This window comes from Falco biarmicus, chromosome 6, assembly GCF_023638135.1.
Source record: "Falco biarmicus isolate bFalBia1 chromosome 6, bFalBia1.pri, whole genome shotgun sequence".
In the NCBI taxonomy this organism is placed as follows: domain Eukaryota; kingdom Metazoa; phylum Chordata; class Aves; order Falconiformes; family Falconidae; genus Falco; species Falco biarmicus.
Genome location: NC_079293.1, coordinates 71,559,293 through 71,686,125, shown reverse-complemented (window position 1 = coordinate 71,686,125; position 126,833 = coordinate 71,559,293). Strand labels below are relative to the sequence as shown.

The window sequence follows — 126,833 nt, the reverse complement described above, 5'->3', positions numbered from 1 at the left end:
CCTGTATGGTTGGTGCTGGGTATGACCCCTTAAGGGTCTGCGTATCTGCTCTGGTAATGGCCAGGGTGTTTGAGAGACGGGAAACAGAGTGGTCCAGCTTTTTTGGGTCAGGAATGGGACATTTTTGGTTCATTAGCCTGTGCTGCCTCAGCAGCTCTCCTTGATGCTTTCCTCTGTTTCAGCTGAGGGGCATCACCAAAGTGGTCACTGAAGCCATGGTCTTGCAGCCCCCACAGTACCCCCAAGGCAGTTCATTCCACCTACCCCCATGCACAATGTCTCCCTGGACTGCACCCACTGCAGCTCCACACCTCCGAAGCCATGCCTGGCCCTGGGGAGTAACCAGAGACCACCTTACCATGGCAGAAAGCCTTGTTCTGTAGCCATGGCTGCCCTGGAGGGGAGCTGAGGTCAGCCAGCGCATTGCTGTTTGATGAGAGAGCTCTCCTGATTCTCACCCAACACAAAGGCACTTCACCGCTGAATTTCTGAAGCTGTAACAAGCCCAGTCCTAGTCCCTGGCTGCCTCTCACGGCCATCAACAAGTCCTGGAGTGAGAGCATAAATGCACTTGTTCTGCTTTCTTGAGTGCAAGGAAACTGTCTCAACAAAAAGGATGAAATATTTCTCGTGGCTTTCTGTAAATGAAGGGAGAGAAAGCAGGGCAGATGGCAGCTACTCGAAGCACTCCACCTGGCGATTCGTAGCCTACAAGAGCTTTGCGGGACCGCTGGGACAAGGCTTTTCTGCCATGGATGAACCCACTTCTTTATCATCTCTGCCCAGGTTCCCTTTTCCGCTGTTCCAGCTCCTGGCTTCATAATAGATAGCGGCTGGGTCTGTGAAGGGTGAGCAAGAACAGCCCCCCAGGGCCTCTTGCTTTGCCCTCCACCATACTCCTGAAATCCATGTCCCTCCCTGTGATGGATTTTTGTGTTGCCAGCAGCAGTGACATGCAGGGGATCACTATCTCACATATCAGCTGTGTCACTGGGGTTGCCTTGGACCTCATTTTCAATAAGGCAGAGATTTGGGCTTGATGGAGCTGACCTCCTCTGAGCTCACATCCACCCCAAAGAACCTCATTCAAAGTCCCTTTCTGCACTTGAAACAGAGGCCAAGAAAATGTCCCAGCTGCTGTCACATCATCTCAAATCACTGCTGGTTTTTTTTTCACTTCGAACGACCAGGATTATCTCTCGTCCTATGTTTTATACATGGTCAGCAAGAGACAATCTCTTTCATAATAGGGCAGGAGCACTTCCAATTAAACTGGCAAACAATATTACATTTTCCTATTACTTCACAGAGAACATCCTTTCTGGTAAAGAGAAACCCAGAGGTTACAGAAATTTTAAGGATTTCTTTTTCAAGCTCTTACATGGCTGAATCTGTGATCTCGATTTGAATTAGCTGGTACCTGCTGTTTGGGCTGTTTGTTGTTAGGTGTCACCAGCAACGGTGATACCAGAAAGGCTGTAACATAATAGACTCAAAAGGATCTGAGGTCAAGGGCAATAAAGTTTGAAATATAATCTCTTCTTGCTTGGAGATATTTTTGCACATATATATCCTGAAAAGAAAATTTAGAAGAATAATGCTTTCAAATGCAATCTGAAGAGAGTCACAGGAAAAAAGGCAATATATTTTGTAATGAATTCGTTTAAGCAACTCAGGTGATATTGTTGATTTGCTGCTCCCTGGACTGTAATTTATTAGAAATTGCTTCTGATGTTTACAGGATGCATAAAGAGTAGTTCAATGTAAATAAGGTGCTGCTGTATGTTTAAGTGTCCCTTCTGGTGAATTAAATAACTTTGTGAAAAGACATCTTGCATATATTTATTCCACTTCCTACTTCAATGTCATCTTGGCTCAGTTAACTGGAGGAGAAAAAACCAGATCTCATGTGAATATTTTCCCATTCTTGATGGATCCACACTTTGATATGGTTTGGAAAAGCCCAAATTGTTCTGTGTGCTCTGCTGCCCTACTCACCCCCTTAACCTCATCACCCCTGGTGCTGTTTTTTTCTGGGGTGAGATGCATCAACCTGGGTGCTGTTTTTTTCTGGGGTGAGATGCCACTGCGTGAAGCAGAAATGGTCCCTCCCCTCCCTCTACCACTGCACCAGTGCAGAAGTGCTGATGGAAAGCTTCTGCTGCCTAAAGGGGGGACCATGTCATGCAGCCTCTGCAAGAGAGAGAACGCGATATTATTCAAGAGTCACCTTTTCAGCAGAGTGATTTGCTTCACATGAGGCTTGCTTTCAATGTAGAAATAAATCTGAAAATCTATATACAACCGTCTCCAATTGATCAGACAAATCTTGCATAGCCAAGGCTAATCAGAAGGAGTTGTAATGCACGGATTCCTTAAAGCATCTTAGAATTAATGGCAGGATCTATCCCAGAGCTATAATTTTTTTGTTCAGAGTGCTTAAAGGGGGTTATGCAGACATAATTCAGCTGGATCGAACAGTCTAATCTGAGATTTACATGATTGGTAATGCTTACTTCTCCGGTAATCAATTCTTGCAGTGCAAGAAGGAACTCTGAAATTGCGCAGCCTTGGTGTGAAGTACATTAATTCTTTCTAACAGGTTTATTCCTCCACCATTTGTTTGTTGAGCACGATTTCGTGTTACACCCCTCACAGACAAACCAACAAAGCAGGTCTGTTTATTTAACCAATTTACAGCCAAAATTTAAATACTAGCACTTGCTTCTACTATTAACCATGCCCTCTCATTAATGCACAAACACCTTGCAGGTCCCAAGACATATTTTGTAGCACAGGATCCCACGTTTTCTCTCAGCAATGGTGCCAACTCCCTTGAGCAAGCTCTTGGTCTGGTCTGCTGTATACAGTGATCACCCCCCTCTTGGTACCAAGGCTCAGCACAACCAGCACAATCCCTTACTGTCTTCAAAACAGATTTCTTTGACTCATTTTCCAGTGTCACTGCAATATTCCAGAAAGCCCTTTAGCCGACATGAAATCCTTCCTTCTTCAGGGCAGCATGCATTTAACTTTATCTTCGTGCTTTACTTGCACTGAAGGATTTGGGCACATGCAGGAAGATGAATTTGCTGGGGCTGCTCTCCCGTGCTGCAACCACAACACGCTCACTGCCTAGCCCAGGATGCAAATCCATGAAGGTATTTATGCTCTCCCCACGGACCCCAGCACGTAGAAGCAGAAATGTAACTGCAAGTTTGGCTGGGGCACTGTGACAAGAGCTTTGCATTTGCTTTGGGTTCACAATGGGTTAAGAGCAGGTGGATGAGCAGCTCCCCCCGGCTCTACTGATCCAGGGGAATTCATTACGCCTGGGAAGCTGGATCATACCGGAGTCTGAAATGATGCTAAAAAGACATCCTGGGGTTTCCTGGTGATTGTTCCCCACAGTTCCAGATCAGCTGAATTCAAAGAAGCCCCCTCATAGCTACAAGGCTTTAAGCTTTGCTCTGGGTCTCCTAGAAATTAAAATCTCTTTTCTTTCTGCCTCTTCCCTCCTCTGTGGCCATATGCCGAGCTCGGCTGTCAGAATTCAATCACCAGTTCTGGTTCCTGAAGCAGAAGGGACTCTATCTTATTCTTCCTTCTGTATCTAGGCAAAGAGATGTTTGTGACACAAGCTGAGTTACAATTAGACTTATTCATATTTTCATTTTTCTGAGAAGAAGCCTAATGTTCCTTAGGTTTGGTCTTCAAAATGCTGGTTGCTTCGGCCCCAAACCATGACCAGAAATCCTTCATGGTAGCTCGTAGCACAGCTGGGGGATGTTTGTAATGTGCATATAAATTCTGAAAGATATGTGATATGTGGTTAACATGAAGCAGTATGTTCAAGTGCCGGTGCTGAGTTGAAACATGAGCAGGAGCTGTGTCCAGCCGAGGAAGGACCGTGCCCATGGAACAGCGTTGTGCTTGTGGAGGAAGGAATGCTAAAGACCATCTCATGAGCTGTGAAGAAAGAGGAAAGGTGGCATTTGGCACCGTTGGTGCTGATGAGCTTACATAATGTCGTTCTTCCAAAATTAGTGCTCTTTTGTTGTAAATGATTTGTAGTGACACAGAAAGGAAAACTGGTGCCATCCAACAGGATGGGGAGCTGCATTTGGACCTTGTTGTCTCTCCAGGTCCTCATATTCTGTGCGCAGCGCCTCTCCTGCTAATGAAGCCATGTTTAATGGCAAGAAAGTGTCATCTTTTTGCAGTTCAAATGGCTCATAGGGTGTCTTAGATTTGTCTTTTCTGCATTCTCTGGTAGGACAGGAGAGAAGAAAGAGAAGGGGACATTAGAGAGGGAAGGAGCTCATTAGCAGACAGGGTGTTCATGCTCTCTCCTTTCTTCTAAAGCTCAATGAATGCCACAAATAGGAGAAGAAAATCAGAAATCAGCTCTGGAAGAACTGTTAATACCTTGGAGTTAGGCTGGGATCCTGCCATCCTGCAGCTGGAGTATGGACCTGCAAATGAAGACTCCTCTGCTATGCTGTGCTGGTTCAGCTGAGTTGAGTTTGACAGCAGGCATCACAGAGAATTAATATTTATAACATGCTTTAACCAGTAATATATTCAGCCTATATTTAAGCTGCGTGGCTCTGCATGGAGGGACATCTCATGTCTCTGAGCCCTATGGAAAGCTCCTGGCCTCTGGAGGCAGCTGGAAGAGCTTTGCAGCTGCTGTCTGCTCTTGAAGGAGGAGGTTTCCAGCCTTGCTTTGGTAGTAACTGGGAGCACACCCAGGGCTGCGGGTGGGATATTGCATGATTCACAGGGTGGGAGATGACGTGGCTGTAGGTTATGGATATGGGATGCCTGGGAATGGCATGGGCTCTGCCACAGCAGGGTCAGCTCTGACTGCATCAGGTGTATCCACCTAAGTTTGCTTTGGTTTACGGTATGTTAGAAAATGCTTTTGTTGTTGCTTTAGGAAGAAATTCTTCTGGAAGCAGTTCTCAGCCATAGGTCCATTTATTTACACAAAGAAGGATTCGGATAATAAGAAAACACCACTGCGAGCCCAAATAAGCATCAAATCAATTTTTTAAAGCAGGAAATAATTTTCCAGCAAACAAACTACTTAAAATTCAGGTTCTAATGGGAGACCAGAAGGAAAATCTATAGCAAGAGGAGCTGAAACATGTTTTATTTGGATTATGTGATTAGAAGTTTTACTATTTTCAGTATCACTATTCTGAAAAAGTAAGCAATGTCAGCAGAAAATTAGTTAATGTGGGAGGAAAATTTGGTGAATATTTTGGGTTTTATTTCTGCATTGGAAATCAGTTGTTAGCTAAAAAACACACAGGGAAACTCAAGCAGCTGATGTTTCACTTCTGTTGTACACAGGGCTGGGAGAAATCAGGGGCTTTTTAAAGGGAATTTGCATGGGATATGACAGCAGTTCCATCCACATGAATCGTAATGTCTCCACATTTAACTTGAAAGTTTGGGGGCCTAAGAATAGTTCATAAATAAGTACGTGAAAGAGAATTGGCTGGTAATGAGGAAGCTTTACTTCATGTCTCCAAACTAGCCTCACCTAGATGAGTTTTGTGCCTACTACAGACCTTCACAAGTGCCTGTGTATTATTGGAAATGTAAATAAAATATCCCCAACTGCTCAGACAACAAATGGGAGGGTGAGAGCATTCTTGAGGTGCCCGAATTCAGGGCTAAGCCAGAAGATGTGGAACCCAGGTCTCCTGACTTTCTGTCTCATGACTCCTGGCATACAACATGCAGGGAAGGGCAAGAGATTTGGAGGATAATGAAGGGAAGTCACCCCGTTTTCTCTTTCATGTAGCCTGCGTAGCGGCCGATGTGACTGAGCTGAAACCAGCCCCCCTCCAATTCTGGGGAAAGCTGATGCAATGGGTACGGGTCTAACCCAAAATGCAGGTCAGGATGGGTTTTGGGATCAGAGATCCTGACTTGTATTTATACTTAATTCTTTCCCATCCCAATAACAATGTTAAACAGCCTTAAAATGTGCAGTATCAAATTCCCCCCTTATTTCCCCAATACAGAGGTACAGAGGTCTCTAAGTACAAGCCCTGTGAGAGCAAGGGCTAAAGAAGAGCCGAAGGATTTAGGCTTTATCATGGAAATAGTATTGGAATGCATCACCGTGAATGAACCACTGCTGGAGCTCCTGACGGGCCAGCAACTTCCTCAGCGAACCTCAGAAACAGGTGAAACATTGGGCAGGGCTTCGAGCATCATTCAGTGGAACTTTAAAAATAGAAATCCCCATAACAGGATTAAACAGCACCAACCAACAGGGGCGAAGGCTTGAAGAGATTATGCGAGGCATGCGAGAGGAAGGATTAGCGGGAGATACAACAGAAATGGAAGCCAGGAGAGCTCACTTAGCACTAAGGGCAGAGCAGTGCCATGTGCCATGCGTGCTTGGGCTTAGTTAACCTCTCCACCCTTGCTCCAGGACAGCCTGGACTCACCCTCACCATCCACAAGAACAGTCCCTGTGCTGTTCCTCGAGATGTCCCATCAATCACTTGGACACCAACTTGTGCCCTACACTACTACTGACACAGCCCAGGGCTCCTGAGGCTGATGGCCAACAGAAGCATGGACAGCTTTATGCACCAAAAACATTGAGGCCACTTCCCTTCTCCTTCGCAGTCTGGTAGCCATGGAGTGACTGTTGGCTCAAATACTCTTAGCTTTCTCATGCCAAAATGCCCCATCAAGCACGACAGCAAATTCAGGCACCAAAACCAGTTCCCTGAATGCAGCCTCAGATTCATTCTTTTGCTTCCCTTCTGCTTTCTGTAACAGGAATCCGTTAATGTATTTGTTCCCCACATGGCACTCTTAATAAACTGGGTGGAAAATATCTTTTCCCCAGCTACCCCCATGAGATAGAGGTGTCCATAGCGGAGTAATCTCAGACCCGTGGATTTACATTCTCCCACACAGTTATGCTTTAGCTACAGACACTGAACTTGAGTAAGAAAGGTGAGTGTGTCCTACCTGCTGCATAGGCTGAACTTTAATATCATGGTCTTGGTGACTTCACTGATTTAAGCTGGGTGAGATTTGAGCTTTTGACAGTCTAACCATCATCTGTCATCAGACTTTTCACCATACAAACACGAGGCCACGCTATATAACTTCAGGCATTATCAAATGTTCTGTGTTTCTCATAAAAGACTGAGGTTTTTACTCTTGGAAATCACATGGCAAGAGTCAAAGGCCTCTTTCAAACTTGAGGACTTTTTGCAGTTTCCTGTCTTTGTAATTTGAAATATAGTTTCCAATAAGCAGAAATCCCACTGTTTTAAACTTACAGAACAGCTCAGCTGGCCATCCTTCCCACTAAGCTGGCGACAGTGTGCTCCTATCCCATGCCTCTAAAGACTCCCCTTCAGCATCCCCAGGGCAGTGTGTCTGCAGCCTTTGGCACCCAATATGCACCAGAACCATATGATCCCTTCAAAATCATATTTCTCTTTGTTGATCCAAATGAGTCCTCTATACATATAAAGTCCTCTATACGTCCTCTAAGTCCACCTGACTGGGACCTTACTGGTGACACAACCGTCACGGTGATGGTTACCTCTTGGCATGCAAAATATCGAGCAGATACTTGGAAATGTCTTTGTTAAGCAACAATAGCAACTATGGTATGCACCAAAATGCTTTACATCAGCAAATTTTAACGACTGATGGATGGATGCTATGTAGCACTGGGTGTTGGTACTGATCGGTATTCCCCAAATGGGGATCCTGAGCAGAGACATGTGCATTTGTGTGTGCAAAGTACTTCAGTGGTGCATGGCCCTGCACACAGCAAGGTACTGCTGCTGCCAGCACTAGCTCCTGCTCCTCGTGCTAATGCTACTGGTGACAGCATCAAATAAAAAGGTGTTGTCTTTCACAGACGCCTCTTCCCTTTACTTTTCCCCAGAGAATGTACTTAGGATGCATCCTTACTGCTGAGAGGCTACAGTGCTCCAAAATCTGTTTGGTACCATGCCCTGCTGTTATTAACAGCTGTGTCTTTTGCTGTTCTGGCAGGTAATTCATAGGTGCTCCAGCACTGGACTGCACATTTGGGGTGTCACTGATAACACAGTGAACATTTTTATTTATCCATTTCATCTCTGCGCCTTTGCTTAGTGTGCCCTTAGATGTTTTCCTGATTAACTGTTTCCAGTGGAAAATGAGATGATTACATTTGCAAGGAGCCACGGCGTGGATGCAGATGTAATGGCAATGTATATAGAACAGTTCCTCTTTATTGTGTGTGCAGTGTGCCATCAGTCTAAAGCCCGTTCACAGGCCAGAATTGTAGCTGTTACAGAAAGGTGCAGTTTTTCTGCAGATAGTGTACAGTAAACACACTGTGAACAAGGATCAGATGATTATGTATTTATTATTGACACATGCAAATGGTTCTTAGGCCACTTAGAAGTTGGACTTCTGCTTCAAACTAGGAGCTCAGGTCTGTACTGGAGAGAAAGATTCATTTCCAGAGGGTAATTTTTCTTACCTACTCAGGATGGGGTGAGCAAAACTCTGGCAGTGACTGCCTTCTGCACCAGAAAGCTTCCTTCCACAGGAGGACCTTTGACAACTACCAGCTTCTTAGGTCATGGGACATTTATTTTTAGCCGCCTAAAAGAAAACGCCGAACAAGCCCATGAGGCCACTTGGCACTTTTGGGAAACCGTAGGAAAGCCCTGGACTGATCACATGCTGTAGAGCCACCATAAGCATGGAACAAACGCCCAAGGCATCCTGCAGACCATTAGTCAGCCATGCTGTGCTTGAGCCGATGGGCTGTGAGCATGAAGGAAGCTGCCTCTGTAGCTCCTGCGAGTAAATCCATCATCTCTCTGTGTCATCCTCCCAGGCAGCCTGCCTGCAGCAGCAAAGGCAGCTCTATGGGTCTGCTGAGGGCATAGCCCAGTACCCTGAGTATCCCTTGTGAGCGATGGAGAAACACTTGCCTGTCTTGGTGAATCGATGCAAGGGGCAGTTACCGCTGTTTAAGATGTATATCTGGTTTTGAAACTCACCTTGTCGTGCAGACTGTGAGCAAGACTGAGTCAGCCAAAGTGCTGTCACTAAGACTACGTGTATTTTATATATATATATATATATATACACACACACACATATATATGCAGACACATATATATGTATATGTATAAGATTAATGACCTGAGGCATATTTCCACACAAAATATTTGTTTTGGTAAAAATTCATTCTTCAGTGAAGAGATGGAGAAAAGAGAAAGGGAAACTGCATACAAAACCCTCCAAAACCAATTCCTTTTTTGTTTTGTAAAAAAAAAAGCCTTGAATACTGGTTGAAAAATGGTATAGAATGATGTATTTTTTTCTTCGCTTCCTTTTCAAATGTCTTTGGAAAGATCTCTTTGAGCATTTCTGACAAGCTCTGAAAATAAACATAGCCAAACAAAGCTTAAGTTAGTCATCTATAGTACCATGGGATAGGTCAGGATTCCTCCGTCTAGACCCATTTTTTTCATTTTTTCAGCTAATACCATTCAGATTCCTACGCTGACCCATTAATATAATATGTGAGCTGCAGTCTGCTTCTGAACAGGAGCCCAGTATCACTGCAAGAAGCAGAGACTACCCTTCCACAGCAGTCACAACTATTCATTTTCCTCCTAATGTGTATTTAACTTCCTATGAAAATTCACTTGTTCCAACTGTTTTCTGCCAACCCACTCCTCCCTCTTGAATCCAATCAGGAGTTACAAGATGAGGTATCCAAACCTCAGGTAAACGCGTAATGCTGATGAGTTGTGGGAGGTGAAGATGAAGTTAGAGTCATACCCACATGAGGTGCTCTGTGGATATGGGTGCTGGATCTGCTGCTCCTCAAAGCCTCAGATGCTCCATTGCTTTTGGGGCCAAAAGGACCTCCTGAAGGAAAGAGCTCTATAGATGAACATTGATACACTTCCTAAGACTGCACTCAAAAAATGTCAATTTGAGGAAGAAGGAAGAGAGCTCCAAGAGGATAGCACCAGCTTTTGGAAGCACCTGATCTGCTGACTCCCACCTCTGGATGTCCTGAACCTATCCAATGGTGGGAGCCAGGATTTCTTCCTGCCCCAGAGGACATCACAACCATATGGTCTATCCTGGCCCTGCTCATGACAAGGGAACAAGGGTTTCTGTGCTGTGTGTGCCTCCAGCCATTGGGTTGGGTTGAGGACCACTGTCAGCCTCCGCAGCCCATGGCTGTGCTGAATTTCGGAGGATCATTTCCCTTGTCACCTGTGGCTGAATTTTCCTTGCAGTCTATTAGATAAGGGAGGGTCTGTAACATATAATAAGAGCTTGATGAAGTCCGAAGTCATGTCTTTGCTGACTGTCATTTAAATTGAATTTAATTTTAGGCATTACTGCATGCCCTGTAAGCAAATCGCTCCATTTGATGCTGTTTCTTGTTTTACCTGAGGCTAAGTTTTAGCTGAAGAGGTGGCAGTGGCTCTGGATGACTGGTGGGGCTGCCAGCTCTGGTGAAGCCTTGCCAGATCAAAAGCCTCCCATTGCTGCTGACGTGAGTGATCGCACATGGCTGCACTGGGATGCTCACTGGTCCTGCTAAAGCCAGTTGTAGCATAACCTTCTTGGCAGCTCTGGGCTAGGGACATGAGACGTCATGCAACCTTTCACCACTCCAGGAGCTGCATCTTCAAGTTGGCTGAACATGGATGCAGCTGGAGAGCCCTTGTGGTAAGCTGTGGGTTATTTTTGGAGGCAGAGCCATGGAAAACTACTGAAGACTCTTGTTTTGATCACTGCTGCTGTCCCTTGTTGGCCTTGCTGAGTTCTGCTTTGCATCCACAAGTGCTGTCTCATACCCAGAAAGCACAATGATGGTTTCCACTGTGCCTGTCTTGCTTAAAACCCCACAGAGGTGGCTTATCCTGCTCCATAGTAGGTGCAGGTTCCTCATCCACATCTTAAGAGGCTTGTTCACTATTATCCTACAGGTTTATTGGTGTAGCCACGCAACATCAGACCTCTTCCACTGCTACTAAAGAGGTGCAATGCAGTCGATATGGCTAGGAGCCTCCTCTAAAATTGGAGTTTTGTGTACTAATGCTTTATGCCCCCTCCCAAATAATCCTGAAGCACGCTGGACCCACACTGTGGTGCAATCTATGTGGACTGCACAGTGGCAGAGGAGGTGATCTGAATAACGTGGTGCAGCAGCTCCATGACAGAGATGAGCTGCATCCTGGCTTTTTGGCTACCCCTTTACAAGGAAGTTCATGCCTAAACCCAGGAGCCAAGTTGCAGTTGTACTATGTCCATATTATCAGAGTCTCCAAAACCAGGTGGATACATCCCAACTGCTTTTTGGGATTAACACTTGTCCTGCTGTGCTGAGCAAGCCCATGTTTGTATTTTCTATTACTACAGGAACAGGAGAGTCAGAGTAACTATGTTGAAAACCACAGAGCAAATTTCTTTAGACTTTATGCAACTTGACAAACCCATCTCTTCAGTTTCCTTTGATTTTAAGCGTGTTGTTTAGCCTGGAGAAAAGATGGCTCAAGGGGGGACCCGATCGCTCCCTACAGCTGCCTGGGAGGGGGCTGCAGCCAGGGGGGTCGGTCTCTGCTCCCAGGTCACAAGCGACAGGGCCAGAGGAAACGGCCTCAGGCTGCACCAGGGCAGGTTTAGGTTGGAGACTGGGAAACATTTCTTCCCCGAAAGGGTGTCCAGCACTGGGACAGGCTGCCCAGGGAGGGGGGGGAGGCACCATGCCAGGAGGGATTTAAAAGACGTGTAGATGTGACGCTCAGTGATATGGGTTGGTGGTGGGCTTGGCAGTGCTGGGTTAACGGTTGGGATCAATGATCTTAGTGGTCTTTGCCAACCTAAACAATTCCTATGATTCTATGATTCTATGTTCTGCCATTGTAAGTTCTACCAGTATAAAGCTGGGGTTTGAGTTTTCCATCTACATCCTGCAGGGACCATTCCTGATTCCCTGCACTGTCCCCTACAGCTGGGATTTCTTTTTTCTGACTCAACGATCTCTTCAATGCACTTTTCATGTCACTGCAGCCTCTATGTATGATTATACTTCAGACACATCCCGAGTATCAATATAGCAAAAAAGAACAAAAAAGGAGTTGAGAAGGTACACATCTCTTAATGACTTCAAATACCTTTTTAAAAGACTGCAGCTGGATTATTATTATTTTATTTTAAAGTATAGAGACACTGCTTTGGGACTTCCTATTGGTATAAACTTGTACTGATACAGTCTAACAACTCACAAAAATCTAAAGTTGAGGTAATCCTTTTGAGCTCAATTTTATAAAACACTGAGTACCATTGCCACCTGGAATGATTGTGTTTCTTTATTCCACCTCTGGGTGCAACAGAGGATCTCACTGACCTTTTTTATAGGGCTGAACACTATGTTCCCATCTTCATGATGCTCCTGTTGTGAACCTTGAAGGTGGCTCCGGCACTTCACTTTTCTCTCATGAGAAACACAGGCTACAAGATCTTCCTGAACAGCCTCTTCTTATAAATAAACATTTTTTTCCCACAAATTTCCCTTGAAACATGGTAAGTAAAGTACTTTCACCTGTTTACTGAAGTGCATATCATATTATCTGTACCAACATTAATGTATAACTTACATATAGTAAAAACCTCTCAACATGTATCAAGGGTTTTCTCAGTGCCTTCCGTAACAGTCAAATGAGCCCTGTCGCACTTTCAAGTGGGAAGGCCTGATGAACCTAAATGTTAATGCTTGTGTTTCTCCACAAAGCCACCCACCTGAATCAGTGCCACTTGACTCCGGTCTTCCATTGCCCGCAGGCTGGCAGAGGTATGGGACCTACATCTCCCTTGCCTTCTGCCTTGGCCAGTTACAAATTGGATGTAAGACCCAAATGTCGTGTCCTTGGGGACCAGTGTTCATCTCATGGTAGGTGCTGTCAGAAACAGTGATTTTAATGGATGTTGGAGCCCAGCGGTCGTCATCAGCATGACCCTGGCATGGATTTGACCTGGGGCAAGTAGCGCTGAGCTAAGGGGCTCTGAGCAACCTGATGTAGTTGAGGATGTCCTTGTTCGTTGCAGGGGGGGTCAGACTAAATGACCTTCAAAGGTCTCTTCCAACCCAAACAGTTATGTGATTCGATGATTCTATGAAATAATCCCCTAACCCAGATTAGCACAGGTTAGAGATTGTTCTTGAGAGTTTGTCTGGGTACAACCACCCTGTTCAGGGGAACAAGGGGGTTTGGCAGTATGGCTGTGGCCGCCCCACCCAGCTGCGCTGGCGCCACAGGACAGACCTCAGCACTGTTTATTTTACCAGGACAAATGCAGCCGTAACGTTACCATTACATGTGCTGACAGCCCAGCCTGTTACTGGAGGAGCCATCTTCTGCTGCTATTGTGCATTTATTTTATCATGGGCTTTGGCTGTATTTTCTAAAGCTGTGCTGTGGGAAAGTTGTAAGTTGTAACTGGAATCTTGAAATTTAATTTAGTGGTTGCCTGGTTGTCAGGCCGTTTTTCTGCCCATTGTAAGCCAGATGTAATCACATATTCCATCAGATGTAGAATAAGCCAGTATGTCCTGCATTACTAAGCGTAGCACAAGTTTATTGCCTGCTGGGTTTCCTTAGGTTTAGGTGTTTTGTTGTTTTTGGTTTGGTTTTTTTTTTTTTCCCTCCATGACACATGTTTTTGTGACTTTTGTCTGTGGACCTTGGTGTGTTGAATTATGATGGTACATAGAGAAATCAAGAGAAATTGTGAAAATACCAAGATGGAAAGGCCAAGCAGTGGTTTTGGTAAGATGAAATAATAGACAACCTCAGCTGTGTGGCTGTCCTATTGCTAATAATATATATTCTGCCAAGACAGAGAGGGAAAGAGGAGAGTGCTTGAGAGGATAGGTAGGAGCTGATATTAGAAATTAGTCTGGAGCAGAAACAAAGTGATTTAGTGTCTGTCCCCATGTGGATGATCTTCACTTTGCTTGTACTCCTGATATAAAATCACTTCCAGGGGACGTGGCATCCCTGGTCAAAGGGGAAGGGGGACATGGTCACCTCCTCTGTCTGTGCTGCCAGGTTCCCTGCCCAGTTCAGATCAGCTCGGAGCAGTGGTGAATATACCTCTGTTTGCACCCATTTCTGCTGGAATACCTGTAGAAACCTCAAGCAGTCATACAGCGATGTTATCTGGGTTAAGGTGCATTTACCAAACCTACATGAAGCACAGGGAAGACCCACATATATTGGCTTTTATTATGTTGCTGTCAATCAAAACAGATAAAACTGAAGGATTAAAAGGAACCACCAAAGAACCAGATATGTTCCGTCAAATGCCTTTAAGAAAAAGCCATATAAAATTAAAAGTGAATTCATGGCTATCCCTGTTATGGCTTAAATTTATTAATTAACCACTGAAATTACAAAGTGATAACCAACAGGATCATTTAAGCGGTGACTGTTTGTGAGCTGCTGCTGGGGACCCTGACTCAGGCTTGGGCAAAACACTAGTTCAGGTTTTGACAAAAAAATTATTATTCTGTGGATGCAAACAGCATATTTTCTCCAGTCATTGATGTCAGCACTGTAATACCATGTGGATATGCTCCCAGGCAGAGGGCTGTTGTGGAGGATGCCCAGATCCCTTGGACAAACTCAGCTGCTGTCCCCTGGCAGCTGCCTGCTCCTGCCAGTGGTCCTCAGTTGACATTATCTCCTGGCTTCACCTCCAAATGCTTCTCTGTCCTTTTTCGCTCCCCGTTGGAAGCCCTTTCACTCTGGCAGATTGATGGTGTTATGGGGGGGCGTCCTCAGCGGCCGTGCTGCCATCTGTCCCCCCTCCCACTGGCACAACCCCAAGGCACCATCACTTTGGGATGGATTTCCTGAGTGCTTCCAGGGGTCAGGTTTTCCCTCTAACGACTGCTGAGTGGAGCAAACATCCCTCTTGGTAGGATGCAAGCACCTGAAAACCATGCCCAACTGCAGGGCAGACAAGCATCCTGCCTAGTTAAGACACAGCAGATACAGCAAAGCTTCCCCTTTGCTGTAGGGTTTGCTCCAATCTATTATAAAAATAACTTATTCCGAGATGATCCGGTCCCAGGAGGGAGCCGAAGACCAAATCTCCTGGTTCCTCTTCTTGCTTCATCTTTTATCCATCCCTGTGGCTTTTCTATCCCCTGCCTGCTGCTAATCAGCATTCCTCGCAAAGAGCAGCTGCTAATCTGCCGGCAGTAGTTAGTGCGTGCGGCGTGTGGGGAGGTGGTGGGGGTGATGGAGCGACACCCTCCCAGCAGCTCCCGCCCGGGCTCCTGCATCCAGCAGCACCAAACCGCTCCTTTCCCAACCTCAGAGCCGTCGAGGCAAAAACAGATTCAATCTGGTGCACCAAGTCCCACCCACAAAAGAAAAGCTGTTTTGTAGCACTTGCATTTCAGGAAGGAAAAAATATATGTATTTGTATATGTGTATGTCTGTTTGTGTGCGTGCGTGTGTGTGTATATATAAATACATATATATATTTTCCCCTCTGAAACAACTCGCTTCCCTTTGGGAATAAAGGGGATCTTTAAAAATGCAAAAATTCCTTCCAGACAGTTTGTCATGTCTTACTAGAAACAGCCGACCCTATTAGCAATTTAAATGATGTCTCCTATTAGCATAATTTTTAATGAAGCAGAGCACGTGTTTCACATTTGTGTTTCCAATGCGGTGGGGGGGAGGCACTCGGACACTCAATGAACATAGTAGAAGTCGCCTTTGGGAAGATAAGGAGCAATGCCGCAACCTTTTGACAGTGACTCAATCCATTGCCCTGAAATTCAGTGTTGGGGGGTGTATGTGCGTTAATGGTCCCCTGCCGAGGTGGCTGATGGTGGCCACGTGGCTACCGTAAGGGACTGGCCCAGAGGCAACCCACCCTGCTTCGGCGTGACATCATGCAGATCCTTCTACCAGGATTAACATTGCGTGCTCCTGACCCACTCGCGTGATTTCTGAGTCCTGGCCAAGACTTTTAGATAGTTCCCTGTGAGCAGGTTTGCATGACAATAATTTTCTCCAGATTCCATGTATAATATGGGAATAAACCGCCACGGCTGTTGGTCAGTCTGCCGGCTTTGCAGATGCTGGTGGAGTGAACAAAGGAGAGGCACACGTGGGTCGCGTGGGTGGGATTTTGCTCCTAGAGCAGCAGCTGTGAGTTGCGGGATGTGAATCCTGAAAATCTGTGAGTTATTTCTGCTGGGGCTACTGCTGGCACATAGGTGAGCAAAATCGCCTCAGTTGTGTGGCCAGCTTTACCAGTGGAAACACAAAAAGGGTCCACTGGAATATTTTTAGGATTCAGAAAAGGTTACAAATTGCCCACTGCTGTTTTGTTGGGTTTTTTTTTGTTTGTTTGTTTGTTTGTTTTGTTTTGTTTTTCCCTTTCTCCCAAAATCTTGGGAATATTTTTTCCCCTCCTGTCATTCATAAAGTCTTTGGTAGCTTTTAAACACGATCCAGAAGATTTCTCAGGCTCTTGCCCTACAAGTCAGGCTGAGTTTGCAAGCTGAAGTCCTCTGTACCCACTCGGGAGTCTGGAAGAGGTTAGCAAACCCAGAATGACTGACAGCAATAAATGCTAACTAAAATCACTTGCCACCCCAGATCTGTTATTATTATTTCAAATTCTTATTTACTTTACAGTACTCTCATGGCAGTGTGCAGGAAGGGAATGCCAATGGGCTTTCAACTCGATCAAACATCAGATAAAGCAGGGCTGGTTTTCTTTTTGCTAAAATTTTGAAGATGAAATAGTAACTGAAATTTGCCCATCTTTTTCTCTAGTTTTCCCTTGTTTTTCCCACCTCTCCCTGCCCGCAATGCTGATCTGTTGCACTACGCCAGGTCCTCGCACACGAGCCATTTGCGACGTTAGAAGGGAAATTGTGCGTGGGTGTGAAATCTTGTGTGCACACATGTTCCACATTTTGTTTGCTTAAAAGCCCATGCAAAGCTTTTTTTTTTTTCCTTCTTAATGGGAAAATCCTCCCGGGAACTGAAGTTACACAGGCAATAACACACAACACAAACCAGTAACCGATCCCGATGGGGAGGATGGAAATACTCCTGTGCTGGGCCACCCTTTGGGAAAGCAGAAGGTCACTTGGACCAACCTTTCCCCTGCGCCAGCTTCCCTGTCTCGTGTGTGAATGGTCTGCCGCGATCCGGAAACATCCTCATTAAGATAATAGGCAGATTTCCAGGATCCACTTCTGATTCTCTCGTCCTGGAACAGTCCCAAATATCACAGATGTTTTGACGGATCTCCCAGAGGGCGGCAGCAGCTCGTCCTCCACTTTCGGCACGTTGAGCCCTGGCATGCCAAGAGCAGCGGGCTGCTGATGCCCTGTGCTGCACCAGGGACGGCAGCCATTCCAGTGCTCCCAGTGAACCCAACACCTTCACCCCAGCAGATCGAGTCCTGAAGTGGGCTAGTGCCCAGCTGGGTTTTTCAAAGTCATGTGGCATCCTGGAGGCACAGTATCCAGCCTGTGCATGCTGTAGTAGCTTCTGGGGCAAAAAAATATGCCCTTTTAGGACATCCTGCAAGCAAGTGCTGCTTCTTGAGAAGGACCTTGTTGTTACAAAAGATGCAGAGGAGATGAGAAGGAAAGAACCAGGTCAATGTCTCCTTTTCACAGGCCAGGAAATTATGAATATTAAACAAAGCACTGAATTGCTGTAAGAACAGTTTGACATCAGGGCAAAAAGCAGGGAATAAAGCTTCAGCATCAAGGTGGTCTTCAGCATTAGGGGGACCTTCCTCAGTCCACCCCAGTGCCAAGCAAACACAACCCGGATTTCCATGCTGGGTCCCATCCTGATGGCTAGAAGATGGAACAGCAAGTTGAGAGAGATGAAACTACATCTTGCTTTGTTGGGTAACCTCAGGAAGTTATTTCCCTTCCACCTTCCCTCCTACCCTCCCCACATGCCTCAGAAGAGGCTGTGAAGATTACTTCACTCAGGATTGCAAAGTGGTTGGGAAAGTCCAAGTGAAAGTCAGCATGGAGCTGTTATTGCTGATGATGTTTTATTTTTCTCTGCCTGTCAATTAATAGGGAAAACCTGACGATCAGAAGTTATTCATTGTGCTATATAACAGTCTCTTGTAGGGTATGTCTTCCTTGGGAAGGAAACAAGAGCTGCCTGTTTATGAGAAGACTGGAAATATCAGACAATAAAAGAGAGGCGTCTCTGCACGTTGCTGACCTGGCTCATCTCCCACCTGGTGTCCTCATTTATATCTGCTCAAAGTGATTGCAAAGTGGGTGAAAAGTGTTATTCTGGCAGGGTAGCATTGCTGGCTGGTGCAGCACCAGCATCAGTGCAACAAGTCAGACCTTGAATCAGAAACTGTGGGGCTCGTCTCTGCTGGTGAGCGAGCTGAGGTGAGACTAGATGGGCTCTGAAGGGCTTTAACTCCCACCCCGGAAACCTGCTGATGGAGAAAGGGAGAAATGCGGCTTGTGCTGCTGCAGTGATACAGGACTTGCACAGGTCAAGTCCTTGGTGGCAAGGACAGAGATGTTTGTCTTTTTTTTCCCCATTCATTGGAAGAAAGTTCCAAAAAAATCTGGGGCTGCTCATCTTTGCTGCACTTAGTTGACTTGTCCTGCTCAATGAGATGCTTGTGGATTTTGTGGCATGGCAACAAATTCAAAGCTCAAGATACAAATAATAGATAACCGGGAGAATAACCATCCTGAGTGCTGCATGCCTCATGCCCTTGCTGTGCCTTTATTCAAAGCCTTTCACAAATATTAATAAAATAAAGTGCACTGCAGTACCTTGTGAATTAAGTTAGAGAGATGAAGGTTGCATCTCTAAGGCTGTGCAGGGTGCTCCTAGGCCACCACTGTCTGTCCCTGCAGGACTATCCATCCCTGGGGCCACTGCTGGAGCCACCCTGCTGGTGTTCTTGGCGACATATACCTGGTCCTCAGATTGTCCTCTCGTCTATGCTCTTGTAGCTCCTGGACCTCAAGCTAGTCTTGCATTTATTGAGCAAGTGACTCACAAAAGTGCGGTGTGATATGCCATGGACACAGACGTAAAGGCTCATTGCTACCTTAGGGCTAAAATATAGCTCTTTGCCTACTTTTTCCAGATGGCTTTTTCCTTTGAAAGAAAACCCATGGTCATTCATGGTGGGGTGGCATCCATGAACAGCCATGGGATGGGATCCCACAAGCTCATGACGAAGACCCCCTTTCTTAGGGCACCAGACTGAATTCAAGTCTTGTAAAGAAATTCCAGGACAGACCATAATTACTTCAGTTAGAGCTTGGCCAGAGCATTGGAGTTAATTCTGTTAATCAAAACCTGTGTGCTGGCACCATCAATGATCACAAACGGTTACAAGCCAAGCTTGTATCTCCTCTGGAGGATGTTGCCATCAGCAGCACAGACCTGCCCAGGGCCGTTCAAGTACAGAAGGGAGAAGCCATCTGTAATGTTCCGTGTCAGCTGTAGGCTGCAGGTCCCCATGTTGTGGAGCCAGGAATTGTGAGACTGTCTACAGAAGGAGGAATGTTCACCAACACAGCCCAGCAAAATATCTGAACTACTTCTTTCTTCTCAGAAGGCCAATTGTCTTGAAAGGATGTGGCAGTGGCCAACACAGGGATCTCCGTTCGTACCCGCAGAGGCTAAGGAATTAGAAAGTATGTTCTGCCCAAACAGGATCTTTAAACTAGGAAGCATCTTGGATATCCATAGCGGTACCTTGGTAATGGTACTGCTTAATGACCATGCTGGTACAAATAAATAACAGGAATTTGCCAGCAGTTGACAATGTGGGAGGATTCTTTCTTCACTTGAGATTGAAAAAATTCCCATTGAAACCAATGATAAGAGTCTTCTTTTTTTCCCCCCAGAGAGACCAAATCAGATCTTTCATGACGCCTGGATTTATATACCCCATTGCTGATGGAAAGGCTTGAAGTTCAGGGATCAGAGAGCGAAAACGTGGGGTGCCTCCTCTGTAAGCGATTCCCATGAGAACATGGGTTTTACCCTTCATTAATAAACAGGTCTGTGACAGAGACACATCTGCTTTGCATTATCAGTCTTAGTCCTGCAAACACTGCACCATCAGCTTTCTGCTGGTACCAGGCAGGATGGCATGGTCCCACAGATCCCAGTTAAGCCACTGGGAACGCACAGCAGGGTCAGAGTCACACTCTGCCACCAACTCCCAAGAGACCTGGGGTGATGTGCTTGGAAATGGTGGAGAAGTGGCTGTGGTGGTGGCATTCACACTGCTTGATGGTGAGTTTTAGCTCAGGACCACAACCCTTCAGAAGACCTCAAGAGCAGACGGGGATACACCACATCACAGCACCTCCTGGTCCTTCTGTATCCAGGCCTCTGTTGACTCTTCCCCCAAGGTCTGGCACAGAGAAAAGCCCTGACTTTCCTCCCACAGAAGCTGGGCTGCTTTATTATCCCTGTTAGACTATCTATTTCCCCCCATCACTTGCACAGAGCTTTGGGGAGATAAGTGTTTTGAGAGCTGGAGTGAATTTCATTTATTTTATTGTCCTCATTTTATCTGCTGGGTGGACGTCAAGAGGAAATATTCTATTTTATTTTGGATTTTAATTTAGGAATATCTGAGTTATCTTATCTGATTGAAGCGGACCCCTGCAACGCTGTCTGCTAAATATGTCAGAGAACGGTGCAAGGCAACTGTCAGTAGGTGAGGACGATGCCTTGCTTGTCAGTAAAGTTTTTCTAAACCTCTTAATCAGTTGATCTTACAGCTGAATGATTACTTAGGTGGGGACTGTAACTAGCACTAGCAGTGCAAGAATATATTGTCCTACTGTTACGATCCCCCTGTTGCTCTCCACTTTCTCCCAGCAGTTGCTTGCTCCTGCTGTACTGTGCTGTTGTCTGGAATGCAAACTGATGGCAATTGGCCTTTTAATAGCATCAGCACATCGTCCAGCAAGACCAAGTGGCCCCTAACACTTTATTATCATGCAGTCTTCCAGAAAATTAATTGCCATGTCTGTTAGCGATAACCTGGACTCTTAAAGATGCGTATTTCTTCCTTAAATAGTAAACTTAATGGAAGAGGGGTTGCCTTTTGCTTTTTTTGCTTAAACAAGATTTAACTTGCACTGAGGAAGATCAGTGTAAATGAGAGTTTAACTTCAGAGGCTGAAACCTGGGTTTTGACATGCATTTTCCTTCCTTCCTTCCTTCCTTCCTTCCTTCCTTCCTTCCTTCCCTCCTTCCTTCCGTCCATCCATCTGTCTGTCTGTCCATCTGTCCGTCTGTCCATCTGCAAAAGACAAGTCTCCCAGGAGAAGTCCTCTCCCAGTGACGAGCAGACTCCAGGGAGCAAACAGAAGGGTTCACTTCAACTTCTGCCATTTTTTGGCCAGCCCCCATCCCGTGCGGTTTCAGGGGAGCTCCCACCCAGCAGGTGGCTCTTGCATGTAGGTTTTGCACTGGGCAGTTCTTTAAATGCATCTGAAATGTCTTTTCAAACGTGCTACAGAGTAAATGTTTTTTTCCTGCTCATTTGTTGCTAGGCTAATGTTGTGAAACAGCAGAATAGCCATTTGCAATGGTAATGCTGAGCAGCCAAGCGCAAGCATGTCAGCATCTAACGCCGGCTGCAGCGCAGGCAGATTGGCAGCTGGCACTTTAGGTATAGCCCTTAAAGCTTATTAAATTGATCGGTCTTTGGAGTTTTAAATCTTTCCCACAGTGTCATATTTATGGGCACTCATGCCTACCAGTTGCTCTGTTGAGATTAATTGGCGTGCCTTTCTGGGATCCTAAACTTTGAGCCCAGCCATACGCAATAGTGCCATCTTCACAAAGCCTTCTGAAAGGATCTGTGTGATGGATAAACAAATTTTGTTACAGTTCCTACTTTTGACCTCTCGTACAAAAAGAGGGAGAGAATGCTTCAGGACATGTCCATGGATGGTGGATCCAGAACTTTAAACCTCCAAGCCAAAACTTCAAATTCAGAGCCAAGTTGATGGGAATCAAAATTTGCGCTTAGAAATCCTAACGCAACAAATTGTGAGAAAAAAAGATGGTGAAATATTTCTTCACAGAGAGATGCCCATAGCCCCAGACTGCCAGAGGAGAAGTGCTGTGCCAATAACCCGTTTTCTGCGAGGCTTTCCTAACTTTAAATGAATCCCCGTCAGAGATCCACCCAAACCCAACAGCTTCGTCGGACACGGTGTGTTGGTGTTGCTCTTTGGGTGAAGCAGGCAGGCACTGACCCACCGCTGGCAGTGAGCCTCCATGATGGTGGGGCTCCAGAACACGTCTGGTCCTGTTTCTTTCCATGAGAGCACCACAGGTCATAAAGTTTGACCTACATGTGCTTTTCCTCCTGATGCAATGTAATGACAGCCTTCAAAGCACCCCCCTGTATTCTCTGGACTTCCAACCCTTATATTTTGGGAGCTCATTATGCTTTTTAAGAACTACAGCTATATATTGTCTCCTGCCTCAGCAAAGGGGAGCTATCTCTCTTTATTTCTCTTGTTCTGCCCTGCTGTGGCCCAGGAAGAGGAAACTCACTGGGCTGGCACAAGGTTCACAAGGTGTTGCCCTGGCACTATGGTTTGGAGAAGCAATGGGATCATTCAGCAGCCCCATCCGAAGCTCCCATGCTGTTCGTGGAGGGGCCAGCACTTGGATTCATTGTCCTGTGCAAACTGCTTGGCAGGAGCACTACTGGTCCCCCACAAAAATGGTGGGAGGCACGTCATCTTCTTCTCCACATCATTGTTGCTGGCAAAGCTGTGAAATTAATGTGACCATATGGAAGTAGGCTGCGGATCCTGACTGCCTAAAACATTCCAGCATGCAAAATGATGCTCCTGACACAACACAACCATAGGCTGCTCCAAACCCAAGGCTCATGGCAAAAAGGCAATTTTGTTCCTTTATATCCAGCCAAGGTACTTTTAGGTGTGAAAGATTAAGGTCTCTAGCAATTTATAACAGCTAATGTCCTGCCCTGAAATAATCATGGAAGGCATTTTATTTTCTGTTTATTCATCCAGACTCAAAGTGAATCAACTTCTGAGCTCACACCATGTGACAGTGGCAGTGGCGCATGTGTTTTCTGTGCCAGGAGAGAGTATCCAGGCAACTAAACCAGATATCAAAATCTTGTCAGATTTTTCCCACCCTGTATTTTGTCTGTCTTACAGCCCTTATTACCACTGAAATTAGGACCCGTTGATCTCTAATGACTTTAATCTCACAGCTGCCTTTTGCAGACAGAGCCATCCCTCCATTCTGCAGACAGAAGTCGGAGACACGGAGAGCCATCTAGGAAACCTGGCTGAAGTAGGGTTTGAAGTGAGATGTCCCAGGTCATCATCTAGTAACAGAGACCCTTGTTTAAAGGTGGGAACAGTTCTGAGTGAGTGTGAGGGGTTCAAGCCAAGAAAAAGAAAATATAACAATAGGGTGTTTTACTGGACTGTAGGAAGATTCAGGCTGGAAGGGGCCTTAGGAGGTCACCGGTTCAACCTGCTCCTCAAAGCAGGATCAGCCCTGGGTTTAGACCAGGTTGCTCAGCCAGCTGGGTCTTGGAAATGTCCAAGGACAGAGACTGCAGAAGTGCAACCTGCTCCATTCTTCATGCCCGTTGCCCACAGTCTGAAGGCTTTCTGCATCCTTCTGCCAAGCACCAGGCCACTAAGTCCCCTCAAGTATAACCAGAGAGAGAGACCAGACCCACTGGATGGAGGCTTCTGCTTTTTCCTGCAGACACCAGTGAGTCCTAGTCCCAGTAACAAAATACAGGTCCCTGCATATGAGTCAGAGGTAGGGTCCAATCTACCTAACACAGGCACCCAGCCTACGCCTGCATTTTGCACCTGTCCTGAAAAAAACACGTGTACTTGTTACCTGCTCAGGGCAGAGAGGCAGGTGCTCTGGAGACCTCTGCAAGAGGATGCTCAGAGTGTTCATAGCTTCTCTGCGCTTGTCACCCAGCCCTGGGCAGGCAAAGCAGCTCAGTTCCCCTGTCACCGTAATTCCTCCCCGGTGTGTGAGAAGCCAAAGCCGAATCCTGTGGTGTGAACTTTTTGTGCTTATCCTTTTGTTCCTGCTTTTTGTGCAGCACTTCATTGTCAAGAGGAGAAATCGAGGAAGACAGGCATCATTTCTTGTATGACCAAAAAGCCAGGATGAAAATGGAATACCTGACTCTTTTTCCCCCCTACTAGTTAGGAACATGGAAGTCAGTCACGGACATTGTCATGGCAGTATGGTGGCTGGGTACTGAACTAAATTAGACTTTACATAAGTGTGGAATTTCAAGGCCTGATAATTATTTGTTATGTTGCAGAGATTCATCTCCCTCTCCAGCCGTATTAGGAAGAGAATAAAATTTCTTCTATTTTAACTTTAAAAAAAGAGTGTTGTTGATGACCCAACAATCTCAAAATGATTCCTGGGGGGAGGGGGGCAACCAGGAAAATCATATGCATTTTTAATTCCTTGTTGTTTTAGTTTAATGTCCTCGGGTTTTATTTCTTTAGTGATTCTTCGTAAATGTGCTTATTCCAAAGCCTATGTCCTAATTAAAAAGCACAGTGCCCTGAAATAAGAGATGGCATGCATGGATGTCCTAAATAAAGTAAAATAAATAAATAAAGGGCCTGTTAAATTCTCTACATAATGTCCATGAATGAGGAAGCATCCCCTTCCTCCTTTTTGACCTATGGATATCATTAATGTGGACTGTTCCAGCACAATGAACTGGAAAGAATGGTAATATTTTTAATTTCCTCTCTTCGGCAGAAATAGATGCTTTACCATAGTAATGTCTGCATGGGTAATATACTGACTTCTGGCTGACATGAAATGGGACTTTATCTTGGATTTTGTGGGTATGTCAGGATAGAGTCTGATTACTTTGGGAAACAATATTCATGTTGCAAATTCTAATGAGTCTTCCAGAGATGACTTGCAAAGGCTTTTCCCAAGTGCCCTGGAGTGAAAAACAGCTCAAAATTCCTGTAGGCAGCTTGGCCACCCTTGGTTATAAAGCCAGGTGCTTGGCCAACAAATCCACAGTCTCTGTTTGGTAGCAAAAATATGATTTTTGCAGTAAGTTACAGGTATAATTCAGCTTTGAGCCCAACTACCCAGTTTTGCTGTTGTTTTTCTCCAAGAATAGTTTACAGAGAACTGAAAGTGATACTAATTACTTAGAAATCAGCTACTAGAACAGCTTTCATTGAGTAGTGACCCTGCAACTGGCCACAAGCCAAAGGTCAGAAGCAAAATGGACTCAGAAGTTTGCAAGGGAACTTGCTCCTTCCCTTAGTGCGACTCTCAGCCTTTTGTTTTCCTGCTCAAAATAATTTTGGTAATAATCTTACCAAAGAAACACAAGGGTAACAGCTAACTCAATAATCCTTTTCTCTTTTCTGCCTTTCAAAGAGTTTGATACTTTGTGGGCTGTGTGGTCCCACCTGATACACATGTTGTTTGTTATGGGTGAAAGGAGCCGGTCTAACCCCTATCTCTGCACTTGGTCTTTTCAAAGTAGAGGAGAAAAACAGCTCGGAGTTCAGTTTATATGCAGAAAGTCACACTGTTAAGTAACACCCTGCAATTTTCCAGCCCCCTGTGGACACATCATGTTTGATCTTTCTTTGTTATATTAAAAAAAAATAATGAAGATTTATCCAAGGAATTATTTAGGCTGAAAAAAGCCTTTTACTGCCCCACAATGTTTTAGTGGAGGAAAAAAAATAATTAACGAGTAAGTGCACTGCTTCTATGCAAGCCAAGATGGGGGATTCGTGGCAGGGTCCCGAAGGAAGAGTTGCCCACCCACATGTCTGGGCTGGAGATCATGCTCCTGTGATGCCTCCATGCAAAGGCATGGATGTGGCAAAGACAGCTTATGCATGGGGTGAAACCCAAACCCTCAACTGAAGCCACCCCAAACAGGCAAGACAAATTGTAAACATGATCCAGATCAGGAGCTTGGGCTGACAATTGCTCTGATGTGTCTCTCATGCTTTCTGCTGCTGCAGGAGTAAAGACAAGGGGAAGAGGAGAAGAAAGCTGGATTTGGGTTTTTTTGCTACCAAAGAGAAAATACAATGACAGGACATGAAATGAGCAGGCACGTGTGAAAGGCTCTTCTGGAGGAAATGTAGGTTACTCCCCAGGAAGAGGACTGGAAGAAACAGGCTTTATTTGGGGGAGGAAGATTTAGGCTAGATGTTAGGAAAGCTGTTCCAGTCTAAGAGTGGAAAAGATCTTTTCCAAGAAGGTCTTGGAAAAAAATAATCATAGAATCTAGAATCATTTAGGTTGGAAAAGACCTTGGAGAGCATCAAGTCCACCCACAAACCCAGCACTGCCAAGCCCATGACTAACACATGTCCCTGAGCGCCACATCTACACGTCTTTTAAATCCCTCCCGCCCCAGTGACTCCCTGCCTCCCTGGGCAGCCTGTCCCAGTGCTGGACACCCTTTCGGTGAAGAAATGTTTCCCAGTCTCCAACCTAAACCTGCCCTGGTACAGCCTGAGGCCATTCCCCCTTGTCCTGTCGCTTGTGACCTGGGAGCAGAGACTGACCCCCCTGGCTGCAGCCCCCTCCCAGGCAGCTGTAGGGAGCGATCGGGTCCCCCCGAGCCCCCTCCTCTCCAGGCTGACCCCCCAGCCCCCCCATCAGACTGGTGCCCCAGCCCCTGCCCCAGCCCCCTGCCCGGCTCTGGACACGCTCCAGCCCCCCAAGCTCTGTCTGGGAGTGAGGGGCCAGAACGGACCCCAGGGTGTGAGTTCAGTGCATCAGTATGACTGTGCCTCTTCAGCAAGAGCAGGTTTGGTCTGACCAGGTAACTTCACAGATCTAACACGACTGATGTCACGTTTCATAGAGGCCTGAGCTGTAGGCGACTGCTATCCCATATTTTCACGTTGGCGCATGGACTGGGGAAGGTCTCTGAGATCCCTCACTGGGTTGAAGGGATGAGTCACATATCTGCCAGGAATTTGCTGAGCCTATTTCCTTCCACCGTGGTGCAAGGAGAGGCTGGGAGAGCCTCTGGAGGTCCAGCCACCCCTCTGGCTCCCAGCTCTCGGAGCAGCACCGAGCATTTCTCCTGGCTGCCCAGCCAAGGCACAAAGCTTGGGAGATCTAACATGAGCACGCAGGAGGGGGCATGGCTGCGAGCATAAACGATCAAAGGGCAGAGCAGGCTGATGTGCATAAAGACACTGCGATACAGCAGAAGAGACCCCCTCTAGCCCTTGCTGATGCTAATGAATATATTTACCTCCTGATTGACTTCATAATTAATTGACTATGCGGGGTAGATCCTTCTCTCACCTCCCTTGCTCTAAATAGGGCTGAAGAACCTGCAGAGTGACATGGGCGTAACAGCGAGCCACGCGAGAGATGAATGAGGCCTTTTGTCTTTATTTTCTCTTAAAGTACATAAAAGCCATAAGGAGCCTGTAAAGGATATAAATGAGGGCAAAAATGTATTTATTTCGATCCCCAAACTGCAGCAGGAGAAAGCCAGCATACAGAAGGGCTTAGGCAGCAGTTAAAAAAAAAGAGGGGTTTGTATTTTTGACTCAAAGGTGGATATTTTTACAAAAAATACGGTAGAAAGGTAGGGGAAATTAATACTTCCATCCCAACCAGAACAAGGAGAAGAAGCATTTGTTATGCAAATCTTTTCATTACTGCAAATCCCGAGTGCTGATAAGAGATAAGTGTTGTTCTAGCTTTATTTCAAGTAGCTCCTGCACAGACACGGGTACGTGATTATATTGCTGCGAAAGAAAGAAACAAACACACACATTTTCCCTGTACATTTATTTCTGTTACTGGAACATGAATTCTGGAACCTGCCTGAAAAGGCATTTGGTCCATTGAGGCTTGTTCATTTTACTGCTTTGTTTTCTGCTAAGGTGACATCTGCTCCTGAATGACCTTAGCATCTTTTCTCTCTGCAGCCTGGCCCGGGTGGCCGTTCCTTTTATGCGCATACATTAATGTTTGGGTGAATCGCAGCTTCATGAGGTCTGTTCTTTATCCTTTTCATTTCCACTAATCCCGGAGCCTGCGGGGAACAAAGGGCTGGATCCTCGCGGTGTAAACGGCCAGACCTGACTGTAGGGATTTACATCCACTACGGCGTGACACTGGTTATCTCCAAAACCCATTCCCCACTTTACCATCTCCGCCATCAAATTCCTTGTCCTTGTTGATAATTTATTGCTTCCCCCCCTGCCTTTTGCCTGCTTAGGAGGCAGCTGCAAAATCTGCTTGCAGCAGTGGGTGCACGGAGCAGAGGCAGCTCCCATCCTGGGTACCCCCTGCCCCGGCGGGATGCGTCCCCAGCAGCACCAGGGAGGTTGTTTGTGGGTAGAAGGGTCGATGCCACCCGAACGGCCTGGAATGCTGCTTTCCTCCCCATCACCGTGCCAAGGTGCTCTGTCTTTTTCTGTCCCCGGTGCAGGATCTGTCCCCGACTGCTGCTGCCTTCCATGGAAATCAATGAGGTTTGCTCAGCCCTGCATTTAGCTGAGACACCGCTATCTGTCTGCCTGGCTATTAAATTACTTTTCCACGTGACAATGGAGCCTCCAAAGTTTGCAGTATAATTTCAGTCTTGATATGCAGCTCTTTGAGCCATTCCCCCCCCTTCTCCCATTGTTTTACTGCTCTCTCCCATTCAGAGGCTCACTACTGCAACAGGAGTGTTATGTTTGCCCCATCTCCCTTTGTTTAGCACCTTTGTTTTTTGCATCACCACCAAATGAAATCAATTTTATAACTGATTTCTCTGACCTGGCACCAGAACGACATGCCTATGGTTTCTGCTACAAATTCTCCTTGCTGTCTATAATAAGTTACTTAACCATTCCATTATATCATGCTGGCTCCCGGTGGGTTTTAGCTGCACAAGACATCTTTCTGATGAAATTGGCACTGGCTTTTAAAAAATCCAAATCAGTTATATCTCCTGGGCCTGCTCAAGACTTTAAAAGAGGTTAGTTAGGCAGGATCTTCATTTTGCACACCTGGGTGGAAAATGCACAGGCATTTTCCCCCTCCTCCTGCACATGCAAATGCCTCACATTGTTTCTTCGATGAAACTGTTTATCGTTGGGAGAGTCGGGAGCTCACTCAGGGAGGAAATTTGGCTGATACATATGGCAAGACTCCAATGGCTTTAATGAATGCAATGTTGATCACTTGAACAACAGGATCAGCAATATGGCATGGATGCGATAGCCCTTTTTTCCAGCCCTGGTTATAAAGTACCAGATAACACTGTTGTGTCAGAGGGCAACTCCAGGCAGAGGAGAAGAATTATGATGTGGGTGTCAGATCTAGTTTCTTCTCCCATATTCTCCCTAGCAAGACCTGGTCCCTGGAGCTGGTCCAATTCTTTTTCCACTCAAAGCAATATTGAAATCCAATATTACCTATCCTGGCAAGCTTTCTGGTAAGGAAACAATTAATCCCAATGAACTTTTTAAATACCAATTTCATTAGATTTCTCAGTCTTCTCAACCGAGTCTTACTTGAACCATTTTCTAAATGAATACCGAAATGTTCCTCTACGGAAAGGAAAAAAATTGATTCCCTCACTTCTTCGAGGTCATATCGTTATGCAAAAAACCACATGTGCACAACTTCCCACCTTTTTAAAAAATCAAGCCTAAATTTGACTTGTTCTAAGTACCTAATGGGAGCTGCAATTTCTTGCTAATTATATAATTACTCCAGATTGTTATGTAGCACTGGCAATTAAACACTTGAAATACTTCTAGCTTGAAGAAAGTAATTACGTAATTCCAGTGGATCTGTGCAAGGGGAGCTGCACTGGTTGCTGCCCCCTCTCCCCTATGACTTCATGCCCGCAGCTGCTTGCAGAGATATGCAACGGTGAATTCCTGAGCCCCTGCACACCGGCACAGCTCGGCCAGCCTTGGCACATCGCTTTACAGCAGCTGAAGGCCGAGCTGGGGATGATGTAAGGGCTTAACATGAAAAAAGTACCTCGTTTACACCAACAGGCAGAGTGATGTGGATGCCTCTGTGTGTGTGTATATATATGTATAGATATGTGCACTATATTCTGGTTTTAGAAACCTTTTTCTTTTTAGAGGCTAGCAGGGCCATGCTTAAATAAGCATCCCAGCATCGCAGCCCCCCAGAGGACCTCCTTGTCACACTGTCCGATGTGGTCCCAGTCCTGGGGCTTCCCAGTGGATATTTTCATGGGAAGTGTTTGCCCAGAGCCAGAAAGGAGTGCATTTCATGGCGTGGCATCTCCCATACAGCTGCAGCGACAGCTCAAGTGTAACCTGATTGCTATTCACCACCTCCTCCTGCGTACCTGGACCAGGGCTCCACAGTTACACATGTCTGACCAACACAGAAAGAAAAATGTCCTTGTCCCCAATACCTTAGTGCAATGCCCCCTGAGACCTACTGCTTTTAATTCAGGTGACAGTTCTTTCTCTGAAGTCTCCACAGTCCCTGCTCTCTATGCCAAGACTCTCAAAAGATGCATTAGTCTTCAATCCTACACTTTAACTCCTTCCTTCATAATAAGGAATAATAATAATATAATAATATTCATATATTTAATGATAATTATGAAGAAGTCTGGAGTGCCTTTTAGATCTGGTCCCAGAGTAGCGGGGACCAGCCAGCAGTGATGCTGCCACCACCGTGAAACAACTGTGACTTTTCACTGCATCCGTCGCGGAGAATGAAGCTGCACGTGTATAAGTAAGAGCTGTATGAGCTGCACTGCATTAACTTCTTTCTTCGGGCTTTAAGTAGGTTTTGAAGACAATTATAAAGCTTCTTATAGGGAGGAGGGGAAAGGAAGCACATTAGCAATAAGAACAAAACCAGTTAAACAGCAGGTTGAATTTTCGACAGCCCTCCAGAAATTAAAAAGGCTGGGACTTGAAGTCATTCAGTTGAGAAGAATTCACTGATGTCCACTGATTTCAACAAGAACCTCCTTGCTGTCTTGTTTATATGGAAGCTATCATGATTCAAAGACTTGGATTTTCCATGGATTTTAGTTTGGTCTCTATGTCCCATGGTCCCAATGATCCTTCTTGCCCCTTTTTTTTTTTTTTTTTTTTTTTTTTTTTTAAGGGGAATAAGGGTTGAGAGCGAAACCTCTAAAACCTCTATTCCTTGGCCCACCCTTGGAAGAAGATAGCATGGACTTGGAGCCTCCCTGAGGCTACTTTGCTGCAGACACTTGGCCAGATCCCAGGCCACCACTATATGAAATTACTGCCTCTCTCCTCTGGGAAGCCAAAACTCAGCCCAGACACCTTCCGGGCCTGGAGACTGGAGCAGTGGCCCCAGCTTTGGAGGGAAAATACCTTCCCAGCCTTGAAGCCTTGATGATAAAGCCTCCTGTAAGCAATGTAGGGACCACAAGAAGGTCTTGAGCAGGTAACAGGAGATCTTCATCCCAAGCTGCTTGCATTGATGGAAACAGTTGGCTTGGCTTGGCTCCAGCAAACTTTGATTAGTCCCTGGATTATACATGTGTCTACGTATCTATCTATCTATCTGTATAAGTATGCACTACAATATAGTATACATAAATGTCTATACCACTGATTATTTCAGGGCTCTGTGTTGCTGATGTGATGCAAATAAAACCCTTCCTGAAGTAGACACAGCTTTTACTTGCATGAAACCCAACAAGTTTAGCCCTAGAAAGCATTTCCATGCAAACCCAGCTAGTGCAAATCGACCTGGAAAAATACCTCTGTCACTGAGATGATCAGAGATGATCTGTTTTGACTTGACAGCAAAAAAAAAAAAAAAAAAAAAAAATTCCAACCTCTTTCATTTTCCTTGCCCCGCCTAAGCTGGGGGCAGTCCTCTGTTTAGTCATTCCCGGGGCTGAAACCAGCATGGAATGCTAAATGGATTAATTAGTACTACATCACTCTAAATTTAGACAGCTTCCTTTCAGAATTAGATTTCTTCAGGTTTATGCCATTACATTTCTTAAATGTACATTCTCAATCACATTAGCAATTATGAATACATTACATTTATTTTCTTTTTGCAATATTTTACTGTTGTACCTTAGGATATAAAATACACACAATGTCCTACCCAGGCAGAAATGTGAGGTCACTACTGCTCATGATTCTTTTGCAAATCTCATGATTTTAAAGGTAATCCTGACACACACCCACAGACACCCACACACACCAGGAACTATCAAGTATCTCCTTGTATGAGAAACCCAACTTTCATTCTTCACACAAGTTTTTATCTCCTGGAGTTGCAGAGATATTCTTGAAATAAATTGAGCATCTACAAAAACCAGGAGGTGAATAAAAACATTTGCCATTCAAACTAGAACTCTCTTTACCTAAGGTAATCAAGTAATTCTGGGGACTAATCTCATGACTTCTCGCCATCGGAAGTTAACATTGCTGCAAATGATATAAATCAATACAACAACCAAAGAATCAAACGAAAACTCCCACAGGGAAGGATGCTGGAGCAAGCACATCATCCTGGCAGCGACGTGAGGGCAGTTTCTGTGCCTGTGCCATAAGCTTTGCAGTTCCAGTCTTACAGTGGAGTGTTTTTCTCTGCTCTCCATTACATGTGAAGACAACTGTGGACAAGGTGAACAGACGTGTTCTGTTACATCAAGGCAAAAGGCACATCAGGTCTGCGTTTTAAGCTGTTCAAGAGAGCTGGAGAATTTTGTACACAAAATGAACTTTTTCAGAAGTGTTCAGCATGCCTGGCTTCTCATGTGGAATCACATTTTCAAACCAGGCAGGGGTATATCAAACATGTTATGCACACTTGAACATCTGAACTTGTTGAGCTCTCCTGACAGTTCTGCTCATAGTGATTCTATTGATGTAAATGGGCTATTCTGTAGAAAATCTGGCGATTAAAAGAAATGTTGACAGAAACATATTGAAAAACTGTGAAACTATTGCAGAAAGTGAGGATAAGGAGCAATATATTAAAAATAAAAATGAGAATATTTCACATCCCCTGGTATTAGGAGAAACGCAAAATGAAACAATAGCTATTAGCTCGGCACATTGAAGAAGACGAGCGTGCGGTGTTTACTTGGAGATGTTGTAGGAGATACGGCATGCAGCAAATCCATTTGTGGTGTTCTGGTAGGGAGAGAATTCAAAAGTGATTTCAGGAAAAAGGCCACTTGAACATTTTGGGGGGAACAGTAGCATTAGCCATGGTGACAGAAGCAACAGGAAAGAATTTACAAGATTTGCACACCTAGTGGGAGAGCTACATCTGATTCAAATATGATGCCAAGGCAGTTTACTGAGAAGGATGTTTCTCCTTCAGAGAGCTCATTTTTACCAGTTTGTAAATTAATAGTGACTGAGAGTCACAAATGCTTCACAACTGGTGACTGCAAAGCTGGAAAATGGAAAGGCAACAGCTCAGCAGCCCCTTTAAAGAGAGCCAGCACGGCTTCACCAAGGGCAAGCCACGCCTGACTAGTCCAGCAGCCTTCTGTGACTGAGTGACCGCATCAGCAGACAAGGGAAGATCTATGGATGTCATCTACCTGGACTTCTGGCAGGTCTTTGTTATGGTGCCCCACAACGTTCTTACCTCCACCTTCCAGCAGGCAGACGCTGTGGCTTATTGTCCCTGTTAAATCCTGCTCCAGGGCAGCCTGGAGGAGCATCTTGGGGGTGCGGTGGGATGCCTGGGGATGTGGGGGGGTCGGTGGGAGCAGGGACAGCACCCTGCTCCAGGGTAGGAGGATGGCACGTGGGGTTGCTGGGGTCAGTGCTGCTTTATGCATGTCCGTGAGTCCTGCATAGCCCCACCTGTCCTGGCTCCCCTGCCAAGGGGCTGCTTCCCCTGGGGGACCGGAGAGTCACCCTCCATGACTGTCTGCACTGCTGGTGGTGACTCAGCCCTGGGGATGGCTTGGTGCCCTTTGGGGCTTGGTGGATCTGATCTGCGGCTCAGTGACAATTTTGCACCTCTTTGGTGCCATTTCCTGGTGCCCCCTGCACTCCCTCCCCATGCCATGCAGGCATGGAAAGGTTCTGGATAAATGGCTTTTAATGGAAAAATGGAGAAAAAAACAGTCATCAAACTACTACATCATTAAGACATTCCCTCCCCCACTCCCTAAAACCATCTGATCCCAGCAACAGGTCTAATCCCACCCTCCTGCCCCAACACGGGCTGCAGGAGCCTTGTGTTTCTGTCATTTTTGGGCAATGAGCCATTCTGTCACTTCTTCCTTCACTTTTCCAGCCTGATGTCATGCTGGCCCGGGGTGACGGTATGTCTGTTTCTACACCCTGCCATGGATCTCCAGGCTTCATCTTGATGGTGGTGAAATGCTCCATGCTCAGGGTGACTTTGGAGGTCTTAGGGACGCTGTAGTCAGTGGAGACCATCTTCTTCAGCAGCCTGAGCGAGCTGATCTTGTGATAGAGGATGGTGCACTGGATGGTGCCCAGCAGGGTCCCTGGGCATGGGGATGCTGCTGGGATCATCCTGGCTGATCCCCAGTGCCCCCAGGGAGATACCTAAGTGCCTCACAACCTCTTCCAGCAGCACCTCCTCAGGCAGCACAATGCTGCAGGGTGGAATCACCACCGGGCTCCTGATGGCTTGCACATGGAGGGTGGTGAAGTGTCTGTGGTGATATCACTGTGTAGGGAGATGTCACCACCTGCGAGGGTGGCCTCATCCATGGGGACATCACTACCTGGGGGATGTCACCGCCTGGGGGTACCCTCATACATGGGGATATCGCTGCCTGGGGGCTGCCACTGCCCAGCGGTGTCCCCAAGGATTTGGCTGTGTTGGACAGGCTGTGCCAAGTCTATCGCCCCTCAAGGTGGTGGTAGCTGGGGAGGGATGGTGGCAGCACTGTGGGGGAGGGGGTCACTGCTCTGCCAGAAGTGGTCCTCCCAGGCCAGAGGGAACCCACAGCCCTGGGGTCCTCACAGGGCAGTGCCTGTCAGAGAAGCAACACGAAAGTGGCTGAATGTGGTTGGTCGGTGCTCATCCACTCAAAGCAGAAGACATGGGGGTTGAAGCAGCCACCGCATGGAGCCATTCGCATGGGTGAGCGAGAGATGCGCTGGGCTGGGGGCCGGGGGAGTTGTCCTGGGGCACTCACTGAGTGGCCCCAGCATGGACATCCCCCTGCTCTGCACCGGGTGAATGGGGAGCTTGTGGCTGGGATGATCCCTGTGGGCTGAGCTGCTGTGCCAGTGGGATGGGGCTGTACACTGGGGAGGTGAAACAGCAGAGGTGGCCCGAAGATATTGGGAAATTATCTGTAAATTACACTTACTGGGCAAACCTTGCCCCAGCCCCATGGTGGGTGCACAGGGCTGGCAGCACCATGGTGAGTTATGTTCTGCGGATGGTCAGTTATGTTTGGGTGGATGCAAGTCTGGCTGCTTGTGGGGGATGTGGGGGCTCCCAGCGTTCAGTCCTACTCCCAAAAGCTTTGCCAGCTCCTCATGGGGAGAGAAAGGGTTAATAAAAGAGTTCAAGGAAGAGTTAGAGTCAATGGCTCAATGACCAAGTGGAAACCAGTATGAGTGGTGTCCCTTGAGGGTTTGTACTGGGACCAATACTATTTAATATCTTTAGCAATAGCATAGTGGGATTGAGTGCACCCTCAACAAGTTTGTGGATGACACCAAGCTGAGTGGTATGGCTGACACACCTGAGGGACAGGATGCCATCTAGAGGGACCTGGGCAAGCTCAAGAAGTGGGTCCATGTGAACCTCATGAGGATCAACAAGGCCAAGTGCAAGGTCCTGCATCTGGGTCAGGGCAACTCCCAGTATCAATACAGGCTGAGGGGTGAAGGGATTGAAATCAGCCCTGTGGAGAAGGGCTTGGGGGTGTCGGTAGATGAGAAGTTCAACCTGACCCAGCAATGTGCACCTGCAGCCCAGCAAGCTAACCGTACCCTGGGCTGCATCCCCAGCAGGTCAGGGGAGGGGGCTCTGCCCCTCTGCTCTGCTCTGGTGAGACCCCTGCTGAGGGGGCTGCGTCCGGCTCTGGGGTCCTCAACATAGAGAAGGACACGGAGCTATTGAACAAGTCCAGAGGAGGCCGTGAAGACAATGAGAGGGCTGGAGCCCCTCTGCTGTGAAGACAGGCCGAGAGAGCTGGGGTGGTTCAGCCTGGAGGAGAGAAGGCTCCAGGGAGACCTTATTGCAGCTTTTCAATACTTAAAAGGGGGCTTTATAAGAAAGATGAATACAGAATTTTTAATAGGGTCTCTACCAACAGGGCAAGGGGCAACAGTTTTAAACTGAAAGAACGTAGATCAGGCTAGATATAAAGAAGAACTTCTTTATGATGAGGGTTGTGAGACACTGGAACAGGTTGCATGACAAGTTGTGGGTGCTCCATCACTGGAAGTGTTCAAAATCAGTTTGGACGGGGCTTGGAGCAGCCTGGGCTGGTGGGAGGGGTCCCTGCCCATGGCAGGGGGTGGAACTAGATGGTCTTTAAGGTGCCTTCCAACCCAAACCATTCTCTGATTCTGTGGTTCATATTAAGCTTTTCACTTCTGTACTCAAAGTCAATACAAGGTCTAGTGTCGTCTTCAGGATCTCAGGGCAGAGCTTAAGCCTTGTTTGCCTGGTTTTTGCTCTCATAGGTAGAATAAAAAACAAATAATCATCAGCAGTGACCTCGTTTATCAATAGAGAGGAGGTTTGCTTATCAGCCTGGGCTTTTGTGGTGCTAAACAAAACCAGACCTTGAAGATGGCTTCTGTCCCAACAACATCTCAGCCGAGCAGTGTGTATTTGATTGCAGATGGCAGATAGCTGCCCTCCTCAAAGAAGCTGCCTTTGGCAGGGGAAAGCAATGTACCTGCTGGGTAATCATTGTCCGTTCCAAGCTTTGAGGTCAGACAAAACCAGGTCTTTAAACATTGTACGACGCATGGAGCTGGGGCACAGCAAATGATTTGGGGATGCTCTCGTGAGGCACTTTGGAGGTTGGCTGTTGCTGCCTGGGACAACACCAACTTCGAAATGGTGTCCAACAATAGGGAGGGCTGACAAGGCTTGTGTACTGGGGCAGATGCAGAAGCTCTTGCTCAGCTTTATCTCACCTAATATAAGGCCTTAACGGCATGCTACGTGTCTCTCCTCCTACGAGACACTGTGGAAGCAGCTCATGCCGAACAGCCAGCAACTTAATGTTCATCAGCGGGCAGTCAGTGCTAAAAATGAATGTTGCTTTTTGAGTAAATATGATGTCCTTGGACTTCTGTAAAGCATTTAAATTAGCCCCATATAACACCACAACGTCAATGAAATCTCCTTTTAATGGATTCAGTACTGGAAGATCTCACAAAACAGTCCACAGAGGAGAATCACTGTCAAAAGGAGGGATGTTTATGAAAGTTTCACGTAGATCAAAACAAGGCCTGACACCATTCCACATTTTTATTAGACACTGAGAAATGAATATAGAAGCGCTGCTGCTGTGCAGCCCAGGTATGCCTTAGATTTACTGCAGTCACAATGAGGAAGGGACAGCTGTTTTTATTGCACCCTAATCCAAACTTAAATGTGTTAGGAACAAAAACCAGAAGATGAACCTACAAAAAGGTGAATTGGAGAGGTGTTAGAGGTTTAATAGATGGTGAGGGAACAGGAGCTGTCATGGGGTCTACTGCTGTGATAAATCACAAACGTGATGCTGGGAGGCACCAAAGGAGGTGTGAAGGGATCGACTTCTCCCAGTCCCTCTGCATGCAAGAAACCTGGACATTTGGGAGAACCAGAGATTTTCATTGCCACAGTTGCATTCCTGCTATGTTGCAAAGCTCAGTTTTGAGTACATGAAATAATCATGACCTTTTTTTTGGTACTGTTTAAAAGGCATAAGGCAGATGGATTGCAAACATGGGGTTACAACAGATTTCCATGAAATTAATGGTTTTACTTTTTTAAACAAAACACAGCATGTTAATGATCTTGGGGTATGTTTTCAGTGCAAAAGCATTTCTCCACGGCATATCCCATTTGTCCTGGTGCAACATCCCCATGACACAACCTCAGTCCCCCCATGGTTCCTGTGTTCTGCTGTCCTCCCTGATATTAAGATGGAGAAATTCTCCCAGCTGAACAGGGTGGCAGGACTCCCTGAGCTGGTCTTTACTTGGAACACCTTGAAGAGAGTGAAGAAGGAGGTACCTTGCTGCAGGGAGACAATGAGGATTTTGGAAACAAGACAGAACTGAGGAAGGCTACTTCTACACCACCTCAGCACCCAGCACTCCCATGTCTTTATTTTCATGACACTCTTATCTGGGCAGGGAGAGGGGAGATGTGAGCCTCCTTCTGTAGGCAGGAAAATGAGGCAGAGGGACACTAAAAGCAAGACTCACAAAGGGATTTGGGTAGATCTCGTGGGTCTGATGGTTGCGTTAGGTGTGCCATTTCCAAAGCAGGTTCATCAAGGATCCCAGCCAAGCTGCCTGGGAGGTAGCTGATGTTCAGAGATGCTCAAGGTAGCAATATTTGCCTTCCCAAGCATGTGAGTGGCCTCTATACCAGCATATTAAGCAGTGCCAGGGGATGCTGTTAGGCAGTGACCCTGCCATGATTCATAGTTCAGGTTTTCTCCATCAGTCCCATTTCAGAGGTTCAATCTGGTAGGAAGGTTTTAGCCACTCAGGACCAGCACAAAACAGAGGAACGGAGGACTGGTTTTAATTTGTTAATTCTGGAATGGGACACTGGCAGGATGCTGGACCCCAGGGTTTTATGCCTTCCTTTCTCTGAGGAGTTTGAGACCCCTTCTCTCTGTAAGGCTCTTAGGCTGTGATCCCAGGACTGGGTGTAGGTACGTTATCTTCCTTCAGTGAAAGCTTTTGAGCTTTACTTGGCATTTAAATATTAATTGCACCAGAGAGAGGAAGAGGAAACACAACCCTTTAGCCTGAATCTGAAAGGGGGAGGCTCAGGTTATGCCTATGGCATAGGGCTATAGGGTGCAAGGGCAGTGTTAAACTGTCAGCGTGTTCCCTGGCATAGTTTTGGTCTGCGCCGGCTAACACTGACCCAGAGAATCCCCAGGCACAGCAGAGGGTATAGCATGATCCAGGGGTCATTCCCAGTGAACAGTGTGGTCACGGCCACCCTTGTTTTGGGACAGCGAGCTGAGCCGTACCACTTGGCCTCAGGGCCAAGAGCCATTCCTTCATCTTTGCTAAAACTCGTTCAGTTTGTTAGCGTGAATGAAAGTGAGGGATTAATTTATGGTGCAAGGTCTAGGTCACAGGTCTCTCCCAGCAGCTTGATGAACATATGGCATATTAGAGACCCATCTCAACAGCTTCAGCAGAAGAAGGTAAAATTATCCCCTCCCGACAGGAGGCTAGAGTGGGGTTAGAGAGAAGGGAACGGGAGGACAAGCCTGCTCTGGGCAGGAAGGGTCTTCCTTGTCCACCCCATAATGCTGTGAATGCTCTGACGGGTGGATGTGCTGTAACAGCACCTACTCTCTGAGTTTGAAAGGAAAGACCTCTCTTTTTCATGAAAGCAAGGTCTCGAGTATCTGGAGCAGTTGCAGGACTGTGAAACCCATAAGGGGGAAGGCCCTTATACGCTATATGCTGTAACGCGCTGTTATGATGCCACGGACAAGGTGGCGGAGGCTGGTGCTGCCTGTCCCAGCTGTACCCCAGTGGAGGGGTACAAGGCATCACAGCTCTCGGAAGACACACCATGGAGACAGCCCTCGCTCATAGCTTTAGGTGTTGACCCATGCCAAACCTCCTTTGAAAATTTAGTCCTGGTCCTAGAAAATTTAGTCCCAGGTCTGTGGTCAAAGGAGGTCATGGTCTGGCAGGGACGTGAGTTCAGTGTGTATGTCCCAGCTGTATCTTTCAGATCTGCTTTGTTATAAAGCTGTATATAGAAATATGTATGGATGTGAGTACATGTATATATTTATGGAAATATTTACACATATTTTTACCTGACTGTATGTAAACACATCTATATAAACTCATTTTCACCCCAAAAAATCATTGAAACTTAAAAGTCATTTCACAATAAAGACTAAGTTGGGAACCGTGTCTTTTCCAAAATATTTACTATAGCATAAAACTTCAGGATGCAGGAAATTTCCCCTGGCTTCAACAGACTCATACCCATCTTGTGCCTAAGAGGGGGACATGAAGCCCAACGCCCTGCCAGAACCATGTATGTCACATGTTAAACGCACCCACAACACCCTATTTTTTCCAGTCTGGCACCTGATTTTTCAAATCTCATACTTAGGGCTAGTCTTTCTGGTCAGCCTTAGCAAAGGTTGAAACCTTGTTTGCCACCTCTTTCTTACATAAGAAGGTGAATCTTTGATGTTTTCTCTGACAGTCACTGTGCCTTTCTGCAGCTTTATATTTGGCTTGATTGTACTATTTTGTGAACACGGCTGTCTTGAAACAGAATAGCATTGATGCACAGACTGTCAGTCAGAGAGAAGTCAATCTCCTTCTTCTTCTAATCATGTGGGCTTTCCCCTTTCCAATTCTTGGTGACTTTCCTCCTACAGGAAATGAGTAGGATCTTCTGGCTCTGACTATTATAACATTGTACCACATGTGTTCTCTTTTGTTCCTAATTTCTCTTCAAAAGTGACTGCCTGGCTTGCTTTTCCCATGTTATCACCGGTGAAAAAAATAGATTTTTATTTCTTGCTCAGCACATTGTGGCAGATCTGGAAACCTATACTCCTTGTACAGTTAACCACTGTAGTATGTAACTTTGCTATTTCAGGCACTAATTAATTGTATTATCCTCTCAATGTCCCTTGCCTTTGCAAGAGAAAGAATTCTGTGTGCCTGTCCTCGCTTCATCGATGCGGTGTTTAGGCACGGAGGATTGGTACTCACCCAGGAAAGCACTGGCGAGGCATTGCAACACCACCAAACACAACCAGGGCCCCGGCACCATCCTCGGGGGTGTCACCCCAAGATCTTGCCCTCTCACCGGTGTCTCCGTGCCACTAACTGGAAAGCCACCCCAAATGAGGGCATGCCGCATTAGCTGTAATGCTTTGCATGGTTGTATGGTTTTAGCAGCTCATCATCTTGCGACTGCTGGTAAGTGCACGTGTCAGAGCGATAATCAAGGTAGAATTTTGCTTTTAATTATACCCTTTGCGATGAGTTGAAATCAACAGTGTTGCACAGCCACATCTGAATGCTCAAACGAGAAAACTGGAAAAAGGTAAGTGAAAGGAATTTGCTAAAACTTCTCTGTTCAGATGGAGGTTCAGAAATGGAGTTCAGTTTTATGGAACTCAAAGTTTGGTCTTTTTGCTCTTTTTTCTGGCCTCTTCTAATCAATTTTTTATCTTTTTGTTCCATAGGACACGCTGGTTTAAAAAAAAAAAAAAGACTAAATGTCAAAACAACTAAAAGCTAACTTTGAAAACCAAGTGATAATTCATTTAAAATCAGCCTCACACCAATGCCTCTCCCTAGTGTTCTCCATAAACTCCTCAAAAAATTAGGTGTTTCAACAAGAGCAGTTAATTATACAGACATAATGTGGAGCAAGACATTTATAAAATCCCCAAACAGCTGATTGAATGATCAAAAAATCACACAGCATTTGCAATTAAACATAGAAATAGTCTGGATCTCTGGTTGGAGTTGCACTCTTGGTGGTAATCTTATAGTGGCATGTAATACAACAGCTGTAAACCAAAGAAGCCCCCCTAGAAGATGAGGTGATGAAAAACCACATTGTGATCCTGGGATAATCTGCACTGCTTCTTCCTCAGTTTCAGGTGAATTAACTAGCTCCTTTCTTCTACACTTACCTAGGTTTCTCAATGCATATTGTCAAACAACTCATCTTAATCACAGATTATAAAACCCCAGTGATTATTTTTATTCACAAGAAACTTGGATTAGAGTAAGGGCATAAAGTAAGGAATTGGTTTCAATTGGAAGAGAATTTTTTTTGCAAGCAGAAATGTCTCTTTTCCTTCCAATAATGTGTGGCCTAGGTGATGTCTGAGAAAATACTCATGCCCCTTTCTTGTTTGCTTGGTAGAGGATCCCATGTAATCTCCATGCTTGCTCTATGACCCCCATGTTAATGTCAACACTGATCAAAAGTGAGTATGAGATTTTGAGGAAAACTTCCTTTGTGAGCTCTGGTAGCTAACAACCTTCCTTGTTTCCACAGGTTTGCGAAGAAGTTGCAAAGCTTTCACAATATCCCATGGAGACATACAATTTGTATTCAGAGCAGGCTTTACAAGTGACAGCAAGATTTTCCATTGGAGATTTCCTCAATTAACCCCAAGACATGCAAATTGGCAGTTTTACTAATATTCTCCAAGGTCTCAGGCTTGTGATGAGCAGAGCACTGTCTCTCATTAGCACACCTGTAAGAGCTTTGCAGCAAGCACGCACCTCCCAGCATCTGAATGTTTTCCAACTCTGTTTCCAAATCAGCAGCTCCACTCTTGTGGAAGGGAGAAGATACTGCCGAGATGCCATCAGAGCCTTATGCTGGTCAAGAATGTGCAGATGGATACTGCCACTGGGTTTGCTGGCAGTCATCTCCAAAGAGTTTTAGGAGTAGGACTGAGAAAAGATTTAATTCCCTACAACCTAAGCAAATTGTGTGTGTGTGTATAAATATATGTATATATGCGCTGGGTTTAGTTTTGTGGTCTGGCTCAACCCACGGCCATCCAAACATCTGGGTGGTATAAAGAGAGGAGTGATGCCTGCAAAGCTCAGCCACGAGCCAGGGAAGGTAGAACAGCTTTGTTACATGTTTTGGTGATTAAAGCGTCCTTTGCAGGGCTGATCTGCTCAACAGCTTTCTTGTATCTGAATCTCATAAGGACTGGGGAAAAGAGATTCTCCTGGTGGGGTCTGTTGGGAGGAAGGTTTCAAGACATAGCTGCAATCTCAAGTCCTCTGAAAATGTAATGAATGAGTGAACCATAAAGTGGCTGATTTCTCTACCCCCTCAACTGTTCCAGAGACGCAGCATCTCTCCTTTTCTCCTTGTGCTTTCAAGGAGTGTCCTTCCCCAGTATTTAAAAGGAAGAGCATGGCACCTGCATGTGAGGGACCTCCCAGCCTGCAAACTACAAAGGCATGGGAAAGTCCTGCAGCATTGTACGAGATCTCTGCTGTAGAGAGGAACATGGCTTCAGACACATTTTCCATGGTGAAAGTCTGAAAGGTGGGCGGAGCAGAACTGTGGGGCATGATGGAGAAGTTATGTGCAGGTGTGGCTACAGGAATATTGTTGGTGTGTGACATAAAAGGTGGGTGCTGACAGGTGGGAGAGGACATTTCTGCCTATCCATTGTAAGGGTCATTAAATGAAGTGCATAAACAGCATTAGAAATGGGAGCCCCCACCACAGGGCAATGTCCTTTACTCGCCAAGAGTCCAAACTCAAGCTTCCAGCTGTGAAGTTGCTCTCTTGGCCTTCAGCTTGTCCCTCCTGGCTGCACAGTGTCCCAGTGTGGATGTAAAGGATGGTGGTTGTCTGGGAACGCAAATCCTGGCCAAGAATTTTGTGTTCTGGAGTGAAGGGTACAACTGAAGGTGAGAAAGATACAGCCAGAAGCGGTGAAGATCTCTTTGGACAACTCAGATTCTGCTTCATTGGGCACATAAAACAGGCAGTTGAGGCATATGTTGATGTGCTCCTCATAGCAATACAACTGGTGTAAAAGACAAGATGAACAGGATGGTCTGCTTTTGAGTGCAGATATTAACATAACAGGCATTGCAGCAAACTACCAGGGAGAAGATAATCAGACCACTATCAGAGCAAACTATATACAGGCAGGGCAGAGTAATATGCATTGTGAAGGAACAGCACCACAGTTAAAGAAAACAGAAGAGTCCCATCAGGTAAGTAAGTTAACTGCATCAATAAACAACACCGATGCCAACCGACTGCAATACCATAGCCAGGAGGAGGACTCCGACAGCTGTTCCTCAGTGCTTGGCCAGGGTGGTGACACTGCCTGAGATGTCCCAAAGGAGACCAGAGATGCTGTGGGTGTACAAGATACAATTCATACAAGATACAAATACAGGGGAAAGGTCCTGTACACTGGATAAATATAATGTCCGAATATGATGCTGAGGGTAAATTTTGAGATACCTGTGAACAAATACTTCTTGGAGGTGAGTCACTGGAGAAGAAACTCCTGGTGCAGCCCAGACACGCTTATGAGAAGCTGTAATGTTCTGAACTTCAGTATAGTCATAGGAACAAGGAAGCCAAAAATATCAGCAGCACAATCTTGGATTTAAAAAGGAGCCCTATGAAAAATGAGGCAACTTGTTAAAAGGAAATTAGTACAAGCCACGACTTGCTGAAATGTTTGCAAGCAGCAGAGAAATTGTTTAAAGACACCATATTAGAGTCTCAGAGAAAATACATGGAGTGTATCAAAAAAGACTTTAAAAAGACCAGAAGAAAGCTACTGTAATTAAAGATCAGAGTGAAGGAGGCTATTACAAGTAAGAAGACTTCATGTTCAAACAAAGAAAGAATAGAGAGCATACATTCTATTAAAAAGGTAGACTAAAAGATTTGAAGAACAACTTTCTAAAAGCATGAACAATTTATCAATCCTTTTCCAAACATGACTGGATTAAGAAGCCTGCCAGGCAGTGTGAGGGGCCAGTGGAGAACCGGGGTGTAAAATGAATAGCTTCAGAACCCCAGGCCACAGCGTATGCATTGAAGAACACCAAAGGAACTTGAATCTGAACTATCTGTGTGGAGGAAATTGCTTGTGACTGTGACAGAGGGCAGAAACTGTACGTATGTGAAGTTGGGAAGAGTCCACATGGGTTTTGCAGGCTGAAGCATTACCTAAGGAAACTGCTTGAGCTCCTCACCTGCACCAACTAGTACCTTCATCTGGTTATGTTGTGTATATGACCTTTCCAAGGCCCTTGCCAAAGAGCTACAAAAAGGAAGCTGCTATGGGCATGAGATGCCCATGTATGTGGTTTCTCACTGATTAGAGGACAAGCAATAAAGCATTTTGCAGGAGAGGGGGATCATCAACAGGATCCTAGTGCTGGGAGCTGGACTGCTGAACCAATCCGATAATACTGGATGATCTATTTGCTGATGATATTGGATCATTCGGGGTTGTGCAAATGAAAACCAATTGCAGAAACCTCATAGCACTGAGAGGTCGGACTATAAAACGGGAGTTGAGATTCAGCATCTGTCACGGCAAATTAAAGCACAGGGGGAAAAGCCACGCTCCGTCTCCGACAAGCACTGCAGCCGAGTGAGGTGCTGCCAGTGGAGATGTGATCCCAGAGCTACGGTGGACAGGGCTACAAGTGTGGCAGAAACCCCACTGCCCAATAGGAAAGAAACCAATACAAATTCTTTTCCCCTCCAAGTGACAAACAGCATGTTAGGAATTGTTAAGAAGTGTGAAAAAGAATAAACCAAACCCCATCATTTCAGATGCCTAAAATCCCATCTGGGGAATTGCGTCCAGTTTCTAGACTCCCCGGTCAGCAAGAAAGATGCCGACAAACTGGAGTGAACCCATTGGGACCATCAACATGCTTAGGAAAATGGAGCACTTGGAATGTGAAGAGAGGCTGAAGGAATTGGGTTTGTTCAGTGTTAAGAAGAAAAGGCTAGGCTGACGTTTTATGGCCACGTTCAACAGTCTTAAAGGGAGTTGTTGAGAAGATGGAGCAAAACTCTTCTCGGATGTGCACAAAGGACAAGGTTCAAGTGTACGCAAGCTGCCACAAAGGAGGATCTGGCTAGATGGATGGGAAACTAATCTTCACTATCTGGGTGGTCAAACACTGCGACAGTGACCCAGGGAGGCAGTGGAACTGCCAACCTTGGAGATATCCAAAACCCAAGTGAACAAGACCTTGAGCAACCTGGGCTAAGCTGGCCCTACTCTGAGTGTAGGATTTGAGTGGAGACATCCGAAGGTCCCTTCCAACCATGCTTTGTGTGTCTGCAGATCAGGTGGCTCTACACCTTGAAAAATGCATGCTGTTTGGGTCCCCCTTCTTCCCCCTCAAAAAGGACACTGTGTACCTGGGGAAGCGTCAATGGAAGGAGTAAGGATGGTGGAAGCTATGCAGCAACACTAACATGAGGAGGAGTGAATTTGGCTGAAATGGACAGTTGAGCCTGGAAGAGAAGGGAGGGATGCCTGCAGAGCGACAGGTGCCGTAAGAAGATGAGCAGAGAACGATCATAATCTCATAGCACAACATCAAGACAGCATCTGAGGAAATGCCTGAGCTGCAGGTTCACCACAAGCCAAGCGAAGGCTCTGGAGCAGTGCTGCGGCATATTTGCCCTATTCTTAATTTTTTCAATGAGCGCTTGTGAGTGCCTTCTCAGGAAAGAGAAGGCTCCTTGGTGGAGTCCATGCTGTCCTGCCAAGGCTGTACCCAAACTCTGGTGAACACAGGGGGAGGCTGCAGAAGACCCAGGCACAGAAATGCCTTTGCAAGGCTTGACCCAGCTGGGCATTTTGTACAAACCAGTATACAGGGGAAACAGCGAGCTCAATCCTTTTTCTGGCCTCAGAGGCTGCTCCCATGTGTTAGCACGTATCTTGCCTGCTGACACATTTCTGTAGGTGAAATCAAGATCAGTAAAAGTGTTCAAGATGGAAGCCCACAGTGGATAAAGAGAAAAGCTGCTGCCAGGGCTTCTATGCCTTGTAGCTCTGAAACCGTCTCCCTTCCCCATCTGCTTTTTTAACTGGCAGAGCACTCGGCAGTGTCTGTGTTTTCATCCGGCAGGTTGTGAAGGGCAGAGGGAGGAGGAGGAGGAGAAGTGGTGGGTTTTGCAGCGGTTGTTATTCTCTGTAGTGGCAGGCCGTATTTGTCTTTGGGGAAAGGTGACAATCGCACGCTTCCGTGACATCAAGTCAGATCTTGGAATGTTTAAAATAATAGGAAAAACGCATTTCCCATTGATTTCTTTGGGAGCAGCTTGCACATTTCTGCAAGCAGATGGTATGATGTATATTAAATTATCACTTATGTCGGGGGGCTTATTTTAAGGATGGAAGTGTCGTCTCCTGGTATTTGTGCCAGAACTGCTCATCCCCAAACCAGGGTTTTTGTATCCTTCCAGCTACCCTGGAAAATATTTGAAGGAACATGCCCTTCCCAAAGACAGGTAAAAACTGTATCACCTTGTTCTTCTTTTGCATCTTTTTACGAGAAGGGAAAGTGATTTTTAAAATTCTCATTGTAAAGGAAGAGTCCAAATTGGCATTAATTGAACTAAAGGCAAATGTCCCCCAGACTTCATTGTAAATCTCCTCCACTTGGGTGAAGGTTCATTGGCAAACAGTGATGACACAAATGAGTAGTGCAAACATGACTAGTAAAGACCAAGAAGTCTAAAGCAAATGCTGAGTCATCAACAATATTTATAACCTCCCACACTCAGAATAGAAGATACCCAGGGACTGCAATTACTGAGATATGACAAATGTTGAATTTTTAATGACTCCAGCTGTAGGACACTTCATTGTCCAAGAACGTTGCTGCTGAAAGTCATAGCCTTTGCTTAATCCATGTACATGGGTTGTAAATGATGTTCTGTCCACTCTGTCCATAAGATGTATTGCTACCAAGTACCTAAACAGTTATGCTCAGTTCTGCAGCTATTCATATCCCACTTTTGCCTGTTCTACTCCTCTCCATCATCTGGTCTTATGATATACCCCTCTTCTGTGTTGCTTGCAACCGTCTCACACTCATTTTGGTACCTTAACACCATATAATTGTTGAAACACACTCTTCTGTGGATCATCTGTACTTTAATCCTCTTCACACCACTGTTTCTAAACTAGTGTAGTAATTCTGCTCCACCACCATAAAAAGCTATATTCAATAAACAACACCTGCACCGGGCTCATTATGGCTTTGGGATACTCGGTCTCGTTTGGAATGTAAGTTCCTGGGAGCAGAAGAGGTGACGAAGTCCTGCTGATTTCTCTGGGACTAAAATATTTAGATACCAACAGAATTTCACTATCTAAGTATGTTTGATGATCTGGACCTGTGCCTTCCTGCACGTACTGCACAGCAATATACTGCGTAGCAATTCTAATAAAGAATGGAACCAGAAGTCAGTACAGCCCATGGATGATAAAAAAGATAATTTAATAGGCAGTCAGATATATTTTACATATGCTGTTAATTTATTTTCTTCCAAACAGAATATTACCTGGCATTTAATTTCCCTCAAGAATCCAGATGCTGTCAGGAAATGTCCTGATATTTTTGTTTAAAACCGAGAAGCATTTCAGGTGTCTCTTAATCCATTTTATTATGATTTCTCCAATGAAACTATCTCGAATAGACAACCTTTCCATTTACATCAGCACCTAAGTGCATTTTGCCAAGCAATGACAGGCTGTGCTGCATATCTATCCCCAGAAGAGCTTTCTGTGTTGCAATTCAATAATCACTGTTATTGCTGGATGCCAGAGCAAAAATAAGATATCTGTGGTCAAAGCCCTACAAATTCCTCATCACCTTTAATGAAATACCAGTCTGTTGGGGTGTTTTTTTGGTTTGGTTTGGTTGGTTTTTTGGGTGGTTTGGTTTTTTTTTTTTTCCTCATAGGCTTTTCTGATGCATGGAGATGAGGAAACAGCTCACGTTTCATAAAGATCATCTTCCTGGAGCACACTAATTGCCTCGTTTGTAGGAACTGCCTGCTGCAGTGGAGGAAGGAGTCCACGAGAGGGCTCAGGGAAGCAGCCCGCATCCCTGGACCAGCATCCCCAGACCAGCATCCCTGGGAAGATGCTGGCCAGGGCGAAACAGGGCCTTGAGGGGAAGCTCATCTGTTCAATCATCTTCACCGCACTCCTTCAAACATCTCATCTAGTGCAAGCAAATAAACAAGCAGTCCAAACATCATCAGCTTTTATTACCAAGGATAGTATCAGACATGTATTTTTAATCTTTTGCCTGTGTATTTCTCACAAACTTTATTAATAACAGGGAATGTTGCTGAACGGTAATATACGATTGCACTTAGAGCTTATGAAGCTCCCTTTCGGTTTTATAGTACTGGCACAGCAGGCTCTGCTGAGCACCACATGGGCACATTTATAAAAAGCTTATTACAGCATATAGCACAAGAGTTTGTGGGGTTTTTTTTGTTTTTTGTTTTTTTTTTTTTTTTTTTTACTGGGAAACCAGCACTGTTAAATATGATTATTTCCTTTAGCAGGGCAGTGTAAACTACTCTGTCATTTGTTTTTATAAAGTCATCAGTGCCACAGCATACAAACCAGCGCTGGCTGACAAAGCCAAGGAATCTACTAGACACTGTGCAATGCATTTAAAACCACCGGCGGAGCATGTTTATGTTGCATAATTTTCCACCCCAAAATTCAATTGATTCCATTAGCTTTTGTTGTTGTTGTTGTGCAGTTTTGCCGTCAGATGAAAACAGAATCACAAAGAAAGCCACAACATTTCAGCCAAGTGTATACCTATGCATATAAGCAAAATAAGCTGCCAAAAATACGTCAGGTGGCATGTAATACTTTCCCCACTATCTAATCTATTACAAGTCAGCCTGCTAGGAAAAAAACACCCTTGCTTTATTTACAGAAGTGAGGTTTTAACAGATTTCAAAGATATTCTGTGTTATCTGCAGAATTTATTACAGGAGATTATAAAGGAAATCCAGTTATACACCATTTCATTGTACTTGCAAGCTAGATCACATCAGTACTTCCAGCAGATCAGTGGGCTGTGCAGTTGCCTTAGTGAAACGTTACCCCAAAGTACGCGGACGGTCCACATGTTATCACGCCTATTTCTTCACTATTGATAGCTTAAATAAATATACTTTAAAGTATACTTAATATAATTTAGCCACTTGTATGGATTCATGTGAACGGACTTAAGACTTTCACTGATTTGGAAGAACTTGCAAAAGACAAATATTTTAGCAAATATGAATTTGGGGTTCAGGAAGAAAAAAGATCTTTGTAAGGGAGGGAACAAATCTTGAGGACTCTGGGATCAGTAAGGAAAATCCATTGTGGGAAATGTAAACTACTAGTTATGATGGGGAATGTGAAGGCTATTGTGCTGAAAAGTCAGCTTATTTTGGAATGGCCAGTCAATGTTTAATATGAGTAACATTTTTATGGGGTTGAAATTTGTTTAAAATTCTGCAGTTTTTCCTAGGTAAATAAAGGAAACAATTACTGCCTAATTTCAGTTATCAAAAAATCTAGCTATCTGCTCAGAGCTACTCACTAGGGCACCTATTATGAGCTGAATAAAATAAACCTCTCTGGAGAACAATCCATCCTATCTGCTCCACTCTGTTTTAAGATGGGATGAATTATGTTCTGAAGACACTACTCTTCCTTTGTTTGCTACAGAAAAGATCTAGATGCCCAGCTTGGATGGTTGCCATATTTCTAAACAGCCAGAGTTAGGTGAGATTAGTCCCACCCAAAACTACTTCTCTCTGCCCTCACCTGTGCTGATTTGTTTCTAGATTCATAAAGTCCATCCTGCGAAACAAGAGTTTAGGATGATAAACCCACAGAAAGCCCAAAGTGAACTGTACAGAAAATATTTATTGAGAAATTTATTACCAAAATTACGGTTTTACCAAGCGAAGGGCTGTGTCACGATGGCTTCCAAGTTGTAAAATCTGTTAAAATTCCAGATTTTAGGCAGGGAAGAACGTTAATGACAATCTAACCTGATGGGTGCAGTGCCGGCTGCTCAGCATGCCCAGTAACGTGCCTTCTCATAAATTGGAATGTGGCCCACAATATTTCGTTCCACAGCGGGAAATATTGATTTAAAAAACCCAGGGCTGAGTCTCAGCTGCTGGTAACTTCTCTTAAGCCCAGGACATGTGTGGAGCTGTGAGGAGCCACGCCAGTGAAGGAGTTAACTGCAACTCTTGGGCTATGGCTACCTGGCTGCAAAGTGTTGATTCAGTTCTAGCAGGTGTTTGCAGATGCAGGACAGAAACTCCGCGGTGACAGGCAACCCTGCACAAAGCTGTTTGACAATGAAGGTCTTTGACTTTCTGTGTCTAGGTAGGATTTGTCTCAAGATTCAGAGACGTTTTAGGTATCTACAGATGCATGGGGCACCTAAACTCTGAAGACAGGCAAGGGGTTTCTGTTTGATAGTCATTGGAAACCGGAGTGAACGAGCTCCTAAACCAGCAATCGTTTCATAGAATCACAGAACGGTTTGGGTGGGAAGGGACCTTAAAGACCACCTAGTTCCACCCCCCGCCAGGGGCAGGGACCCCTCCCCCCAGCGCAGGCTGCCCCCAGCCCCGTCCAGCCTGGCCTTGAGCCCTGCCAGGGATGGGGCACCCACAGCTGCTCTGGGCAGCCTGGGCCAGCGCCTCGCCGCCCTCACAGGGAAGAATTTCTGCCTCATCTCTCATCTCCATCTCCCCTCTCTCATGTAAAGCCATTCCCCTGTGTCCTATTGCTAAGGGTCTTACTAAAAAGTCTGTCTGCCTTCTTTCTCAGCTGAACTGCTCTCCTCACGCTGTTGATGGCAGGACTTATTTCAGCTGCTCCCACATGGGTGCTGAAAGCCCTTTGAAATCCTCTATAGCATCAGAGTCATCTGTGTGGAGCTTGCAAATACGACACAAGGTGTTTGTGAGACCAGTGGCAACCTGGAGGAGCACCTAAATTACAGGTGATGGGCCCCAGGGAATCATAAATGGTGCTACACACTGCAAGTATTGCTTGAGTAACCTGGTCTAGTGGAGGGTGTCCCAGCCCATGGCAGGGGTGTTGGAACTAGATGATCTTGATAGAACAAGAGGGAACAGCCTCAGGTTGTGCTCGGGAGGTTTAGGTTGGTTATTAGGAAAAATTTCTTCACCAAAAGGGTTGTCCAGCACTGGGACAGGCTGCCCAGGGAGGTGGGGGAGTCACCGTCCCTGGAGGTGTTTAAAAGACATGTAGATGTGGTGCTTAGGGACATGGGTTAGTGGTGGGCTTGGCAGTGCTGGGTTAACAGTTGGACTTGGTGACCTTAATGGTTTTTTCCAACCTAAATGATTCTCTGATTCTATGATCTTTAAGGTCCCTTCCAACCCAGACCATTCCATGATTCTATGTGCAGGCAGTGAAGCCAAGCCCTGCACTGGCTATCTGTTCAGTGACTGTCATGACAGCTCAAACCCTGATTCACAAGATGGGCGGACACCAAAACACAGGTGCCTGCATCACCTTGGCCTCTGTGAACACCTGGAGACCAGTTATAAAGATGCACCTTGAAGATGCAGCAAAGGAAGGAGACAACCAAAAGGTTGTGAAAAGTGAGAAACTTGCATGCTGCATTAGCGTTTTTCACCCTGTTAATTGCTGCAACACAATAGAAAAATAAAGAAGAACCTGTGTGAAGAGGCTACTTGTATCCCGCATTCTTGCCTTCTCCCTGGTGCATATGGTAGACTCTATTCTATTAAATTGCCCATTGTTTTTGACATCCCTCTGTAAATCCCGAATCACTGCATTATTCTGAGGTACAGTGCTGATGGTTCTTCTACGTCAGTTCCATTTTTAGTATAATTTATGTAGCTTAATCTGTATCTAAATGCTCATCTAGATCCCAAATGGAAGGCGGATGAATGACTGATTAATCTTCCCGCCTCTCTAGAAACTGTCTCATGTAGATTGCTTTACTGTATTATCATCTTCGCTGTCCTTCTGGGGTAACAGATACAGCTGTTAATACAGGAATTCAGGTTTCTTGTTTCCAAAAAGAATTGTGGCACTCAAGTCTGCAGTTCCTTTGATTGAAAATCCTTAGAACTGGTTCATGTCTTTTTGCTAAAATTGGGGAACCAGCAGGTTTGTTCTGATGAAAATACATGCTTTTTCAGAGATCTCGTTACCTGACCAGTCACAAAATGTGATTGCAATGAGGCAATCATCGTAAGGTCAGTGTCTTTACAGTGATGTCATGTCGGCATCAGTCCTAAGCTCTGTTATTTGACATTTTTACCAATTATGGAGAAGAACATGGAAAATTATTTCCAACTGCTAGCAGCTGACCCAGAAACTGCAGGAGCAGCAGTGACAAAGACAGGGCATTGAAACAAGTCTGCACTAGTTGTTTAAATGGTGCCAGGGACTAGGCATAGAAAACAATTTTCTATATATCTGCCATAATCATCTAGATATTTCTATACACCGATAATAAATTGCTTAAGAGCCCTCGGGAGTCCCAGCAGTTTACCTCTGAGGCTGGAAGGTCTAATACTGCCCTTGGACAGATGAAGACAAACCTAAGCAGGAATCAAGAAACCACGTTAGATTGGCACTTGCTTTGGTCTGACCACTACCAGAATGCTGTATTCATTATTGATGTCTTCATCAAAGTGAAAAAAAATAAATAAAAATCATTGGAATGTCATTGGAAAAACATATGTCATTGGAAACCTGGAGAGGATACAGAGAAGTGCAATGACAATACTTACAAGAATTGGAAAACATACTTCACTTCCTAGAGTCCTGTTTATCTTGAGGGATGATCATAGTCTACAGCAGTAACTCTGGCTAACAAAAACTGGATAAAAGAAATCTCTTCATTCTAGGAAAGAAAAGCTAAGATGTAATGGATGGGAGCTGAAGCTAACCTAAAAAAATAAACGCATATTTTTAACAGTTATCAAGCACTGAATAATGCATTGAAGCCTGTGGAGGATCTTCTTTTACTGCATATTTTCAGAGGGAAAAAAAAAAAAGAAAGAAAGAAGAGAGAGAGATTGCTTTTCCAGGAGATGCACACTGCAGCACAAACCTGCCTTCACAATCGGTGTACTACCAGGGAGATGGTTACACGGGGCTGTATTGGTTTCAAGATCCAGCAGATTTTGCTAGATGTGAAAACCACACCTATCCTAAAACGCAAAGACTAGCAAATTTAACTCTGAAGGAAAGGATTATGCACAGTATATGTCAGATCCTGTAAAAAATGGTGTAAATTTTGAGTAAGTTCCTGGGACTGGATGACTAGGCATTTCTGTAGCGCCCTGGCTGAAAAGACACAGGCCAGCCCACATCCCTTCTCTTCCTCTCTTGTACCTCTCCCTTTCCTTCTTCATGCTGGTTTCCCCAAGATTTTTAGCATACGTTGTAAAATTGCTGTGCTAAGAAGACTGTGATTATTACATGGGAACACGAACACTGTGTAGGCACCTTAAATCTGGGCTTTTTTCCCCGATATGCTTCTTAAATCAATCCATGTGTTGGTACATATAGTCTAAGTGTGAGGCATAGTACATTATAAATAAAAAAGTAATAATGTTCTGCTGCTTGCTTACACAGGTAAATTCGTATCAAGAACATTTTTTAAAGTTAGAATTTAATTTTCAGACTCGCACCCAGATATCAACCTGTGGAATGAGAGAAGGGGATAGTTCACGCATTCCTGAAATGTAAACAGGATTCATCTCATTTAAAAAGTATTCTGTTTCTGTGGAGCCAAGAAGCACTAAACACTTCTGAAAATTGGCAGTTTTTATTTGTTAAGTGGCATGATGGCTTATAACTATTTAATAGTTCGGATCCAGTTACGAAGCAGGAACACAGTGTGTGAAGGGCCATAAAGACACAGAATGAAAGATTGTTTCCTGCTCATAATAGCTGTAATCAAAATGCATCAGCAGCCCCACTGTCACTGCTCTAACCACTGTTTTGGAGTCCCAATGCCAATCCTTCCGTACCCTGTTCTGCTGTTACCAGCCTCACAAATGAAGCAGCTGAACACAATGGGTGACAAAGCAATTTTTCCTCTAAGAATTAATGTACTGGAAAGGACACCTATGATTTAAGGGATACTCACAATATAAATACACAGGGACAGCATGTATGGCACAGAGGATCACTGGGATCATTTGAGTGGAGACAACGCTGGCTTTTCAGCAGCTGGCATTTCGGAGCACATCAGGGCTCTGCAACATCTCAGCCACTTCATCTGCGAGACTGAACAGCCAAACATTAGTCTGGTTTTCTGCCCTTCACCTCTGACTGACCCTGATTCATGCAAAGAGGACGGCAACGAAAATGTAGCCTTTCACAAAGAGGCAGCAAGGATGCTCATGGTAAAAGATCCAGGCTGGCATTCAGGCTCACCGGTAGATACATTAACTCTTAAGGGAAAATTACGTGGCTATCCATTGTGTCATGAACTGGTGCATTTTTCAGAAATGCATTCTTGGCAGACAGTGGAGCGAGTATAGATCTATATGGTGAAACAGAAGAAACGGGTCAATATAAAATCAGGGAATGTCATCACCTTCAGTGGCTCCTTACAAAGTAAGAAAGAGCTGGGAAACATCAGTACATGAGAGAACAGCTAATTAGGTGAACATGTTTTAAATTAAATTCACACTTTATTACTGAGAATTTCTGTTTCTTCCTAACTTGTACTTGTCAAAGTATCACAGTTATTTATTATATGTGTCTCTATATTCACTCATTCTTTATTTAATAAGATTTTCTTCAAGTTCTTGCAAGACTTTTTTGGAGGTCACTTGAGGTCCTCTCTGGTCCCGGTCTCAAATGGTATCAAAATTTGACAAAACTTGAAAAATAGACTGCAACATCGGAACTACTTATGCTCAAAGGGGATGCTGTTCACCTTTCAAACACAAGAACAGCAAATTTGAAAACAGGGATGGGACAGCTTGCCTCTTAGGTTCCCATCTGAATTTTTCATTTTAAAGAAAGCCTGACTCCTAAAACATGAACTAGAAGCATCTGGGTATTTTCAATATTGCCATAAATATCCAACTCCTTTAAAATATGAATTAAATAGTGTCTCTCAAGAGTATCATATCCGTGTAAAATCCAGCCTGATTATGAGCTGAATGGAACTGCATTCATCATACACCATTTTTTGAATGAATTACCTGGCCTTCCTCTCAAGACTAAGCATTAGTCTGTCGTTTTACCATCTTCTGTCCTATCCAGGCAACAATCTGACTTCTTCAAAACCCTCAGATGAATTTTGCATTGAGTTACTATCATGCCCTCTCTAGAACTTCTTTGCTTCTTCTTAGTTGTGCACTGCCTTTTCCTGTACTCAATGCAAGACCCCTGCCTAGTTCACAAACCCCCTTTGCAGGGTTTTGTACAGATTTCCCTTCTATTGACCACAACTATAAGCACGGAAGGAGCTTCAATTGCTTGGAAAACAAAACACCATTGTTTTGGCTTCTTTAAGTCTCCTCTGTTAAGAAATGTGGTGGTGTTACATGTTCAATATGCATTGTATTACCCCCACAGATAAGGTGGATATTTTCCACATGTACTTACACTCTGTTCACTTTCTGTTTCTGTATTTTTATTGCAAACATAGGTGCAGACACTGATCCCTGGAGATGCATGCCACTTAGAGCACCTCCGTACAAAAAGTACCATGCAAGACTGCCGTGATACAGTACACTGGCTAAACGTAATGTAGGGGAGCGCTACATATACCAACAAGAAGATTCTGGGGGAAAAAAATAGATTACTGTATAATAAAACGTATTATTGCATGAGGAGTCTGTGTAGCATCTCTTGCTGCGTGTGTGCAACCCTCCTGCCTTCAGCTGGGTGCGTGGCCAAGCCGGGCAGCGGATGGGCCATGCGTACGTACCCCAAGAGGGGCATGCATACAGAAACCCCTCGTGGGGCAGAGCCCACGCGAAAACCGGGGTGCCCCCGCGCAGGGGGTCCCCAGAGCACGGCGCACACCGGGGGTGCCTACGGCTCAGCCCGCACGGCCGGGGCCCAGCAGGCCGCGCGGAGGGAAAGGGCCACCTCGGGCAGGGCCCCGGTCACCCGCGGCCGCGGGACCCCCGGGGCCCGCCGAGCGCACCCGCCCGCGGCCACAGCGCGCCGGGGCACAGGCCGGTGGGTGCCACCTCCCCCCCGCGACCCCCAGGCTGCTCTCCCCCGCCCCCGCAGGGCACACCGGCGGTGTGTGGGGGGCTGCCCTCTCCCTTCAGTGCCGCTCCGGGGCCGGGTGCCGGAGCCGCTCGGTAGGGGGCGGGTCTCGCGCCCTGCCACCGCCCCCCCCGTCCCACCGGGCAGCGCGCGCCGGGCCACCCCCCCCGCCCCAGCCGAGTCCCCTCAGGGGCGATGCCGGCAGCGCCGCGGCGCCTCCTCCGAGCGCTCTCCAGCTCCACCTTCCGGATGGGCGACTCGGGCTCCCGATTACCGCAGAAGGAAGAAGCGCTCCCCGGCAGGAGCCAGCACGTCCCGGTGGCAGGTAGGGGCGACCCCCGACCCGCTCCGCTACCCCCTCCCCCTCGCACCCCTCCGCCCGCGGGCCCGCTCCCGGCGGCGGCGGCGCGGGAGAGGCGGCGCCGCTCCTGTGGCGGGCCTACGCGCGTGCGCGCGGCCCCTTCCGGCGGGGCGGGCGCTGCCGTGAGGGAGCGGCGGGGGGGCCCGGCCGGCGGCGCGGGGGGGCCGGGGGGCCGCTTGCTGCGTGAGGTGCCCGTGTGGCGGTGGGCCCTGTGCGCCAGAACAGGCGTTAGTCTATGGCCGGAGCCCCCGGGAGCCCGGGCCTGCTTTGCTCTTGGCCGTAGATGAGTTTTGTGTCAGTTGTACTGAGGGCCCCGATGGGCCTCTTCAGAGTTGTAAACAGGCCGCCCGAGGCCTTACTTTTTTCTGTTAAATTATAATACATAAAAATAATACCGAAACATAGCATGCTTAGGTTCTGATCCTATGTTTGAAAAGCGCTTTTAAGTTCTCGGTGATTCTTCCAGTGATTCAACAGTGCTCTTTGTTTTAAGCAAAGGCATGCTGTCAGGTAAGCAAAGCAGCAACCTAGAATTACGCAATTTTGCCTCCTGTCAGCCCTCCCAGGAACTGAAAACACTGCAAGACTGTCATCACTGTTAGATAGGAATTACAGCAGCACCCAGGTGTTCCGACACACGTGATCGTTCTCCCATTGTACATGGTGTTTATTTATATCTGTCTTTGCTCCAGGCACCCAAGTTCCTTAAGAAAGTCTGTGAACTTCGGGGAAAAAAATATTTAAACACATAAAATGTGTAGGTGCTGGTGGGAGAATAATAACTGGATGATGGTGTGGGCCCAGTGAAAGAAGTGTTTGAGAGCATAGTAAAGTCTTACGTTGTATAGGAGTCTGGTAAAACACTGAAGGTAGGAAGAAGGTAGTGGTAAAATTAAAGGTAGCAGGAGGAATAGCATGTCTGATGTGGAGAAGATGGACTCAAAGGAGAGGTGCAGAGATGGGGTTAAAGTTGGTAGAGCAATGAACTCTAGAGATGATACCAGGAGTAGCACATTGTCTAGATTAAAGTGGCACCTTGGTGTTGCTTGTTGATAAAAGCCCAGGCAGAAGATATGCTAGGCCTGTTTTAGACCCAGTAGCTCCATAGATAGAATAATTTTGTGCTGCTGTAGAAAAAGCATCTTGATAAGGCCAAATATGAAATTCTTTGGCCATTTTTATTCTATGACTAAATGTGATATTATGTACTTAACAGCACAGGCCTCCAGTGAATTGCAAAAGTTAAAATAAGAGGTAAACTACATTCAGAAAAGAGGACAATTTAAATTTTAACGTTGTGTAATAGTTACTCAGTAACAATTCTTTTGTTTAAATTGCTTTTAGATTGCAGAATGAGTGGAGTGTTGCGTTGATTGGAAGGGTGCTCCGGTTCAGCCCCTGGGCCAATGCTGCGCTGCCTTCTAGTCAGAGAGTTTTCTCCTTGTGTCCAGCATTAACCTCTTAGTTCAGAGTCACTGGCTGCTGCCTTTTCCAATACTGTCTGGTGCTGTCGAGAAGGGTTTGGCCGAATTGTCATTCTCACTCCCCATTAAGCTGCTGTAAGACTGCCTCTTAGTTTACCCTTCACCCTCTGAAGCACGCCCAGCTTTTGCAAGCTCTGTAGGTTTGTGTGCTGAAGGCTGCTGACCAAATTGACCGTTGACCTTGGCATTTTATTAATGTCTTTTCAACTGTGACCCAAAACCGGACATGGTATTCCAGGGAAATTCATACCAGTACAGCATAGAGGAGAGGGTTTTTTACTTACTCTGCAGTCCACACTCCTTGTAATGCAGCCCAGTACGCAGTTTGCTCTGTTTGCTATGAGAGCACATTGCTGGCTCATATTTAACCTGGCATCCAGCATAATCACAGGTCCTTTCCAGCAGGTTTGAGATTATTTTGCACTGGTGCAGAATTTGCACTTCTCCTTGTTGACTTTCATGAAGTTTCTGTTGGTATAGACCTGAAATTTTTCAAGGTCTCATTGGACTAACCGTCTGCTGTTTGGCATGTCTGCTCTCACTCTCTGTTCAGCGTTACCTTCAAATTTGCTGAGCGTGTTTGCTGTCACATCATTCATGTTATTGTTTAAGATATTGAATGATATTGGCCCCAGCATCAGCCCTTGGGGTAACCTGCTACCTACTAGACATCAGAGATATTGATCGCTGCCTTTAGAGTGTGGTGGTCCTGCCAGTTTTTGATGTGTCTAGTGCCTAGTGGTCTGTTCTTCCAGCCAGTACTTTCTCAGCTTCCAAATGCAAATGCTATAAGAGATGGTGTCAGAAACCCTGCTAAAGTCAACATGTATTACATCCACTGCTTTGCCCTCATCTGCATAACCAATCATTCCATTGTAAAAGGCAACCTGGCTGGTCGAGCATGATTTGCCTTTGGTAAATGTGTTGACTGTTCCGGATTACTTTCTTGTTCTGTTTGTGTTTGGAAATAGTTTCTAAGAGGACATACTCCATGATCTTTCCTGGGACTTAGCCAAGGCTGAGTATCCTGTAGCTTCTCAATCCTCTTGTTACTTTTGTGAAAAATGGCTATTACTGTAGCCCATATCTCATCATCAGAGATCTCCCCCAGTCACTGTGATTTTTCTAGATATTGTTGTATCTAGATCTGTCAGAGTGTTCTGATGGTCACAGCAGCAAGCTTGCCTCGCAGCTCTGGAAAATCTCCATGTGGCTTCTTGGATCTGAACACATTTAACTTCTTTAAGTAGTCATAACCCATTTTTCCTCATACTGTTTGCTGCTTTTCTTTCTGGCTGTACCAGTGCATGGAGAGGTTTTGGAGCAGTCTTTCTTTGTGACCACTCAGGCAAAAGAGACTTTGAGTACTTCATTCTTTTCTGTACTACTTCTAGGCTGTCTTCTGTATTCATCAATGCACCTAGATTTTCTCTGAGCTTCCTTTTGTTCCTGTCATTTTTGTGGAATTGTTTCTTAATGCCAGTTTTTGTTCCTAGTTAGTTTTAACTCCAACTTTGGCCTTTTATGATTTGTATCTAAATGCCTAGGCAATGCTTTTATATGCCTCCTTTGTTGCATCTTACTGTTTCTCCTTGTATGCTCTCTCCTTGTATTTCAGTCTATTAAGCAGCTCCCTGTATCTGTTGAAGTTCCCAGTTTTTCTGCATGGTATTTTGTTCCTTAGCTCTCTTGGAAAGTTTTTGTGAAAATTCAGACCACCCTGAAGGGTGCTTTCACCCTTTGACAGCCTCCCAAGGGCTTCTACTCAGCAATTCCCTAAATAAGCCAGAGTCTGAGCTCTGAAAGCCCCAAATGCTAAATCTGCTGTTTACCTTTCAAGCTTCTCTTTGGATCTTGAACTCCATCATCTTGTGGTCGGTGCAGCTCTCTGCCATCTGCTGCTGGAGTGCCAGTAGTTCTTCCCTGCTAATGAACAGCCAGTCAGCAACCAACCATTACCTCTCCTTGGTCCCTCAGGCACTTTTGGTATGAAACTGTCACTGCTGCAGCTTCCTGAATTGCTTGCACAATTTGATGTTACCCTCCCAGCAGACATCTGGGATCTGAAATCTCTCAGGGGGACCAGAGCCTGCAGTTGGGAGACTTCTGCTAGCTGTTTGTGGAAAGCCTCATTTGCTTATCTCCTCTTGATCGACTGCTCTGTAGCAGACTGCAGACCACACCATCTCCAGTGTTTCCCTTCGGATCTCTACTTGGAGAGTGTCAGCAGACATGACTCAGTTTCACACTGGAGCTCTGTGCTATCAAATAATTCATTTCAGTAGAGTGCAGCTCCCCATCCTATTCTTCTGTGCTAATTCTTTCTACGTACCCTGTTCCTGTCCATAACTGTGTAAGCTGTGTGTGCTGTGCCAAGTCTCTTGATTTTTGTCACATCGTATGTCTGTGACCACACTTGGACATCTGAGTCTTCTTTGTGAACCAAACTCTGCCTTAGTGTGCGAGGAAAACGTCTGTCAGACCTTTCTTTTAAGTGGTAATTAGCACTGATCGTAATCCAGTGACCTAATCCAGGTGTTGTGTCCATCCTGTTCATCTTCAATGGTGTTGAGGGCTGTTTCCAAGGTGAAGAGCTGCAGAACATTTAGCTTCTTGGCTGTGTGGTGTCTTTGAAGATCCTGTTGATCTCCTGCTTCTCATCCCTGATGTGATATAACGTGCTTGATTCTCGCAGCTCCTTCCCTTGTGCTGCAATGATGAGGTCTGCCAGAGCACAGCTCTTAAAGGTGAGGCTGCTGCCACTGCTGTGATCCCCATGGAGGAGCAGCAGGCTCTCCCCACAGCCTGGGATCTTGCCTGGGGGTTCTGGAAGGAGGTTGCTGAAGTACCAGAAGTGTTAGTGCTTTAGTCTGGGTCGCGACATTGTGTCCTGGAAGGCGTTTTCAGCAGCTGAGGGTTTTCTTTCATGAGCGGCGCTCCTGGCTCTCTGTGTGCCTCCTGCACATTGTGTTAATTGCATTGCACCTGCTTGTGCATCCTGGTCCCAATGCTCCAAGTTCCTGATGCTTTCTGGGTGCGAGGTGGGCATAAATGTGTGCTGCCCCTTGATGAGATTTGTTGTTTGGCAGGGAATCTTTTGTGGTGAGGGCTCTTGATCACCCTTCACAAACTTTGTGAGTACAGAGAGCGGCTCAGACTGCTTCCTCCTTTGCTGCAGTCCAGGAAAGAGGAAGAGACAGCTGAAAGACAACTTCATCTTGAAAGTTGCATTTAATCTAGCCTTGTGGAAAGCTAAACTGTGTTTCTGTTCCTTTCTAACTTGCTGACTGCGGGTTTATGCGAGAGTTGACCTTGTTTGTGTCACTTTTTTGTTTTATTGTAAGGTTATTACTAATTTAGAATCTGAGTCTAAGAAAATGATGCAGTTAAACCTTGTATCTTATACGGATCTCTCTGAAGTGACTGGAAGTAGTTGGTTTGTGGTGCAGAGGTTTCTGTTTGTAGAAGTTGGGTAAACGGGGATAAAATACTATGCTGTGAGTTGAAAACAACACAAACATAAGTAAGCTTCACTTACTGGTTTTGTAATCAAGTTGGATTTATCTGATCTTCAATATACTTCAGGATCAGGGAATTAGAGTTTGTTGTGCTGTTTTCTCTCCTTGCAGTACAGCTGCTGCATTAATTTTTGAAAATTATTTCTTTCATGTGATTTCTGTATAATGGTGCAATACGATGATGTGCTTTATAGTAAAATCACATATTATTTATTGCTTCTACCTTTCTAGTATAACTCTAGTTTTCAGAATTAATTTTGGTTACATTACTGCTGAAACATGGCTGTGTTTTACGAGTATGTGAGTATACATAGCTTATACTATTTAATTGACTGTTTTATTTTATGATAGTGGTAGGAGCACTAGTCAAGGAGCCCTAATAATGTAGAGGGAACCTCCTGTGTGAGACATTGTATAAAAATATATATATACACACACACACAAACTATTTTTTTCTGCTAGATAGCCTGAGATAGCAGTGTGTAGTAAATTAAAGGAATGTTTTGTCCCACTGGTCCTAATGAGTAGCGTTAGGAAATTACTTTCTATCTGTGGTCTCAACTGTGTTGGTAGAAGAGTTACTTACATTGTAACATACACATCTGTAGTAGGCTAACTTTTTTCAGGCAGTAAATGTACAGCTCATGGGTAGACAGTCTTATGGTTGTTGAAATATATTAAGCCTCTTAGCTTTGTGTTTATATATTATTAGAGCAATAATTACAAATGTGAAGGAGGTCATGATGAACTTCAGTCTGACCTTCCGTATACAAAAGAGCACATTTCCATGAATTAATTCTTGCTTGAATCAGTTCATGCTCTTTAAAGAAAACACTGATTAGAAGTGTCTTTGACAAAGGATCCATGGCAAAATTTCATAAATTGTTCCAGTGTTTCATAGCTCTCTCCATTAAAAAGGTGCATATTTTGAATCACTTTGTTTCAGCTTCCAACCATTGTGACTTGGTACAGTTTTCTTCATGAAGATGAGAGGCATGGTAATGTGTATTTTCTGGTTTTCATGAAATATGTTTAGATCATAATTAAATTGCTGGTTAGCCTATTTTTTAAAAAAATGAAGACTTCAGCCAGACATAAAGTGAGCAAAGTGAATTTTTATTGTCAGCAGAAGGCATGTTTTTAAATAATTTATTAATTTTTTATTCTTTTCCTCAAATTGTTGTCAATTACTTAAGGTCTCCTTTAAGTTTTGGCTATTGGAGGTAGACACCAGATTTTAGTAGTGATAGTGTCAACTGTGGTCTTGGTCCTACTCAATATTATCCTTTTTGTATATCGAAGTATAAGAAACATTTTGGGTTAAAATGTTTCACTGGGAGCTTTGTGTTTAAGTGGTCATCTGCTGCGTACCTAAGAGCTTTTCAAGTCATTAGTATAGTGTCTGATTCTATTTTAAACTTTATGAATTGATCTGCATTTGATTCCAAGCCCGTATATTTTACATTAAATTCATACAACAGTGAATTTCAGTTCTATGTGGAATTAGTACTTCAGCTTGACATACTGAACTCAAGAAATGAAACACTGTTTTTGCTAAGACATCTGGAGAAGAATGTGGCTGGTGAGCACAGGAAATTGGGGTTTTGGTAGGTTTCTAGTCTCACCGTCATTGTTTTATTATTATTGTCATCAGATGTAGCAGGAATGTTTCAGCTTCAGTTGCCTTGATACTGTTAAAACAAATAGGTGATCTTTGAGTGAAAGGGTGGCTCTGCCTAAATTCAGTTAAGCTGGGCCATGGTGCTCAGGGGGATCTGTCAATGTGTATAAATATCTGATGGCAAGGAGTGGAGGAGGTGGAGACCAACTCTTATCACTGGTGCCCTGTGGATGGACAAGAGGCAACAGGTACAAACTGAAATGCAGGAAACTCTATTTAACATAAGAAGAAAACTTTTTTTTTCTCTGAGACTGGTTGAACAGCGGAACAGGTTGCCCAGAGAACGTGTAGCTTCTCCATCCCTGGAGATAGCCCAAAGCCTGACAGGACACAGCAACCTGCTCTAGCTGGTCTGGCTCTGAGCTCAGCAGTTGGACTAAGTTATCTCCAGAAGTCCCTTCCAACTCCAGCTGTGCTGTGACTCTGTAAGTCCTTTTAGCTGTAGCTGTGGCAGTAGCAGCAGTGTCCATCTGTTCTAGGATACTCCCCGTAGTTATGGAATTCCCCCAGGATCTTGGTGATCCTCCTCTCTTGGGAGGCTGAAATGACATCCTAAGCAGATATGTCAAAATAACAAGTCCAAGCATACCTGGGATGATGGTACTTCTCTAAGTGACTGCAGGAGGCTGGAGCCAGACCCTTAGGTCTGCTTTCATTTTGGCTACGCTGCTTCTGCATTTCTGCTTGTATAACAATTCGACCTGCTGCTCAGCGGGCATACATCCAGTTCCATAGGATGCTCCAAGTCCAAGTGGTTAGAATCTACCTCTGAAATGTGTTTCAGTTTTCCCCAGGCTGAGTGGAGGGTGTCAGGTTTTTCATATGTTTCTAGAGGATGTACTGAAGTTTTATAACAGGGATCACTTGCTTTTCCTTCAGAGACGCACTTCTTGACACTAGATTTGCAGATTATGGGAACTGCTTTACTCTTCCTGTTCTGTCCCTTGCCTGCTGAAGTAGCATTTGATTTTCACATGATATAGACAGATGGGATTTTGCCCCAATTGACTGTATATACATGAAAAATAGTATACCTTATGTTCTTGCAGAGAGATTATTTCATAAGAGATTTTTTAAATGAGGTGATTTTAGGTATCGTGTCCCATTAGGACTTATTTATTTAATTTCTAATGTTTCATTTAGTTGGACATCTTTTAAAGCTTAATAGTTTCCAAACACAATGAACATTCATAAGCAGAAATAACCCTTTAAATTGTTTTGCTTCAATACCTGTTTATTTTAGTGGAATTTCTGTCCATGCTAATCTTTTTTTACTGTTCTTCAAACACTGAACAGAAATTATTGTGGTCAAACTAGTTGCCTGTGGTTTTGTACTTTGATTTGTCTCATTTGCTGCCCTTAGAGAAGGTGGATGGCTGGACTGCGTATGCTACCATGGGCACGTGGAAAGGTGCTATGGTTAAAAGACTGTAACTTTTCCTACACTTTTCGTGGCCCGGTACAAAGACTTCCTAGTGGAATTTGATCCATGTGGACATGGGATCATCCATCCAGTAATTTTATCAACCATTAGTGACTCTGTGTTGTTGTTGAAGTTTAAATTATGCTGACTTGTAGTGATACAGGGACATTGCACTGACAAAGCATACTGGGTATCACTGAGCTGTGATCATTGAATAACTTATTCTTAAATCGTCAGTACTTTCCTACCAAGGGCAAATGGCGAATTGAAAAATTGCTGAATGGGACAGCCTAATCCTTTGATACTTGTGGATTAGTATGTCATGGAAATCTCCATGGTTTTGTAGCCTCTTTGTACTGTGCAGATTTAGGGAAAAAAATCTGGTACCTTATGCTGCTCTGTGCCTAAATATATATGCAGTGTTAGGTTGAGAAGTTTTAAACAGATTTTCCCTGATATTCTGACAGTTTGCCAAATTGTGCAAGGCACGAGATTTTGCAATGGAATTGCAAACTAAAATGTAAGCTTAATGTTTTCTAAGCTTTTTTTTTCGGTAGGATGTAAGGAACAAAATGAAAAATATTAGTTAATTTTTTATTTTAATGGTTAAAAAACTTTGTTAGTCATGGGCAAATACAAAACTTTTTTTCAGACATGAATTCAGTATCACTACATTGTAGGTCTAAAATAGATTGAGTGAGATTATACCTTAGAACAAAGCCTACAAAGGAAATACACTTTCTCTTAAGATTTAGAAGGAATAGTGTCTTAAAGTTTTTCCACCACTTTATTTACCTGATACAGTGTTCTACATTATGAATTAACTAGTTTCCTGTTTTTACTGAAGTTTATATAGAATATGGACCAAAAAATGTGAGATCTGGCTTCCATTGAAGTACAGTTCAGGAACACGTTGAGTGACAATGTCATTCATATGTAGTCTAGTGTTTCTCAAATTTCAATTTGCCTCTCTAGAACAGAAGAGTTAGTTGCTTATTTCTTCATTCTAAGAGATGATCTTTGCCTCAAATACACTCCAGCCATCAATTTCAATAAATTATTAAATTTCATTACAATTTCATTTCACTGTGTATGCTGAGATTCAAATCATAAAGAATGTAGAGCAGCGTATGTTTCTTTGTGGAAGCACCTCACCCCCAGAATTTGTTTATTATTTGAAAGACAACTTCTGAAATTTGTGGTTACAACATCTTTACAGGTAGGTGTGAGATGAATTTGCTTGGAAATCCTGTCTGTAATAACATGCCATGGCTTTTTCTCTTTCTCTTCCTCCCCCCCCCAGTCTTGTCAGGTATTTGCATCTAAACACTAAACAGCTTATTTTCAAGCCAAGTGTACAACTGTAAATATTGTACTGTCAATGGAAAAACAGGAATTACTTTTTAACCACCCATTACATTTACATTTTGGAAGGTGTTGCAAAGGTTAAGTCAACCTAAGGGGATTTTTTGGGTTTTTGCGTGTGCTTTTTTCTCAGCTTTGGCAGCTGGAAAACAACAACAAAAAAAGGAAGTTAGCATGCACACATGATGCTTGATAGATTAGAGGCATACAGGAAATACAGAGAGCTGCACATCCAGCTGTAGATGCTGCTCCTGAGGTAACACCACCCCAACCAAAGAACTCTGCACTGCCTTATCACCCCTTAACTACATTGTAATAGAAAGGGCTATGTCATTCATCGCTTAGCGCTCTCCAAAGAAAAAAAAAAACCAAACCAAAACCAAAAACCCAACCCTAAAAAAAATGCCTTGTTTGAGTCCCAGGAGTTGCTGGTGGACTGCTTAGCATGCGGCTCACAGCTGGATGTGCGCGCTGGTGTGGAGCAGCTCTGCACAAAGCTGTACCCCCAGCACTGCGGCGAGGAGGAAGCTCTCCCCGGGGTTTCTCCTGGCAACAGCGCGGGTTGCTGGGAAACAGAATTACTTAAATGGGGAGAAACTTCACCCAACTGGCAGCCTCTTGAATGCAGATAAGCCTTGAAGGAGACTCCTCTTGCTGATACCATAATTTCCCTCTCCGAAATGAAAAATGAATCCAGAGGTTCTTTATTCAGAGGATTATGTGTGGATGCTGCTCTGAGGAATCATTCAAAGTTGTGTAATGAAAGAGGATAATTATTTCTAGTAAAAGGTAGTTGTGTGGTACACAGGACTCAATAGCTTCTCATTGCTGCTGTTTTGAAAAGCGGTGTAATGTCTGAATTTGCCAAATTTGTGTTGTTAAATAAACCTGTCAGTTATGAGAATTAAACACAAGGGCTATATTTAGACAGGTTATTTTTTTTTCACTAGAGGATATTTTATATTATTCTGTGTGAGTCCTGGGATACATTTGACTTATTTGACTAATTGTGACCATTTATCTTTAGTGCAATTATTGCATGAATGACATTGACTTGACATTTAGGTAATGTGTTTTTGACTCAGAAATAAGAAGTTTGAGAGGAACATCTCACTTTCTTCACTTGGTCTCCATGCAACTATTTAAAAGCCTTTTGTGCTTGGATGCTAAAGATCTGTGGTGCCAACTATGGCTTCACTTGTATCTAATTCGGATGAGCAAAGGTTCTTCTTTTTCAGTATTATATTTGGCTGAATTCATCGTAGTCGCAGTAGCACAAAGTTAGCATATACAAGGAAGACTAAATTGGTTTTAAGTGATGGGCCGTTGCAGCTGCTCACATATGTGTAGGCATTGCTAAAGTACCGTGTAGTAAGTCAGGTTTTGTCCTGGATTGCACATGTGCCTCTGTAATGCTCATTTGGTGAATGTGTATCACAGTAGAGGCATGGGATTAGGTTGCCCATTGCTCCTTCTCTTTCCACACCAATAGGAGAGTATGGGGGGAAACCCCCTTGTTTTGGCTTTACATTATACCAGGTACAGAGCTGGGATAGAGCACTGGAAGGGACTGTATGTATTATTGAGTTGCTGCTGCAAGTACCACTACAGCAATACTCAAGGGTTGTGCTTTTATAGGTAAAACAGGCACTTGCGTGTTTAATTCATCGAATAGTGAATGTTGGAATACACTTAAACCAGGAAAACATTGCCCCCTGAATGCCTCTTTCTTTCCGCTGGCTGCAAGGGGGGTGTCCAGTGACTCGCTCAGATAGAGGTGTCTGTATTATAACTAGATAAAGCGTGATGACATGAGCCCTGGCTTTGCTGTCTTAGGCAACTGTAGAATCACAGAATGGTTTGGGCTGGAAGGGACCTTAAAGATCATTTAGTTCCAACCCCCTGCCATGGGCAGGGACATACTAGACCAGGTTGTTCCAAGCCCTGTCTAACCTGGCCTTGAACACTTCCAGGGACGGGGCATCTCCCACCTCTCTGGGCAACCTGTGCCAGCAACTCACCACCATTAGTGTAAAAAATTTCTTCCTTATATCTAATCTGAATCTTGCTTCTTTTAGTTTAAACCCATTCCCTCTTATCCTGTTGCTACAGGCCCTACTAAAAAGTCTGTCCCCATCTTTCTTACAAGCCCTCTTTAAGTACTGAAAGGCTGCAATAAGGCCTTCTGTCCTCCAGGCTGAACAACTCTAACTCTCTCAGCCTCTCCTCATAGGAGAGGTGTCCTGTCCTCTGACCGTTTTTGTGGCCCTAACCAGGTAGTGCACAATCTCCCATGTGCCCGTTGGTTTGTAATTATTTTAATTATGTAGCTGTTTGACGTTGGTTTAATCATTGACACATCTGTCCCAGTCTTCCATTTGGAAAGGTTTTCCGGGAGTGAAGTGCTTTGACTACTTATAATGTTCTTTTAATTTTGACCCTATTGTTTATTGCTTTTCTTACCTCTTTTTGTGTCTACGTAGTCATTTAGCATCTCTCTGTTTTCTTGTATTTCTTTGATGAGAGTGGTCCCATGCTGCCTTCTCCTGTGTTCTGTTAAAGTGTAAAGCTGTTTTAATCTCTGTTGAGCAGAATAACCAGCTGGTCAGAAGAGGTGATTATCCTGCTGTACACCGCATTGGCGTGGCCTCACCTTGGGCACTGTGTGCAGTTCTGGGCCCCAGAATTTCAGGATGTGAAGGTCCTTGAATGTGTTCAGGGAGGGGCAACAAAGCTGGTGAAAGGGATGGAAGGAAAGTCCAGGAAGGACTTTCCAGGAAGGAAAGTGAGGAGTAGGTAAGGACTTTGAGTAAGTAAAGGAGACTGAGGGGCAACTTCATTGCTTTCTACTGCTTCCTGAGGAGGGGACCTGGAGAGGGAGGTGCTGATCTCTTCTTCCTTGTATCCAGTGACAGGATACGTGGAAAAGTTCGAAGCTGATCCCGGGGAGGTTTAGACTGGATGTTAGGAAGCATTTCTTTACCGAGAGGATGGTCAAACACTGGACAGAAGTGGTTGATGCCCCAAGCCTGTCAGTGTTAAAGAAGCATTTGGAAAATGCCCTTAACAACATGCTTTAACTTTTGCTCAGCCCTGAATTGCTCGGGCAGTTGGACTAGTTGATCAGTGTAGTTCCTTTCCAACTGAAACAGTCTATACTATTCTATTCTTCTCATAAAACAGGTTACTTTTCAAGAAAATATATCATCATCGTACTTTTCAGCACATTAGAGCTCTGTTATATATGGTATTCTTAAAGAAAAGGGTAACTGCTATGGAGGCTCATTCAAACTAGACATGATCATGATTTATATTATGGTTACATGGACAGATGAGCTCAGTGTAAGCCAGGTGTGGATTTATAGCATAATAACTACTCCAGGTAACTGCCTACATGGATGTCTTTGTTGTGCAGTGAACACAAAGTAATCTGTCTTTGTTTCATTGCAAGGTAAGCTATGTTACATTTACTCCAGGGTAGAAAAGTGCAGTTACCACAAAGAGATGTTCTAATATGATGAGAATTTTGTGTCAATAATTTTTTATCTTCTCTGTTTTTTCCTAGAGCTGCAGAACTGAAATTAATTGAGGGAATGTTATTTAATGACCTAGCCTTGCAGTTGATAATCCACGTAAAGCCTTGAAAATTTTTTCTTGCCCAAAGAGTTATTCTGATTGTCCTGAGTCAGAAGCTTTCTTTTCCTTTTTTTTTGTTTTTGACCCTTCATTGAATGCTGGTTCATGGATTCATTTCCCCCCCTTCTTTTCTTTGATTTTCTTGGTTAATGTTTGTATACAGTATTTTCAATAATAAAGAAAAGAATTTCCAAAGTCAGGTCATGCTAAATGAGACTTAAGCTATTCACACTTGTAACTGTAGAAGTGCAGCGTCTTTAGTTCCCTTGGAACCATCAGGAAGTACAATAGTAAAACTCATACTTTATAATTGGTTTGAAAGAAGATAAGTGCATTAGACCTTACATTAGGTTACCATCAGGCAGATTTAAGATTGTTTGAATGTTTTAGCTATTAACCTCCGTGTCTTAATTCTTTTGTGTTTCTTTGATGTGTGCTATTTACTTTGAATTTTTTCAGCTTAAAAAGTTTTGATGGTTTAATCAATGTCTTCCTGTCAAATTTATACCTTCAAATTAGAGTGGTGTGTGTTGCCTTAACTTCAGTTTTATGTAATTTTTATTACATTTATTTTTACTTTGCAACTGTTGAATTACTTGGCTTGTAATTTATTGTGTGATAGGTGTTGCTTTATCTTTACATGCTAATATTTTATTTCATTAAGTGTAGAATTTCAGTGGTATGGATACATTTGTATATTGCTCTTACTTTGTTACTTGCAAATTTTTATGATACTCAAGAGACTTGCATTTACATTTCTGGTACAATTAAAATAATACACATAAATAAGTCCTTAGTTCCAATAAGATAAAACCCTGTGCAATATGTAATGATGTTTATTGCAGTTTCTTATGTATTGCTCATAGTAATTCCTGTTGCAGATATGCAAAGTTGGGGTTCGTTGTATTTCATCCACCTGGGTGAAGAGATCACTTTGCTCTTAGTTTTGAAGACAGGATCTTATTTTCTGTTGAGAAATGTGGCTAAGTAGATTATATCTATTTTTGCTGTAGTTTGGGCTTGATTTTTCAGGAGTTTGACTTTCCAGGAGCTTCCAAAGATCTTTTAAGCGCTGCTCAAATTTCAGGAATGGCTGAGAAGGAGAACTCTAGGAGGAACTAGTTTGGGTTTTTTTCTGTCCGTCAGTGTGAGACAGGAAGCTCTCATCTTGAGGATGTACGCTGTGTTTGGGTGTAGAGACTTGGTGCCTGAGACACTGCCTGGCGACTTCTGCTAGGAACTCAGCGAGAAGTATTGTGCAAGGGATGCTTGTTCTAATTAGACAATAGAAGTGCTCATGGAAAGCCTGGAGATTAGCAGCAAAAGCATGCCACATCCTGGACTACTGCTCTATGATCAGAAAACACTCTGCTACCATTGTGGGTGTTAGATATTTTCCAGAAACTGTAGCCAGCTCTGGCTGTTGAGTAGGAAAAATGTTCCAGTATTGCACCCTTGCTCTCAAAAGGGAAGCACAGGCTGGTTCTTGTTAACGGCAGCGCTGGCCTGTCTACTTTTGTTGAGACATAATCTGGATGACGTTGATGTTTCTGCAGAGGTCTTTCCGTTTCTGACATTCCCCATTCATCTTTTACTATTTACAGGCTCAGAAATGCACTTTTTGGTTCATCAAACATTCAACTCCTTAAAATTTCATCCCAGAATCTGGTTATACGTCAGTGGCTGCTTCAGTTGATGCACAGCCTGCTCCTAAAGCAGGAGCAGGAGTCGAGGACAGTCATTGATTAGCTAGCTGGCTGAATGAGCAAGGAGAGGGATGACTCCAGACAGTCCTTGGTGACAGCAAAACAGAATGCAGAGACAGGGACCAGACTGGTACCTGCTGTATTGCAGAGTAGGATCATAGGGTAATCCAGGTTGGAAGAGACTTTGGTAGATCATTGATTTATGAGATCAGTAGATTGACCGCTGATCTGGTCTTGTAGAGAAAATGTCTGTAATCATCTGCTACTTCCAAGTATTGAGCTTACATTTTAAAAAAAGGACTAAATCCCAAGTCATAATCAGTGAATCATTTCCCGATATGTTTTAGCAAACTGCAATAAGATTTATTCTAAGATTATCAGAAGCAAAGTAACTGCACCAGAGCTAACATTACAATATGCAGGCTCTATGGGTGCTATATTTATATTACTTTCTTTCTTTTATCTTCTTTTCTCCTTCTTACCTAAATAGGGATGTCCAAATCCACTTTTGCACTTACTGAGGTTGACCTGATGTGTGATGGGGAGCTTAAATGAAATGTAATCTTAAAGAGGTTGCACTCAGACAACTTTTAGTAAAATAAACTATTCACAGAGTAATAATGCTTAATTTTAGTAGTATCTTGAGTGACAATAAAGTACTGCTCAGAACAGGGAAGAGAAGAAATCAGAAGACAAAACAAGTGTAGAGGGTGGATTCTTGAGCAGAATGTACTAATATTTCTTTACATGAAGAAGAGAAATATCACTAAGAAGAGCTAGAGATATGTTTACAGTTGATTCTTAAGATACTAATTTCAGAATTTAGCTAATGATTTTTTTTTATGAGTGATTCTAAGGTGTTCTGACTCTCCTCCTGTTTTTATCATTTCTCCCTTAAAGCCAATCATAAATTTAGTGATTTGGGTATAATTGCTCTGGAGTGCAGCTGCAACTTCTGAAATTAAGTACTGGACCAACAGAATATCTGTCATGCTCACTTCTTCAGAAGTGTAGCACTCTGCTTCTAAAAAGTGTTTTCTTTTGTTGTTGGCAGCTGAACATGATTCCTTAAAACACTGTGTTGAGCAGTGAAGGGATTTGGGGTAGGACCTTATTTTACCTTGTATCATACTGTTGAGTGGGCTAATGCATTTGTTTTCTTACCAGGTTGTCTAAATTTCTTGCTGTGTGATTTGATTTGTTCTCTTGTGCCATTCTTTGTCATCAAATTGCTTTTCAAACTGCCTGAAAGATGTTCTTTTTTACTGGAGTAGCATACCATCCCACTCAGGAAAAGCTGGATTCAGACCCTAACAGGGAGTACACAGCATGGGCACTGCAGGCTGGTTCTGTGCCAGGAGATGGAACTGTTTCAGGGCCCTGTCTCTGTAGCTGTAGGTGACTCAGATCATCTCTTGTTAAATTGATAGAGAGATCCTGGGTCTGCCTTTGCCCTGGTCAACCAAGATGTTCCTCTGAAATTCCTAGACATGGTTCAGCAGTTAGGACAGATTTGGAACTGTTTCCAGTCGATGGTTTGACATGGCCATCCTTTTTTGGAGTGTACAAGTATGATGTCGCTGTGCCTGGGCTGTTGACACAGGTCCAGAGGATGAAACCTGCGATCACAAAGTAGTCATCAGCAGGACTTTGGTGTCTCTCTGGTCTTTGGTGGTGTGGAAGTGCAGATTTTCAAGCTTGCCCTCTTGCATTTAAATGACTAAATTTCTTCTGAAGTCCTCATTAAAGGCTCATCTTTGTGTTGAGCATTTCACACTCCAATTAAGACCTGTTCAGTGTTTGATTTAATTTATAACAATTAAAAGCAAGCTTTTTGAATGGGGGGGGGGGAGGAATCTTCAGATATGTATCTTACATGTGTGGATATCCGTGCACAGGTGTTCCTGGGTACTACTGTTGTAAAAATATTAAGTGTACTGGAAATGGAAGATGTGTAAAAAGTTGCACTCTCTGTGCTGATGACTGGATGTAGATGAGGAATTCTGAGATATTAATCTCTTTAGAACCATTTAAAATATTTAATTTCTCAAAATGTAATTGCTGAAGAGAAAATGGAACACAAAACAAAGCACTTTGTACCTGAATTTCACAGTAAATCCCTTGCTTAATGCAAAACAAAGAATATATTTTTATTCCTCACACATGGACTGACAATTATGAGAGGGTACCCTGAGCATGTTTTGGATAAATTATCTTTCTTAGTTATTTGATTTTTCAGAGCCTCCTTTTTCATAATCGCTGAAGATATTGAGAATTTCTATCCTCTTCATTACAAGTCTGTTTTCACTCTACCCAAGTTAACTGTTAAGTGGATTCCATTATGAGTAACTACTTCTACCTAAAGTGCTATGCATATATTTTTCATGTTGCATGCTGTGATCACTTTCCTAAATGACAGTCACAAATGCCTGTGAAGCTGGGTTCCTAACATTTTGATTTTTCTAAGTATCTGTTTTTCTCCTGAGATCTAAAAGGAAATGATAAGCAGTTAAGGGTATAAGTGATGTTTAAACTTACATGCAGTATCTAAATAGAAACTGCCACATGGATCTAAAGTGTTCTGGTGGTACTGGACGAAGAGAATGGTAAAGCATTTTAACCTATGAACGCAAATTCTGTTTGATATACTCCGAAAAACAGCTGGTCCTCAAAAAACTGAAGAACACATTTAGTGAAGATTGACCCACATATTTTGTAATTTCAAATTGGGGTGTAATGCCAGCAGATGATGAGTAATTAAAGCATATTCCCACATTGGAATGTTTAGGAAGTTGTTGACAGCTTCCCATAGTTTGGACTTGCGTTTTGTTTGCCTTGCAAAGCTGGAGTGCTCCACTCAACAGTGTGACGGTGCCAGCCTAAAACCCACTGCACTGCGGTATAGTTCAGGCATGCGGATTTGCTATTTTGATTTTCAGTTGGATTCATCTGGAACAATCCATTTCTGGTGCTAATCCTTTTCCACAGCATCACTCGACTATTGCAGCCTCCCACAGAAGAGGCCACAGTCATGCATACATTATGCTGTCAAAATGATAAATGATAAATGAAGGTGGGAAGTGGTCAGCTGCCAAGGAAAAGACAGTCCGTCCTGTAGCAAAGTTAATTGGGTACATACACAACTATGCAAAATGAGCTGTCATAGGTGGTCCCTGCTAGGGACATCTCATCAGTCTATTGATCAGTTGCCCTGGGAGTGTGGGACACCTGAGGTGCACACTGGAGGTCCTTGCAGATCTAGTCCTTCATGTTCAGATTGTTCATGCATTTATAGGCCTTTATTCTTGTTTTCTTGTATTTTTTTTTTCCATTTTTTTGGTTGAATCTTTGAATGTCCACTTCAGCTGTTGCTATCTTCCTTTTCTGCTTCTGTGTGGCGGCAGTATCCTTCTTTTTTTGCTTTTTCAGACACATTTCTGTCCCTATTCATTATTTATTTATATTGGTTTCTATGTCACAGCTACATTCACTCATTTAGGGGTTCTTAGAGGTTCACCGGTGTTTGGATATTTGATAATAAATGAAAAACAGAAAAGTGGAGAGTCATTAGGCAATTTATCATCATCATCTCTCCATAAGAATAGCACAGGTAAAAGTAGCCTTTTTTTCTGTCACATAAAGTACTTTTGCCCTTTAATAATAAATCAACAAAGCATCTGGCTCCAAAATTAGACTCCTAAGAAACCTCTGGCTTGTTCTCAGAGGAACTGGCTTCACTCATCTCTATTGGGAATGCCCAGAAATGATAACAAGAGTGTGATAGCAGAAAGGCTAATCAAGTTAGCCCTGACATGACAAACATGCCATGTTAAGAATGCGTTCATTCTTAAGAATCAATTGTTTGGGGAAATATCATGCACATGCTGCTTTTGAGCAATATTCTTATATCAGGTGGTCAAGATGAAGTGTTACACAGCTTTCAGTTAGGTATTCTGTCAAGGAAGATGAAAAGAGAAATGAGAGGTATACCTCATGAGTTCTAAAAGTAGCCCTTTGGTGTTATAGTGTCTTGATGAGTTTTTCCAATGGATAAAGGCCCTTTGTGTGTACAGATACTTGTCAACATTTGTAGTTTGTATTATCTGTATTTAGGCATGCATTTACGGTGTTTCATGAGGGACCTTCACAGGCTTGACAGGCGGGCCCATAGAAACCTGATGAAGTTCAGCAAGGCCAAGTGCAAGGTCCTGCATGTGGGTTGGGGCAATCCCAAGCACAAATACAGGCTGGGGGGGAATGAAGGGATTGAAGAGCAGCCCTGAAGAGTAGGACTTGTGGGTGTTGGTAGATGAGAAGCTCAACATGACCCAACAATGTGTGCTTTGCAGCCCAGGGTACAGTTGGCTTTTCTGGGCTGCATCGGAAGCGTGACTTGCAGGTTACGACCCCGTTTAGAGTACTGTGTCCAGCTTTGCAGCCCCCAACATAAGAAGGACACAGATGCATTGGAACCAGTTCAGAGGAGACCACAAAAATGCTCAGAGGCTGGAGCAGCTCTGCTGTGGGGACAGGCTGGGAGAGCTGGGGTGGCTCAGCCTGGGGAGGAGAAGGCTGCGGGGAGACCTTAGAGCACCTGCCAGTGCCTAAAGGGGCCGGCAAGAAAGCTGGGGAGGGGCTTTGGGCAAGGGCAGGTGGCGATGGCACATGGGGGAATGGCTTTACATGAGAGAGGGGAGATGGAGATGAGAGATGAGGAAGAAATTCTTCCCTGTGAGGGCGGCGAGGCGCTGGCCCAGGCTGCCCAGAGCAGCTGTGGGTGCCCCATCCCTGGCAGGGCTCAAGGCCAGGCTGGACGGGGCTGGGGGCAGCCTGGGCTGCTGGGAGGGGTCCCTGTCTGTGGCGGGGGGTAGGACTAGGTGGTCTTTAAGGTTCCTTCCAACCAAACCATTCTGTGATTCTATGAAAATGCAGGCCTGTAAGTGTTTTTGTACATTATTATCTCATGCAAATTCTTCTCACAAAACTTGCCTGGTAGATTTGCTTTCCCTGCAAGTAAAGAAAATAAGCTGTGGTTATATGGAAGGGGAACCAGTCTTGTGGATGACTTTTGTATTAGATTCCAAATCTAACAGCTTTAATAAATCTGTTACTTCTTCTGTTTCAAAGTGTTCCACTTCTGAGATGGGAAATCATACTCATTTGACAGCTATACAAGGACAGCTATCCAGGTATACTACTTTTGTAGAGACATGGGTGCATTTGAGTGAGATGGAAAAATATATGAGTAACAGGTTTTGAGAAAAGGCAGATTAAAAAGGCATCAGGAGGCTTTCATCAGGAGAATTTTGAGGGAACAAATTGTAGAGGCGTCAATGTGAAATATGTAAAAGATGGAAAAAAGAATTTGAACTGAGTGATGACCAAGGCAGAGATAAATGTTAATTTTTTCCTAATTCATAAAAGAAAGATCAAAGTGGTATCTAAGATACTGCTAAAGAATAAATATGTGGACTTTTCTGTGATCATGGGGCTGTAGGTAGGTTGAAGAACAGACCTACATGTTGTTCTGTAATGGTAAGCCTGTCAACAGTGAAGATGGTCAAATTTGGACTAGAGATGGATAGAAGCGTACTTGGAGAGAAAGATGAGGAATTCAACTTCTGTATTCTGTGCATTGGAATAGAATAACATCAAAGAAATATCAGAAGGATAGCTGGAGATACGAGAATGTTGAAGAGAATAAAGTTAGAGGCAAAAAGTACTTCATAGAGTTACTAAGATAGAGCCTGATGTCATTAGAGTTACTAAGATAGAGCCTGATGTCATTAGAGTGGGTCAAGTTGTGTGAGTTTTGAGTGCTGGACTGTTGCAGCCTCCCATGGAAAAGGCCATAGTCTTAGTGCAAGAAGGAAAGAGGAAAAGACTGACATCAGAACTGTGGGAGACCCAGGCAACAATAAGAAGAAAAGCAAATTGGAGAAGGTAGTGGGGGGAGTAAGGTGATAAACAGTCAGAGAACATGAAACAAAATCCCAAAACAAAAGGTCTGGAGAAAGTTTTGAATTTTCATAGAATCATTTATGTTGGAAAAGACCTTTAATATCATCAAGACCAATCATTAACCCAGGACTGCCAAGTCCGCCACTAACCATGTCCCTAAGCACCATATTTCTTCATACCTGGAGGGTATTGGTTTAACTGGGATGCTAGATTGGTCTGAGCTGGAAACTTACTTATGGGAGGGAGGAGAAATTGGTTGCATTGAAAGGTCTGGCAGCTCAAACTGGAGGAAGATACATCTTGGTAGGTGTCACTGAGGATTGTGTAAACAGTTTTAGTGGAGTGGAGCAGAACTGCAATTACAGAGTATTTAAGAGAAGAGAGAGGGAATTAGGAGAGCTACAGTAGACTACACATTTGAAAAAATGCTTTAAGGAAGCATTTAAGCATTTAAGGAAGAGTGTAGTCATTTCTGCAAATGAGATCCACTGTGTTGGAGCAGTGTATGTTGCAAGATAAAATAAGACTCTTCATCCTATTAGCAAGGCTTTTCTTTTCAGGAAAGCATTTGGCTGCTAGGGAATACATTTGTTTTTCCTGCCTTAACTTTCAGTAATGAAGAATAGTTAAAACTGTTCATTTCTGTTGGAATTTTTTTGGAATGTAGTTGAAATACTTTGTTGTCAATACATGGTTTTTGAAGGAAAACTAATTAAAAAATGAATTTCTAATAGTGATTGCTGAAGTAGTATAGCCTTTCAGAGGTGATTCCACTGACAGTAATTTCTATGAGAGCTTTTTGTTGCCATGTTGATGTCTGATGGTCTTTCAGTAAAGCCAAACTGACATACTAGATTTTTTTTCTGTCAAGTGCACAAAGAAAAGAAATAGAAAAATTATACATAGGTGATTTTTTTCCCAAGTTGGCCTGTCACAGTGATGCTAGGTACTAATTGAAATGATAGGATGTGCAATATTTGGAGGCAAAAATGTGATTTTGAAGTTAATGATATTTCGTCTGGAGTTGGGAGGCTATTGGGAAAAACATGCATAGGTGTGATACAGTCACTGGAAACAAGAAAAGGGGAGCCTTGGGAGGATGTCTGATTTATCCACCTGTCTGCAGATCAGATAATTAACCTATTAAAAAAAAATAAAATCAGTAGTTAAGATTACACAATGTCCCGCAGAACATAGCAGTTGTTATCTTAGGAAGTTTTTTCTTAAGGCTTAAGCTAGATCTTTATTGTTTTGGTTTAACTTGTTTGATTTCTTGTACTGTTCACGGTAGTTACATAGAACAATTTCTGTTCTCCCTTTTAGTACCATATTTTAGGTATTTGAAGGCTGCTGGTGGTTTTCTTCTTGATTAAATAACTGTAGTGTGGGATTTAGCAGCAGTTTCAGACCTCAAATTTAGGTATCTGCACACAGGTATCTCAGTGTGCTCTGGGTGTGTGGATCCTGTTATATTCCATGGAGGTATCACCCTGGAGTAAAGCCTGGAGAGCTTGGTTTAAAGGCCAAACAAATTGGTGAGGAGAGCAAGGGAAACACAATTCGTTGATACTTATCAGGAAGAACTATTGGTTTAGCAACGGAATTACCCTACTTGGTATATCACAGACGTGTATCTGATGCAAAGATGGGACAAGACAAATAGGAAATAAATGACACTTAAAACTGGACAAACAATCCCACCCAGCCATCTTGTTGGACACTGGTGGGCTTTCCAAAGATGTTTGGCAAATGTGGATCGTAAAATAACACTTTTAAAGCTCCAGGTTTTTCTTAGCCTGAGAAACAAAGCATGCTTCCATGAGGAAGAATATTTTGCCTCTTTTTTTAGCCAAGTAAACTTTATCCCTGAATCAAACCTTTGGGAAGGTTGTATTACTGAGTCCCAAAGTAACAACTTATCCTCCAAATGTCTGGGACTCTATATGAGAAAACAGTAGTGTCCACAAAATTATAAAATTAGACACTTAGGGAAGTTCCCCCCCCCCTTTCCCCCTTGGATAATCTATTTTTCTCATTAATGTAATGCATATGTTTCAAAAAGTTGGCACTTTGCCTTGGCAAATAGCTTGAAGATAAAAGAAAGTTTATTCCTGTAATTCTCCTCAGATGAATTCTTGTAATTTAGAATATCTTGAATGGAGTTCCAGATACAGTTTTCTATCCTTGAAGTCGTGTGACATATCCAAAAATTTTCCACCAAAGTTAACTGTTAAAGCTGAGCCATTTCTCCTATGAATGCCACAAGAACTTGTGCTTTTGAATTAACAGATGACATCATTGGCATCTGTGGATGTGTGGAGATTGCTGAAGATTTTTTGTGTATTAGCTGGGATTAGCTTTAGTATTAATTTTCGGCTGATTTTTAATAATAGTGAAATTGATAAGAACTATTTGTTTTCAAGCTGGAGTTTAGAAAGTTAAAATGTGCATGTCTTTCAAATATGATCTTAATTCAAATCTATACATCTCCTGCTCCTGGCATCTTCCCATGACTCTTGGGAGGAGAGAATGAAAACATATTATTTTAAGGAGTATTTGGTTCTTATTAAAATTACACATACGCCCGCCTTCAAAAGAATCTTGATTTACTGCAGGTTGTTCATGTGTCGCATGCAGACATTTTTAGAGAACAGATTTCTTATCACTGTGAACAGTGAATGGCTTCCAGTGCTCCACGATCAGTGCGCAAAAATGTTATATCCATTGTAAAAGGTAGGAAACCATGAAATCTATAAGCCGATTTGGCAGAAGAAGCAGTTGTTGGTGCCAAAATTTGGTTACTGACCCACAGTTTCCTGTTTTTAAATATATTAATTGATTCGCAAAGAGCATCTTTTGGAAAACAAGAACTCAGACAGACTGGCACAGGCTGGAGCTCCGCCAAGACTGCTCGGGAAGGTTGCCATGCTGGGAGCGAGCGAGCGAGAGAGCGAGCGAGCGAGAGAGCCGAGGAAAGAAAAAAAGGCAAGACTTGGCACGGCTCAGTCAAATCAGCTTCTTTTGTCTGCTTTCTCGGCTTGAGCTTCAGGAAAGAAAACCGTCCTGGGGTACAGAAAAACTCAGAACTTTTTGGTTTTCAAACTTGGATAGCTTTTTAAGTCTCTTGGGCTGTTTGAAAGTGGTGGTACATTAAATGACGTTCAGTTACCAGTGATAAGAGAAATAAAAAGACTTCTTTAATGAAGCCTCCACAATGTCAGTTTATACATATGGGAAATACGATATTTGATTTTTTATTTTTTTTTGTATGTCTGATTAAACTGTAAGGGAGCCGAGTAACTTGGAAGATTACAGAGGGAATACCTAAATAAAAGGGAGAATTTCAATTTTTTGCAACAAAAAAAAGTTTTCATCGACATGAACATGCTTTAAAACCAAATCTGACCTCCTTCGGAATATGTTGAGAATGGGAATTTCAGCGTTTCTCTCATATATGCTACAGACACGAACTTTTACTGGAACCTCCTTAAAAGATTTCATCTGACCCAGCAAAGAAGTAAGAGTAGAGAGAAAGTTGTGACATCTTAATATAAAAGTAAGTATGTTCTTAAAGCAACAATATTTATTTTTGCTGCTTCATGCTGTCCTAGCTCCATCTCCCAGCTATTAGTGACAACACTGAAGACCAGCAGGGCAAGCCGAAGACACCCAGACTACGCCTGAAGGGCACAAAAAAGAAACGAAAGCATGGTTATTTTGCTACTGCTCTATAAACATTTCTTCCAGTGCATCTTACTAGGGAGCATATGAAATTGCTGAATTTTCGAGGAAATAAGAGATGGAAAAGTATTGACTTCTGCCAAGTCAGGAATGTTTGAAGATGACAGAGCTGGATTTGAACTGATGACACTGGATATAGAAACTTCAGTTTGTAGTTACAGTACCTGTTTGCTGTAAATTGTGAAAAAATCTGCTCTTTTCTCATACCTGGATTAAAAAAATCTGTGACGACTGAAGCGTGGATGTCTTATGATTTCAATAAAATTAAGGACCTAAAAATCCATTGTTTATTTTCTCCAAGGGTGCCTGGATTTTCAGTGAGACAGGTACCTTATTTCTGATTTCATAGGAACAAATACTAGCATGCTGCCTATTAGGCCTGGATGTGGCTGGATTATACTACTGCTGCTGTGACAATCAGCATTATTATTTCAGAGAGTAACTGTAAAGCATAGATTTTTATGGATCATCTTCACTTATAGTAAGTATTATACTATCCTTAAAGAATAGATTGTTCAGCCTGTAAGATGTGCAATTTCTGGCATGCTGCAGAAGTACATTTCCCTAATTTTTATGTTAAGGAAAGAAAGAGACAACATTAATGAAAAACATTTTAAGAGGGATGTGTTTGTATTTCAACTGCACATCATGGCATTTTGATTATTAGAGTACTAAAAATAACTGGTCTTTTTTGTTATGTAAAAGAACTTGGGTTATTTAATATTACATTAAATTGGTTTCATAGCAAGATACGTCAGATTTTTACTACATCAGTGAACCTTTTGAAAGATACTGTAGTTAAATAGTGGGTATGATGCTGTTGTGATTACCATTTGATGTACTGAAACCTTTTAATATGGTTTGTTAGTGATTTTCGAAGAAAGTGTCTCAATCAGATACATTATAAAACTAGCAATCCTGTCTTTCTAAATCGTTACAAAATGTATGACAGCTGTGTGTTAAAATAAGTATCCCGCAATAGATTGCAGATTGATGCTCAGTGGAAAGGAAATGTTTGAAGTTCAGTTTTGCTTTCTGTGTGGTTAGCTAGTATGTTCTTCATTCCTGCACAGACATTAACATGTGATGTGTTCGGGGAAACAGAGAGATGTGATGGGTGTAAGTTTGCAATCACAACAGTGTACTAAGTTTGTCTATCTGTGTGCATTTTCTGAAATGAATTTCCCGTATTTCTTAGAAATAGTGTGTAGGCTCAAAGCATATGCAATTTTCTTTAATCACGATATTTCAAAACAAATTTTTAATGGATGTCATTATTAGAAATCAGAAAACAATAGAAAACATTTGTCGTGGTGCCTCTGAGTGAAAACAAGCTCTGAATATTAGAATAGCCATATCTCCTGAGTATTTACGTAATTTCAATAAATGATTTCTTGGGTTTTAAACATGATCAACATGTGGGTCCTTGCAATGCTTTTACAAATGTAAATATTTGTACAAATATTTGAACATATATTGGCACTGAAGTTATTTTGAAAGCAGTTACTACAATTTTGAAACTATTATTTATCTTTGAAATTCCTAGTCAGTGTATTTTGATTTCCTAAATGAGATATACACAATTGCAGATTTATTTTGGCCTATATAATAAGAAAGTATTTTTTTCTTTCTGCTAAACCCTTTGCTTTTAAAAGTTCATCTAAGTGCTTATTTTTGGAAAGTACCCCAACTTGGCAAGTTAAAAGCAAAATTTGAATTGCCTGGCTTAAATGGTTGGTTCCAGAAAGTTGATTGGATTGCATGCAAATGTAATTTGTGAGTGTAATTTGACATGGTTTATTGTATTGATATATTTTATTTACAAACTTTATAATAATTTTGAGTTTTCTGGATACTTTAATCGGATTATTCATTATCATGATTCATTTATGATCCTCAGTTATTGCTTAAGTTTAGTAACTTCATAAATGAGCAATTTGTGTTTAATTCTTAATGAATCATTAATATGTATTTTGGATTGTACAGTTCCTTGAAGTGGCATATTTCAATGTAGAGGTGAGGATTAGGGGTTTGGGTTTAACTTGCTTTTTCTTATTGAGCTACAGAGGCATAGTATTATTTCACATAGGAGTGTTGTGTTTGATAGTGAAATGGGCCTATGTTTGATCTCACTTGTATGTATTAATAATATATAAACCAAGGCTTACTCTTCTGTTTTTACTAGTGTCAAAGTAGACTGAGATCAAAATGGGACTGTAATGGCTTAGTTTGTGCCTTTTATATTGACATGTGTAAACTGGTTTTAACGCAGATTTGTACAAAGGTTGAATGAGTACTTGCTATGAACCAATACATTTTTTTGGACAAGGAAGAGATACGCAGTTCTGAGTGTGACTATGGATTTTTCCTAAATATGGCTGTAGGATAATAATATCAATGTTAAAAAACAGTGTATGCAGCTTTTGTGTGTTGTTTTGCATTCCTGTATCCATGGAAAATGCTGAAGGTTACCTTGATAATCTACGTAGGATAGATCTCCATATTCTGCCATTGCTGAGGTATTTTCAGCTTCTGTAACCAGTATTTTTTAAAAAAATCTATATATATTTTAAGGCTTTTTCCATTTACCATTTGCCATTACTCCAGAATAATTGCTGATTTTGTAGCCCACTACAGGGCAAGGTCTTTTCTCTCTGTGTAGCAACTTTTCTGGCACTGATGTCATCATTTTAATTATTCCGTATAATGTAGTATGTTTTCCTTCAGGTCTTGCTGCAGTACACAGCAAGGTATGTAAAACTGTTAAGTGTTTTCCTAATATTTTATCTAGATTTCCAACCTTGACCAAGGTGGAAAACTGTCTGAGAAACTGCAGGAAGAAGGCTGTAGTATTTTCTTCTTTCTTATCGCCTATACTTATCACAATTTAGGATAAACTACTCCACTTGTTCATGAAAACAGACACAGAATTTTTCTTCATTTTGGTTAAAATCACTTGTTCAGTATGTGTGCACGTGCTCGTTAGTTTCTCAACACTGTAAATTGGCATAACAGGATTGACTTTGGTGGAATTCCACTCCCTTATTCCATTTGAAAGTATAGGCCACAGACTTCATCTGTGCAATAGAAATTTTGAGCCAGATCAATAGTATTTTGTCCAGTGTAGCTGTTAAAACAGCGTGTGAGTTAAGTAACTTTTGTAATCATTGTGGAGGACTAAACACCTTTAGAAGGTGATCTAGATGGCTGACACGTTGGTCCTGTGAATCACTCTATTGACCTTAAAAGTAACACAGGGCAGCTGGCTTAGACTAAGATATCTGGCACTTAGTGGTCTAAATTTGAGGAAGAACAATCAAATTCTTAATTTTATTTAAAAAAGTGTTGAAATTAAAGTACAGGCTTGTGCTCCACTACAATGCAGTATTTGCTATATTCAATTTCAAGGTTAAGAAAATAGGACACTACGACAACAAATTATAAGAAGATGAAAATATTAATTTGTAATATATTTGCCTTAAAATAACAGTATTGCCTGCTATAGTCACATTTATTTTATAGATAAGGAATAATCCACAGTTCAGGGCCTGACTGATTGTGATAATCTTGTGGGAATTATTGTGGAAATGATAGAAGCTTATCCTCTTGACAGTTATGGACAGCTATATTTTTCCAGTTGTTTTCCTGTAATGAAGTTACACCCAGTATACATCTGTTTCTCTGAGTCACTATAGCAGTTTTTCCATATTTGGCTGATGCTACGGAATTTTAGAACGTTTGTCTCTTCCCTGAAGCAGACCAGGGACCACTCACTCTATGTACTTGAAAGCTCCAGTGGTCTTCACCTTGTCCTGGGTATTCCGTGTTCTGTTATGTTCACAAAGATGCCACTTATTGTGGCTAGAAGAATTAACAATATGAAGTGGCCACTGTGGTTTTTCTTATCTTAGGTCTTGGAGGTGTTGGGATTGAAATGTGCACCTGATTTGAATGTGGTTTTCATTACAAAGGGATGAATTATGGGTCTTGCAAGAAATTTCCATTATTGTCCCTTCTTTACATTTGTTAAATCACCTTTTTTTTTTTTTTTTGTAAGTTTGCCAAGATCAAGCAGAACCCGGCTACATTTCCTTTAGTGAGCTTCTTTTTGTTGTCTTAAGGTCATCTTTTCTGGGTCTGCTTTGGGCTTAAACATTGTGAAGACAGAGACACTTGAATCTTGTCTAGTGTTGTAAACTGGAGAGTGGCTTCTATATTTTCTACCTCCCAATAAAAATATAATTCCCTTCTGTATTTTTCAGTGAAGATATCATTGAAGATGCTTGGTGATACTGTTTATGTTTTCCATATTTTCCATATTCCTAAGTATCTTGGAATGGATTAGTTTTTTTCATACACCATTCCCTCGTCTGTATGAGAGGATACTGTACGCTCAGTAGTCACTCAAAGAGCGTCTGAATTTCTACTTCGTGACCCATAAAATAGCAGCTCACCAGAGGTTCATATTGTTACCATCTTCATTCTTCTGATGGTGGTGGATGGGAAAAGAGCTTTTTAGGGAAATAGGGTATATACTTTGGGAACATCTGGGAAGTTTAGGTACCCAACAGCAGTATATAGCGCCCTTTTAGACATCCTAGGCTGTTTGAGGTATCTTCATAGAGCTGGCAGTCATGACACAGAGCGTACAGGAGAACTGTTTTCTGTTGGAGTTGCAGCTGAAGCCAAGTGAGGACATCTGAAAAAAGCATTAGAATGCCTTTCTTTTTTATCATTTTGCCAATGAAGACCAGAGATATTTTGTAGAGGCTTTTTCTGTCACGTATGTGATTCCCAAACTCAGATTATGTATTGCAAAGAACAATGGCCCTACAAATAATGTAATCTATGTCATGAGTAATGACAAGAGAACTTGTGAATACAGGACCATGGAGGGGTTAGACTGGATGTTAGGAAAAATCTCTTCATGGGTTGTCAAGTGCTGAACAGACCATTCAGGCAGGTGGGGGGAGTCCCCATCCCTGGAGGTATTTAAAAGACGTGTAGATGTGGCGCTTAGGGACATGGGTTAGTGGTGGGCTTGGCAGTGCTGGGTTAGCGGTTGGACTCAGTGATCTTAAAGGTCTTTTCCAACCTAAATGATTTTATGATTGTGTCATCTTGGTCTTAGATTTTGATATCTTAACACCAGTCTTACAACTTTTGTTCAGAGCAGTGCATTGATTTCCATAACTCCCAGGAAAAGGTCTTTTTTCTTTCTCTCTGGAACCTGTCATGTTTTCTCTAATCCCTGAAATTTTCAGTTCTGATATGACTGATTTAGTTTATTTTGGTTGCTTTAATTAATTCTGCTATGTCTCCATTCTTCCCTATTTTTCAGGGTTTCAACACTGAACAAGTCCTTTTTGGGGGAAAAAAAAAAAAAAGTTCTCAGTAAGGGACACAGGGTTACCAAGGCATCCTGTTACTACTAACTGTTCCACATGAAGATTTAAGGTTTAAGTTCAATTTAAATCTTGTACTTCAGAAATCTCAAAAGATAGGTAAAGGGTGTTTTGAGCTCACTAGGCTTGCTTCAGGACTAGTGTATTCTGAAGCCGTTCTTTCATAGAATCATAGAATTGTTTAGGTTGGACAAGACCTTTAAGATCATTGAGTCCAACTGTTAAGCCAGCTCTACCAAGCCCACCACTAAACCACATCCCTAAACGCTACATCTAGACGTCTCTTAAATCCCTCCAGGGATGGTGACTCCACCACCTCCCTAGGCAGCCTGTTCCAGTGCTCGACAATTCTTTTGGTGAAGACATTTTTCCATGTATCCGATCTAAACCTCCCCTGGTGCAGCTTCAGGCCGTGTCCTCTTGTCCTGTCACTTGTTACTGGGGAGAAGAGACTGCCCCCCCCCCCCTTAGCTACAGCCTCCTGTCAGGTAGTTGTAGAGAGCAAGAAGGTCTCTCCACACGTTTGCCACCCTCCAGAGATGTTTGTGGTTCCAGGGCAATTAGTAATGTAGTATATGAGGGCACAAAAAGAAAATAGGGCTTGAAATGTGCGTGCTAGCATGTATGTGAATTAGGATTATTGTGGCACAGGAGACTGTAGAAGTAGTATGAAATAGCACAGTGTTACAGAAGGGGTGGTGGACTCTGATTTCCCTGAAGTATTTTGATTTAGCCAGGGCAGTGAGTAGTTCTTAGAGCAAGGGTTCTGGCTGGGTGAAGGATGTGCTTCCTGGATGTGCTTTATGGTAGGAAATGTACTGACATAAATTAGATACCAAGAGATGTTTGTCTCTCCACATTGGTAAGCTGGGTTCTCATGGGCAGCAAGATCTGACTGTTATTGCATGACCACTTCTGATCAACGTGACTATTAATTTACTTAGGGTAATTATCTGACTGGCACAGATGACTGTTTTGTTGTCATCTTTTCTCTTAAATTCTTATTCCTGCTGACATCTTCAGCCTTGGTATGTTTGAAGTTGCAACCTCTGTAGTACCAAATGTTTGGTTTTTAAAAACAGAAAGTATACAGCATTTGTAAAACACTGACTGTTTGCCCTGTGTGCTCTTAACAACCTGTTAATGGAGTATAGTCAGGAAACTGGGATGTCATACTCACCTTATTCCTTTTTTATGGTGAGATCGGGTGGCGCACACCTGTGGAGACTTTCAGCTTCATTCTTTTCACAGATGTACATTGCTGTAAGGAAAGCAGTTATGACAGATGGATGTTTCAGACACTTCAGGAATATGCTTATAAGGAGGTCCACAATTTAGGGAGGTTCTCAGATCCCTTCTCTCTGATATGGAGGTAATACATATACTGAATTCGAAAGGAAACTGGAAGGTCTGAAGAAAGGTTTGTTTGGACTTCACTGAATTATAATGAGAAGATATATACCTGTCATGCAGATCCTTAAGGAAGCTATTATTGATTTAATATGCAGAAGCTATCGAAAATTACATTATCCTTATATAAGATGGTGTGGTGGGCTGACCTTGGCTGGACACCAAGTGCCCACCAAGCTGCTTTATCATTCCCCTCCTCATAAGAACATGGGGAGCAAATAAGATAAAAACACCTTGTGGGTCAAGATAAAGGCAGTTTAATGAAACGATAGTAAATGCTGCACACTCAGAGGCAAAGGAAAACAGAAGATGTTATTCTCTGCTTCCCATCAGCAGGCGATGTTCAGCCACTTCCCAGGAAGCAGGGCTTCAGTGAGCGTAGTGGTTGCTCTGGAGGACAAATGTTGTTAAAATTGAATGACCTCCCCCCCACCCCCCTGCCCCCCCGCCCTGTTCCTCCTCCTTTCTCTTAGCTTTTATATTTGAGCAGAGGTCATATGGTATGGAATATGCCATAGATCACTTTAGGTCAGCTGTCCTGGCTATGTCCCCTCCCAAGATGTTGCCCACTCCCAGCCTACTGGTGGTAGTGGTGGCAAGGTTGGCGAGACAGCTGGGATGCTGTGCAAGCACTACTTAGCAGTTGTCAAAACACTGATGTGTATCACCACCGTTCTAGCTACCAATACAAAGCACATCACCATGAGGGCTGCCATGGGGCTCAGCCAGACCCAATACAGACAGAGCAGGCCCGTTACAAGCAGTTAAAAAAGTAAATTTGTTCCCTTTTTTGGAGAGCAGTGTGGGTGGTATGGAGTATCTGAGAGCAGATGTGATGTATAATTAGTCAGTAGGTTATCTCTGTTCCATACTGTGGATTGTCTCCACATTAGGATACAGAATTACGTATTTCTGCTGAGATATGAGATGTACAGTAGTATATGCAATGCTTTTCTGGACAGGTGTGAAAGGTGGGGAGTCCATACTAGCAAGCTGTTATTTGGGCTATTAATATATTTTAATACCACTTAGATTTAATCTTCCATATAAATTAGTATTAGAAGAATCACAGAAGAGGCATACAGAAAACATTGTCTTTGATCTGCTACATTATAACAAATTGGAATATTTATTTGACCATCTTCTTAGATAATGCACTTAACAGTTCTTGCTTTTTTCCTGATAGATAACATGGGTTTAGTCCCAGTTCCCTATCTGCAAAAAGCTAACTTTGGGTTTCAACACTGTTAGGTTTCCATTTCCATGGATTTTACAGAGCAAGCCATCATCCCTTTTACATCTCAGCACAGCACCAAATATACAGTGTAAGAGTGCTTATACTAGATGAAAGGCTTCTGTGTGGATTTTATTTTGGGTGCTCCACAGCTGTGTCTTTTCCAGTCCTACAGATAGGTCTACAGAATAAGGTCTAGTTTGCTTGTTCATCTAATACATAGCTGAGTATAAACAAAGAAGTCTCTGTGGTCCTTCCTTCTACATAGATAGTACAGTAATGTGATGTTAAACCTTGGTTGTGAAAGTCATAGCAAGCCAACCCTCTTAGCTACAGCCAGCTGAGGTTACAGAAGAGAGTCAATGTCTGCCTTTTGAGGGCAGGTATTTCTTCAGCTGGATGGTTGTGATGCTTCAGAATAAGAAGGCAGAGGTGAGATGGTTAGCAAGGTACAGGCGAGTGCCATACTGAATGTGCTGCCAGCAGCAGCATGTTACTGTAAGTGCTTTGCTGTTCTAAAAGAAAACCAACGCTGTTCAACAATGGTTTATACCTGCAGCTACAAAGAGGGCAGCGCTTCTATTACTTTGTCCATAACTTTGTCCAGTGAGTGAGAATGTCGTAAGAGTGATCCTGTATGTCAGACCTAATGCTAGCACATCCATTTTTGGCACTATCCAAGGAACTAACACGAGGGCATTTGTTAGCAAGCTGGGAGCCCACCCTTATAATCTGTAGTAAAGAGGTTTATGGTCCCCAGAAGACATGGTATTACATGTGTGTATGCCTTTCCATTAGTTTTGCACAGTTGCAATGCATTTTAAGTACTTGAGGTGTTCTGTTCTGATGCTGTTACACCTAAGGCTCTTGTTTTCTTTTTTTGTGCACCCAGTGTAATAACTTTTTATAAATGAGCTTACATAATGTCTGTTGTAATTTTTCTTTTTACTGTGATTAAACTCATAAACTTATAGCATTGGTGTAATTTTGCATTTAAGATACATTGCGCTATTGTAATAGGATACATTGTCCCAGTGTAATGTTTTTCCTTTCATATAGATTCACTCTGTACAACATAATTCCTTTCTTTCTGTTGTAATACTTTTTCTGTGTAAATTCATCTGAAGGGGAAGTGTTAAAAGCCAATAAATTTGTAGTGAATGAGCCAGTTTTAACAGAGAGCAATGTGATTCTCTGCATTGCTGTCTTGCTGTCTCTTCTTTAAAATTGCTGTGTTGCAGGAGGCTATTGTGGTACTTACTTTTATAGTTGGGTGGTTGGTTTTTTTTTATTCTTGTTATTTAATTCAGATGCTGACATAATGAGTGCTCCACTGTAATGAATATTTGATGTGTTTATGCTAATGTAAATGCCCAACTATCTTGCCAGTTCTCTTCGACCTTTATAACTTTTTAGACAACAATTCTGAGGGTGATGCAGTTTGTCTGCCCGATGTATTTTGATGAAAATGGAGACTATTTTTATGGGCACTCAGTTAACAGCTTCTAGAATTCCTTTGCTTGTGGTCTTGGCTGTTATTCAGTGAGATTTTAACTTGAAATAGTCTCTTAAGACTCTGATGAGAGAATTGGGCCAGGATCAATATCTGCAGTGTAAGTACGTAGGACTCATTACTCCTGTCTTCCTTCATAGTCAGCAGACAGTGGTAGGCACTTTTAGGCATATTTGTTCATTATATAATACAATGCTATTGCAGCCTCAGGTGGAATAGTTTCTTCCAATTAATTTGCTCATAGAAGTGCTGAATTATGACTGAGGTGCTCATAAGCAGTGAATTTGTAAATCAAAGGCTTTCTTTAGCTCTCTTGATCTGGAGCAGGTAAATGTTCTTTAGAAATTACGAGCAGTGTGCAGAATACTTTGTAGGCACATAATTACATCTAAGTGTGTGTGTGTGTGCGTGTGTCTGTGCACGTGCCTGTGTCTGTGTCTTCTGGGTGATGCCATCACGTTGCTGTGGCTCACAGGAGACATTTTAGAAGACAGTCTGTATGAGTCAATGTGCTACATTCTCTCTGTCGTTTGCCCTGTCATTCTAGCGGTAGGGTACAATATGGAGTAATACAAATTTTAAGATTTAGGCATTGCATTTCAAGAAAAATGTGGCCCAACTGGAAGTAGTCCAGGGGACAGCAATAGAGGTGATCAGTGGTCTAGAAAATATCAGTGAGAAAGCAAATTTGGGTTGTTTAGCTTAAGGAAGAGAAGACTGAAGGAGAACGTGATAACACTATTCAGTTATGTAAAAGGCTGCTGTAAATCAGGTCATAACCTGTTCTCCATGCCTGTGGTGGCTCAAATAAGGCATAGTGGGTTTAAACTCTGTCAAAAGAGATTCAGGTTAGATATTAGAGAAAAAATTCTCAAGATGCTGGTAGACCAGTAATGGAATAGATGATCTCTTGGTCTTTGGAGCATCCAACTGTACCAGTCTTTAAGATCAGGTTGGACAAACAGCTGTCAGAGATGACAACAGGTAGTTGTCCCTTAAGACAGACTGATGGACTAGATTTTCTCTCCAGGAACCCCAACCCTGGTTTTTGTGATTGTTGATACAATACATGAACAAAGAGAGATAAAATGACCCAAACAGAAGGATGATGCTTTAACAATACAGCACAACATTTCTAAAACTATCTTCCATAGGTTGGACTTGCTCCCAGTTTGTTCTACTTCCAAAGTTGATCCCTTCGATTAGGAAGACTAACAAAATTTGCGTAATACTGGGGTCTACTAACAGTAAATATGGATGGTAGTAACTGGTAAAGGTTGCTGAATCCTGTGCTGCGACGGACATGAGGCTGGAGCAGCTCCATGCCCTGAGGTCCACCCAGCACTGAGGGTGATCCATGGAAGGTCTTGTTTGGGATTTTAATAGCTTTCTTTAGTTTCTTCATTATCTCCTTATAGTATTTTGAAGCAATTCTGTAACAGAGAAGAGAGATGTGATAAGTCTTTCAACCCATGCACCTAGCTGCATCAAAGAACGGCACCTCTAGATTTTACGATCTTTTAGTGCAAGGAAGTTAGTGATATTCTGGTCAGTCTTTCCTTTGTGAACTCTCAGCCTGTTTTTAAACTATAATTTTCATTTACAAAAAAGGAAAGTGTTCCTTCTGCTCTCTATTGTGCTTTTTGTATCTGAAACTTGCATGTTGTGTACATGGCTAGCCTGTTCCTGTTATTACCACAGACAATCTTGGTGGTCCTGACTGCGTATGTTACCATTTGAATTGTATGTAGGAAGTGGTGAATTTTGCATGTGCTATTTTCCCCCAGCTGTTTCATCCTCTGGGATTAGGCGCAGTCCCACTGGCAGGAATTATGTGTGATATTACCGGAAAACATTACAGCTGATGGTGTCTTGTAATGAAAGGGCACAGTACTGTGCCCTGGAGTGACCAGGCTTATATTTGCTTTGTGGATTCCTTTATAAGGAGCTCATTGAAACAAATCTTCTGGGTATTCAGCAGCCAAAGGTAGTTTTAAAATGAAAAAAATATTTTTAACATAATGAGATAGTGAAGAAATCAAAGAAAATGAGAAAAATGATAGGAAGAAAAACAAGTAAAGAAAGGGGAGGATAAGAAGAAATGTTTATAGATGAGGTCTTTCAAGAAGTGCCTACATACATGTTTTCTGTGTTCATATTTCTTTTGCTATTAGGAACAGAAATCTCTTGGTTACAAAACATTCTTTTACTACATCAATTTCCCTTGCCCTACATGCTTGCTTAGTAAATGAGCAACCTCTTACTCTCACAGGGTATGAAAGGTATTTTGTCTTTGTCCTATATTGCTGTGGTAATAGGGAATATAGTCAATTAAAATAATCTGATTTTGGACCAACATATTAAGAGTTAGTAATCCTATTGCGTTATTACTGCATATCAGTTAAAGTTATTTGCACCCTTGCTTGATTTGTTTAGCATATTTGGAATTTTCTTTATGTTCAATATAATCTTTTGGTTTTCTCCTTTTGTTTTTTAAAATTGCAAAATCCTTATATGCATTTTTTTAATTCCTAACTTACTGATGTGTGTTATGAAACTTACCTTTCACATAGGAGATTTTATTTAAAGATGAGAGTGTGTTTATGTATTTATACAAATGTATATATGTGTGTGTGTGGTGGAAGTAAAACTTATACTTATATGCTTCTCTGAGATAATTAAAACATTTACATTTTTTTCATTAAATCAGATATCACAGAGCTCTTTTACATTTTTTTTTTTTCTGTTAAGTTTTCCAGACTTTCTGGTATTCAACTTGGTTTGTACACTTGCTTAAATTCAAGTTTCTAAGTGACATTTAGATCAAAAGCTCTGTAATTGTTTTATTGTAAATCATTATTATTTCATTTAAAAAAGATAAAAATGAGACAAACGTGGAAAGTCCTTGTCTACCTACCCTCTAATAATGCATTTCCTTTTCATTGCCTGTGCTGGGAGTTGGAATTTCTTATGTTGCCTCAAATTTGCTGTTTTTTCTTTACAAGTCACTTCTCTTTTATGTATAAAAAGTTTATAGATTTAGTTAGCTAATGCAGTTATTTGTTTTAAAATGTGCCTTTGGGCTTCAAGCAGTCTTTTGTCTAATAATGTTATATATGCAAGTGATGGTCTCGCTGACTGCTTAACTTGTGTTTTAGAAGGACGTGTGAAAATAAAATTTAGTATTTGTGTATCTTTCTGGATGAGACCTGAAGTCTTACGAGGCACAAATCTCAAAAATCTGATGAAAAACTCAGAGTGCACTTCCTATGATCCTAAACATTGACGAACTGAGAAACAGCACCTTCATTTGTCTAAAATAGTTAGCTCCTTCTACTGCCTTGAAGGGGTCCAACACAATTTCTTTTATTTGGATTTTCTGCTCCAGTACTCAAGTTTTATCCTGCTGTTTTCTGTCCACATAAGCGTGCTGTTTAGTATGCCCAAATTGGAGACATCTGCTGTAGTTCTTTTGTCCGTAACTGCAGCTCATGTCATGTCCCTTGCACACTTGCATCTCGAAGCTCTTGTCCTTCTCCCTAAGGGTCCTCTGAGATGTCAGCAGCATGAAAAGTTCCTTTCTGTTACTGGGAGGCTGTGAGGCTTCGCTGTGAAGCTTGCTGCTACCATTCTACTTGCATCTTTCCCTTTTCGGAAACATTTACATTACTCCCATTTGGATTCACAGTCTTGGTGCCTAATGCTGTGGCATCAGGAGCAAAACCAGTGCCGATGGTACCAACAGTATGAAATATAATGTGGAGTCATGGATTTATGTCTAAACATTTTAAATTACTTTGATTTCTCTTTCATTGTGTAAACAGTAAAAGTTCTGTCCCACACAGAACTGCATCTAACTACCGCTAAAAGTTTTTGTTAAATTTCTGCTTTATTTATTTTCTAAATTTAGTAAAATTTTCTAATTTTACTTGCTTCATTTTTAATGGTCGTAATAATGGAAGTGATAATGTTTATAATCACAGCACCATTGTCCCTTGCACCATAACTGAAGTCAGTAGCCTTTCATTTAGTAGCCTCAATATCTGAGTTAATATTTCTCTTGCTTTCCTTTTTATTGAGAATTTATGCCTCCAAACATTCTGTTCTGAATACACTGCAAAGTGGCTGCCATTACTGCTACCAGGTCCTGAGCATTCCAGAGAATGGGATACCAAACAATCTTTGGCACTCACACACTCATCAGTTTTATTAGCACTGCCACGTTTGTCACAACCCAATAGAGAACCAACCCACAGAGATCTTATAATTCACCGAAGAGGAAATGGAGACATTTAACCTCATTGAAGAAGGTGTTTCCACCTTTTCATGCAGCACAGGTTCCACTGCGAAAGAGCACATGCTATGTTTAAAAAATTTTAGACCCTGGCTCCTCACCGAGCCGTGTAAATGATGCAAAAGGTGGTTTTTCCTTGTTCCTGAGTGCTAGGAAGAGAACTACAGACTTCTTTGGCAAAGTTGCAGAGCTAACGATACACCTGAAAATGTGTTCTTTAAGGGTTGCCTGCAGATTAGCCATGACAGCCTGCAATTACTAGTTCGGGGGCCACAGTTTGGGAACACTTAGAATACCCTTGTCCAGGAAGGTCCAGTAACCCAGTGTAATGGTACAATGACTTGAATATTGATGAGTAGGCTCTCTACAGTATCCTTTAAACAGTTTTACTAGTAACCTAAGACTACTGCTTAGGAGTTTCAGATAAAATTGGTTTTATCTAAAATTGACGAGACCTGGAGAAAATTTTCTGTATTGTTAATTCTGTTTTGGTTGAGTCTGAACTTGCGTGTCATGAGTCATACTGGGACTTGAATGTAATAGTGAAACTCAAAGCTTTGCTATGTACACAGCTTCTTGTTTCCTTCTGCCTGTATGACACAAAACTTTGACTTCACTTTTTTGACAGTAAGGGAAATTAAAACCTTCTCCTCCCATCCACAGCCTAGGAAGTGTCAGCTTTCCTGTATTTCTTTATCCAAGGTATACTTGGTATTTGTAAGTGGACAGCTTATGTTTAAGCTGTTGTAACAATGGTTGCCGATACTTTGTGTAGTTCAAGTATTTTGAAATCAAGCTGTAATTGTGCCATTGGTGATAGCAGTTACTCCAAAAAGACATTTATGAAGCAGTTGGAACCCAGAGAGTTCTGTGCCTTAGGTAGCAGGAGCATGCTTTCAGGGCTCTTCAGATTTAATTTCTGCAATGTAGCCAAATATTTCAAGCACATATGTTGAAACTTGCTTTCAAAATCTGTATTTAGGCATTGATTTTATTGGAAGGTGTAAGAGACTGGTCCTTTGGAAAACTGGTCTCCTCTAATTATGTAGGTAGCATATTTTACAACGTTAGATTCTGTCTATGAATCAATCTCTCCCATTATTACAGATGACATTTCCATTTAATTTCCCAGTGGGATTCCATTTAATGTTTTCAAAACAGTGTCAGTTGAAATCGTATTTATTTTGGTTGTTTGCCTTTATAAAGAAATTTTTATTAGAGGAATTGCAAGGTTTTTGAAATGGAAGAAAGAAGAATTTTTACAGATAAAATGTTTGTGAAAGTTCCATTGTTATTTTCTTTAAAATTCAATACCTTGAATAGATGTCAAACTTGTGAGGCAGCAGTGCGCATCTAAATACAGTATCAGAAACAGAGGATTTGGGAGTCTGCTGAATTTTCTTACTTTGGTCATGATGTTACTCAGTGAATCATATGTATTTGGTGTTACTGTGAATGAAGCTAGTACTTGGGTTTTAATTTACAGATGAAGAAGTTAGTTCTTCCTTGGCATATTTGTATTATCTTACCAGGAATGTTTTTTTTACCATGCATAATGAATTTTTGTTATGTTACTGGCTATGATGCAATACAGCGGTCTGTTCTAAATAAAAGAAGGTGAAGTGATTTTCAGCTCTGAGACCAGGTGGCATGGACTGCCTTATGTCAGTCAGGCCAAGGCATAGATTCAGGCCCTGAGACAAGATGCTCTGGGTTCCCCAAATGTCCTGTTCTTGCGGAGATGCTGAAGGCTAGTTGTGGCTTAAAGTTTTATGAGCTGTCACTAATAAGATTCTCCAAGATATTCGAGTCTTTTCCTTGTTTTGGGATTGGTGAAATGCGGTGTATTGAATATAATGTAAAATTTAAATGTTAGGGAAAATTCTAGATAAAGAAAAACTGCCTATGCATTTGGGAGAGTGTCACAAGGGAGAAAACTAGCAGAGGAGGGAAACAACATATGTGTGAAGAATAAAAGAGACGTAAAATCTTAGGATGCTGCTTATTAATAGGATTTATTGCTGCCATTTATAATAGCCCTGATTGAAACCATTTCTTTTACATTTCTTACTTGATACATTTTCAGGAAATTAGAAGAAAATATTAAATGTGTTACCTTCTATCGCATGTCCCCTTTCTCTTCTCCTGATCTTTTTACTCGTTAAGTTTTAAACATTTATGGGGAAAAACATTTTAAAAGGGCATGTAACACAAAGGTAATAATCACAGTGCCATGCTGTTTTATGGGGCAATAATCCAGTTGCCTTGTTTCAAAAAACTACTCAGCCTTCATTCTCCTAGGCTTTACCTTAGGGAATAGAGCTGGATTATTGCCTTGTAAAACAGTGCTGCATTCCTGTTGTTGATTAATTATAAATCTTTGCCTATCACTCGTATTTTCTATCTTACAGCATTCCTGTTCCTTTCCTTCATGGCTTTGTCCTGCATTCAGAGAATTCACAAATCAAAGCCGAGTTCTGCCTGATTTGTGGCACTCTAATGTTAATCTCTGTTCTGGCAGTTTCTGTATAGGCATGTTATACATTTATTTTGTCCAAATGAAGGTGAATCACGTGTGAACAGCTTCTGAGTGAGATTCAGCCTGCCTAAATTTCACTGAAGTCATTCAGTCTGAGATAACGGGGAGTGCCGTGGTGGCTTTAGTGTACCTGGGGATCCCCTGCATCCCCATGGGAGTCTACTCAACTTTAGATCACATACCACTTATCTTCTGCAACCACTGGGCTGTATAAACCAGTAGTAAGTAAATGTTAGGAAGGAACTTGAGTAATAAAATGAATTTTAAGAAGGTTGGGATCTACTTAGGTTTGAACTGGGAATATGGGCTACTACCTCGCAGTGCCACCATCAAGGTATTGTCATTGTTGGCACTTAGCCATATTTGTATCTCCCTACATGTTGGTAACTGACCTCGTTGGGCTCTTCCATAGAATTTTTAAGTCTTTTTTTCTACTTCTGGAAGCTTTCTGTGAATGGGAAGGAACAGCCCAGAAATACCTGACACAGTAAGAAGCCAGACACAGCCATGATCATATAGTTGCTGGCATCACATTTTCTGAAATGCAGGTAATCTAGCAGGGCAGTCAATTCAGAAGTGTTGCCAAATAGGGTTACCGGTGGATAGACACTGTCCAGATTGGAAGATTACAGGATTTGCAACATCGCTTGTAATTTTGTGCTGGAGAAGCGTCTGAATAGGATTCTTATAAATTACTTCTTTTGCGGGGGGAATGACCTACATATGTTGGCGAGTTTGCTCAGTGTACAATTAGTGAATGAATGTTTTCTGATGTACTATTTATGATTTGTGCTTGACAAAATGGCCATTACTATTCTTTGTTTATTTACGTATCAACTTGGATGCAATGGTCTCTAAAATCATTTGGAAGTCGAACCTGGTCTTGTACATGACCACTGTCTTACTAAGTAATGTTTGATACAGAGGACTTATCACACATCCAACTCAATCATCAGAGATGACTATCCATTGTTTGCTTTATGAACAGCAAAACGGTAACAAGGAAAAGTTTGATTTCATGTAAGGAAAAATGTCTTCGTAGTGAGAATGTGAATTGCCATCCTTGGGGATTTTGAAAACTTGACTGGGGGTGACCCTGAGCAGTCTCATTTAACGTTTAATTTGTTCTGCTTTGAGCAGGTGTTTAGGCTTCAGACCTCGGTGGTCCTTCCAGGCTACGTCCTTCTGTGATTTTATGTTACTTTATGTTTATGTTACAGTAACTTTATGTTACTGCACAGGAAGCCATTGATTCAAGCGTGCTGCTTCTGTGTCAGACAGCTTTTTTTGAGTTCTCACTGGCTTGTGGGAGTCATGCTTTTTTTTCATACTCCTGCTTTAGTAGTTCATAAACTGTACAGCTAGGTGGAGAAACTTCTTGTTGCTTTCTGGATATGCTGAAGAATACATCCTGGGGGATGGGTTACTGCACAAGTGTTCTACTCCCACAGTTTTAGGTACACCACCAAAAGCTGGTGGAATAGCTTCTTGGTAGTCAGCTGCTTTCAAACCACACATTACCAGTAAGGTTAGAGTTAGAGTAAATGAAGTGGGGAATATTTGCAATCTTTTCAAATACTTGATAGAAAGGAGATCAACCAAGTGTGGGATCCATCCCAGGATCACACCTCAAATACATTTTTATGTCTGTAATAGGCTACGCCATCATAGTAAACAAACTTGTTTACTGGTCTTGAGTCAGTCTGACTACATCCACACTATTAAACTCTTTCATCTAACAGCACACTATAGCAACATTCAAAACATCTTTTGGAAATGTTCCTAGTCCATACTGACACTTAACAGAGGAGATAAATACACCAGCCAGTCTGCAGGGCCAGGGTCTTGGATGTAGTGCATACACCATGTCCTGTTTAAATTTGCTTAAATTAGAATTTTCCTCCCTTTCCTCTCCTGCTTAGCTTCATGATTTCTTGTTCGTTATATGTCTAGAAGGCAGTTTCTGCTTCTGTTCCTGACAGCTGAGTGACCTTACATGCTAAGATATGCTATTTTTTTGACACGCCATATGCAAAAATGTCTCTTGTACTTGCCTGAATTACAAGGAGGTTATTAATTTTTAGTGGAGTGGGCTCCTCTTTCTCACTCGGTAAGGCAGTACGCAGGTTTCACAGTGACGTTCTGTGCACTGCGTTTTATAGTTTTTATAAATATGTGCAGTGACATATGTATGTTTTAGGCATATAAATGAGACAAAAAACTGCACCCCACTATTGATTGACTTTTGTTTGAGATGAGACATACTGATACTTCACCACCTGATGGTGACAGTGAATTTTGGGTGGCTGATCCTCAGTCTTGTTTTTGAGGGAAACAGTGATACTTACTTCTTGGAAGTTAGTTCTCAATGGTTTGAATGCTAACAGTTTAGCAGAGTCTGTAGGTCCTTGTATGAAATGGTAACAGGTGTGATCACATAAGGAATTACAATTTTTTAGTTCTTTGACTGAAGTGATCAGTGCTGATGGCTACTCACTTTTACAAAGGTCTTTGATTTTTGATTATGAACAGAAGCACATAAAATAAAGGTAACTAAGTTTACCCATGTAAAACAGTTTAATAATATCAAAAAGATTTTTGTGATCAGTGTTATATTAATATGTTGTTATATAGATGATAATTATTTAATGATTTGTAATATGCATTTTTATTTTACTGTGTCTAAATTTGGAATATAATGGATAAACATAATCAAACAGATTATTTAGTAACAAATAGAATTAGGAGGAAAATGCACAGGTTGTAAGAGGATGAGTTTTGGGAAGCACAAGGAAGTCACTGTGTACTGAGATAGCTGAACTGCTGGCATTGGTTGCAGCAAATCAATGAAAAAGTTTACAATGAAAAGCCAATATAGGAGTCCTCATGTGCTGTCACCTGCATTTGGCACATGCAGGTTAATAAATGTCTTCCCTCTAGGCATACTTGAGAGGTAGTCCTTAAGAAGGAAATATATTTCTGCACCCCCCTCCCTTAATTTCTTATTGTTTTGTGCAAATGAAGTCAGAACAGAAGAGTATTTTAACTTCACATAAAGCAACATAATTGGTAGGATATATGATGCAAATAAATTGGTTCAAATTTTCACCTAATGTACCCCTGCTTCAATTCTCTTGCTGCCCTTATGAACAGTAGTTATTGTTCTTGCATTGCAGTTATCTTTGAAGAGGCAGGGTTGCCTGTGGCAGTTGAGGCAAAATCAGAAGAAAATTTAAATGATTAATTAATGTAATCTAGTGTCTGTTTTACCAAAGGCTTTCAGGGACTTATTTAGCTCGATTAATGAGAGAAATTCCAACAGCAGGTTTTTAGAATAGATTTTTGAAGAGTCTAAATGACATAGCTGCTGGAGGGAAAATGTTCTTACACCTCTTTATATTAAGCCACCCACTGAATTAGTACTAAAGAAAAATATTCTTTTACAGCTTTTATTTTTTATTTAGTTTTTATTTAGTATTTGAAAAAAATCAACCTAATACACAATTGCTTTGAAGTTGTAAAGGGCAGGGGATGTAAGTCTTTCATATCAGCTATTAGAAGTGTGCATGTTCCTAAAAGTGACTGGACAAAACCATGGAAGAAAAGTCTGCTGGGGGATACCAGATACAGGTACCACCTTTGGGCTGGGGAATCCCTGGAAGGTGGGCAAATATTCTAGGAAGTTACCAATATGGGCTTGCTTTTTGTGTCTGTGCTCTTCTGTTGGAGGGAGAGCAAGTTCAGCCTGGCTTCAATAGCTGTTCATACAGTTCAGCCTGGTTCAATAGCTGGTTTGCATTACATGTTTTAAGATTCAGAGATACCAGTAACCAAATGAAAAAGTTAAAAGAAGTAAAAATGTTGAGATATTTAAAATTTTGAAATGTTTTGATTTTGTCCATTTAAAATTCTTGTTATCATGCTTAAATTTGGAAACAAACACTTATGAACTAAAATAGTGTGATTTCCTGCTATTACAGAAGGAGTTAGGTTATATGGGACTTGTTGAAGTTATCTAGTTCCTTGCTCCGAGCATGGCTGCCTTCAAAGTTAGGGCCTTGCTGAGTTGAGTAGTGAAATCTCTGAGGATGTAGATTTCATCACATTTTTTTAGACAACTTGTTCTTGTGCTTAACCACTTTGTTGTGAAAAATATTTTCCTTTTATGGAGCTGGAGTTTTGCTTGCTGCTGCTACTTTTCAATATGCAACTATTTTCAAAAATATGCAACTAAGTGTTTTAATACTTCTGAAATGTTTGCAGTTTTTGTTCAAAACAAAACCCACAAACTATTAATTGATAATTTCCAGCATTTTTTTTAATGTAAGCCATACAAACAATTGCTATTGAAGAATGTCATTCAATTCCTGTCCAGCTGTAGGTATTCAATGTCAGTGAAAATGTTTGTCAGCCCAGAAGTTACAGCAGTCTATAGGAATGCAAAATGTCCAAGATGTAGGATGCTAGAGTGGAACAGTGACAAATCCTGAGAAAGACACAGAAAGAGATCTTCAAAGTTGGCTTAATTTTATTTTTTTTTGGTAGCCTCAAAACTATGCAGATGCACAGACTTTCTTCCTCACTTATCCTTCCTTACCCCACCTTCTCTATAGAACATGCTGATCAAAATGGTAGTTAAGTAGAGAAGATCTCATACATTGTAATTCTTTAGCAGAGGTATACTGTAGTTTTTAAAATGAAAGCTAAAAAGTGATTGTTTGCACTGTGTTGTATAATTTTAGAATAATGTAGGTTGGAAGAGTCCTCTAGAGGTCTGTGGACCAGCTTCCCACTCCAAGCAGGGCCAGCTTAGGTAGGTGAGATTGCTTGCCTGTCAGAATATGGATGGCTCATCTATCAAAAGTGTTTTATTGGTTGAAAGATAAAAGTAGATTGCCACTTATTCTTCTGAGCTATCTGTGTTGGAAGAGTTTTTAGTGGCCAGAAGTTCAATGACAAAATGAAAATTGATGAGAAAGTGTTTTTCAGTATACTAAAAGTACGTATGCTTTACATGTGGCTGTATGGACTAAGGCTAAATGCATTAATTTAAAAGGTGTGCTAGTTATTCTTCCTCTTTCAAGAACAGAGGCAACAATATTATACTCACCAAAAGTCCAGCAGACAGTCAGAAGGCCAGTATGACAGTGATCGCATACAGAATTGGAGGTGAAGTGATAAAAGGAATAAGAAAGCTAGGAAATGGAGGGATAAAGATGAATGCCCAGGCAATCTGGGTATGAGTCAGAGAAGGGAAGGAAGAAGGATGACTTGCAGAGGAGAACCAGAGTAAGAAATGAGGAGGTGTGGCGTTCAGGGTAACTTGACATGACTGTGGAAAGACTGAATGAGACATGGAATTTCTCAGGGACTCATTTTAAGGTCATAAGCCACAGAGGAGACCGCCCAAAAGAAGGCTACTCATTAGCATTGACTGCAACTTAAGTAGAACAGTTCCCAGGGGAGACAGTTAACTTTTTGTGGGTCTCCGTGTTAGCAGTATCCCCACATTCTCAGTGCATCGGACCTGGTGTGCTGGAAAGAGAACTAATATACTAACAATTTGTGTAACCATTATGAGCAGCAAGGTTTTATTTTATTTCTGACATTAGTGCATAACTTCACCAAATTAGGGCATGTGGTATGTCTACATTTTTAATATCAAGAGGTTTCAATGAAGGTGAGGAGAAGAGTCTCACTCTTCTAAAGCTTGCATAAAATACTACGTTTAAATACAAACCAACTGCTTCCATGAACCATAAACCAGCCCCAGTGCACCAAGGAGGTTCATTATTTAGCCCAAGAACACTCCTGCACAGCTCACAAATGGCATCCCCAATGGCTTTTGTTTTAGTGAAGCCTCTGACAGTAAGAGGCCTGTTTCTTCATTAACTGTATACAATCTTAATTTATCCTTGTTGGCAAGCTAGCCCACCTTATTCCTTATATTGTGAAATGTACACAATACCTTGATTACTGTTCACTGGTCACAGGTGGTGTTCCCCAGGGCTCAGTATTGGGGCTAGTCCTGTTTAATATCTTTATCAACGATCTGGATGAGGGGATTGAGTACCTCAGTAAATTTACCCTTAGTAAATTTGCAGATGACACCAAGTTGGGCAGGAGTGTTTGTCTGCTTGAGGAAAAATTTCTTCACTGAAAGGGTTGTCAGCCATTGGAACAGGCTGCCCAGGGAGGTGGTGGAGTCCCCATCCCTGGAGGGATTTAAAAGATGTGTAGATGTGGCACTCGGGGACATGGGTTAGTGGTGGGCTTGGCAGTGCTGGGTTTACGGTTGGACTTGATGATCCTAAGGGTCTTTTCCAACCTAAATTATTCTGTGTTTTTCAGGCGTGTCTGGGCCCCTCCGTCTTCTCTGCTTTGGTGCTCAGCCTGAGCTTGGAGTACGTGATGGGGAGAGAGTCACTATCACCCAGAGCTGTGTTGATGTGGCGCTTAGAGACTTGGTTTAGTGGTGGACTTGGCAGTGCTGGGTGAATGGCTGGACTTGATGAACTTAAGGGTCTTTTCCAACTTGCATAATTCTGTGATTCTGTTAAGTCTATTATTCCTATATTCTGTGAAGTCTATTAAGGTAAACTCTTGTCTACCTAGAACCCTCAGCAAAAAGATGATGCAGTGTTGAGTGATAGTAGTAGCTGAGCTGAATATGTCTGTTCCCCCATTTGTGGGAGCCCTCCCTGTCACAGATGATGGATCAAACAAGTGTGAGGTATTGATGGCAAGGGAACTCCTTGCTTTAAAAGCTGTAAGTGGCACTTTGAAGAAAGTAGGTGGCCATACCACTGTGATTTGTGGTGCCTCAGCCAGGTATTGTGTCGTCACTGGATCTAGTATGTGGAGAGCAATGCAGCAAGGTGAACTGGAATTTGTCTCTCCTTATTGACTGTAGATATTTCTGGAGGATGAGTGAGTACTTCTGCATGACTACTTCTACTGTGCCTTATTAGCTTCCTGCAGGGGCTGAGAAAATAAGAAGTTAAAATTACCCAAACTCTTTTGGGCTTGTGTTTGTACTTTGTACTGGACTCTTTGTTTTTCACTCTGAGTGGCAGGCATATTGAACTCTTGTGGGTTTTCTTGAATTTTATTTGTATAGCTGAGATTTGTTGTTTGTATATTGTGATTTTGCCACACATCCACACTAGCTCTTGCTGCTAGAAAAAAGCAGGAAAAAATTTAAACACCTAGGTATCCCTGCTTTTAGTCTTAATTGCTTTCAGTTGGGTCAAAGATTGCCTACTAAAAGGAAGGGAAATTTGTAGTCTGAATTAACAAAAAATATCTTCACAGACTTACCATCAAACCCCAAAGAAACATCAGTTCTCTTATTTTTACTTTCTTCTATTTTCCCAATACCTGTAATCCTTCTCATGTTTCTATTTATTTTTTAAATCAATGCATTCTTTTTGATGTTTAGCTGCAGAAACTGACTTTTCAGAAATTGTGGGTTTTTCAGTGTGTTAAAAATATTTTAGTTTGAATACTGTAGCTGCATACATAATTTTAATATAGCTATACACAATTTTATAGCTTACTGTTTTTCTGTGCATTTATATTGAAGAAGCAAAAGTCTTGTATTATGTATTGTTATTAAAAATGAAACTTCAAAACACAAATCCACCCAACAAATAAAGAATCCTGCAAAGTATTTGATGTTGGCTGCAAAAATAATGTCTGTACTGTATCACATTCAGAAGAGCGTTTTATGTGTTTTCTTTGGTTTATGATCTGTAACACTGCATTGGTTTTTTCCAAAGCTTCTGCTAGATCCTTCTTGCTGAGAATATTTCACAACTTGATTTCTTGTGTCCTCATGGGTGCAGAGTAACACTTTTCTCTACTATCTATTTTAAATTTTCTTACATCTCATTTTCATGATCCCAGAATTATGTTGGATCAATGTCTCTTTGTGTGGTAGTTTAACATAAGGATGACCTGTTTCTTCATTAACTGTATATACAAGGTCCTCTTCTAAAGGGCAGAAGCAGATGCTTTATTTAATCAAGGGTGATAGAAACCTGTCACCCATTTTTATTATCTCCTTTGTTACATTTTTGTATGGTAAATATGCTGGACCTGTTTTGAGATACTGCTGAGCTGTAGGTAGTTACTGAGCCTTGAAGACGCTGAGTTACTGTGTTAAAATTTTTCTGAATTTAAAAGATTTTTGTTTTACATTGTTTTTAAGGTACAAGTTGTTTTGATCATTCTGTAATAAAATAAATAAAAATATAATATAATGTCCTTCATCATTATTGATAATTTGGGATTGTAGTCTCCTAGCAACAGAAAAGACAATCTGAAAAAAAAAGAAGCTACAAATACAGAAATCTGCTTCTCCCTACTTAGTAATTTCAAGCTCTTAGTATTTGGAAAAACTGCAGCTAGATTTAAAAAAAACCACTTTACTCTTAACTACTTTCTTCATTTTTCAATACTTTTTAGTGGAAAAATGATCACAGTATTTGTTTTATGACCCCTGCAGTCCAGCTGTGCAGGAAGGAATGGTGAATTTTGCTGACAAGGTTGAAGTTGGACACAAATTTTAACCACATAATACCAGGTCATCCTAGCCTTGTAAAGGGTGAAACAGACTCCAAGGATAAACGCTCCCTCTGTGCTGGGGAGTATCCATCTTTAGTGTCAGTGGTGACTGTCCGTCAGCCCATCCCTCACCATGTTTTTCGCTTTGTGGTTGTTGTAACTTGGGTCAGTGATGGATGAGTTCACACTCTGTAGAGACAAGAAGCTCCTTCCCCAAGGCTGTGTAAAGAGATCACCCACACAGCTGGAAACGGAATTCAGGTCTCCGTGCCTCCATCCAGGTGCTCCATCTGCCAGACCAGAAGTCCTTAATCTACAGCTGGTAAGCAACATCTTGCCCTTGAGGCTCTGATGTTGCTCGCAGCAATGATTAGAGTTTGTGCTGCTGTGATCTAAGTGGACAGGGGGAGTGGGGGTTGATGTTGCCCAGGGCACGTTATGTTGCCAGTACTGTTGGCCACAGGTTTGCGAAGATTCAAGGCCACTTGCTGTTAAACCATGCTTGGCATTTCATGATACATGGCTACCAGTGCATTGTTTATCTCTATCATGCCACAACTTGTACAGAAAGGAAAATGTGTATTTAAAGTACTAAATGTATTTTGAAAGTTAAATCTGTGCACGGCCCCAGAATTCTTTTTCCCCAAACCAATGCATGGCTTTACATATCCTCTTTTCCAGTATCACTTTCTACCTGTTTGAAAGAAAGCTTTTAAATGGCCTTTTATAGCTGTGACTTACATTCGATTCATTTCTACTATTTCATTACTCTGTTAGGATTTTAGGTTTGTCCTAATCTGCCTCATGTGTTTTCACTTTGTCTCTTACCAGTACATGATCCCTGCATCATGGATGCTTGTAGGCATTAATATTAAAACTAAGCTAAACTTGCATTTAAAAGGAAATACTATTTTAAAAGAAGCAGAAGCAGCACATAAGAAGATATAACCTTTTCATTTGATAGCTGTAGTTACTGCAAGCTTTTGGTATATGATGATAGTTAAAAAGTTAATGTCGATAAACCTGGATGGTAGCAATGTTGTCTTGATCTCTCAGCTTCATACCATTTCATGTCATGTTTGGTTTGAGTAGCTTTCTGGTCTTGTTTAGCACTTTTTTTTTTTTTTTTTTAATAAAGGCACATAACCTACTTAACGATTCAGAGAGCAAGTTTCTTAATTCATGGAATGTCAGTTTGTCCTTATTTACACTTCATGCACTGATTTTCTCTGTACCAGTAAAAATTCCATTTTCTAAAGATGTTTTAGGTGAGTGTACCAAGTAACACTTAAAATTGGGACAGGCTATGTGAGAATCTATTCCTTCTGCATATCTGGGCAGTTCAGAAATCGTTCTACACTTTATAAGGTGCTGTCTTGAACCGTGAGAGATATTTCAAAGAACTTTCCCGTTCTCACAGGGGTATTTGCGTAATCATCTTTGCTGGAACAAGTTCCTTTGGCATGCTAATGAGTTCTCAACTCCAGGAGGTTTTTTCTACAAAGTTGCTTTGCTTCAGATTTAATGCTGTTAAAAGCACACAAGAAAATTTAACCCACAAAACAAGTGCCGTCATCACTTGTGCTGCTTCATGAAAATGTGACATACACGACAGGAAGAGGTGGTTGACTAAGATAACTGTTTATAAGTGTGAAGAGGAACAGGCTAAGCTGTAACCTTGCTCTTTTGGGTGTAAGCAAAGCCCTGGGATGATGCCATTGTAGATCCACATTAATTACTCAATAATTATCCAAGAAGAGAAACAAAGCATTTTTGAGACAAGATATTAAAAGAGGTATTGGATATCTATAGTTTTAATTTTTAAAAATACTAAGTATTAGACTCTTCTGTCAGTTCTCCTCTTTTACTGACTTTCAGGAGTTTTCAGAATTTTCCTTTTTAATGGGTCAGCAGCTTTGGGTATCTGGAGTCCCTGGTCACAGTTCAAACATGGAGTGGCTTAAAAACATAGCCTTTAGAGGAGAATAGGGCCTGACAGAGCTGAATTAAAATTGCCACGAATCAGGAATTCTAAATATTTTTATTTTTTATCTTCTCTGCACATTTCCTCTCTGAGGAAAAATATAGTCTTCTGGCAATGTGCTACAAAGTCACAGACCTTGTTTGTTTTCCTTCTGGTTGCGTGACTCCTGCGTGCCTGTGACTTCAACTGGAGGTGTCAGTAGTTCTGAATAATCTCGTGGTTGGGATCCTTTATAAAGGTGCAGTGAAAATGGATCTGAATCCTCTAAGGATCCTGCATAGAAGACTGAAATTTAATCTAAGTATGTGATAGTTTGGGTTGATGTGCATTACCAATGCTGCCTAATGGAAACTGGTAGAGTAGCCGTCTTGGTGAGATCTGCACTTAGTGGTCAAACCTTTTCCTGTTTTGAATATATTATTTTTAGTAAGGGAACTAGCACATTCCTGTGGGCACGCTAAGGGCATTAGTGGAATGCTGCAACACAGAATTACAGAATCGTTTAGGTTAGAAAAGACCTTTAAGATCATAAGTCCAACCTTAACCCAGCACTGCCAAGCCCACCACTAAACCATGTCCCTAAGCGCTGCTTCTGTGTGTTTTTTAAACACCTTCAGGGATGGTGATTCCACCACATCCCTGCGCAGCCAGCATTTGCCAACATGTTTAAAAGTGGTAACTACTGTAGAGGTTGCCTACTGGAATTTAAAAGGAATGTAAACTTCCATCTCCAATTTTGATTTTTGTGGAAGGTATGCATGCAAATAGTTTATTTTTGAATATCCACCCCATCAGTTCTTTTTAAAATTGCCAAAAGGATTAGTTTCAGTAATAATTCTTAATGGAGAGAAAAAGCAGTGGTGCTGTTCCGTCATTAGACTGCTGTACATCACTGCTAAGATTACATCAAGAATGATACATCTGCTGATGATGTCTCCATGATGAGAAGGATATGGAAATAGTGAAGAGAAATAAAGGTCAGCCACAGAAATGGTTTTGAAGCTGAAAAGCAAGGCTTATGATGTGAGTTGTGAAAAACTCCAATTATAATTCTATATGAAGAGAAGATGGATATGCAACTCTCCTTGTATGTGGAGAAGATTCCTGCTAGAGTGGCATTTTAGTTTTGCAGAGAAAAGTGTAATGTGGAAAGACTGAAGTCGATGATAGAGAATTTCATCTCTAAACAAAGGATTGGTTTGCTAGCTGTAAAGTTCCTTGAAGTATGGAGCAACTTCCCTGGGGACTGTTATATTTATTCTATCTGGAATCTTTAAAATGGGTTTAGGTTTCTTTTTCAAAAGCTTAAAAGCTGTTGGGGAGAAGTTATTTGACCTGTATGTGTGGAAGACATTTTTAATCTCATAGTTCTCTTGTGCAACCTCTTGCATGACAGGTTTTGAGCTCGGAGGATTGCTGGTATTGCCCTCAATGTGTTAGCAGCCTCTTATGTACTGTATTAAAACAGTTATTGTAATATTTTTAAGGGTGGATGCAAGTCATCTGTGCACACCAGGACTTCTTCAGTACACAGTTGACTAACTGTGGGGTTTTTTGGTTTGTTTTTTTTGTTTTTTTTTTTTGTTTTTTATATTATGCTTTTCTGGAGGGTGGTTACAACTAGAGAGGAAATGTCCAAATGGCAGAACAATGTTTGAAAATCCACAGAATTACGCAGACTGGGGATGTTTGAGGGCACAGGGGCTGCTGGGGTAATGCTGGCCATATTCCAGGGCAGGAGGTGGCAACCATGGTATGTCCTTGGCTAAGTCTATGGGAGGAATTAGTACAACCCAAGAGAAACGGGTTGTTAGATTTAGATGGGTTTGAGGATCCGATGTCTGTACTGCAGACATTTCAAGGCTTCTTGTGTCACATTAGCTTTAGTCTGGCCCCATGGGCTGAGCACCCATGTGCAGCTGGAGTATATTAGGTGCATTTCTGGAGTGAATCTTCCAGCTTAGTTTTATCCAAGAGGAATCAACTCCATGCGCTTAGAGACCATTTCTCTTGTGAAACAGAGCAATTAAGTGGAGATTATCACAAGGTTTGCCTGAAAAACATACTCCTCCTCTGAGCTAAAATGCTTAATGTGGATGCACTTTTTATCACAGCCATGGGGATGAAATTTTGGATTGAATTGTCTCCAACTGCTTTGAAAGGGACTTGTTATCTCTGAGATAAAATCCAGGAATAAGCAATAAAGATGAAGTTTGACAGGTAGGAGAACAAACCCAGAAGCAAGCCGGCTATATTGTATTACAGTGGCAGACTAGACAAACCTTCCAATAACACTGTACTGTGGGGTAAATGATACTCTGTTCCCTTCAGTGATTTATCAGGTGTGTTTTGAATTACAGATGATCCCTTGCCCTTTTGCAAAGCCTTGTTGCCTGCATCTCAGACCAACTCTCGATACAGAGAACATGGGGAAAGAGCTGCCTGCTCCGAAGAGCTGTACTGATCCAAGTATACGGGCAGAGTTCCTGGCATAATGTGGCCAAGAACCTGAAAATTAGAAAAGTGTTTCCAGAAATTAGAAACGTCAAATTCTGGACTGGCCTTCCAATGGCAGTAATAAGGCAAATCAATGTTGTGAAATGAAATGACCAGTGTATTGCTGAGCGCGTGGGATTGGCCTCAGTGACCCAGATGGTCCCTTCCCAATAGAATAACGATTAAACTATAACTTACAATAGAAAATAGTTTCCAATATGAATTGTGTTTATCTTAATATCTGACTTTTTTTGAAAATGATTTGACTGTCTAGCCTTTATGAATTGTACAATTGTGGGGTGAAGGTAAAATGTTAACTCATTCAGGAAAATTTGCTTCCATTCATACAGAGTCTGAGATGTACTATTCCTATTCTTATATTCTCAGAAAAATGCCTTGGTGAATAAAAGCTTTTTTATTAAATTCATGCCATCGTATCTTCTTTTTTACATTTGGTAAAGATTAATATTACTCTGTCTTTTAGTCATAAAAGAACACGTCCTTATAATGAACTGTGACAACAGAGGGGTGGATAAAGAACTTCGGTAGACTGAACTGTTAAGTGACATAGAAGATAATATGCAATCCACTATCCTTGTATCTTGTTCTTTTATAACTGGAGGAAAAATAGAGGAAAAAATATTTTTATTAACACCCCCCCCCCCTCCCGACCACCACCACCACATTGATTACAGAAAGTTTATTTGAATCACTGCTGCGGAGGAGTAGGGTACATGTGTGACCGTCTGACCCTCTTTTCCTTGTAGTGACAAAATGGTAACATTCTCTCACTGATCACTGGAGCCTGACGGAGGAATCATTCTGCTAAGATGTCCTCAAAACTGTTAATTTATCCTGCAGTTCCTTTGCTAGGTGAAGACTGAGAAGACTTTGGAGAAGACATTAAGTATCCAGAGCATTTTGGACGTATGTTTCTCTCTTGTTTCTTCTTCATCTCCTTCTGCCCAAGGGGGGAAAAAAGACTTCCAGCCTGTAGCTCTGTGTTATGACTGAAAGAAGCTTCTGTGGTTGTCCCTCCTTGTTCCCAGTAACTTCTGAAAAAGCTGGCCAGCTTTAAGCAGATTTGAAGGAAGGATAGCATAATTTGAAGGGCAGAGATCAGTGAGTGCTTACGTGGATGGAGAGGCAGGGAAGTTCAGTCCTTCTGCTTTATGGGTAGTTGGCAAACTGATCCATATGTCCTTGTGGCTCTCTAATCAGCAGAATCGTGGCCTCAAACTCGCCTCAATATGTTTCTTCAGCAGTAAAATATGGGGTCAAATGACATTTGAAGTCGAGCTGTGATCAATGAGAAGGTGGAGGGAGCAAAGTTGACAAATCTGTAGGAAACCAGGCTTCGATGGCTTCATTTCCCCACACAATGTCCCCGTTAAACATGTTAGTCCACACATGATGCAACTGTAGTGTGGACAAGTCATGGACTTCTCAGGTGTGAGGGTTTGCTTCGTTCTAACATGTGTGAAATCAAACCAGGCTTTCCACATTAAGATTTTCCAACGTACAACTGCAGAGGCGTTCTTTACTCTTTGCCCCCTCCTTCAGCATCAATCTCCAAAATGCATGTTTTCCCCTAATTCTCATACACTAAAAAAAAGATTGTAAAAAAAATCTGTGAAGATGGAAGGAAAAATAGTGGACACCTAGCCAGTTCAACATATTTTTGTGCTCAAATACTGTCTGCATTTGTTCAAGTTTAGCATGATTTTTACGTCTTAATTTTACTGTGGCTGGAAGTGTCACCCTGAATCCAAATAACTGCCTGGTTTTGAAGAGACTGAGTTTGGATTTGCTTATAACTTTAATCTCTAAAACTACTGAAAGAATGATTTTAACTTGGTAGTCTTTGTTTCTTTTGATTAAAGATGTGTTTAATTCTTCTTAAAAAACTTTTTCAATGAGAGATTATCATTAAAATGACTGTATTAAACTCAACATCGTGAATAATTCATGATGCAATTTTGAAAAAAACCCTACAATAATTAGTTTTGTGTGATAGGAAAAGCAGTATTTTCATATTTAGACAGGAAGTGAACATTTATTTAGATACACTATTAATGGTTTACTAACGTATGGCATAAACTAGTGTTTGTAATTTAAAAAAATGACAAGTTAATTTGAAAAGCAGCCCTAAGATGCAAACTTGTACGTTGCCACCTACGTGATACAATTGATTACTTTGTATATTTATGCATTTGCTGTTAAGTGGGTGGTTTTAAAATGTGATTGCACGTTTTAAATTAGACTTGAGCCCATCATGTTGCCTTTTATGATTTTTTTTTTTTTGCATCTTATTCATAATATTTTGAGTAGTGATTTCTACAGTTTTCTGAGGACACAATGACAATTCTCATTAATTACTTCCAGACTTGTAGACAACTTTAAAGAAGTTCTGGGATAGTTGGATGGAGTTATGGTATGTCCTCAAGATACTACTTTTCTGAGCCTGGGATTGGAAGCTGCCTAAATATTGTGGTACGAATCTTGACCTACATCTTCTCAAAGGAGACTGTCTGGCAGTTTTGAGTCAAGCCTGTCTTTTTTTCTTTTACTAACATCTAGAGAAATCTGCTCACTTTCTCAAACACAGAGTAAAGAACTGCTGAGTAAGTATCCTGAAATTCTGTCCTGTCCTAAATCCCACATTTTTCAGGATCCTGAATTTCTATTTACTCACTGAGTCAAACTGAATGGCATTTTTTCAACTTAATGAATCACCATGTGCACAGCAAATAAGACAAAACCAATTATTTCTCTTTAAGTTGTGATTGGCAAAGCTTCCAGGCTTGCTGGCAAAGCTTCCAGGCTTGCGTAGAAAGAGGGGCACAGATATTTTTGCGTACTCTCTTGACCTCAGTCCTTGGGCTGCTGGATGTCGGCATGTGTTTTTCAAAAAGCTAGTAAGATGAAATGTAATACTACTTGCATTTCAGCTATTAAGTATCTGCCACGTGATCCAATTAGTAGTTTGTGGAGCCTAGCTTTACATCCTGTGCTCAGATAAGTTTTGGTGAGTTACTTTGATCTTCTTGGCAGTCTGTGGGAACAAGCACTTTAATAAATCAGCTTGAATAATAAATACAACACATTTATTTATTTATTTATCTGTAACAAATATATTACTTTTAATAAAGCTGCTGGAATACATTTCTGCATTGGTGACCATTAAATGGTACAAGGTTTAGTTTGCGCTGGGTGGATAAAGCCGTTGGTTGTGAGCTGTGAGACCAGAAAGGTTAGGAGGTGAGCTGGGAACCCAGCTTTGGCTGAGCAATTGCTTGCATTCTACCAGTTGTAGCTGCAAAGAGTTTGCACAGTCCATTAGTTACGAGTAGGTACCACGGTAAAATGAAATACTGAATAAAATCCTATTCACAAAACAGAGCTGAGGTCCTGCCAGAAAAATACTAATGACACGTTTGTGTCTGTATCATGATGCATACACACAGTGGGCTTGCTGTAATGGATGTGGATAGGTCACAATTCTGGCATTTCCAAACTTTTGAGCACCTGATTTTGTGATTTTAACATCACTTGAATGTATTATTTGACTAGATGGTGTGAATGCCGTGAAAAAGGGTTTGTTGAAATGCAGTCAATGGCTCAGAGCAGCCGATAGAGTTTTTATTCATATCTTCTAGTAATTTGAATGGCAGGCATGTCTGAACCTCACAGCGTGCTGTGAGCAGCGCACTCGATGTTTTTAATATGAACAGTGGCCCAACACTCAGGCTTTGCCTTTCTCTGTTAAAATACTACTGTACAGCACTTAGCTCAAAACCCTTTAAAAGCTTTCAATTAAGTAAAGAGTTCAGCACAGGTCTGCGTTCGTAGAATTCTTTCCCTGCTATCTGGAATTTAAGATCCTTTTCTATTGGCATCTGTCAAAATGAGTTAGCTGTGTTTTAATTACGCTATTAACATCTTGAACAGTACCTGGACGTTTGGCATGGGAAGTAAGGCAGAGGTGTACTGTATTATTGCTACAAGAGTGTTGAAAATAGCACCGGGATACCTAAATTATTAACAAGTATTCTTTTTAGTGTGTTCTTTCATGTCTTCATGATGATTTTGGGATGACCTCGTTAGTGACTGGTACCTAGTTTAAAGACCTGGGAAAGATTTTGTTCTATCAGCTAGGAAGATCCACTATTGTTCTTTGTACTGCGTAGTTTTCTGTATCATGAAGAGGCTGTGAAATGTTAGCAAATAATTTTTTTCTCTGTTCCATTAAAGGCATCATCAGAATAGTCTTCGCAGCGGTTTTGACACCTTTTGTAACTTCATATTCTGCGCAGAACAGTGCATACTCATTTCATCAAAGCTTATATATGCAAACTTTTGTTGTGCTAATGTAAGCTCCCTCAGGGTTCTCTGTGGCACTAGCACAAGTTTTAACATTTTGACTTCTGCACTGCTGGATTTTGTGTATGTCACCTAAAAAGCAGCAAGAATTTTGTTTCTTTTTTGTTGTTATTGCTAGTTCTTTGTTCCTTCAAAGGCTTTTCAAGGCATTTGCCTCTATTTTTGTGGATGCACTGATTTTTTTCCATGATTTAAAGTCAGAAGAAGATTTTCTCTGTTACTTTTTGAACTGACAGGTTCTTTTTGAGCTTTCAAAGGCACTGCAAGATACAGGGTTGTGTCGTTATCAACACTGTCGGATTCTTTCTGCAATAACAAAAGAGCCATCCAAAGACTCTATAGCAAGATGAGAATTTATTGTAGATGTGCAGAAACCCTGCCTAAGATTTCTTCTCATTGCTCCTGGTGTACCAAGTATCAACATGACAATAGCGTTGTTAAAGTAGTACATAGAAGTCATATTGCCTATGCAAAGTAAACTGCCATTTCCTAGTGCAGGTATGATAGCTCCAGGAAATGATGTAGCAGTATAAAAAATATTGTCATTTTTGTATGTAAAATTTCTACAATATGGTGGTAGTGGCTTGATCTCGCTTCTGCTGGGTTGTCTCTGAACCTTCCCTGACATTTGTGTTCCAGTGGATGATGTGTTCTCTAAAGCTGGAGTCGTGTGGCAGTAAAGGCTGCATTAGGGTTAGAATTCCTGCAGGAGGGGAAAAAGGAAACATTGGAGCAGCAAAGCAGTTAATATCAAAAAGGTCAAAAGAGTAAGGGTTTTGCAACACTGTTAAAAAGAATCAATGACAATGAAAGCCTTCCCCCCCAGTTGAAAGGGGAAACCTACAATATTTGGAAACCACAAAGTGCTAGGTTTCTTCTGTAATAAAAATTGTGAGCATACACCATCATAAGTGACATTGAAGATACTGAGATGTGAGAGCAAAAGCATGTGATTTTTCAGATAACCAGAATGTTTAGAAGATGGCAAGCCCAGTGTGACTTCATTGACTTCAGTGGTTTTAGCTTGTAAAAAGGTCTGTGTCTCTTTGATACGACATAATAAATAATCCAGTCTTCAGTGCAAGTTAGGACTTAAAAAAATTTCTGAGTTAAGTTCCAGGACTGAGGATCTGATTTGACTCTTCATTTTATCAGTTGTGAATTTTTGACAGCTTACAGCCTTAAAGCTGAGGTTAAATGTGCCAGCAAGATACAGTGTCATATTGTGAGATTTAATGTTAGTAGAATGAAGATTAACTTGTTCCTTCTGCTAAAAACAGATTGATAATTGCAGTTCAGCTTCTTAAAAACATATATTTTTTCTGTTGCAAGTGCTTTTACAGTACATCTCTGGGTTACTGAGCACGTCATCCTCTAAATTTGACTCAGTGTAGTTACAGAGAAATACTGTATTTTCCAGAGAAATATGAAGTATATTAATTTTCGGTTTCATTGGCATGTTCTCTTAACTTTGCCTAAGTAACTACTGAGAGCAAAATGATTACATTTTAAAGGTGGGGAAACCGTTACTGTTCTATATAGGTGGTAAATATTCACTCTGCTATATTTACAAAATTATTTACATGTTGTTTATGTAAAACTTCCTTTTAGAAAAAGAAATTGTGTCCTTTCATAGTATTTAACATTTCTTCTCATATGCTGTGTTTTGCATATAGATGGTTTCTTTTTCTGGAGAGGGTTGTAAAATTGAATCTCACTTCAACAAAGTCAAGGCAAATTTTCATTTTAATTCTGATGGGAACAGGATTAGGCCAGTATATCCTAGATTCCTTTTAATTTGGTGATTGATATTTTAAACCAGTTGGAGTTTTAAAAAAAAAAAAGTTTGAAGACTGAAATTGAGTTAATTGCAATAGGTAAATAGATGAATGCATGTTTACTAATTTTGTGAATTTTACAGAAAGAGCACCTGTAAAGTCACAATGAGGGGATCTTTAAGCATATGTCTTTTAAGTTCTGTCCCAGGCAAGAGGAGCAAATGAATATGCACTGATGTTGTTTTTATAAAGCTAAATAAATAACTTGGAAGTATATTCAGGGTAATGATTTTGGAAAAAAATATTTGGGATATGGATTGCTATCACTTCCTTGCTTTCTGCAATTTTTATTCTCATCTTTCAGTGTTTTAGTGTCATTTTCTGAATAGCTTTAATTAGATTTATGTTGGAGTAAAACATTAAAATGCTATTTGCAGAGTTTTTTTCCACAGCAGAAGCCAATAAGGAACGTTCTCTCATTTGCCTTTCCGTGTCATTGTCTGCAGCAATTATGCAATTCCCAACTAGAGGAAAAAAGTGTTGCTAAAGGAGATAGGATAGTCGTTTGAGCAGAGAAAATGGCATTAAAACTGTGAAAAAAAGAGGCAGAACTTTGTAAATATACTTATTCTGCTTAGCTGTGTAAAACTTTTGTATCACTTTACATTCCTGCATGAGTTATTTATGTGAAAAACAGGCATCAACTCTGAAAATACGATTTTAGAAATGATGCTTCAGTATTGGTGCAATATCCCAGTGTGCTGTATGCCGTGTATATAAGGAGAAAGGGTTGCTGTCCCAAATCAGATCAAGACAAGCAGAAGCATGGGAATGGAAAGAGAGAAAAGTAGTTGCATACTAGCTGTGCTCATGCTAGTAAATTACATAGTGCTGGGGTGTGGGGCTGAGAGCTGAAATTTATACTATGCATAGTCTTCACGTATTCTCTGTACTCCTACGGATCTCGGTCCCACCCAACTAGCATTTTATCAGACAGTCCCTGGGCACATTTTGGTTGTGCAGACAAGAACCACTGAAACAGTCTTGCACCCATTTGGATACAGCCTTCCTGGTTTGAAAGGTGAAAGAGGTTAGTTTGGATGTGGCCAGACTGGCGTCATTGCAAAGAAAGGGCCACGTTTTTTTGCAGTTTGCTGTGATAGTGGTACCTGGATCATTCCCGAGGTGAAGAGCTGACGTCATTACCACCACCTCTTAGTCCTACACATTTACCCAATCATTAAAGTGATGTTTAATTTTCAATTGCTTGCCAAGTCTATGGAAAAATTGACTTAGGAAAGAATTTGGAGAAAGAAGGGAGTGCTGGGATGCTGTGAGTGCAAAATGCAGCATAAAATAAAATAAAAAAATACACACGGGGAAATAGCCAGAAAGTGTGTGGAAATTCACATTGTTGGCGCATTACAATTGTTAGCAGTCACAGTAATAATGTTATAGTAGCAGCTGGTCAGAGAGTTTCAGAAGGTCGCACAGTTTGTTTGAAAGTATTCAATACAGGAAGTTTTAATTTGGTGTCTGTAGTAGGATCTAACAGGAGAATTCAGGGACAAGTAGTTACGGTGACAGCTGTGTTTTGTGTGGAAGGGGAAAGTGCAATGTGTGAATCTGGGAGGCAGTTGTGGATGGAAATTGCATGGCTTTGCTCTAAAATGTAGCTATAAAGACAGAAAGGAAAGATTATCACTGTTGGAGAAAGGGGAGCAAAACTCCTCCCTGGAGTGGAGATGGAAGCGAAGGAAGTAGGAGTGGGCACTGACTTCGACTATGTATTTGTATATATATTTGTACACACACAGAGAAAATACCTAACCCATGTAAATCAGACTTAGATTTTGCCATGATGAGATGGTGGGATGGGGCAGACAATGGGGACCTTCAACTGATGTAACTATCGTAGCCACATTTAACTTAATGGATCTACACTGAATTACTTCAATTACTTCCTAGCTTAGAAGCTTGTTACTGTAAAACGTTTACCTGGTTGCCCTGATTCCAACTGTGAAACCCCCAAACAGGTCAATTTTTGAGCAAACTCTTTTCAAAGGTATTTTTTCATTAATGACAGTGATTAAAACTTAAGATCATCTTCTCTAATTGATCTCATTAGAGGAGCAGAGACGATGGGCATGAGAGATGCCATGGAGATCTCTTCTTATCAACAGTGCTCTGGCAAGGAAAGACCATTTAACAGTATACATTTAAAAAAGTCCCCTGTGTAGAAAGTGATGCTCATAAATTTTGTTTCTTTATGATAGAGACCTTGAATGAAATAGTTTGTTGTTGCCAGAGATACACGGTTAAAGGTTCCTGCCATTTTCCTTTTGATATGAGAATCTTAGTTAATGAAACAAAAACCTAGCACATAATTATGATTGCTTGAGCTTTTACAAGTCCAGCTTTCATCATGGACAGAAAACTCAGATGCCATTGCCAGGTAACTTTCACATAGTCATCAAAATAAAGTACATTTTATATTTAATAATTGTCACAGATTACTTTAGCCAACATAAATTATTTTGGTCACTTCTATGCTCGTATTTACCTGAATTACTTCCTGAGTTCACATTCTTCCCTCACGTTATGGTATTGGTAGAATAAATAGAAGATACTTTTCAGCTAAACTTCAGTCTATAAATGGTAGTCTGTGTTGATCAAATTCTTAATAAAATATTGTAGTTCTCAAACAGCCTCACTGAAAAGATTACCTGAATATATACATTCCACATTTTTGGTGACATTGTTCTGTATTAATATTACTCCAGCACAGAAATGTTAAGAGCATTTCAGGCTCAGATGCTGGTGCTGCTTTTCAGAATGGGATACAATAAATATCTTCTTTCAATGCTTCTGTCTTGATTTTATTCATAGCTGTTCAGCTATAATAATAGCTGGACAAAGTAAATTTTTAAGTCTTCCTATCTTAAGAGGCTGAAAGTTGTTTGGTTGCCATTTGGGTTTATTTATTTGGCACCAGGTCATTGTTAAAGTTCTATAAAACTGCTATTTTTGCTCTTTACCAGTATTCTTTTCTGCTAAATTCTTTGATTTTTGTCATACCTGCATGGTTCTGTGTGAGTTCCTTTTATACGTCTTAAAGCTTCTTGGATTTAAACTGAGCCCGGGGGGTGCCTCTGGGGGGTGATGTGCAATCTGGGGGGGCAGGTCTGCTCTTCATCTCTCTCTTTGAAGAGCTGAGGCACCATGATTTAACTTTTCAGTTATTTGAACTTTGCTAGTGTAAACTCGCCATCCTCAAGACTCCTGTCATGTCAGCCCTGTAGGTTTGTGGTTGAGGGACTTGTGATAGGTGAAGCAAACAGCGTTTACATGGCTTGGAAGGTAGACAAGCCCAGACAAAACCAGTAAATTCTGGCAACCCTTTCACATCTGACTTTCTCCATTGTCATTGAGGTTACATTAGGTTGCCAGGGTCCTTTTCCTGCAGCTCTGGGGTTGTTGTCTGAAAGACGGTGGTCCTTCTTTGTCTTGGTACAGCCACATCTAGTCTTGGCTAGCCTCTCAGTTGGAAAAGAAACCCCTTTCTCAGCCCTCTTGTAGGAGTGTTGCTTTGTTTTCTGAGGGTAAGAGGCTCAAGAGACATTTTGGTGTTTTGTGGAGGGACTTATTTCCCCCAGCTCTTTTCAAAGAATTACTCTGGGTATTTTTCTTTGAATGAAGGATCATTAAAATTTGAGAGGTGAATGTTGTCTCCGGCCTGGTGGAAACAGAGTCGCATTGGATGGAAGGGACCTCCTGAGGCCTTTAGTCCAGCATCCTGCATTTAGAGCAGATCGCTCAGGGCTTTGACTATTAAAGCACCAGAGAGGTCCCACTGTCTTTCTGAGCCTCGCCCCCAGCATTTGAACAGGTCTATGATAAATTTGTTATTCTTTCTTATTTTGAGCTGGAATCTCCCAACTTGACTCTGCAGCTTCTTTCTGTTGTCTCTGCTCATTTCAGTTTGCACCTGCAAGAAGGGTTTGGTTTCATCTTCCCTACACCCTCCAGTTAGATAGACTGCAACAAGATCAGCTCTTAGCCGCCTCCTCTTAATGACATGCAAACCCAATTCCTTCAGCATCCCCTCATGTATCCTGTGTTGCAGACCCCTAATGAGTTTGGTACTCTATACAGGGCTCTGTCTGTCTGTCTGTCTATTTATGTACCTATCAGCCTATCTACCTATATTTTGGTAGCCCTGTATATATGCAATCATACCAAACTGAACGAGGGGAGATGGAGATGAGAGATGAGGAAGAAATTCTTCCCTGTAAGGGCGGCGAGGCGCTGGCCCAGGCTGCCCAGAGCAGCTGTGGGTGCCCCATCCCTGGCAGTGCTCAAGGCCAGGCTGGACGGGGCTGGGGGCAGCCTGGGCTGGGGGGAGGGGTCCCTGCCCGTGGCAAGGGGTGGGACTGGGTGGTCTTTAAGGTCCCTTCCCACCCAAACCGTTCTGTGATTCCATAATTCTACAATTATAGCAAACACCTGATTCATTAAAGCAGTGGGTAATATGCAATCTAAGTAATCCTGTAATAACACCTTTACAAAATCAAGCTGTACATGGACTATGTAGGTGGAATAACACTTTTTTTTAAGTTGAAGGGTCATTCTTAATGCAGTTTGAAAGAGATTTTGTACATTTTGTAAGTGTTTAATATATAATTTCTAATTCCATGTCTGTGTGCTATTTTCTTCTTTTATAGTACACATCTTCCTTGGTTACAGTGTTTGTCTCCATAAGCAATGCATACAAAGAGGATGACTGCAGTCATATGTTTTACAAATGCAAAATATCAAGAATTAATATTTGCTCTTGGAAGCTGAAGTTATGGAAATACCATAAAATAAACATAGAGCAAATGAAAAGAGAAAAAAATACAAAGATATATATGAATGTGTATTTTTTTTAAACTACCAGCACCTGGAATGAGCTTTCAGATGTTAAATACCATAATGTCTTCTTATTACTTTTATTTTATTCTTTTGCCTTGGTCATTAGAAGAACAAATGATGATGGTATTTAGAGGCTGAGCAGTGAGGATCAGGAGATTGCAAGTAATATTTGCAAGTCCTTAAAGATGAAGGTAGCAGAAAGCCAAATGGTTTCCAAAAAGGGACATTTCATGGAGTGATTTATCTGATATGGCATTGCCATTTGTTGTATAATTTCAGTCTTGTTGCTATGGGAACCAATTTTACTGTTGCAGTGATTCTTAATCAGGATTTGTTGTTATACCATTTTTACCACAAGGCCTTATATCCTTACAGATTAAATCATGGTTCTCATTGACAGTGGTGTACATCAAACATTATTGCCAGAAATAAAATCAGACCAACCTTCCTGTCACTTTTCTCGCCATTACCAGAGTCAGAGAGCAGAAGCTTAAGTTAACTTTTACAGGAACTCAACGATTCTGCTTCAGTTACATTTGTCATGCTTGTACAATTCCAGGAAAAGGGTGGAGAAAAAGAAAAAAAGAAGAAGAAAGCTTCTGCCTTACAGTATAATAATTTTATTTTTCATTTAAGTGGAAATGAATTGAGTACTCTGGAGATACATTTTCTACATATTGCTTCTTTAAGCATCTCTTAAGGTAGAGGTAAGCTTAAGGTCATCTGAACTTAAGAACTTTTTTCCCTATCTACTGAAAAGAGAGATATATTTGTATTTATGGAGGGGAGGATTCAACATCTAAGTTTAGATATCTTAGCAGTATAAATACCCTGTATCTTTTCAATCCTCCCTCTGGATTTATAACTGTCCCTGCAAAAAGGGTGTTGGCAGGAATAGGGACAAAAGCACGAATGCAGTGTAGATTCTGTTACCTTTTGCTTCAGGACACTAGGGACAAAGAGCGTGACTTCGCTGGTCCTGGTCCTGGTCTGTTCTCTGTAAGGTGATTAGAAATGGTAAGAATTATTCTTTCTCCAAATTTACTCTCTTGGTGACCTGAAGAGCTAGGCTGAAGTATTTGTCTGGACATGAACAGCTGAAAGTAATGAAGATATGCATTTCTGCTTGATTTCTTTTATATATCTTAATAGTTTCTTTGCTACCAAAAGAAATCATTTAAGTTCTGAAGCAAGCCATTGGTAAATTGTAAACTGATGAAACGCTGCACTCAAAATTCACAAAAACTTGAAAAACATATGAGAATGGTTAACTTCTCTATTCGTATCAGCTGGTGGTTTATGGTGGAGCATAGTGATGACCAATATTGTTCAGTGTTCACTGGAGATCAGTTTAATGGAATCATTAAACAAAATGCTTTTCTGAGTCCAAAACTACTGACCTCTGATGGCAGAGCTCCAGTTCTTCGCTCCTCTGGTCAGCTCCTTTAACTTGCCCAATGAAGAGCTGTCAACGCAAGATTTGTGATAGATGGTGAGATAAAATTATGTGGATCACATCATTTGAGTACAGACTGGGCTGGGGATTGTTTTCCTGTCTTTCTCTATTATTTGAGTGGCATTTTGGCAGAATTTCTAAAGTGCTAAACTAGAAAGATGCAGAACTGCTAGCATTGTTCCCAGATTTATGTTTATCTGATAGTATATTATTCAGTATGATACAACCAGGTAGCATTTTATGTGGTGTTCCACAAACCCCCTCATACTCTTGGCTTTTTCCTGAGAAACCAAATTCACAGCTTCTCTAATTTCAAGTCAGCCCCATTGAGACAGGAACATCTATGTAACGGTTTTGTTTTCACTTCATTGTATTCCAAGTACACTGAGGGATGCCGAATCAAAATATTAGCAAGGTGCTAGTCACATTGTTTTGATCCCTTTCCTGATTTTCTTTCTCCCTTCTTTCTCCTTTTTTCATGTTCGCTGCTGCCGATACCCAGCCCCCACTATAATTCTGATTGGCTAAATTAATTCTGCAGCATCCTGCTGTGAATAATTATGTTCATCCAGTGTGGAGCTGGATGCCTTTCTCTCCCCCCTCCCCCTCCTTGCCTAAATTATAATGTGACAATTGAAGCTCACAGCTGGCTCATCAGAGGTGGCCAGTTTGGGAATTGGCACATCTGAATGTGCCTCTCCGTTAACTCTCTGCCTTGATTGCTTAAGACAAGACATATGTAAACCCCATGATTATTACCATTTTGTGCGTTTCACAAAGATACTGCTTTAAACTGCAAAGCTGTTGTGTTTGTTGGGGGAGGGGAAATTACAGGAATTTTTCTCTTCCCCTCCCCACAGTTCCTTCCAACAATAAATAGCTGTCAGACTTATGTCAAGAATGAAATTATAGGAGCACATGAGGCCTTGATTACATTGTTTTGGATAGATTGCTATTAGCATACTGAAATGAAGTCTAATTTTTCAGTGCTTTAGCTCAGTCAAGAATCAAGTGACAGAGGAGGGGGAAGGGATATCATCTACAAGAAATGAATGATGTAATTCTGTGCAACCGTTCTGTAGCCTGTTTCAGTTATCAGTGGTTAAAAACAAACATGATATAAGTAAATATATTCTGCTGAAATGTGTTATTAGTTGGGAGGTAAGGCAAAGCTGGCGTATTACTGAACAAAACGTTCAGGTTAGATGTCATTCTTTGTGATCTTATTAAAGACATCTCAAAAGCAAATTGGTGTATATTTAATCCATCCTCATGCAGCTTCTAGTTCACTCAGTATGTTTGTATTTTAGAGTTGAAAATATACTAGTTTTTTATTAGTTGCTTGCATAATTCATAGCGTACAGCCCAGCCAGTTTCGGCTACCATGCGTCCTCTGGTGATGCATGCTTATTATCAGATAATGTGTAGGGCAAGTGCCCTTGTTGTGTTTTTGTTATTTACAATTTCTGATGATGTGCACACATTGCTCCCTTAGTTTGAAAATCTTTCATTTTGTATTCCATGAGTGTCCAGACCTTTCAATATTTTAGTATCTGGGGCTCCTAAGATGGTAGTTTTATTAGTCATAGAGACCTTGTTTTAACTACCTCTGTTTTGGTGGGGTGGAAATAAGTAAAAATGGCTTTGACTAATTCTTGAAACAATCAACCTGGAGTTCGGAAAGGGTCAAGACACATTTGGGTTTACTGGGACAGCCGAGAGCAGCAAGAAGAGAGCGTGAGCTGTGCATGAAGATAACGTCAAAATTCTACTTGCATGAGCTTGAGTTGGCCATGTTCTGAGTGGCAGAGTAGTGAATGAGACGCGCAAGACATCCAAATCAAGCATTTAAAAAGGATTTATACGACAACATCATGAATTTGCTAGATGACATATACTATGCAGAAATTTATTAGTGATATGTTAGACATTTTATCTTTCTAATTTGAAATGCTAAGCGCTTTATTCTAACTTAAATTAGTATAACTACATCAGCTGCAGAGGGACATGGTAATTACAACTAATTCAATCTGAAATATCCCTAAAATGAAACAAAATACCTTGCTTATTCTTTAAAAGGCAGTTGTGAGACGTACTGTTTTGGAGAGCTCGTCTTTCTTTAAGAAAACACAGTTTACTTTATGAAATGAAAGTTCAGAGTCCCTTGGTTCAGTGGCTCACGCAACCTGTGGAGCTTGTTGGCAAAGGCCACTGCAGAACTCAGAAGGTGCTTAGAGAAATTCAGAGAAGAGAAATCCATTAAGAGCTGTTAAACAATAAAAAGAACTGTTGAACAATAAGTATCACTTCTAAGAGTTGTCTTTGGTGCAGATAAGTGTAACCGAGAGAATCTACGACACAAGACAGCACAGTGTGCTTACACTGTTACACTGGGCAACATCTAAAGCACTGTTAAAGAAAGGGACCAAGATATACTTTTGGTCAGATCCAGTATGGATGTTCTTAGGTTTATATGGAATACTGAGCATTTTGCATTATAGTTACTATTTTCGTAGGGTCTGTCTTTATGTGTGCTCCAGGTGGTTGGTATTAAATTCTAAAGCTTGTCTTGCACTATTTCAGTACATTGGACTTTCCTGAATGATTCCAATATAAAGGTGAAAAGACAATGCAGAAGATAGCTCTTACTAAAATAGATATTAGTAATTTCCATGTTTTAAATGGTTTCATTGCTTCAGTATTAGGTGCAGAGAGTAATGGACAGAAAGGGAGAAAGAGGGAGTATAAGGTGGTGTGGAACCAAAGGGCTTTCTAGGTCAAAGCTGATGTCTCCACTTGTGCCCAAACTCCCTTTGAG

General features: G+C 42.0%; 1 protein-coding gene and 2 long non-coding RNA genes across 3 annotated transcripts; 2 read left to right on the top strand and 1 right to left on the bottom strand.

Annotated features, from left to right (window-relative positions):
• Nucleotides 1-48,345: 48,345 nt before the first annotated feature.
• Nucleotides 48,346-57,499, bottom strand: LOC130151922 (uncharacterized). Its single transcript, XR_008822804.1, has 4 exons — nt 57,408-57,499; nt 55,076-55,474; nt 53,709-53,821; nt 48,346-49,093 (listed from the first exon to the last, which is right to left on the bottom strand). It is a non-coding gene; the product is annotated as an uncharacterized LOC130151922 (long non-coding RNA).
• Nucleotides 57,192-111,874, top strand: LOC130151921 (mitochondrial peptide methionine sulfoxide reductase-like). The gene is made up of 2 exons (XM_056344719.1): nt 57,192-57,490; nt 111,349-111,874. Exons 1-2 carry the CDS (start codon nt 57,361-57,363, stop codon nt 111,450-111,452), a joined length of 234 nt encoding a protein of 77 aa, XP_056200694.1. The 5' UTR covers nt 57,192-57,360; the 3' UTR covers nt 111,453-111,874.
• LOC130151924 (uncharacterized) lies at nt 80,349-82,272 on the top strand. The gene is made up of 2 exons (XR_008822806.1): nt 80,349-81,033; nt 81,149-82,272. It is a non-coding gene; the product is annotated as an uncharacterized LOC130151924 (long non-coding RNA).
• Nucleotides 111,875-126,833: the final 14,959 nt, after the last annotated feature.

What these genes read in the sequence shown, in the direction of transcription:
- LOC130151921 (XM_056344719.1), top strand. Translation starts at nt 57,361, where the DNA reads ATGCCGGCAGCGCCGCGGCGCCTCCTCCGAGCGCTCTCCAGCTCCACC. An exon ending in CCAGCACGTCCCGGTGGCAG is followed by an intron (nt 57,491 to 111,348) that starts GTAGGGGCGACC and finishes TTTGAATTACAG; the next exon opens with ATGATCCCTTGCCCTTTTGC.